At 39.8% G+C, this 110,638-nt stretch overlaps 7 protein-coding genes and 1 long non-coding RNA gene across 9 annotated transcripts; 2 read left to right on the top strand and 6 right to left on the bottom strand.

Moving 5' to 3' along the window:
- Positions 1-3,156: 3,156 nt before the first annotated feature.
- On the bottom strand, positions 3,157-34,415 carry LOC308401058 (odorant receptor 131-2-like; the record flags this gene model as incomplete). The annotated part of the gene is made up of 3 exons (XM_080889118.1): positions 3,157-3,735; positions 34,230-34,255; positions 34,412-34,415. 3 exons carry the CDS (start codon positions 34,413-34,415, stop codon positions 3,157-3,159), a joined length of 609 nt encoding a protein of 202 aa, XP_080745244.1.
- Positions 23,064-23,690, bottom strand: LOC308400989 (odorant receptor 131-2-like; the record flags this gene model as incomplete). Its single annotated transcript, XM_080889056.1, has 1 exon — positions 23,064-23,690. The coding sequence occupies one exon, from the start codon at positions 23,688-23,690 to the stop codon at positions 23,064-23,066; it is 627 nt and encodes a 208-aa protein (XP_080745182.1).
- A 1,661-nt stretch (positions 34,416-36,076) lies between the features above and the next one.
- LOC308401344 lies at positions 36,077-38,818 on the top strand. 2 transcript variants are annotated; one of them, XR_013972536.1, is made up of 4 exons: positions 36,077-36,206; positions 36,802-36,967; positions 37,205-37,300; positions 37,652-38,814. It is a non-coding gene; the product is annotated as an uncharacterized lncRNA (long non-coding RNA). The 2 variants fall into 2 exon arrangements; XR_013972535.1 differs by having other exon boundaries at positions 36,124-36,679; positions 37,652-38,818.
- Positions 38,819-42,490: 3,672 nt separating this feature from the next.
- Positions 42,491-43,423, bottom strand: LOC308401184 (odorant receptor 131-2-like; the record flags this gene model as incomplete). The annotated part of the gene is made up of 1 exon (XM_080889307.1): positions 42,491-43,423. One exon carries the CDS (start codon positions 43,421-43,423, stop codon positions 42,491-42,493), a length of 933 nt encoding a protein of 310 aa, XP_080745433.1.
- Positions 43,424-47,950: 4,527 nt separating this feature from the next.
- Positions 47,951-48,883, bottom strand: LOC308401183 (odorant receptor 131-2-like; the record flags this gene model as incomplete). The annotated part of the gene is made up of 1 exon (XM_080889306.1): positions 47,951-48,883. One exon carries the CDS (start codon positions 48,881-48,883, stop codon positions 47,951-47,953), a length of 933 nt encoding a protein of 310 aa, XP_080745432.1.
- An 8,967-nt stretch (positions 48,884-57,850) lies between these two features.
- LOC308401057 (odorant receptor 131-2-like) lies at positions 57,851-58,774 on the bottom strand (the record flags this gene model as incomplete). Its single annotated transcript, XM_080889117.1, has 1 exon — positions 57,851-58,774. One exon carries the CDS (start codon positions 58,772-58,774, stop codon positions 57,851-57,853), a length of 924 nt encoding a protein of 307 aa, XP_080745243.1.
- A 17,915-nt stretch (positions 58,775-76,689) lies between these two features.
- Positions 76,690-77,628, bottom strand: LOC308401056 (odorant receptor 131-2-like; the record flags this gene model as incomplete). Its single annotated transcript, XM_080889116.1, has 1 exon — positions 76,690-77,628. The coding sequence occupies one exon, from the start codon at positions 77,626-77,628 to the stop codon at positions 76,690-76,692; it is 939 nt and encodes a 312-aa protein (XP_080745242.1).
- A 23,042-nt stretch (positions 77,629-100,670) lies between these two features.
- Positions 100,671-105,555, top strand: LOC308400740 (diablo IAP-binding mitochondrial protein-like). The gene is made up of 6 exons (XM_080888668.1): positions 100,671-100,755; positions 101,162-101,294; positions 101,398-101,520; positions 104,026-104,136; positions 104,287-104,383; positions 104,718-105,555. The coding sequence occupies exons 1-6, from the start codon at positions 100,712-100,714 to the stop codon at positions 104,921-104,923; spliced, it is 714 nt and encodes a 237-aa protein (XP_080744794.1). The 5' UTR covers positions 100,671-100,711; the 3' UTR covers positions 104,924-105,555.
- Positions 105,556-110,638: the final 5,083 nt, after the last annotated feature.

The raw sequence follows: 110,638 nt of genomic DNA, 5'->3' as shown, positions 1-110,638 counted from the left end.
TGTTTTTAGTATTTGGGGTACCACTTGGGAACCTGGGAGGTGCATCCACAGATGGATAAAACTGCAGCCGTCACATTCTGATTGCACCCCAAGTCCAAAAAACACATGAGTCGGTTCTTGAGACTGGCTGGTTACTACCCTGGTTCATGCCAGGCTTTGCAGACCTGACCAGCTCCTTGACTGATCTCACCCGTAACAGTGCCCCATATCTGATCCGATAGACAGAGCAGTGCCAGGCGGTGTTGTGGGGAACCCCTCCTCTACATGCGCCGACCGACACCTCGCACAGAGGGCTGTTTTGTCCCAGCAGGTAAGGGGGGGTCGACCGACCAATTCCGCATGAAAATAATAAGAGCAGGAGGCCAGTGGAGAAAGATGAAGATGATGAAGAAACTTTTATTTATTTGTCACTTGCAGTTGCCTGCAAGAAAGAGTGCCTGGCCATCCGGTGGGCAGCCGATTCTCTTCATTATTACCTCCTGATTCTAGACAGAATGTGCTGATGTTTTGTCACCTTTGTTGTGCATTTTACATCTTACAACTTGATAGTGTTCATCCAGCTGTTCTACTATGCTAAGCCTACTAGAAAGGTGTAACTTCATGCTACTGTCCATATGGCTACAGCTAGTTTATTTTGTGTTTTGCACTTTTCTGTTAAGTGCTTTAAGTGGTGCACACTCGAGGTGGTCCAAAATGTACTGATACCAGAAGGCATTCCTCACCCATGTCTAATTAGTCAACTGCGCTTCCCATATGGTGTGCTGGAGAAAGTTAGTATATATGCTCTCCAACAATTCATGGACTGCTGCTGAATATTCAATTTTCAATGGTCAGGTCCAAGCACTTTATTCTTTCATTTGTTTTGATAAACAGCCTTAATATTGGATGTTGCCATAAATAAACAACTGAATTTAACTTTTCTATTACAACAGCACTTGAATTTGCTATCCTCAGTCAAATGTGCCTTTTCTCTTTTGGAGGACAAGGGTGCCTTCAATGTGGCAATGTGTAAATGGCATTGTACTATCCAATCAAATACGTAAATGAGGCATATTGTCCCTGCCGGTAGACCTGCCTTTTGTGTTCCTGTATAGTTTTTTGTGTTTTCTTCTCCTCCCCTCCCTTCCCTGTGTCTCTGTTTTGATGTGGGACGTTTAGGACCAGGACGTTTGGGCACCGAGTGCTGTTCACCCTGGAAGTGCTCCCGCGCTGGAGATTGCCCCATCTGATGCCCATCAGCCACTGCCACGTGTAGCTGATTAGAGTCTTCAGGGGCGTCCCTTTTTATACTCGTTAGTATGGCCATGGCTGGCTTTTTGTAAACATCTTTTTTGTAACGATGTTTTTGATTTGTTTTCACTAAGAGTCGGGAGCGGAGTGTTTCACGGGAGAGGAGCCAAAGCTGGGCATTGGAGTTTATTGTTACCATGATACATGCCACGCACACTTGCACTGTGAGTGATTCAGGAGGCATCACCTTGGGAGCCCCAGTGCATTGCATCCAGCACATTGTTTATTTATTGTTGTTTCATTTTCATTCATTTTCACTGTTCATAAACACACTGTCTTTTGAAGAGTTCAGCATTTGGGTCCTCTGCATACCTCAGACGTTACACATACGTTACACAGACGCACACACCTGCCTATACATACAAACGTGGACACAGACAGCAGAACAGTGCAGCAAAAACACATAATAATAATTGAGTGGCCACTTTCATGAGTAAATCCTATAAGGCTTACATGATTTACTCATGAAAGTGGCCACTTTCTCATTACTTTCATATATTGTTTTAGTAAGTATCCAAAACATACAAGTTTCATTTATATAATTTTTCAAGGGATCTTATATCTGTTTTCAGGGGATATAAGATCTGGGGGTGGGGGGTCTGCTTTAGCTGGTACAATGACCTCTAACCTCTAAAGGTTGGTAGAAACAAGAAAGAAACTGTGTGTTTTTAAGAGCACAACAGGCATCCATCTCAGTTACTATAAAAAACATTCACGTGAACCAGTTGAATGTAAAAGAAGCACAGAAAATTTCATTGGCATTAAACTTTGTCCAGAAGATGGAAATTATGCTGCCTTTCTAGACTATGGAGAAAAGCGTTAGGTGCAAAAAATGAAATCTTTTTTGGCAGCCACTCTTCACGTGTACTATAGGTGGCTGCTTCCTGTCATTCTGCATTTCTGCATTTGGAATATATGTACACTGTGCCAACTGTGTTGAACTTTGCAGAACATGCAAATCCTCACTGAGCAGCACCTTTGTGCTGTGCTTTGCTCAAGGCAGCAGGAAATTGTTTTTGTGTGGTGGAAGCAGTAGAAAACAATGGACTTCAATGGACAGTTATTTAAGACAAAAAGAAGAAGAAGAAAGAAATGGGAAAAGAGTAGAACGAAATGCAAGCACTGTTGATCTCATAGTTATATTTACGTATACTGGTTCAATTATATTTTTTCAACAGTGGTTCCTATAACAGCTTTCTTATCGCATTCTATTAAATGCAGAAATAGTCGAAAGCAATTGTGATTTTTTTTTTACTGTGGTAAATACTGTTCCTAAAAATACAGTTTTTTAAAGAAATTATTATTAGTATTATTAGTAGTATAGTTATCACTAATAATAGTAACAATTTATTTTATTGTTAAATATCAGAACAGTTATAAAATACATTTAGAATTCATATTTTTGTTGCAGTGATTCTTATCAGTGAATTACAATCAGTACCAAATATGTTTTTAAAAATATTAATTATTCCATCATCCGTTCATGATAGTAATACAATTAAAGTTGTATTTGTTGCTATATATTGTGCATCTATGTTGATTGAATTCTGAGGAAGTTAACCATGTCATATCAGAGAAAAAAACAATTTTGGTCAAATTGAGCACATACCCTAAAATAAGTGAATAAATTATAATAAAAAAAATAATAAACACTTGACAATTATTTTCATTTAATTTTCTGGGGGGGGGGAGGGGGGGTTAATGCATAACAATATAGCATCATAGAGCATGGAAAGCAAGTTGCACAATTACTAATAAATTGAAATTCATCATTATTTACATGAAATTTTTCTTGCATATTGAAGCAGTTTCCCTGTATAGATTTAGAATTTAGTATTTATATTTCTGATGTAACTCAAATTATGTTTATTTTGAACAGGATGAAGTAGGCATAAGACTTTTCAGTACAAGAAAAATGTTTTCATCCCTGAGGCCATAGATCAGAGGACTCAGGCACCTTGGAGCAATATTAAACACGATGTAGTTAAAATATCGGACATTTCGAAATAAACTAAAATCTATCTGAAGTAGTGCAATTTCTATGAATGGGCACCACAGCTGAATGAGACAGAGCAGCAACTGGAAAGCATGAAGGATCACTGTTTTAAGCCCCTTATGTGTCAACTTCTTTTTATCTCCTGATGCAGCTTTGGCCACTTTCATTATTTGAACATATGAGTATGCAATAGTGGTGCCCATAATCAAGAAGTAAAATTGATACACAGCTGATCGAACATGATCCTGCCATCTGTAAATAGTAAATGTCTCTCCACTACATATCATGGATTGCTTGTAGAACTTAAGTGAGGCGGAAGCAAAGAACATGGACAGAATAATTATACAAGGGCCAGAGCTGAGAACATGAATGATCAGGATACAGTACATAGTGCTGCGTGTGGAGCAGAGCTGTCCATGACGCAGGGGCATACAAATGGCCACATAGCGCTCCAGAGTCATTGCTGTCAGAGTAACTGGTGTGACAATGAAGTAAAGAAGTACAACAACAGAGATAGTTATACACAACCACACTTGTATTGTAAATTCAAATTGGCTCAATACAAGTAAAACATCTGACACCAATAACAAAACACTGTCTGACAGCAGTGTTACAAAAAATAAGGTGTAACGTGTAGATGTGTGAAAGGATTCCTTTTTAATAAAGATCACAATGAGCAACATGTTGATGCAAAGAAAAATTATTACCAGGATCTGTACAATAATGACCCGGTCATAGACTGGTCGCTGCAAAAAAACATCATTCACTGAGTTGTTACCTGCCATAGAGAACAAAAATATGTACTTCTAAGAGTTCATTAAAGTTTTGTCAATAAATATAAGATTTTCTTTTTAATAAAAATCAAAAATCAAATCCAGTGAAGAAACCGCCCATTCTGTTCCAGAGCCAAATGTCTTCTGCTGCGTTCCCTGCAATTTTCTGAGAAATGACTGTGCATCATGAAATTGAAGCTTACAGCAACTAAGAATAACAATTACACATGACACTTCCTTCTACTGTGTTGTCATCTTCCCTTAACACCCATTCTCCTCAATATAGATGCTTTTAAATATGTAATTGATGGTATACTCAGGAGACTTTGCAGTAAAGTCAACATAACAGAACTGTAAAAGAACTGTAAAGTTGGTGTTTGGCGACAAGGTAATCAATTCTGTCAATCAATAAGACAACACCCCTCTATTTTAGGTTTATGTCTTAAAAACTCCTAAACTGATGTGACTTTGACATGTACTATTTCTGTTTGTGAGGTATTCAGTTAAATGAAAACTGTCCTTTTGTTTTTTCCTCAGCATTTTCTCTTTTAATGTATTTACTATAAAGAAGGAAGTTTAAATTTCAAGAAAATTTCTTGTATTTCATTTTTTTCCCTTTTATTATTTTAAAATGTATAGACAGAAGTTAGTAACACATGACATGAAAAACATCAGTTATTTATATCCTAAAACTGACCACATACAGATTGGCCAGTTGGTAGGTTTAAATATAAGTGGCTACCTCAGATCATCAGTAATCCACCCAGCAGAGACTTCATGGTCCCACTGCACACACTGTTTGTACGGTATGTGACTGTCTGTACTCAAGTAAACTACTCCAACACATGCATTTGTGACTAACATGGGTTAAAAAAAAAGTCATTTAAGACACCTTTGGCATAAAGACGGGTAGGTAGATCGGGGTCATTGACCCAGTATTTCAAGTTTCTGTTTTGGACACTTGCAAGACTTGTACTTTCATCCAAAATAAATGGTAAATGGCCTGTATTTGTATAGTGCTTTACTAGTCCCTAAGGACCCCAAAGAGCTTTACACATCCAGTCATCCACCCATTCACACACACATTCACACACTGGTGATGGCAAGCTACATTGTAGTCACAGCCACCCTGGGGCGCACTGACTGAGGTGAGGCTGCCAGACACTGGCGCCACCGGGTCTTCTGTTCTGGTTCTGCTCATTGTGAATGTTACTGCATTGATTTCTTAACTGAAGATAAAAACATTGAGAGTTAATTCTGTAACTGAAAACGGAAGTGATAAATAGTTATATGGTAAAATAATAAATGAAATTATTATTTTAGATGTGCATTATTTATTCAACTGGAATATGACTATATAATTACAAAAAACTTAGTTTTATCATTGTGCATATTTTGCTTAAATGGCATAGATACACTACACTAAAGGATATAAACCAAAAAATTACAAGATCGCAATCGTTTGTAGATATTTGTAAATTGTCCCTTACAAAAAGGGGTGGGTACCGGTATCCGGTGCCATTATGGCAACCGGTAGTAACCAGAACGAAAAAAGCAGCGCACATTTCGGTGCTTTATTTCGGTGCTTTTTTTTCCCCTGAGATGTCATACACTTTGGATTCCAGCCAATCATTTTACCTTTGCAAGCGTAGTAGGCGGGCCCAGGTACATACGTTCTTTTAGAGCAGAGCTACAGATTAAAAATGCCCAAGGCGAAGCAGTCAAAAGTTTGGCTGTACTTCACAGCAAAAGATGCAAACTTAGCAGCCTGCAACAAGTGCTTTAAGGTGATACTGTGCAAAGGAGGTAACACCTCGAATCTGATGAAAAACACCTGCCGATGCATAGCGTTTTTTTTTTTAAAAGCCGAGAAATGCGCCGTATTTGATCACTTGCTGCGAGACCTCACACCGTGCACATCTACTGCAGATGTGGTGCCTGTTATCGGACCCGGAGTTAGCAACATCCCCCAAGAACCCGAAGAGGAGAGTCCTGGCCTGTTGCCCTGCCAGTGTAGCAGAAGTGATGACTGATGATGATGGCAGCAGCAGCTGTTCTTCTCTGGGCGAGTAGCTTAATGTTGTTCGTGTGTAATTTACGTTGAGTAGGCTAACCACGTTATTACATTAATGCATGTAAGGTGAACAAGCAAACACTGTCGTAGTTACATGCAGCTCTCTTCTTGTTTGATGGCAGGTACTCCCTTCACCCTGGCCAAAAAAGCTAAAATGACCAAAGAAAAAGTGGGAAACAGCTAAACATGAGAGGTTTTTGGACAAAGTTTGTGTTTTCCCATTGTTTAAGCACTGCTTCCAGCCCAGAGTGATACCATATATACAGTGTTGGGAAGGTTACTTTTAAAATATATTCCATTACAGATTACAGAATACATGTCCCAAAATGTATTCTGTAACGTATTCCGTTATGTTACTCAATGACAGTAACGTATTCTGAATACTTTGGATTACTTAATATATTATCATCTTTTTTACAACTACGTGAATATACTATTGCTGTGATTTATTACTGTTACTGAAGGTCCGAACCGTAGTAAAGGGACCTCTGGCTAATACGTCGGGTTCTGTGTAGGGCTGTAGCCGAAAAATAGCTTTACTTTGTTGTGTGGAGAGGCGTTGAAAGGCTGTTCCAACGGAACTTATTGTTTCGGAGGAAAACACGAACACAGCGTACAGTCGAGTCTTAATAGCTTACTTACAACTGGGCTCGTCAGGCACTCTTCTTGGCTGCAGTGGTTATTATTATATTTACATGCTTCCAGCTCCCGTTTCTGCTCGATGACAGCTCGTACTTTTCCACTCCCCTTTTTCTCCCTCCTCGTGCTCACAGACACATAACGTGTATGGCAGTCCATTCTCCCTGCAGCACGGACTACAATGCCCATGATGCTACATTCTTTAGAGCAGTAGCATTCTGTTAGCATTCAGCTTAGCACAACAACAACAACAACAAAAAGACGCTCTCTCACCCAGGAAACACACAGAGAGAGAGCGTCACCCTGTAATCATGGCAACCGTAACGCTGCCGCCTGGAACAACAGAACATAGCTGTCAAACAAAACCCAAACAGTCCTGACCCGCCACAATATGAAACAGGAAAGTACCGCCGTGTAATCCATTTATTTCAACAAAGTAACTGTATTCTAAATACCACATTTTTAAATGGTAACTGTAACGGAATACAGTTACTCATATTTTGTATTTTAAATACGTAACAGCGGTACATGTATTCCGTTACTCCCCAACACTGCATATATGCCCTATAGCTGCAGAAAAGGCTAACGTTGTTATCTTTTTACAAAAAAACAGCTAAACATGAGAGGTTTTTGGACAAAGTGTGTGTTCTTCATTCTTTAAGCACCGGTTCGAGCACCGTTTAAGCACTGGCAGAGTTTCAAAAGTACCAGTTTGGTACTGGTATCGGATAAAACCTAAACAATACCCATCCCTACTTACAAATAGTTTCTGATTTAAAAGTCAGATGCAAAAGGGTTTCCTCTTTTTACAATATAAAAAGAGGAAACGGGCATGATCTTTTGGCCAGGATCTTTTTTTACGTCAGCCAGCTCGGTTCCCATCAGGCGCCGTTCTGTGGAAGTGGCCCCCACAATGGGAGTAAATACCTGGCTGGAACATTCTGTCAGGTTGGAGGGCAAGAAAAAGACCCAAAACACAGGGCTTCCTGGTTAGCAACAGCAAATTTATTTATGCTTGGACACATCTTTTGTAAATACAATATTCAGTTTCACTGTTATGCTGATGACACCCAGCTTTATCTGTCTACTAAACCTATTTTTGCTTTCCCTCTGTCCTCTCTCACCCTCTGTTTAGCTGAACATCATGGTTCAATAGTACTAAACTCAATAGTAACAAATCAGAGCTTCTCCAGGTAAATTAGCAGATGTTGGTTCTCTGAGAAAGGCAATCTCCAAACTGTATTATGTGCTTCTTCAGGCAAGGAAGCATATTAAATGGGAAGGGTATAACAAACAAAAGCTGAGAGAGGATTTGTAATTTTCATTGGTACTCAGCAAGTTCAATATCTTGGAGAGACCACTGCTGGAAGAACATTATTAGATTTTTCAAAACCCCTCATCAAACTAGATATAAAAATGGGACAGTGGAATGCTGGAGAAGATGTGTATCACAAGTGGCACATCATTACCATATCTTTTGGGATTGCCCTAACTTAAAAAATTACTGGCTGGCGATTCATAAAACTCTGTGTGAGGTCTTAAATATAAAATTTGATATTAATTTTGTAAATTTGTACTTGGAACTGGTTGCTGGTTCGGTCCGGGGAGGGAACACATAGCTCTTACAAGCACTATTAGCGGCCAGCTAAAAATTAATAACCAGAAAGTGGCAAAATCCAACTCCGCCAACACTTGAGGATTGGTTTCATGTGATTTTTGAGATATTTAAAATGGAAAAATCGACATTCTCCATAAAAATTTGAAAAGACCAATTCTACAAAATATGGAATAAATGGACTTGCTTGTCCCCCCTCCACCCTGAATTTAGATAATACCAGCCCTGAATTGGTGTATCTCCCATGCACTGTACAATGTCAGGTCAACCCTCTACTTCACAATATGTATTAATTGTACTTTATGTAAATAAGTTAAACATGCTGCACTTTGTATACACTGTCAAGCCACCGAGTTCACTTTTTGTTATTTGAATGAAAAACAAAAGGACTAAGAAAAAATTCTTTTTTTTTGACTAAATAATATCAATGCCCTTTATTGTAACATGTTCTTTTTCAATAAAAATATAATTTAAAAAAGAAGGGGCTTTTTATTATTATTATTATTATTATTATTATTATTATTATTAGTAGTAGTAGTAGTAGTAGTAGTAGTAGTAGTAGTAGTAGTAGTGGTAGTAGTAGTAGTACAGTGAGCAAAGAACAGTGAAGTTTCAAAAATGTGATCCCTTCCATGGCAACTCCCGACTCTGTTCAGTGTTCTTGATCTGTGGTGTGTGAGGTGAAATCCAAAACACAATATTTACAGCTGTGCACTGCTCCTGCCAGCCCTCTCCTTCCCAGGTTCCTCACAAAACAAGACACGACGATTAGTTAAATTTTTTTCTTAGGCAAGGGATAAAGACAGACTCACCCTGGAGCTGGGGCTGTACTCATTATGTCACCCAATGAGCCAGCATTGACGAAGTTCAGCCTCTCTGTCAAGTAGTAGGCTAGATGATGAAGATCATCAGCAGAGGCCGGTGAATCTTGATTGGCTTTAGCGCAGAACCTCCAAAGGCCTGGTATGACTCATACACTGGCACACAGACCACACACACACATACCCACATAAAAGGAAGCAGGGGAGCGGGAGAGAACATAACAAAATGGCAGGTCAACCAGAAAGAACTGATGGACCATTACAAAACCCTTATTCTGAAAGTTCAGAAAAAGTGGTTGAATGTTGAATGTAACCAACTGCCATAGTTACTGCCAGAGAAAAAAACTATATCCTGTTGATTTAGATTTTTATAAACTCCTACCCTGATAAGTCTGTGAAAAATAAATGTGCTGATTTTTTTTCCCTACGTATTGCATCTTTTAGGTATTTATTGCACAAAATTAGTAAAAGTTTGTCTTCTATGTTTCAGATCCTAATTCTTTTTTTTCTAATTATTCTGTTATATTGGGACAAATATGTAATAAAAATCATGCCTCATGCCACGGCATTCCAGTGGATTTGTTGCATTAGCCAAGTAAAACTCAAGATCGCAACCCTGAAATGTTGACATGATGTGACGGGACACCTGCAGTGTTTAGTCCATTTAAATTGAAAACTGGTTCATTTTTCCCATTGCTTAAAGATGCTGGGAAATGATCTTCCAGGCAACTCAATATAACCCCATGGCAGGGCATATGGGATATGACAAAACTGTGGAGCAAAGAATGGCACAATTTTATTGGCCTGGCCTCTGCGCAGATATGTGTCGATGGTCCACATTCAGCCGCATTGTCAACTGGTTAACCAGCCAGCCATTCCAAAAGCTCCTTTGTGTGAGTTACCATTAATTGATGTCCCATTTGGCCACATATACATGGACCTCATCGGTCCATTTCACCAGAGTGCACATGGATATAACTTTTTATTAGCTCTGGTGGATTAGCAATGCTATACCCTGAAGCAGTGCTGTTGCGCTTCATTTCTGCAAAGGTTGTGGCGCAGGCTCTGTTTCATGCCATCTTCCAAGTTGGCATCCCAAAAGAGATACTGACTGACAAGGCCACATTGTTCATGTCTTGCAAACTGTATGAATGTACAGCTGTATTAATTATTGGTGCAACGGTTAAATCTAAAAGAAAAGTGTCTGGACTTCTTTAAGTTCCTTGAAGACGTTTCACACCTCATCTGAGCAGCTTCTTCAGTTCTTCAGAACTAAGAACACAGCAGACATCTCAGTGATTACAAACATTTACGTGACTCAGTTGCATGTGGAAGACCCACAGAAACTTTTGATGGCTTTAGACAAGAGGTTGTCTGTAACTGATTAAAAAAAGATTAGAAGATGGAAAAGTATGCTGCCTTTGTTTTGTAAGGCAATGAGTATTAGTGATGGTAAATTTGATTCTTTTTACTGAATCGAGTGTTAATGAGTCACTCACCAAAGTGAATCGGGTTTTTTGAGTCATTTGATTCACTGAGTCAGTTGACCAGAGAGTGCAAAAATTTTACATTTTCACTCAAACTTAATTTGTTTCCCTTTTCATGTAAATCCCACTGCTAAGATGAATGATTAAAAAAACAACAACAGCAACTATTTTATAGAGAAAAAAGAGCAAAAACATTTCTAAAATTAAGCAATTTCCTATCAAAATTGCTTAATAAACATTTATTTTGTTTATTTATATTTCATTAGTATTTTCCTTAAGTGTGTCAAATATATATTTTCTCATCTTTTTTTTTTTTTTTTTTTTTTTTTTTTTCTTTTTGGCCTGTCCCGTTTGGCTCTTTTGCCCTCAGAATTGTTGTCTAAAGGCAAAGAAAGATGCCCAACGGATTTACTTTACCAAACTGACCATCCCAGCCTTGCTGTAATGGTCCATTTGATTCACCTTTTATTGTTTATTTTATTTTCACTTACTGAATACGGGACAGACTTGACTGGGGGAAAGAAGGGGAGAAAGAAAGAGGGAAAGAGAAACAGCTGAGAAGAGGGACGGGGGAGAAGGGCAAAAGACAAAAACCAACAGAACGGGCAGAGAAAAAAAAATGCATATATCAATCACCTGGATCACCTGCTGAGAAAGAAAAAAGAAAGCAAGCAGAAGAGAACAAGAGTAATAGAATAAACAACATCACAATGATATATGGGAATATGACAGTAAATACTAAATGTTAAACATTATTGTGCAGCACATAAGATCAACAGAACACAGTGTGCTTTGAGGTAGGAGCCAAAAAGGGTGTAGTTTGTGGGTGTGATCACCCGTGTGTACACCTGTGAGCATGGACGCGCTTGTTTTTTGTTTTTTTAAAAGGTTCCTTCATGTAATAATCTGCTAGAGGGTGTGGGGGGGGCCACAGCCCCGTCCTCCAGGGCTTGAAGCAGGTGTGGAGGAGATCAAAACTCCAGACATCCAGAGGCCCCCAGAACACAAGAGACCAAGGAAGACCAACAGAGGGGCAGCTGCGCCACTGTCCCGGAAAGAGCTGAGGAGAGTCCCAGATGAGGGCTCACTCAGCAGCCGCGGAGCAGAAGCCAGGGGGAGTTGCAGTGACGCGCCCGTGAGCTCCGCCGGCAGCCAGCTGCGCCTGAGTGACCGAGCCGGGGGCACCCCACCTCCGAAGTGGCCCGAGCGAGCCCCAGGCTCCAGGGCCCGATAAGCGGCCGCCAATATATTTTCTCATCTAAATGTCCACTGCGCTGTGAGCCAGGGGGCAGTAATGCGCCTTAACATTGGTTGCCAACCAAGAAGAAGAAGAAGAAGCTGTGAGCCGGGGGGGGGGGGGGGGGGGGGGGGGGGTGAGTGAGTGATTCGTTAGCTCGCTCGATGATTCAACACAGGAGGGGAGGGGGTTAGTGAGTCCTGAGTGATTCGTTCGCTCACTCTATGATTCAGCACAGGAGGGAGGGGGTGAGTGAGTGAGTGATTCGTTCGCTCTATGATTCAGCACAGGAGGGAGGGGGTGAGCGAGTCCTGAGTTTTTTTTTTTGTTTTTTTTTTTTAAATACTTTAATTAAATTTATGCACATATTACAATCTCTCGTTGGGAGACAACATTTGTGCAACAACATCTTGAAAAGGTTGAATAAGAAATCAAACGAAAAAAAACAAAACAAACAAAAAAAACAAAACAAAACAAAACAAAACAAAAAAAAAACACATATATACATATACATAAATATATGAAGGCCATTTTTATGACATATAACAGTTTCCTTTCTGCGAACACTTTAACATACATGTGGCTTACTTAGTACACCAAAAACACAATCATTAAAAGGATAGAGATTGAGTCCCATTGTCGCATATTAAAGCAGCCTCTTTACATGAATCCCTCAGTAATTCTAAAGATGACAAAAAAGATTTTAATTCAATTTTCAATACAGTTAGGGAAGGTCTTTTACTTTGCCATTTGCATTTGTGTATGTGGTATTTGCCCATAATTATCACCACCTTGTGTAGCATGGACAGTTCCTTAGATGGATCACCATTATTATATAAAACTTGTGTTAGAGTCAGTGGGGTCATCCCATCTATTCTTATACTCAACCAGTCTACTAGATCTTGCCAAAAGTCAGTTGTTACTGAGCAGGAAAAAAACAAATGATCAATACTTTCCACATTTTGTGAACAAAATCCACATGGCTCTACCTCAAACCCAAACCTTTTTTTAAGCATTTCAGCTGCTGGGTAATATCCATTAATTATTTTAAATTGCATTTCTTTGACTTTGGGGGGGATAGGCCATTTTAAAAAGTGCGTATATTTGTTCGTTATTTTAACATTACTCCCTTTTAGTTTTGTGTTACTGTTAAAGTCGTGAAATAATTTGTTTTTAAATATCTTGTTCATGGTTTTATTATTACAGTTTTTATCCGTCAAAGGAATCTGGTTTAGATGTAAAGAAGGTAGACTAATTTGTGCCTTAGAGTAATACAAATAACCTTGAATCAAACTCAACAGAGGTAAGGGGATTGCCTTACAAACCTTGTCATATTCTCTAAGGGAACACTGAATGTTAAACTTCGCATTAAAAACACCCACTGAGAGAAACTGACCCCTTTCATCAAGTAAGTCTGTTATAAAGATTATGTTTTTTTCAAACCACTCTTTAATAAACAATGACTTCTTATTAATTGTAATTGTTCTGTTATTCCACAAGGTGGAGCAATGTGGTGAAAAGTTATGGGCAAACACCATCTTCCAATAAGACAAGACCTGCTTATGATATTCTGACAGTTTCACAGGCAACTTCAATATATCAAAATCACATTTCAGGAGAAAATCCAACCCTCCCACCTTTTTGAAAATATTTTTTGGGATATGGAACCATATGGAGTCAGGTTTCAAGAGGAAGGCTTTTATCCAGTTTATTTTAAATACTCCAACCATTGATTGAAAATCAATTGACTTTATACCACCTTTAGCGTAATCTTTGACAAGTTGTGATTTTTTAATGTAATGTGTTTTATTGCGCCAAATGAATTGATAGATTATAGAGTTAATCTTTTTAATGCTTTTCGGGGTAATGTATAGTGAGTATGCTGGATAAACCATCTTTGAGACGCCCTCTGATTTGGATAATAGATTGCGTCCAAAAATTGTAATATCTCTCGTCAACCAATGATTTAGTGTTTTGGACATGCCATCAATTTTGTCTTTTAGGTTTTTTGATTCTCTAGTGTTGATGTCTTTGTCTAAATAGATGCCTAGATACTTAACTTCATTTTTCACTGGAATCGTCCTCATGCTATTTTCCAAACAATCATAAAGTGGCAAAAGTTCACACTTCTTTAGGTTCAGACACAAGCCTGAAGCTTTAGAAAAAATTGAAATGACATTCAATGCTTTCTCGAGTATTGATTTATCCTTTAAAAATATTACTGTGTCATCTGCAAACTGACTTATTTTCAGTTCAATATCAAAAATGTTTATTCCTTCGATGTCTGAATGGTTCACAATGAGGTAAGCCATTAATTGAGTGCAAAGAATAAATAATTTTGGAGAAATTGGGCAACCCTGTCGAATTCCACAGAATATGTCTATCCTAGATGTTATGCCTGGATTGAGCGAAACATAACTATAAATTTGCTTGTAGAACAGTTTGATCACTTTGCAAAATTTGTTTCCAAATCCAAAAAGTTCTAAAGATCTAAATAAAAAATTATGGTCTATTGAATCAAATGCTTTAAAAAAGTCAATAAATAGTATTAAACTTTCTGAATTAATAAAGGATCGATAGTCAATCATATCTAATATTAATCTTATGTTATTATGAATCTGCCTTCCTTTAATAAACGCTGATTGGCACTCATCAATCAATTTGGTTAAGACGCTTTTAAGCCTATTTGCATATACTAAGGCTAATAATTTGTAGTCGTTACATAAAAGTGTTATGGGTCTCCAATTGTCTAGCATTTGTAAATCTTTGTTTGGTTTGGGTAATAAGGTTATTAATCCTGTTTTCATTGTTGGGGATAGTTCTTCATTTTTTAAACAATCCAAAAAGCCATTAAATAACAAATCTTTAATGTCTTGCCAAAAGGTTTTATAAAATTCAATCGTTAAACCATCAATTCCAGGCGATTTTCCATTTTTCATTTGTTTTAGAGCTGTATCTAATTCGGATATTTTCAAATCTTCTTCTAACCATGTTTTATCATCCTCTTCCAATTTTTTAACCTGATCTTTAATCATATCAAAAAAGATATCTGCATTTTCTTTTTCAGTTCTTGATTTATACAGATTACTATAGAACATGTTAATTTCCTCACTTATTTTGTTTGGTTCCTCAATTATAGTACCATCCTTACTCAATTTAGTTATTTTTTTCTTTGTTTGTCTACGCTTCTCTAGACTATAGAAATAAGATGAATTTTTTTCTCCATGTTCAATCCACTTGGCTCTAGACCTTACATATGCTCCTTTAGCTTTAATCAAGTACACCTCATCTAGCTTATTTTGTAAAGATTGTAAGCGTTCTGACTCTTCCGCAGTCATACAGGGTTTACCACATAATAAATGAATTTGTTCAATTAGATTTTTCTGTTCACATACGCGTAGGGCAGACACTTTCTTTCCCGTTTCTATAGCTAATTGTTTCACATTATATTTAAACCATTCCCATTTACTGACATTAGTCATGCTCATATTGTTAATTTCTGATTTAAGTTCTTTAACTTGTTTACAGAAGTCTTCGTTTTGTAATAAACTATTGTTAAATTTCCATATGTTGTCAGATCTTTGTTGTTTACGTAGAGATAATAAGAGACTTATCAGACAATGATCAGTAAGTGGGGTTGACTGGGTCTCACATTTCGTAACATATGATGATACTGTTTGGGAGACAAGCCAATAATCTAATCTTGAACATACATTTTTATTTGATGGACTAAACCAAGTATATTTCTTCGTATTTGGGTTTGTCATCCTCCAATAATCGATCATATTGGTTGTCGTACAAAAGTCACAAATAATGCTATCGTGTTCTGGTTGATTTCCTCTTTGTGGTTGTCTGTCAAGCCATGAGTTAGGAGCCAGGTTAAAATCGCCTCCAGTTATCACCTGGGTAGAACCATATGTAGTACTCCACTTTGCAATTAATTTACTTAAGTTAGACATCATATTTCTATTTAGCGACCTGTTATTGTATCCATACACGTTAATAAGAATAATTTTCTGTTCACAGACTTCTACCAACACCATGATCCAATGCCCCATTCCGTCGCTTTTATGATCAATAACTCTCCCTGCAAATTTGTTGAATAAGATCATAACTCCTGCTGAGTGAGTAGTACCATGTGAATAAAGAATACTATCTCCCCATTGATGTTTCCAAAATGTTTCCTCTTCCTTACCAGAATGTGTTTCTTGTAAAAACAAAATGTTTGCCTTAATTTCCTTGCAGAATAAGAACATGGCCTTACGTTTGACATTGTTTTTTAAGCCTCGAACATTTAAGGAACTTAATAGAACAGCCATCTATAAGATAAAGAAAAAACAAAAACAAAAAACGCAAGAACAAAATACAAAACAAGAACAGTAACGGCTTCCTTGGCACTTACTAGAAGAAGAAAAAAGTGCTTGAAGCAGGAATAAGCCTAGTGTCCTACCTATGTAATCATAACAGTACTCCGACCCTATCACAGTACTACCCCTTTATATATGCGGCAATTTTAGCTCTGGATAGCCCACGTTTAACTACGGCTTTGCTTTTTGACCCTCTCCTATTTTTTATTTGTGTATTTTTAACAGATATGTATATATAAACATATATATACACACATACATACCCACATTTTATGGTTAACTTGTAGTGACTTCTTCAAGTGCATCTCACAGATCGATCCTTTTACCGTCTATTATTGCATAACCCTCCTTTAGGAATGCTCTTTTGCCGTTGTTTCGAGCTTCCTGCACCTTGGGCCACAGCTTGATCCGAGCTTCACGGTCTTCTTTGGAGAAGTCTTCTTTAAATTTTATGTTCAGTTCTTTGCAGACCCTGGCCTCTTTGGATTTCCTCCATACTTCATCCCTTGCCGTCCTCATGCTGAACTGTATGATGATTGGTCTTGGCACCTTGTTGCTCACTGCATTGTCTTTCTTCCCCAGTCGGTGTACTGTATCAACCATGAGCTGCAGTTTTTCCACTGATACAGGAACCACTCTTGTTAGAATGCCGATCACTGTTTCACGTGTATTCTCGTTGTCCTTCTCTGTCAGACCCAAAATTCTGAGGTCCCATCTTCTGCGGTAACGTGCACTCTCCCGACAGCTCTCCTTTAATTCTTTGTTTTCCTTCATCAGCGACTCCACCTTCGTCGTCAGCTTGTCAATTTCCTCTCTGTTTTTTTGGGTCGCCTGTGTATTTACTTCAATGCGTTGTTCGAAGGCTTCCAACTTCTTTTCAAGCGAATCAAACCTTTCCTCGCATCTCTTTGTGAAGCCAAGTAAAACTTCATATACATTCTCGATGCTCACCTGCTTCTCAGTTATTTTGCTTTTCATTTTTTTGGGATTGGGACTTGGTAACGGAGTGTGGTCACCTATGGGTCTTCCGATCTCTTTCTGAAGTTCCATTTCTTCTATATCTTCATCCTCACATGCTTCCCGCATAGCAGCAAGGTTGTAATCATGGTCGGAGAGGCTACCTGTTAGCTTGGGGTTAGCCATTTTTATCACTCTAAGTTTATCTTTGTGTCTGCCTGAAGGTCTGTCAAAGTAACTTCCAGGGGATTTCGCTTGCGTTCTACTTCCTTTGGAGTAACAGTTTGTCAGTAAAGTATTTTACAGGACATCAAAATCACGTTTCTTAATCAGACCCGCAGATTGTACAACCGCTTATTCCGCCATCTTTCTCTCCCCCCGAGCGAGTCCTGAGTGATTCGCTTATGCTTACGATTCAGCACAGGAAGCGAGGGGGTGTGTCACTACCCGATCCGTACCGGAAACCCGATCGGTACCCCGCATGCGCAAATCTTACGTCACTTCCTCTCTTTGCCAACATTGCGACATTCAATATATTTGACTGATACGGTTAGCGCCCAGTTAGCTCCTAGCATTTCTCAACAGCTCTGCCTCCTTTTCGACTGCCCGGGACATTTAAACAATGGATAATCCGTATACAAAGAAATTCATGCTTTTCTCCTCATCAGAGAGCATCCCCCGATTGAGCAACAGCGCCGTAAAATAAGAAGAATGGCGCCTAATTACAGAGTTAATAATGCAGACTTTGTAATATCTCACGTGTAGATTCATCAGCCAGATGAAGTGTTTACTGACAATTGACAGTGATAGCGCACATCATCATCACTATTCCAACAATCCTCTCCTCACAGACAAGCATAAACACACTCGACTATCGCTAAATCAAATTTAACACACGTTTGTAATGACGCTAATTCAGTTTACAATAGGGTTTATTCGCTCGGTCAGCAGGTGGCGGTATCCTCGTACACTGGGGAGTAAACTGCCATTAAACGAACAGAAGAAGAAAAAAAAAACATCTGCACATGCGCGGTACGGATCGGGTAGACCCGATTTGTACGGTCAGACTTTACACATGCGCAGTAAGGATCGGAGAGTCCTGATCCGTAACTTTCTTTTTATTTTTCGTTTTTGTCTACATTGTACTGAAATGCTTCATTATTGCAAACATTTTAAGATATACTTGTTATTCTTAACATCTTAACAGATACTCTGACCCATAACTATCGTAAAACGCTACGACCGGAAGTAGAGACCTTTCGCGCATGCGGGGTACCGATCGGGTTTCCGGTACGAATCGGGTAGTGACAGGGTGAGTAGCTCAAATGTGTTGTTAGCATGTTAGCAGCGCAATGCTACTCTGAACCGAGGAGCTATTTTCTTGATGTGAGCTTCTACTCAGGGTTTTTTCTTCCAGTTCAGAGGGAAATGCTTTTGTTATGAAACTGGCTGTTATTCCCCCCCCCCCCCCCCCCCACACACACACAATTTTAATTATAAGCTAGATATATTTCTACTAATGGAATTATTTTGCTAACAGCAACAGGGATGAGTCAGTGAGTCAGTTGGGCTTGTGAATCATGATTCACGAGTCAGTAAAGTGATTCTCGAGTATTGAACGATTCGTTCACGAATCGAACATCACTAATGAGTATGGAGAAAAGCATTAGGTGCAGAAAATGAAATAATTTTTTCGGGAGCCACTCTTCATGTGTTCTTCAGGTGGCCGCTCCCTGTGATTCTGCATTTATGTTGGTCACTCGAATATATGTCACACTATGTTTACTTTGTTAAACGTTGCAAAATGCGCAAATGCTCCCTGACCAGCACCTTTGCGCTGTGCTTTGCTCAGGGCAACAGGAAAATGTTTTTGCGTGGTAGAAGCTGTAGAAAAGAATGGATTTCAGAGAACAGTTTTCTGAGACTAAAATAAACACAGAAAAGAGGAAAAAATGCAAACACTGCTGATCTCATAGTTATATGTATACTCATTCAATGACATACTTTAATAATAATAATGGCTTTCTTATTGCGTTTAAATGATATTTATAAGTTTGCATTTACATGCAGAAATAGCATGTCCCTCTATAAACCACCACTTTATATACATAACATATATTTTTTATTTATATTTGTACATTTTATATATTTTTTCTCTTAATACTGTTCATTAGTATGTAGTGCTGCAGATTTGTGCAACTGTGCTGTCCCCTCTCCTCTTCACCCTGTACACCTCTGACGTCTGCAGTAACTCTGAATCATGCCATATTCAGATGTTTGCGGACGAAACAGCCATCATGGGGTGTATCTGGGATGACCAGGAAGAGGAGTAGTCTGGTGAGGAACTTTGTCACATGGAGTCACACAAACCACCTGCAAAAAAAAATCAAAATTCAAAAATCAAAATTCAAATTTTATTTGTCACGTACACAGTCATACACAGTACGATATGTAGTGAAATGCTTGGACAACTGCTCGTGACCTAAAGAAAACAAAAAAGGAAAAGGCTATGAATAAGATAGGAAATAAATATGAAAAATTAAAAAGGGTAAATTTAACTAGGAAGGAATAAAATATAAATTAAGGTTAAAAATGAAATAACTGTACAACACAAATTAGAATGAAGGGTAAATTTAACTGGGAAGAATAAGATAAAGATAAATATATAAATTAAAGTTGAAAATAAAATAACTGTACAACAAAATACACAATACACAATATAGAACTATATAAGAATGTATGAAGAAATCTAAATATAAATAAATATATACACAATAACAGCAGCTGTACAAGTATTAACCGGAAATGAAGAATATAGTGACCAGTATTGTGCAAAACCAATGTCCAGAATGTCCAGTGTGTGTGTAAGAACCATATGTGTGGGTCAGTACTGTGTGGTGGTGTGATTGAGAGACCGTATCGCCTGCGGGAAGAAGCTCCTCCTCAGTCTCTCTGTGTTGGTCTTCAGGGAGCGGAATCGCTTTCCTGACCTCAACAGAGAGAACAGTCTGTTGTTGGGATGGCTGAGGTCCTTCACCATCTTCCTGGCCTTGGTCCAGCACCGCCTGCTGTAGATTGAGTGCAGGTCAGGGAGCTCGGAGCGGATGGTGCGCTCAGCTGACCGCACAACCCTCTGTAGAGCTCGTCTGTCCTGCATGGTGCTGTTCCCGAACCAGGTTAAGATGTTTCCCGCCAGGATGCTCTCTATGGTGCACGAGTAAAAGTTCCTGAGCACCATAGAGGGCAGTTGGAAGTCTCTCAAGCGTCTGAGGTGGTAGAGACGCTGTCGGGCCTTTTTCACCACGGTGTTGATGTGACAGGACCATGACAGGTCCTGCGTGATGTGAACTCCGAGGTATTTGAAGCTGTCCACTCTCTCCACTGGGCACTCGTTGATGACGGGGGTCTGGTAGTTCCTCTCCTGCTTAGTGCTGAAGTCCACTATCAGCTCCTTTGTCTTACTGACTTACTCAACACCTCGAAGACCAAGGAACTGGTTGTGGACTTCAGGAGGTCCAGACCAGTTCCACTGCCAGTTCGGATAGAGGGAGAGGAGGTGGAGGTGGTCAACACATAAGTACCTCGGGTTGCGGGTGGACAACAAACTGGACTGCTCATGCAATACACAGCACCTGTATAAAAAAAAAGGTTAAGGCAGACTGTACTTCCTCAGGAGACTGAGGTTCTTCAACATCTGCAGGAAGCTCCTGAGGATGTTTTACCAGGTTGCCGGAGTACTGCTCTATGCTATGGGGGAGCAGCACAGCAAAGAAGGACGTGTCCAGGCTGGAAAAACTAATCAGGAAGGCTGGCTCTGTGGTTGGCATGAAGCTGGACACTCTGGTGACAATAGGAGGACACTAAAGAAACTGTTGGACATTATGGACAATGCTGGGCATCCTCTGCACATGGACAGTCTGTTCAGTGACAGGTTGCTTTTCCCAAGTCAAGGACCAACAGACTTTTTTTTTTTTTTAACATTTATTTATTGGTTTTAACCGGTTTTACATGGTGCACTGTGAATATTACAAAAAAAATAAAGTAAAATTAAAAAATAAATAAATAAATAAAAAACAAAACCACAACAACAACAGAAACAACATAGTAATAGAAACAAAAACAAAGAAAACCATAACAGAAGGGAAGGACAGATATACAAATCAAGTTAGAGTCTCAGGCTGTTAAGTCCACAGTGTATACGTTGCAGTTCTCCAGAAAGTTGTAGAATTTTGACCATATAGCCCAAAACTTGTCCAGTTTATTTCTTAATGTATAAGTTATTTTCTCCATAGATAGTATAGATGTCAGTCCATTAAGCCATTGCGATAGTCCACATATTTTTTGATTTTTCCAACACAGCAATACAGCGCTTGGCTTCCAAAAGTCCAATCGTTAACAGAGGTCTATTGTTTGCAGCAGGTATAAAATTATTTGGGTATATATTTAAAATACATATTTTAGGATGAAGTGGAATCACATCACCAATAATTTGACTCAACAGATTTATTAGCTTTTCCCAAAAGATTTTCACATGTGGACACTCCCATATACAGTGAAATAAAGTGCCCCTGTCCACTCCACACTTAATACAGGTGTCTGGGATGTTTGAATTAAAATAATGCATTTTTGACGGAGTAAGATATTGTCTTGTTAACCATTTATATTGAAGTAGTCGAGATTGCACATTAACTGTCTGACTCTGGGCCAAGGAGCATGATTTATACCACTCATCATCAGATATATCCATTTGCAAGTCATTCCTCCAAGCCTCTAAAATAGACTGTGTTGATTCTTTGGAATTTTCCATAACAGACTTAAAAACTCCTTTGTCCCACATGCCATCAAACTGTTTAACTCCTCGCTGGAGGGGAGAGGGAGGGTAAACGGGTACAAAGGAGGGTGGGAACAACTAATCTTTAGTGCCTTTTTCATTGTGCAGTATTTATATATATATTATATATTATATATATTTTTATATCCAACGGTGCAATTGACTAGCAATAGTTGAAAGCTGAAATGTGCAATTCCCTGGTATTCTTATTCCTATTTATTCTTATTTATCCTTATTGTATACTCTGTATATGTGTATGTATGGTATATTTCTGTTCACATTCCGCAGCTTCTGTCGGTGCTGTGCTACTGGAAACTGAATTTCCTGGAGGAACCCAACTGAGGGATGAATAAAGTTTCATCTAATTTAATCTAATCCAATCTAATCTAATAATCAGTACCAAAGCTGTTTTCAAAATAACATTATTCCATCGTCATCATTCTTCCCCATTCACATAACAGCAATAAAATAAAAGTAGTATTTGTTGTCATATATCATTTGTTTGTCACATAATCCTGATTAATAATTATATTTTTAGGTCTTGTCATGTTGCACATACTCAATCATTTATAAATTTCAGTTAAATTATGTTGCAACAATTCATAACAGATAAAGCTAAATCAATCAAGTTGCAACATTATAAAAACTCATCTCCTATCAGGAAAAAAAAATTATCTTGGACAAATTGTGTAGATACACTTAACATTTATTTAAATTTCGTTCTCTCATTTTAAACTTATGTGTACACTCTACCTGAAAAGTGACATGTAACTACAAACGGAGAGTTGTTTTTAAATGCATAACAATATAGCATCACTGAACATATACAGGAAAGCAAGTTGCAAAACTACGATTAATTCAAAATTAATCATTATTTACATAAAATTACTGTTGCATATTTAAACAGTCATTTCCTGTATGGTCTGAGGAAATATGAATGGCAGCATTTATATTTCTGATGTAACTCAAATTATGTTTATTTTGAACAGGATGAAGTAGGCATAAGACTTTTCAGTACAAGAAAAAAATTTTCATCCCTGAGGCCGTAGATCAGAGGACTCAGGCACCTTGGAGCAATACTAAACATAATGTAGTTAGAATATCTGACATCTATAAATAACCTTAAATCAATCTGAAGCACTGCAGTTTCAATGAATGGGCACCACAGCTGAATGAGACAGAGCAACAACTGGAAAGCATGAAGGATCACTGTTTTGAGTCCTTTATGTGTCAACTTCTTTTTATCTCCTGATGCTGCTTTGGCCACTTTCATTATTTGAACATATGAGTATGCAATAGTGGTGCCCATAATCAAGAAATAACATTGAAACACAGCTGATCGAACATGATCCTGCCATCTGTAAAGAGTAAATGTCTCTACACTACATATCATGGATTGCTTGTAGAAGTTAAGTGAGGCAGAAGCAAAGAACATGGACGGAATAATTATGCATGGTCCAGAGCTGAGAACATGAATGATCAGGATACAGTACATAGTGCTGTGTGTGGACCACAGCTGTCCATGACGCAGGGGCATACAAATGGCCACATAGCGCTCCAGAGTCATTGCTGTCAGAGTAACTGGTGTGACAAAAGTATACATAAGCACAAAAATAGTGATGATTATACACAACCACACTTGTATTCTAAATTCAAAATAGGTTAAGATTACCAGGATATCACTCACAAATAACAAAATGCTGTCCGACAGTAATGTTACAGAAAATGCTCGTGCACATAGACACAGACACAGAGTTTGCAGCACACCGTGGGGGGTTTTATGATGGGGTCGCCTCTATAAAGCTGGCTGTAACTAACAAAGGGGTGAAGATTTTGCAGAGGGACACACCGGCCTCGTCTTCCCTTCTAGAAGTGGATGCTTAAATGAAGATGAATAAAGGTTTTGTGAAATAACTACTGAGTTCCGGTGCCGTCTCTGGATGCCTTGACGAATAAAAGAACAGGGGTAAAACTGATTTCACAACAAGCCACAGTGCAGAAGCTACAGGGATCTGCGGTGATGAGTCCGCAGGCTCTGCCAGCAGCCAGTCGTGCCAGAGCGGACCGAGCCCCGGTCCCAGAGGCACTAGGTCTGAGGGCACCCAACCTCCCGAAGGGACCCGACCCGGCCACGGGTGATAGGCCCCGTCAAGCTTCCGCTGGGAGTGCATCAGGTACATACCTGAGCGCTCAGCCCCGGACACCGAGAACCAACAACGTACCGACAGCTGAGGATATCATCCACCAGTAGGGAGTGTGGTGGGTGGAGACAGGCCTCCACACCTAGGGGGCCTGAGATGTTCCCAGAGAGGCGGTGTCATGTTGCTGCTTGCTGTTCTAAAGTGCATTTAAAACACGGGAGGGGCATGGTGCTTCCTGCCAGAAAGCAGTAGGTGTCAGCACGTCCCCTCCTGAGAACCCTCAATTTCTACATGTATTTAAAATTGAGAAGTGGGCACCGGCCCCAGAGGTTAGGTTGGATATACAAACTGTACTCTGGATACCGTACTCCCAAAGCCCTATACAGTGGGGCAAAAAAGTATTTAGTCAGCCACCAATTGTGCAAGTTCCCCCACTTAAAATGATGACAGAGGTCAGTAATTTGCACCAGAGGTACACTTCAACTGTGAGAGACAGAATGTGAAGAAAAAAATCCATGAATCCACATGGTAGGATTTGTAAAGAATTTATTCGTAAATCAGGGTGGAAAATAAGTATTTGGTCAATAACAAAAATACAACTCAATACTTTGTAACATAACCGTTGTTGGCAATAACAGAGGTCAAACGTTTACTATAGGTCTTTACCAGGTTTGCACACACAGTAGCTGGTATTTTGGCCCATTCCTCCATGCAGATCTTCTCGAGAGCAGTGATGTTTTGGGGCTGTCGCCGAGCAACACGGACTTTCAACTCCCGCCACAGATTTTCTATGGGGTTGAGGTCTGGAGACTGGCTAGGCCACTCCAGGACTTTCAAATGCTTCTTACGGAGCCACTCCTTTGTTGCCCGGGCGGTGTGTTTTGGATCATTGTCATGTTGGAAGACCCAGCCTCGTTTCATCTTCAAAGTTCTCACTGATGGAAGGAGGTTTTGGCTCAAAATCTCACGATACATGGCCCCATTCATTCTGTCCTTAACACGGATCAGTCGTCCTGTCCCCTTGACAGAAAAACAGCCCCATAGCATGATGTTTCCACCCCCATGCTTCACAGTAGGTATGGTGTTCTTGGGATGCCACTCAGTATTCTTCTTCCTCCAAACACGACGAGTTGAGTTTATACCAAAAAGTTCTACTTTGGTTTCATCTGACCACATGACATTCTCCCAATCCTCTGCTGTATCATCCATGTGCTCTCTGGCAAACTTCAGACGGGCCTGGACATGCACTGGCTTCAGCAGCGGAACACGTCTGGCACTGCGGGATTTGATTCCCTGCCGTTGTAGTGTGTTACTGATGGTGACCTTTGTTACTTTGGTCCCAGCTCTCTGCAGGTCATTCACCAGGTCCCCCTGTGTGGTTCTGGGATCTTTGCTCACCGTTCTCATGATCATTTTGACCCCACAGGATGAGATCTTGCGTGGAGCCCCAGATCGAGGGAGATTATCAGTGGTCTTGTATGTCTTCCATTTTCTGATGATTGCTCCCACAGTTGATTTTTTCACACCAAGCTGCTTGCCTATTGTAGATTCACTCTTCCCAGTCTGGTGCAGGTCTACAATACTTTTCCTGGTGTCCTTCGAAAGCTCTTTGGTCTTGGCCATGGCGGCGTTTGGAGTCTGACTGTTTGAGGCTGTGGACAGGTGTCTTTTATACAGATGATGAGTTCAAACAGGTGCCATTCATACAGGTAACGAGTGGGGGACAGAAAAGCTTCTTACAGAAGACGTTACAGGTCTGTGAGAGCCAGAGATTTTCCTTGTTTGAGGTGACCAAATACTTATTTTCCACCCTAATTTACGAATAAATTCTTTACAAATCCTACCATGTGGATTCATGGATTTTTTTTTCACATTCTGTCTCTCACAGTTGAAGTGTACCTCTGGTGCAAATTACTGACCTCTGTCATCATTTTAAGTGGGGGAACTTGCACAATCGGTGGCTGACTAAATACTTTTTTGCCCCACTGTATGTATGTGTGGCACCCCTGTGAGGGAATGACCACATTAATATTATTTTGTGTAAAACATCCATGTAACGGGACATTTTTCATTACTATATGTATTTATTTTCAGTTTCTTTAAAAGTTCAAGTAACAGGGATTCATTTTATGTTAGAAAGCAGTGAGGGCGGAACTTTGGTGGTTGCTCCGGGGTTTCGGGGTGCAGTAAGTGGAGTCCACCTTCCGCTGCTTCCTCAGACACGTTCTGGAGGAAAGCAGAGATGCATCGTGTCTTCCTTACTCTGCTCTTCACCTGCTTTTACAGGTCGGTAAATGGTGCTCGCACCGAAAATGTTGTTTATTGTTACCATGGTTACCCACGTAAATGTGAATGAGAGAGTCCGCCCGAGTTATTTATATGTAAACACGGGAGAAACCAGAGGGGTGTTCCGCGCAGCCGCACTGCGAGCCCGCTCGTTAGGTGGAGCGCTCGTGAAGCAGAGTACGTGCGCTCCTATGCTCTGTGCAAACGTGTTGTAATGCTCCAATCAAATCAGTTCTGTGAGATGTGAATGTTAATAGTTATGTTAAAGTGACTGAGTAGATTAGCTAGTGTAACACAAGCACTCTGAGCAACTCTGTGTAGCTAAATATATGGATCTCATTTTTCTCCAAAACAAAACTCAGATAAAAAAATCACGTAATTCTTTGTTTTTACATTAAGCAGGTCCCAATCAGCCCAAATAGCGAAGAGAAATTAAAAATGCATGCCATGAAAGAGTTTGCGTCCCAGGAGGTTAAATCTTTAAATACACAGTATGTACCTAAATTATGGTAAGATGATGTGGTAGTTCCAGCTCTAACTATAAGCTTTATAAAAATGGAGACTTTTGAGCCTAACCTTGAAAGTAGAAGGGGGGTCTCTCTCCCAAATCTAAACTGGTCCTGATTTTGCAGAAGAGGGGCCTGAGAGTTTAAGGCTTTGCCTCTCATATAACTTTTGAATATCCTAGGAGCCACAAGTAAGCCAGCAGTATATGGGAAGAGCATTGTGCTCTTTTGGGATGATGTGGTACTGTCATGGTCAGGCATGCCTTCCCAGGGTTCATCAGCTGGACTATTGTTTTTGTTGTTGTTCTCTCTCTCTCGCTCTCCCACCCCTCTCTGCCTGGGTGGAACTTGTTATGGGTTCCTGCCTTGGCCCAACACATGTACGAGTCATCGACTCCAGCGGTACCCAACCTTTTTTCGCATTACAGACCGGTTTATATCTGACAATATTATCAGGGACTGACCTTTAAGGTGTTGCTGATAAATAAAACCAAATAAAGTCAGTACCGGTACCAAAAAAAGATTTATTCATAACACACACCCAGGGAAACCAAGTCAACGATAAAAACAATTAATAAAAAATAATGCTAAAAACTGATTAAACCTCTGAAAACCATACATTTCACACCTGAGCCTCAACTCTCGCAGCGCGGTACTAAATGACTCACGGACTGGGCCCAGGGGTTAATCTCCAGCTGATCTACTCCACTGCTGCTTATTATCTCCCTGTTCCTGCAATGAATTGGTGCTACTAGGGCTGCACGATTTTGCATAAAATGAGAATCACGATTTTTTGGCTTAGAATTGAGATCACGATTCTCTCACGATTTTCTTTTCCAATATAAATATTTATTGCACTTATTAACTGCACATCAACTTCGTAACAGTTGAGACTGAACATAAAAACAATAAATAAACATAAAAACAACAAATGTCTCACGTTTTGTTGTTGCCGCAAAATGTTGTACTGCTTGAAATTCCATCTCCACCGTTGCTCGACACTGCATGTATAGAGCAGGTAGTGCAACAATAGAAAAATAGTTGCGGGACGGCACTGTGTAGCGTTTGTTGAGGGTGTTGATCATTTTCCTAAATCCCTCGTTTTGCACAGTGTTGATGGGAGCCATATCTTTGGTCAGGTGATAAGTAATAGCCTCCGTAATTTCTTTGTGCCTGCGGGAGTTAGACGGGTATAGGGAAGCGCTGTATAAGGTTCCCGTTATTGATGTTTGGGTGGTTGACCGGGACGGATTTCCTCCTGTCACTTTCTCGTCATCCCTGACGTGCTCTCCTTTGTTTTTTCCCTGCCAATTTTAGCAGCCAGCTTCTGTATTACGTGGTACAAGGCTCCGCCCTTGTCATTTGTTGAGCAGGAAGAGTGAGCGCTTGTTTTCATGTAGATTACGTCCCGGATCAAAATGCAGTACAATCGTCGTCGTCTTTTTTTTTTTTTTTTTTTTTTTTTTAATCGTTGTCATTTGGAAATGAGATTTCACATAAGTATGAATCGAGATCGTGATTTTCTAACGATTAATCGTGCAGCCCTAGGTGCTACTCATCGCTGGATTGTTGTACTACTCTCATCAGTGTAGTCCTGGCTCCAACTAAGCTCTTTTCTTCCATCAGTGTTGTCTTCAGTCTAACCTGTGGTTCTCTTTGCGAATAGACCTCCTGGATCCATCCCTCTTCTTCCCTGGAAGTGAACGTGAGTGAGTTTGTGAGGGACCAGCAGATCACAGTGTGTGGCTGACCTACCCTGTTTCCCTGGATTCCCTGGAGCCCCATCCGCTTGCACAGTTCCTCTCCAGATAAGCAGTTAGCTGTTTCACACATAGTCTTTCTAGATTTTTTGAGATATAGAAAGTTACCAAAAGGCAGAATGAGGAATGTCATTCAGCAAATACTTATCAAAATATTAGCCCATTTGGATTCCAAAGTATGAGTGCAGTGTTGTCTGTTAGTCAGAAAAAAAGTAAAACAGTAAGTAAAAGATTGTGATGTATGTGAACGAGAGATGGTGTAAATTGGGGTACATCAGTGTTAAGGAGTAGTGCTATACACGAGCTGTGGCGCTGTTAACGGTTAGCATCCGACCGTATTACCTGCTGCGGGAATTCTCGCAAGTCATCGCAATAACTGTTTACATTCTGCAAGCGGCAGATGCGGCAGTAGCATGCGAGACAATTCACACAGTAGTGTCCCAGCTGGAGACATCACACCCCCAAGCTTTCCTTTTCATCCTTGGGGATTTTAATCATGTTTCCTTGTCCTCAACTCTTCCTACTTTCACCCAGTATGTGGGTTGTTTTACCAGAGAAAACAAAACACCGGACTTACTGTATGCAAATATGCAAATACCAAGGGTCCATATAGATCATCACCCCTCTCCCCACTAGGTCACTCAGACCATAACCTGGTCGATCTGGTTCCCTCATACATAAGCTGGTGTGTAAATAACCCCCCACCTCTTCAGAGGTAAAGAGGTGAGCATGGCACTGAAAGACTGCTTCCAAACTACAGACTGGGAGGTAATATGCAGCCCACTTTTCTGCTGGAGCAGAAAAGGAGGGGTTTCAGATCTGGAGACAGAGAGGAAATGAGGAGAGTCCAGAGGAGCTAACGAGAGAGATAAGGAGGGGAAAGGACAGCTACAGGAGGAGCATCTCCAGCAGAGCAACACCAGAGGTGTGTGGAGAGGACTGAACACCATCACAGTGAGCAGAGGGGGTCCAGAGCCTGAGGACCTGGATAGTCAGGTTTGGGCTAATAGATTTAACCAATGTTAGTGAAGTTGCCCCCCCGCCCCCTCCCCCACCTTCTTCAAATCTAACAAAAGTGGTATCAAACATTTGTGCTATGTTTGTGCTGCAAAAATTTTCATTTGTGCCGCTTTCATTTTAAAGATATTAATAAACATTTCTAGAGGTCATCAGAGGTCAACCAGCCCCCCCGCATTGATGGAATCAAACAAAATTGATGTCAGTCAACTGTGCTATGTTTGGGTTGTGCTGCAAAGATTGTCGTTTGTGCTGCTTCTGTCTTAAAGATATCAATGAAAATGTAAAGGTCAAAAGGTCAACCAGCTCCCCCACATCACCCAAATCAAACAAAATTGATGTCAAAACCTTCAACCACTACTGCCTCCTCTGCCCATGCCAGTCACCAGGAGCCACCCACCCACACCCTATACTACAGCCTCTCCATCACATCTGACCAGGTGCGGAGTCAGTTGAGGGAGATGTAATCTAGGAAGGCCAGGGGTCTGGATGAATTCAGCTCCAGACCTCTGAGGGACTGTGCAGATCAACTTTGTGAGGTTATTACATACATCTTTAACCTGAGTCTCAGTCTGGAGAGAGTCCCCATTCTGTGGAAGACCTCCTGCGTGGTGCCAGTGCCAAAGACAATGCACCCCAAGGAGCTGAACCGCTTCAGACCTTTTGCACTGACTTCACACCTAATGAAGGCCATTGAGAGGATCATACTTCACCACCTTCGCCCACTAGTTGGAAGAGACCTAGACCCACTGTAGTTTGCCTACCAGCCGAACATCGGAGTGCATGATGCTGTCATCTACCTGCTGCTTCTCTCATCTGGAGAGTCCCAGGTGTACTGTGAGAATGATGGGGGTTTTTTTATTTCTCCGGTGCCTTCAACACCATCCAACCCTCAGTTCTAAGGGGGAAGCTGCAGGGAGCGGGAATGGACCATCAGCTGCCCTCATGGATAATAATAATAATAATAATAATAACAACAACAATAATAATGGAATGCATTTATATAGCGCTTTTCTAGGCACCCAAAGTGCTTTACAATTCCATTATTCATTCATTTTCACATTCACACACTGGTGGAGGCAAGCTACAGTTGTAGCCACAGCTGCCCTGGGGCAGACTGACAGATGCGAGGCTGCTATATCGCGCCACTGGCCCCTCTGGCTAGCACCAGTAGGAGGTAGGGTAAAGTGTCTTGCCCAAGGACACAACGACCAGGGCAGAGAGAGCAGGAGGATCTAACCAGCAACCTTCCGGTTACAGATGAGCTTCCCAATCCCCTGAGCCACGGTCGCCCCCGATTGTTGATTACTTACCAGTTGACCCCAGTATGTGAGGCTGAGGGACTGTGTGTCTGAGGTGGTAGTCTGTAGCATGGAGGTCTCACAAGGAACAGTACTTGCACCTTTCCTCTTCACCCTTTTATCCTTATAACATGGACACTTGCCATCTCCAGAAGTTCTCAGACAACACCGCCATTGTGAGTCAGGTGTCAGTGGGAAACGAAGTGGAATACAGGGGGGTCATGAATTACTTTTTTAGCTAGTGCGAACAGAACCATCTTCGCATCAATGCCAGCAGGACGGAGCTGGTGATTGATTTCAGCAAGAAGCCACCCCCTATTACACCAGTGAACATCCAGGGTTTGGACACTGAAACAGTAGGGGAGTACAAATACCTGGGTGTTCACCTTGGTAACAAACTGGACTGGTCCACAAACAAAAATGCACTCTATCTACAAAAAGGATCTAAGTCAGGGGTCGGCAACCTTTAGTCCTTATAGTGCGGCTCCGCGTGGTTTGGGAAAATTAATTAGAAGTATTTAGTGTATTTTATTTATGTTAGTTATTTTTTTTTTACTTTTAGTTCTAAATTGTAAGATTATTGTGATATTGAAATATAAAAATGTAATTCTATTTTATTATTTTTTCATCGCTCACAATAAGCGTCACATTCGCGGAAGCCGGTATACTCGCTGAAACTCCATACATTTATCGAGACTTTCAACCCCAGGTAGGCCAATTATGGATCTTTGGATCCACATTATGCCAGCAGCTGTTCTCCACCGTGAACTATGTTAAAAACAAACACCGCTCACGCATCACAGATGACAGCTTACAGTCCTGGGTAAAGATGAAAGTGACTTCGTACAGCCCTGATTTGCAGACGCTGTGCGCTTAATATGGGATATGCGCAGAGGTTCAAGAGCAGAAGTCCCATTGTAAACATACCACGGCAGACCCGACGATGTTTGCATGAACATGCTTTTCAGCATCTCTTTATTGACCGGTTTTCACACACGGTTGCTGACTCATACAGCCGGCTGAAGCTTTTCAGCTCACAGCCTGGCATACACCAACAACAGCATAGATAGCAAAGACGTTAAGGTGGCGAGGCGTGATTGCGGGTGCCGCTAAAGTGCGTCCACCTCCCCTGCAGTGGCACTGCAGACAACGCCCCTCCACACACCTTAACCTGGCAAAATACATATTTCGGCAGAATTTTGCAAATATCTATTTTTGATTTTTTTTTTAGCAGCATAGTGCTTTTTTTCCAATTATTTTTTAAAAGCCAGGTCAAGGCTCCAAAAGCCCAATGGCGATATAAGGGTGGCAGCTCACAACAGTTTTTGTTTGCTACATGCATCATTTTAGTTCAGCTGGGTGTCTTTCCTTTTGTTATATTTCTTTACGAGTTCAAAATGTGTTAATTACATAAATAAAATGTAACTTTCTCTGTAGCACTTCATGGATTTCATAAGCAACACATCTTAGTTGTTCACGCAAAGCATAAAGGTAAAAAACTAATATATACAGTGTTATCTTCATTTTAGATGTCAAAAAGTATTTGCGGCTCCCAGTGTTTTGTTTTGCATGGAAACCAGGTCCAAATGGCTCTTTGGGTTTTAAAGGTTGCTGACCCCTGGTCTAAGTCATCTCCACCTGCGATGGCGGCTGAGATCTTTTGGGGTGAACAGGACTCTGCTAAGGAAGTTTTATGACACTGTGGTGGCATCTGCTATTTTTTATGCTGTGGTCTGCTGGAGTGGTGGAATGGCAGAGAGGGACAGGGGGAAACTTAACAAACTGGTCAAGAGGGCCAGCTCTGTCCTGGACTGTCCGCTGAAGTCCATCGAGCAGGTTGGGGAGGAGAGGATGTTGTCTAAGCTAAGATCCATCATGGACAATACCTCCCATCCCCTGCATGAACCTGTATGAGCACTGAGCAGCTCGTTCAGCAGTAGACTTTTACACCCACAGTGTAGGAAGGAGTGCTACTGCAGGTCATTCTTACCAGCAGCTGTCAGACTCTATAACACAGTTGAACTTTTTTTTATTTTTTTATCTCTGTACAATTTGTATACATATTTCTGTGCATTGTTACGCGCATATATGAACTTCAGTTGCTTATGTATATAGGACCGCATTGTGTCTTCCTTCTACATTTTATATTCCCTTTAGATCTGTGTAACACCCAAATTTCTCATTCGTGAGATAATAAAGGTTGATTCTATTATATTCTAAATATTTTTTTATTGTTTAAAGAAGCTACAATCACAAGTACAACATGTTTTGTTTACAAACAAATGTTATTATCTGAGCTGCATTTTCAATTCAGTCCAGTTGTATTTATATAGTGCAAAATCACCACAAAAGACTACAATAACACAAAGCAAGCTGCCTGTTATCGAAATTTTTTTAAATAAGAACAATAGAAAGGTGAAAAGGGTCATATTATGCATCAGTTTAATATAAGACCAGCAGAGTGAACAGAATGTCTGTTTTTATCAGTAAAACTCTGACCATCCCTGGAAATATGTGGATCATTAGAACATAATAAATCAAAAAGCTGTTGAATGTTTCTTATATAAGCCACAGAGAGCGTAGTATTTCAGTGCATTAACAAACATCTCATCCCTGAGGCCATAAATTAGAGGACTCAAACATCTTGGAGCAAGAATAAAGGTTATGTAATTAAAGTACCTCACATTGATAAATAACATAAAATCAATCTGCAGGACAGCAGCCTCTATAAATGGACACCAGAGTTGAATAAGACACAGCAGCAGCTGGAAACCATGAAGAACCACTGTACTCAGCCCCTTCCATGTCGACTTCTTATTCTCTCCTGATGCAGCTTTGGCCACTTTCATTATTTGCACATATGAGAAAACAATAGTGATGGACATAATCAGGAAAAACAGCTGACTTATAGCTGACCTAAGATGTCCCTGCCATCTGTGAAAAATGAACATTTCAACAGCACAAATTCTGCTCTGGGTATAGAAGCTGGTGATTGCTGAAGCAAAGAAAATAGAAAGAATAGCAATGCAGGGAACAGAGCTCAGACCATGAATGATCAGGATGAAGTGCAGAGCTCTCTGTGTTCGGCACAGTTCTGCATGACGGAGGGGAACGCAAATGGCCACGTAACGCTCCAGGGTCATTGCTGTCAGAGTAACTGGTGTGACAAATGTGTACACAGACAAAACAATATATATAATAACACACAACCACACTTGTATGGTGAAACTAAAATAACTCAAAATGAGCAAGACATTGGTCATTAACAAAAAAAGTGAATCAGACAACAGTGCAATGGCAAATAAGATGTAACGCATAGTTGTGTAAAAAATATCCTTCATAAAAAATGTTGTGATTAGCAAAAGGTTGATGCAAAGAAACATCGAGATAAGTAACTGGACTATGATGACCCGATTATTGATGTTGTTTATTGCCAGCTGACCACCAATTACTGAGTTATTTAATGCCATATATTTATTAGTTTTAGGCAAATAGTTTTAAATCTTCATATATGGGGAGATCTTAAGAACTTATCTACATATATGAATGCATGTCTGGTTTCTAAATTCTAAAATAAAATCTCACACAAAGTATCTTATCCAAAGTTAAAATAAATTCAAATTTAACAGCCTCACAGTAAAAATAAGTGGAATATATATTGAGTTAAACATTAACAGTGCATGTTGATATGACATGACATATATCTATAATACCTAAAGATAACAAGTCACAAGACATCAGAGAGTCATTTTACCAATGCATCCCTGCGGTAAATAGAACATGTCTGAGGTGTGTGCTGTCATAATCTGATTTTTATAGCTGAAACTATAACACAAGAGGGAATGTCACGACAGGAAGATGTCACCAAAGGAAATGCATTTGGGAAACATTTTGTACAATAGATCGATTCAAGTATACACAACTACTGCATGTAATTGGTCTCTAGATTTGTCCATCAACTCTTACCTGTCTCTATAGAAACAATTTATTGTTTGAAATCACAATACCCCACAGTTATCATAGTCTAAACTAATAAAAGAAAGCAGCACTGCCACTATAAATATATAAAGCATTTCTTGTGCCTGTCCCAAATGTCCCAGATAACGGCAATCAGTTCTTTGAAAGAAAAAAAAAATGCTGAAAAAATGCTGCTGGCTGTTCAGTACTTGACTGGAGCTGTGTGGAGCTACACAGACCTTTTTTTTTTTTCAATGAAATACAGTCACAAGATTCAGATTTCGCATGATTCCCGACTTATAAGATCAGAAGTACTGCTAGTTTGGTCGTAAGTAACAGTTCTCTGGGCTTTCTGAAGGACTTTCATTTTTTTCTTTGGATACTCAATTCCTTTTCACTCATTTTTATTCCAACACTTGTACCTGACCTACTTAACACTGACCTGTGAATCATTCAGTAATTAAAAAAAAAAAAAGCAAACACGTAAGTTTCTTTTGCACTGTAAACCCGAATGTTCAAAGTAATTAAACAGATTAAGTAGTGTATACTGAAAGTCTTTAAAAAGTTCTGTTAACTTAAATATGTCAAGTTCGTATAACATGTTCTTCTTTTTGAGTAAATGAAACTAATAATATTTGATTGAATTTAACTATTTCTATATTAAGTAAGCATCACTTAAAATAATAACTTAAGCACAATGTAACACAGTTAAGTTAGGACATATAAGAATGGTAAAGTCCTGTTATTTTTGTTGTTTCAAGTAGGTAGGATTTAATAATAAACTTAATTTATGTAGCACATGCTAAAATACAATAAAATCTCAAAGTGTTTCACCAAATAAGTAAAATCAAATTGTCTTAAATGCATTAGTGGAAGACAAAATGTATTTATTTTAATATTCATTGTTTTATCACTGTGTTCTACATATATATTTTTAATTTTTTCCGTAAGTGTTGAGCAGCTGCAGGAATCAATTTTTATTCCGAGTTAATCTCTGATTCACCCTCCGAAGCGGAAGGCGGCGCTAATGAGCATTAATACGAAACACAGAAGAAGTGAAGGTATATGGGCGGGAACAGCACCAAAGAGGCAACACGGACGACTGGAGAAAGTTGGACCTAACGGCAGCAACTAGCATCACTGGACTTACAGTAAGTTTTCAATGTTGATATTAGTTTATTGTTAAAATACGAATATTTAGTTGTATTTTGGGTGCGTGTCGAAAAGAATAGCAGAAATGTCGGTCCGTGTTTTTTATGTGCTTTGCTGCTCTCCCCGAAGGAAACTTTGCGCTTGCAGAGCTAGCATTAAGTTGTTGTAATGAGGGTCGCAGGCTGTTTAAAAAGTTAGATACTACTTGCTCTAGAGGTGGCGCCCGGTCGCCTAGTATGAAACAAAGTATTTTAATCTCTCTAAATTTTTAAACCCCCTCTCATGACTCAGAATAGTTGGGTCCAAACAAGCCCGTTGTCCCTGCAGTTACACAACGGAGATGCCTGTCTGCAGTGAGAGTGCTTTCAAGCAGTTTTCTTGTTAGAAACGCTATATTTTAAACTATATGTGCAGGGTTAGGGTTGTGAAGGAGCTCTTGGACCTCTGGCCTGCTCTAAAAATGGAGTCTGAGGTAATATGGATCAGCTCTGTTTAAAATGAAAATTGTAATTCTTACTCATGTGGCAGCTTTTTGCTGCTTTATAAAGATGTGCGAGATTCTTCAAATTGAACTGTATTGTCCTTCTGCTGTAGTTGTATGCAGAGTTTCAGCGGATTACAAATCAGAACCTGCCCAATACATTCTACGCTGAACTTGACCGCCATCTTCCTCGACTGATGACCTTATTCAGCCAGGGCATCAAAAACTGGGAAGACAGCAGATGCCCTGGCTGAAATTCTAAGAATTCACAATGAACAGGTAATAATAGATTGTTACACATTTCATAGGTTGAACCAGTGGAACATTGGACAGGTTCAATGATTTAAATGAGCTTTTTGAATTTTGCTATTACTCCACTTTGTGTTTGCTATTTGTCTGACTGTATTAAAGATGTGAACAGGTTATTTGTGGACATATGTTCTGATTTGACTGTTGTTTTTGTTGTTGTTCAGTAAACTCACCAGTATATAAAATTCTGTTTTTATCTGGAAATAGGAAATCCATGATATCCACACCAAGTGCACTACCGTTCTCCCTGCCCTTCCTGTCTATCTGCATGAGGATGTCTCTGGATTTTTCAGAACCTGCACTGTGAGTGTCCTTAAGTATCTAACAGATACTACTGTGTATATAAACAGTGCATCAAAGTACAAACATGTATTTTGATGCACTGTTTGGACTTACCTTTGTTTAGTCTACTCCTGTGTATTTCCTTTAGCTTAGTTTCAGTCTATCTCACACCACTTGATTCTCTGGTGAATTAGCTGATTTATGTGTGCAGAACATGGATCTTCTGTTTTTCACCTCTTACAGTGAGACTCAGGTCTCCCTTGTAAAAGAGGTATTGGATCTCAGTGGGAGTTGGTAAAATGAGAAATTATATGTCGTCTGTTGTATTTCTTGGGTTAGATTGTGATTAGTATCTCTTTTTCATTAATTCAGGACGAATCTGATGAGTTGGAGCTTGATGGTGTTGAAGTGGCCCTCTTCACTGTCATCAGTGACCATCACACAACAAGTCCAGTTCACTACCAACCTGTGAAAATCTCTGTCATCATTGTAAGTGATGCCGTGTTCAGTCTCCCCAGATTTGGTGAAGCCTTCCTAGTAATGTTTGGACTGATCTATGCACTTCACCTCAGCTACCCCAAAGCCCTGACCAACACTTTAGAATTTACTCAAAAGATTTTATTTGGTCTAGAAAGTGGTAAACTGTCACCCAGGTTACAGACCCTCAAGAATGACTTGGTTATGTAGGAACTCATCTGAAAGAAGGATGCAGGGTGAAGCATTATAAAAGGCTAGTTCAAAGTTCTCTCCTTTCATCTAAATAATGCCTCAAAACATTATTAGATTACTCTACAGGTGTTCAGCCAATAGGTCCAAACTATACAACGTGCCTTTGTTCTCATTAACATAATGCAAAGCAGCACTAATGTTTTGTATGTTTTAATGTTTTTCGTAATACTATTTCCAAAACATTGTGGGCTGCGCAAGATGACCTAAATTTCACTGTTTGATACTGGTTAATGTAAAACAAATAGCATTGTAATTCACTCAAATTGCTGCCTTGTTGTCTTATTCAGATATTAGCCAGAGAGCCAAAAGCACATTTTGATATTATTAATTATTATTTTTCATTACTCTGACAGTTTTCCTGACTAAACAATTTTTGGTCTACTTATTTTAATTTATAAATGTTTTTGTTAATTATTTTTAATTTATGTAATTTTTTTTTTAAATGTATTTAATTTCAACATAGTGCTAAAAGGGAGCAGGCAAGATACTGTTCAATGGCAGATGTTTATGACTTTTGCATATTAAGTTACCGATACTCAGTGTAATTGAGGCAATCAATTGCCTCAAAAATTTTAAGTTTTGGGTCACATGTTTTTAAGTATCAAGTAGTCAACATATTTGACTAACGTGTACTTAAAATAATGACAACACAAACTAATAAACATTTGAGTTTTGTTAACATAAAAATGTTGTAGTTGTGTACTTATTTTTTATAAGTTCTGTGAACTTATTTCTTTGAATTTGTAAACTTGAAACTTTAAGTCATATTAACTGCAAATATTTGAGTTGACCGTTCTCAAAAGATACAAGTACCATGTAATCCAAACTTTTATGTTCTGGAAAAATTTGGCTTTTGAGTTGATCAACTCAAAAAAATTGAGGCAATCGATTGCCTCAATTTTTTTGAGTTCTGGTAACTTATTCGGGTTTACAGTGTGCCCAATCTTCAATCAAAGACAGTATCTCATTTAAGAATCTTTGTTGAGGTTCAGTAAAGTATGCTTATAGCACTTTCATCTTACCTCCACTTGGCACTGTGGATATCTGTCTTTGCTTACTACCCTCACACTTTTATGATGCTTTTTGCAGAGACATCATAAATCTTTGTTAACAATATAACATTCACTTCAACAAGAAAAAAAATGGAAGACTAAATATGTGAATTTTAGCATACAGAAAATTAATCTTGTTTTCAAACAGGATATAATGTCTGACCTGCATTTTGTAAAAACCTCAAAAAAGAAAGTCAAACAAAGGCAGCAAACGGAGTGAGTAAACAATATGGTTGCAGATAATATGGGTTCAAACTGGCCTACTTACTGAAAATTAAAAACAGCAGTTAGGTCACTCTGTATGGTGTCCACTGAAATAACTGGTGCTCCTAACTAAATTTATCATCTTGTTGTTTATTCAAATCATGTGCACAAAAACTGAGTCCTTTTTTCATAACATATCAATAACGCTTTACTTGCACAGCATGTACTGAGAAAAAATAGATTGCCTTTACACTAGCTGTGATGGAAATTCTTGAACAGTTTGTAAGGTTATGAAGTCATTGTTTCCAAATGCTTTTACCTTAGTTGTGATAGAAATGTTTGATGAAAATTGCACAAGTGCTAACTCCCGTGCACTTTGTTTATAGGCCACGCAGAGGAGTAGAAGATGCCACAGTAAATTCGGCTTACTTGTTAAACAAGTTTCGGTCATGAATTTTCATTTTATTAAAATAGCTGAGCTGATATGCTACAAATGGTTCACCACAAGGCAAAATGAGGAATATAGTGGAACAAATCAGAATACAAGTCCATTTGGTGCCAAAGTATCAGTGCTTTGTTGCCTGTTCGCCAGAAAATGTACAGCCAATTTCATGGCATTTGACTGATGTCACACAAAGTTCGATAAAACATTTCAAACAGAAATGAACATTGCACTATTAATCATTCTGACACAAATTCTATATGAGCAGCAGGAATTATTTTTTCGGACATTTTTTCATTGTAACAACTAAATGGGTTTTTTGTTTGTTTGTTTACAGAAGTTAGAAACCCAAGTACAATATGTTTTATTTGCACACAAATGTTGCTCAATCAAATGAAGAAAAAGGTCAGTTATTATGCACCAGTTTAATATAAGGCCAGAAAAGTGAACTGAATGTCCAGTTTTATCAGTACAACTCCGACCATCCCTATAAATGTCTTAATATGTCTATTAGAATATATTAACCAGAATGAACAAGCTGTTGAATGTTTCTTATAAGCCACAGAGAGCATAGTATTTCAGTGCATTAACAAACATCTCATCCCTGAGGCCGTAAATTAGACGACTCGCACATCTTGGAGCAAGAGTAAAAGTTATGTAATTAAAGTACTTCACATTGGCAAATAACATAAAATCAATCTGGAGGATGGCTGCCTCTATAAATGGATACCATAGCTGGATAAGACACAACAGCAGCTGGAAACCATGAAGAACCACTGTACTGAGCCCTTTCCATGTTGACCTCTTCACGGATTCAACCAACTAGATGGGCTAAAGGAACAAGTGCATTTTTTTTCAAGGTTTGAGCTAATACCTGAAAAGTGTGGTCACCCTCAGATTTAACATAATTTAACAGTTAACAGATCCTGAGCTGATGACTGCACAGGCCTGCTGCGGATCTGAGCAGGTCTGCTATGTACACAAGAGCCTTCCCATGTAAAGCTTCATATGTCATTAATAAAATATTAAAATATTTTTCTGACTTTGATGGAACCCTAGTGATAGGAAGTAAGAATAATGCCTGGCTGCTTCCCTTTGGACCAGTTGTAGATAGGCTAAAGAGGACAGAGAAAGGCATGTGAAAAATGAGATACAATAATCAACACTGAAGAAATGAATTGATTCATTTTTAATAAACAGGACTGGTGGAACTGGGTGAAAGCTAAATGCTGGTTCTTAGTTGAACCTGCCACAGTAATGACTGACCTCCTGACAGAAGCTGACAGTGTCAATCACCAGACGTTCAGCTTTGCCAGGATTGAGATTGAGAGAATATGAAGACATCCAATATAAGTAACATTTCAATATTGCCTGTTAGTCAGAAATGTAAAGTCACTTTAAGTGAATTAGACTGAGGCTACACGGAGTTAAATAAAGCAATGGACAGTGGACATGTATGGCAATAATTTATTTTCAGTACATTTTTTACCGTAACAATTAAATGTCTTTTGTTCGAAGCAGTTACAATTATGAGTACAATAAGTTTTACAATAAGTAAATAATTAAAATTTATTTTTTTACAACAACTTAACTGCTCCTAATCCACACTGTTGCCAAACTAAAATCAATTTAAGCATAAAAGGGTCAGATACTATACATCAGTTTAAGTATAAGACCAGCAGAGTGAATGGAATAGCCAGCTTTATCAGTACCACTTTCAAACACTGGAAATCTATGAGTAGCAGATTATTACATGAAGGAACCTTTTAAAAAACAAAAAACAAGCGCGTCCATGCTCACAGGTGTACACACAGGTGATCACACCCACAAACTACACCCTTTATGGCTCCTACCTCAAAGCACACTGTGTTCTGTTGATCTTATGTGCTGCACAAATTCAAATTCAAATTTTTATTTGTCACGTACACAGTCATACACAGTACAATATGTAGTGAAATGCTTGGACAACTGCTCGTGACCTAAAGAGAACAAAAAAGGAAAAGGCTATGAATAAGATAGGAAATAAATATGAAAAATTAAAAAGGGTAAATTTAACTAGGAAGGAATAAAATATAAATTAAGGTTAAAAATGAAATAACTGTACAACACAAATTAGAATGAAGGGTAAATTTAACTGGGAAGAATAAGATAAAGATAAATATATAAATTAAAGTTGAAAATAAAATAACTGTACAACAAAATACACAATACACAATATAGAACTATATAAGAATGTATGAAGAAATCTAAATATAAATAAATATATACACAATAACAGCAGCTGTACAAGTATTATTTGGTTTAACATTTAGTATTTACTGTCATATTCCCATATATCATTGTGATGTTGTTTATTCTATTACTCTTGTTCTCTTCTGCTTGCTTTCTTTTTTCTTTCTCAGCAGGTGATCCAGGTGATTGATATATGCATTTTTTTTTCTCTGCTCATTCTGTTGGTTTTTGTCTTTTGCCCTTCTCCCCCGTCCCTCTTCTCAGCTGTTTCTCTTTCCCTCTTTCTTTCTCCCCTTCTTTCCCCCAGTCAAGTCTGTCCCGTATTCAGTAAGTGAAAATAAAATAAACAATAAAATGTGAATCAAATGGACCATTACGGCAAGGCTGGGATGGTCAGTTTGGTAAAGTAAATCCGTTGGGCATCTTTCTTTGCCTTTAGACAACAATTCTGATGGCAAAAGAGCCAAACGGGACAGGCAAAAAAAAAAAAAAAAAAAAAAAAAAAAGGAAATCTATGAGTATTTCTATTGGAATACATTAGAACATAATAAATCAAAAAGCTGTTGAATGTTTCTTATATAAGCCACAGAGAGCGTAGTATTTCAGTGCATTAACAAACATCTCATCCCTGAGGCCATAAATTAGAGGACTCAAACATCTTGGAGCAAGAATAAAGGTTATGTAATTAAAGTACCTCACATTGATAAATAACATAAAATTAATCTGCAGGACAGCAGCCTCTATAAATGGACACCAGAGCTGAAAAAGACACAGCAGCAGCTGGAAACCATGAAGAACCACTGTACTCAGCCCCTTCCATGTCGACTTCTTATTCTCTCCTGATGCAGCTTTGGCCACTCTCATTATTTGCACATATGAGAAAACAATAGTGATGGACATAATCAAGAAATAAAGCTGACTTATAGCTGACCTAAGATGATCCTGCCATCTGTGAAAAATGAACATTTCAACAGCACAAATTCTGCTCTGGGTATAGAAGCTGGTGATTGCTGAAGCAAAGAAAATAGAAAGAATAACAATGCAGGGAACAGAGCTCAGACCATGAATGATCAGGATGAAGTGCAGAGCTCTCTGTGTTCGGCACAGTTCTGCATGACGGAGGGGAACGCAAATGGCCACGTAACGCTCCAGGGTCATTGCTGTCAGAGTAACTGGTGTGACAAATGTGTACACAGACAAAACAATATATATAATAACACACAACCACACTTGTATGGTGAAACTAAAATAACTCAAAATGAGCAAGACATTGGTCATTAACAAAAAAAGTGAATCAGACAACAGTGCAATGGCAAATAAGATGTAACGCATAGTTGTGTAAAAAATATCCTTCATAAAAAATGTTGTGATTAGCAAAAGGTTGATGCAAAGAAACATCGAGATAAGTAACTGGACTATGATGACCCGATTATTGATGTTGTTTATTGCCAGCTGACCACCAATTACTGAGTTATTTAATGCCATATATTTATTAGTTTTAGGCAAATAGTTTTAAATCTTCATATATGGGGAGATCTTAAGAACTTATCTACATATATGAATGCATGTCTGGTTTCTAAATTCTAAAATAAAATCTCACACAAAGTATCTTATCCAAAGTTAAAATAAATTCAAATTTAACAGCCTCACAGTAAAAATAAGTGGAATATATATTGAGTTAAACATTAACAGTGCATGTTGATATGACATGACATATATCTATAATACCTAAAGATAACAAGTCACAAGACATCAGAGAGTCATTTTACCAATGCATCCCTGCGGTAAATAGAACATGTCTGAGGTGTGTGCTGTCATAATCTGATTTTTATAGCTGAAACTATAACACAAGAGGGAATGTCACGACAGGAAGATGTCACCAAAGGAAATGCATTTGGGAAACATTTTGTACAATAGATCGATTCAAGTATACACAACTACTGCATGTAATTGGTCTCTAGATTTGTCCATCAACTCTTACCTGTCTCTATAGAAACAATTTATTGTTTGAAATCACAATACCCCACAGTTATCATAGTCTAAACTAATAAAAGAAAGCAGCACTGCCACTATAAATATATAAAGCATTTCTTGTGCCTGTCCCAAATGTCCCAGATAACGGCAATCAGTTCTTTGAAAGAAAAAAAAAATGCTGAAAAAATGCTGCTGGCTGTTCAGTACTTGACTGGAGCTGTGTGGAGCTACACAGACCTTTTTTTTTTTCAATGAAATACAGTCACAAGATTCAGATTTCGCATGATTCCCGACTTATAAGATCAGAAGTACTGCTAGTTTGGTCGTAAGTAACAGTTCTCTGGGCTTTCTGAAGGACTTTCATTTTTTTCTTTGGATACTCAATTCCTTTTCACTCATTTTTATTCCAACACTTGTACCTGACCTACTTAACACTGACCTGTGAATCATTCAGTAATTAAAAAAAAAAAAAGCAAACACGTAAGTTTCTTTTGCCCAATCTTCAATCAAAGACAGTATCTCATTTAAGAATCTTTGTTGAGGTTCAGTAAAGTATGCTTATAGCACTTTCATCTTACCTCCACTTGGCACTGTGGATATCTGTCTTTGCTTACTACCCTCACACTTTTATGATGCTTTTTGCAGAGACATCATAAATCTTTGTTAACAATATAACATTCACTTCAACAAGAAAAAAAATGGAAGACTAAATATGTGAATTTTAGCATACAGAAAATTAATCTTGTTTTCAAACAGGATATAATGTCTGACCTGCATTTTGTAAAAACCTCAAAAAAGAAAGTCAAACAAAGGCAGCAAACGGAGTGAGTAAACAATATGGTTGCAGATAATATGGGTTCAAACTGGCCTACTTACTGAAAATTAAAAACAGCAGTTAGGTCACTCTGTATGGTGTCCACTGAAATAACTGGTGCTCCTAACTAAATTTATCATCTTGTTGTTTATTCAAATCATGTGCACAAAAACTGAGTCCTTTTTTCATAACATATCAATAACGCTTTACTTGCACAGCATGTACTGAGAAAAAATAGATTGCCTTTACACTAGCTGTGATGGAAATTCTTGAACAGTTTGTAAGGTTATGAAGTCATTGTTTCCAAATGCTTTTACCTTAGTTGTGATAGAAATGTTTGATGAAAATTGCACAAGTGCTAACTCCCGTGCACTTTGTTTATAGGCCACGCAGAGGAGTAGAAGATGCCACAGTAAATTCGGCTTACTTGTTAAACAAGTTTCGGTCATGAATTTTCATTTTATTAAAATAGCTGAGCTGATATGCTACAAATGGTTCACCACAAGGCAAAATGAGGAATATAGTGGAACAAATCAGAATACAAGTCCATTTGGTGCCAAAGTATCAGTGCTTTGTTGCCTGTTCGCCAGAAAATGTACAGCCAATTTCATGGCATTTGACTGATGTCACACAAAGTTCGATAAAACATTTCAAACAGAAATGAACATTGCACTATTAATCATTCTGACACAAATTCTATATGAGCAGCAGGAATTATTTTTTCGGACATTTTTTCATTGTAACAACTAAATGGGTTTTTTGTTTGTTTGTTTACAGAAGTTAGAAACCCAAGTACAATATGTTTTATTTGCACACAAATGTTGCTCAATCAAATGAAGAAAAAGGTCAGTTATTATGCACCAGTTTAATATAAGGCCAGAAAAGTGAACTGAATGTCCAGTTTTATCAGTACAACTCCGACCATCCCTATAAATGTCTTAATATGTCTATTAGAATATATTAACCAGAATGAACAAGCTGTTGAATGTTTCTTATAAGCCACAGAGAGCATAGTATTTCAGTGCATTAACAAACATCTCATCCCTGAGGCCGTAAATTAGACGACTCGCACATCTTGGAGCAAGAGTAAAAGTTATGTAATTAAAGTACTTCACATTGGCAAATAACATAAAATCAATCTGGAGGATGGCTGCCTCTATAAATGGATACCATAGCTGGATAAGACACAACAGCAGCTGGAAACCATGAAGAACCACTGTACTGAGCCCTTTCCATGTTGACCTCTTCACGGATTCAACCAACTAGATGGGCTAAAGGAACAAGTGCATTTTTTTCAAGGTTTGAGCTAATACCTGAAAAGTGTGGTCACCCTCAGATTTAACATAATTTAACAGTTAACAGATCCTGAGCTGATGACTGCACAGGCCTGCTGCGGATCTGAGCAGGTCTGCTATGTACACAAGAGCCTGCCCATGTAAAGCTTCATATGTCATTAATAAAATATTAAAATATTTTTCTGACTTTGATGGAACCCTAGTGATAGGAAGTAAGAATAATGCCTGGCTGCTTCCCTTTGGACCAGTTGTAGATAGGCTAAAGAGGACAGAGAAAGGCATGTGAAAAATGAGATACAATAATCAACACTGAAGAAATGAATTGATTCATTTTTAATAAACAGGACTGGTGGAACTGGGTGAAAGCTAAATGCTGGTTCTTAGTTGAACCTGCCACAGTAATGACTGACCTCCTGACAGAAGCTGACAGTGTCAATCACCAGACGTTCAGCTTTGCCAGGATTGAGATTGAGAGAATATGAAGACATCCAATATAAGTAACATTTCAATATTGCCTGTTAGTCAGAAATGTAAAGTCACTTTAAGTGAATTAGACTGAGGCTACACGGAGTTAAATAAAGCAATGGACAGTGGACATGTATGGCAATAATTTATTTTCAGTACATTTTTTACCGTAACAATTAAATGTCTTTTGTTCAAAGCAGTTACAATTATGAGTACAATAAGTTTTACAATAAGTAAATAATTAAAATTTATTTTTTTACAACAACTTAACTGCTCCTAATCCACACTGTTGCCAAACTAAAATCAATTTAAGCATAAAAGGGTCAGATACTATACATCAGTTTAAGTATAAGACCAGCAGAGTGAATGGAATAGCCAGCTTTATCAGTACCACTTTCAAACACTGGAAATCTATGAGTAGCAGATTATTACATGAAGGAACCTTTTAAAAAACAAAAAACAAGCGCGTCCATGCTCACAGGTGTACACACAGGTGATCACACCCACAAACTACACCCTTTATGGCTCCTACCTCAAAGCACACTGTGTTCTGTTGATCTTATGTGCTGCACAAATTCAAATTCAAATTTTTATTTGTCACGTACACAGTCATACACAGTACGATATGTAGTGAAATGCTTGGACAACTGCTCGTGACCTAAAGAGAACAAAAAAGGAAAAGGCTATGAATAAGATAGGAAATAAATATGAAAAATTAAAAAGGGTAAATTTAACTAGGAAGGAATAAAATATAAATTAAGGTTAAAAATGAAATAACTGTACAACACAAATTAGAATGAAGGGTAAATTTAACTGGGAAGAATAAGATAAAGATAAATATATAAATTAAAGTTGAAAATAAAATAACTGTACAACAAAATACACAATACACAATATAGAACTATATAAGAATGTATGAAGAAATCTAAATATAAATAAATATATACACAATAACAGCAGCTGTACAAGTATTATTTGGTTTAACATTTAGTATTTACTGTCATATTCCCATATATCATTGTGATGTTGTTTATTCTATTACTCTTGTTCTCTTCTGCTTGCTTTCTTTTTTCTTTCTCAGCAGGTGATCCAGGTGATTGATATATGCATTTTTTTTTTCTCTGCTCATTCTGTTGGTTTTTGTCTTTTGCCCTTCTCCCCCGTCCCTCTTCTCAGCTGTTTCTCTTTCCCTCTTTCTTTCTCCCCTTCTTTCCCCCAGTCAAGTCTGTCCCGTATTCAGTAAGTGAAAATAAAATAAACAATAAAAGGTGAATCAAATGGACCATTACGGCAAGGCTGGGATGGTCAGTTTGGTAAAGTAAATCCGTTGGGCATCTTTCTTTGCCTTTAGACAACAATTCTGATGGCAAAAGAGCCAAACGGGACAGGCCAAAAAAAAAAAAAAAAAAAAAAAAAAAGGAAATCTATGAGTATTTCTATTGGAATACATTAGAACATAATAAATCAAAAAGCTGTTGAATGTTTCTTATATAAGCCACAGAGAGCGTAGTATTTCAGTGCATTAACAAACATCTCATCCCTGAGGCCATAAATTAGAGGACTCAAACATCTTGGAGCAAGAATAAAGGTTATGTAATTAAAGTACCTCACATTGATAAATAACATAAAATTAATCTGCAGGACAGCAGCCTCTATAAATGGACACCAGAGCTGAAAAAGACACAGCAGCAGCTGGAAACCATGAAGAACCACTGTACTCAGCCCCTTCCATGTCGACTTCTTATTCTCTCCTGATGCAGCTTTGGCCACTTTCATTATTTGCACATATGAGAAAACAATAGTGATGGACATAATCAAGAAATAAAGCTGACTTATAGCTGACCTAAGATGATCCTGCCATCTGTGAAAAATGAACATTTCAACAGCACAAATTCTGCTCTGGGTATAGAAGCTGGTGATTGCTGAAGCAAAGAAAATAGAAAGAATAACAATGCAGGGAACAGAGCTCAGACCATGAATGATCAGGATGAAGTGCAGAGCTCTCTGTGTTCGGCACAGTTCTGCATGACGGAGGGGAACGCAAATGGCCACGTAACGCTCCAGGGTCATTGCTGTCAGAGTAACTGGTGTGACAAATGTGTACACAGACAAAACAATATATATAATAACACACAACCACACTTGTATGGTGAAACTAAAATAATTCAAAATGAGCAAGACATTGGTCATTAACAAAAAAAGCGAATCAGACGACAGTGCAATGGCAAATAAGATGTAACGCATAGTTGTGTAAAAAATATCCTTCATAAAAAATGTTGTGATTAGCAAAAAGTTGATGCAAAGAAACACAGAGATTAATACCTGGACTATGATGACCCGATTATTGATGTTGTTTATTGCCAACTGACCACCAATTACTGAGTTATTTGTTGCCATGTATTTCTAACTTTTAGGCAAATATTCTTTTGTTTTATATCTTCAAAATGTGGAGAGGCCCAAAATTCTAAGAACTTATCTACATATATTATTATATATCTGGTTAAAGATTCTAAAAACAAATTCCCCACACACACTATCTAAACCAAAGTTTAAATGATGTCAACCTAAACAGCCTCACAGCTACAAGTGTATCTATTGAGTTAAGTATTCACGGTGCTTGTTGATAATATAATGACATATATCTATAATACCCAAAGATAACAACAAGTCACAAGACATCAGAGAGTCATTTTACCAAACCATCCCTGCGGTAAGTAAAACACATCTGAGGTGTGTGCTGTCACAAGCTGATTTTTATAGCTGAAACTGTAACACAAGAGGGAATGTCACGAAAGGAAGATGTCACCAAAGGAAAAGCATTTGGGAAACATTTTGTACAACAGATCGATTCAAGTACTAAAATATAAAACTACTGCACATATCAGGTGTCCAGGTTTGACCATCAACTCTTATCTGTCAACACAAATTATTATTATTGTTTGGCAACACAACACCTCACACATAAAATTGAAGAGAACAATGCTACCTGAATGTGCAAAGCATTTCTTTTGTGTGTCCTGTGTGAATCCATTCTTCGAATAGAATTAGTCAAAAATTATTTACTTCTTAAATTGTTCAGCACCTGACTGCAGCGGCTTTTAATTAAATTTAGTCCAAATAATTTCCTCAATGAATAGTTAATTCTCTGATTTACTTAGTTTTTTTTAATTGGTTTGGTACTATTTTCACAACTAAAGTGTGCATTTTCAAATCTCTCAGTACAAAACTCACATTTGATCACATTTGTAACACCACTAGTCATTCTTTCAAATCTGATGTCATGAGTTCATTGTATTTGCACATATTTTCATTCCACTTAATCATTGTTGCAGAACATATGATCATTGTGATATATTCTGAGAACATTTGCTTTACTCACCCAAACAAAACAGTAAGATCTTTTTTCAACGTAGTACTTTTACCAATCATTCCATTCAGGAGCAAATAATACAAGGTAAGCGTTTCAAATTGTCCTCGGTGATGAATGAGTGTAACTGAACTGTAAAACTTTACACAGCAAATATTACACTTATGTTCAGGCATAACCAAAAAAAAAAAATATATATATATATATATATATATATATATATATATATATATATATACACACACACATATACACATATACACACACACACACGAAAAAGGGAGAAAAAACAACAAGTCATTTACATAAGCACAATATATTTTTTATTTTATCTTTATCACTTTTATACAATTAATCAAGCCGGTCATTAACATTGGGCCATAAGTTTTCATCAACATCCCAGTGGATGTCTTCGTTGTTCAGGCACCGTGGGAAAAATCTCCTGGCAAGACGAATCCAGGCTTGACATTGCTCAGCAGTTATATCACCACAAGCTCCACACATGGCTTGAAGAAGGGAGACATGCTCATGGGGATGGCGATCATACACCTTCCACCTCCATGTAGAGAAGAATTTCTCAAGTGGGTTGAGGAAAGGGGAATATGGTGTGTTTGAAACCATTCCTGAACCAGCTGTGCATGGTGGAAGCTGACATTGTCCCACACAACAACATAGACGATGTCTTCTCCCTGACAGGCCTGCTCCAGTTCATTTAAAAAAAACTATCAGGTGTTCAGTGTTGTATGACCCTAGAACTGGTCTACAGCCTACCACACCATCTTCAGATATAGCTGCACACATGAGATGTTCCCCCCACGTTGTCCAGGGACGTGGATGGTAGCCCAATAAGGTTACGTCCTCTGTGTCTAGTTTTTGCTAGATTGAAAGCGGCCTCATCAACAAAAATATACTTGTGATGATTCACAGCAGCGTCCAGCTCCATCACCCTCTGTTACAGTAATTGCATGCCAGTTTAGTGTTGTACCTGAATATATTCTGAACGCAGTTGTTTCACCTGGACATTGTTCCTCTCAAAAGGAACTTACAAATGACCAGACAACAATCAGTCAAGTTGAAAATCCATGGACATAATGAATGATTCATTGATTAAACATTAAGATCGGTTGAATTAAATGACAGAAAAATGTATTAAACTGAATAATAAGAGATGCAAATCAAAAATGTTATAGTGACAACATTATGAAAGGCAGTAACTGTGAACGAAACATTTATTTAGATGAAACACTTATTTTGTGTAGTGAAAATGATATTTTGTCATTATGTGTATTGTACTAACACAATTGAAAATATGCTGAAATGTTTGAAAAAGGTGCACTTTTGATGATCTGTTGTGATATAAGTACTAAGAGTTTTGAAAATGTACCAATTGCTTGTGAAAACTGCGCCAAACCAATAAAAAAAAACTGTAACACTAACCTATCAGTCACAAAAGTAACTAATGGAGCGTAAGATTGATAACATTGTGGAGAAGCTCACGGCTCTCCAACAGGAGATCAAGAGACCAGTGTCAGACTGCTAGAACAGCTTTGAAATTCATATGAGTTGTTTGCACTAAAGTAAAAACCACCATCATTTCATGCGGCTACCACTTTGGCGTCAGCTGTGGTCTCAAGGCTGGAGCTGAACAAAAACATCCTGATAACAGACTGTGCATAGACTGTTCTTCCTATCCTACACAAGGCCACCGGGATTGGCTGGAAGACTGTTTACTTAGTCTGGCAGGGCGAAGGACACTGTCTCAGCTAAACTCTGGACACACATACACACACATATACATACATATGCAGCTATCCTTCCCTGGATCCAACGCCTCCTGCCATGTTTACCTCCCCGCCAATGGAGACAGCGGCTCAGCTGGAAGCGCAAAATTGCAGCGTCTGCGAGCACTGTGTGCATTGGCGTCATAGAGGTCCCTTTGCTACGGTTCGGAGCCGCGGACCTGTTTTATATATGCGTGGAATAGTTTTCTATACGAGATCGCTGCGAAAAGTGCAGCCTTACCTAATCTCCACCCTACTGTTACTCAATTTATATTAAGATTTAAAAATCTAGTTGGTATTGGTATGGCGAGTAGCCTTCAGTAATAGTAATAAATCACACAGCAACAGTACATTCATGTAGTTGTAAAAAGCATGATAATATATTAAGTGATCCAAAGTATTCAGAATACGTTACTCTCATTAGGTAACGTAATGGAATAGATTACAAAATACATTATGGGGCATGTATTCTGTAATCTGTAGTGGAATACATTTTGCAGTGGTTAGCACTATTGCCTCACAGCAAGAAGGTACTGTGTATTTCTATGTGGATTTTGTGTGTTCTCCCAGTGTTTGTGTGGGTTCATACTCTGGGTACCACAGTCCAAAGTCTGGCAACTTGTCCAAGGTGTACCCAGCCTCTGTTCCCCACTGGGTCCTTATCAGGGTTGCAGAGGGCTGATAAGGATAAGTGGAATGGATAAACTGAATTACAATCAATCAATTTCAGTTAGTGGCACAGTCTGAGGAATGAATAAATGGTAAAGTGCAAGCTGCATCCAGGACAGAGACAGTTGCATTATGATGCTAGAACCCAAAGTGACTTTAGTTTTGTGAATGTCGACCCCAGCCCAGCAGTCAGACCCTGAACTTCAACATACAGGGAGTGCAGAATTATTAGGCAAATGAGTATTCTGTCCACATCATCCTCTTCATGCATGTTGTCCTACTCCAAGCTGTATAGGCTTGAAAGCCTACTACCAATTAAGCATATTAGGTGATGTGCATCTCTGTAATGAGAAGGGGTGTGGTCTAATGACATCAACACCCTATAGCAGGTGTGCATAATTATTAGGCAACTTCCTTTCCTTTGGCAAAATGGGTCAAAAGAAGGACTTGACAGGCTCAGAAAAGTCAAAAATAGTGAGATGTCTTGCAGAGGGATGCAGCGGTCTCAAGGGCAGTGGGGAGCTTGGGGAGAGCAACAAAGTGGGCAGCTTTAGAAAAACGGTCGACCATGGTGAGGATGACTGTGTTACCTGATGATGGCGGAAGACCAGTGACAAAGTCAACTGCAATGTGGGACCAGGGGCGGCTTGGCGTAGGTAAGGGATGAAGTAGGCCGGCAGCGGGCTGGTTGACAGGTTTATTCTGGGCACAGGTTGGACAGGCGGCGATGAATTCTTGGACGTCCTTGGCCAGTGTAGGCCACCAGGCGAACCGCTTGATGAAGGTGACGGTGCGATGAATGCCCGGATGACAGGTGAGTTTTCCGCCGTGGGCCCATTGTAGCACTCGTGAGCGAACGGACGTGGGAACAAAGAGCAATCCCGGGGGACCAGTCCCCGGATCCGGTTCTGCCCGCTGGGCCTCCCGTATGGCAGACTCGATCTCCCACGACAGGGCTCCGATAACGCATGTGGGAGGGAGAATGGGAGCCTCACGGTTGGGGTCCTCTGAGGTAGTGAATAGACGGGAAAGGGCATCGGGTTTCACGTTCCGAGAGCCGGGCCTGTAGGTGATGGTGAAGCAGAATCTGGTAAAGAACAGAGCCCACCTGGCTTGTCGGGCATTTAGTCGTTTAGCCGACCGGATGTATTCGAGGTTCTTGTGGTCAGACCATACCACAAAGGGTTCTGTTGCGCCCTCTAGCCAGTGGCGCCACTCCTCCAGGGCGAGTTTGATTGCCAACAGCTCCCTGTCCCCGATGTCGTAGTTCTGCTCTGCAGACGACGGGAGAAGTAAGCACAAGGGTGGAGCTTACCCTCTACAGGGAGTGCAGAATTATTAGGCAAATGAGTATTTTGTCCACATCACCCTCTTCATGCATGTTGTCTTACTCCAAGCTGTATAGGCTCGAAAGCCTACTACCAATTAAGCATATTAGGTGATGTGCAACTCTGTAATGAGAAGGGGTGTGGTCTAATGACATCAACACCCTATAGCAGGTGTGCATAATTATTAGGCAACTTCCTTTCCTTTGGCAAAATGGGTCAAAAGAAGGACTTGACAGGCTCAGAAAAGTCAAAAATAGTGAGATATCTTGCAGAGGGATGCAGCAGTCTCAAAATTGCAAAGCTTCTGAAGCGTGATCATCGAACAATCAAGCGTTTCATTCAAAATAGTCAACAGGGTCGCAAGAAGCGTGTGGAAAAACCAAGGCGCAAAATAACTGCCCATGAACTGAGAAAAGTCAAGCGTGCAGCTGCCAAGATGCCACTTGCCACCAGTTTGGCCATATTTCAGAGCTGCAACATCACTGGAGTGCCCAAAAGCACAAGGTGTGCAATACTCAGAGACATGGCCAAGGTAAGAAAGGCTGAAAGACGACCACCACTGAACAAGATACACAAGCTGAAACGTCAAGACTGGGCCAAGAAATATCTCAAGACTGGTTTTTCTAAGGTTTTATGGACTGATGAAATGAGAGTGAGTCTTGATGGGCCAGATGGATGGGCCCGTGGCTGGATTGGTAAAGGGCAGAGAGCTCCAGTCCGACTCAGACGCCAGCAAGGTGGAGGTGGAGTACTGGTTTGGGCTGGTATCATCAAAGATGAGCTTGTGGGGCCTTTTCGGGTTGAGGATGGAGTCAAGCTCAACTCCCAGTCCTACTGCCAGTTTCTGGAAGATACCTTCTTCAAGCAGTGGTACAGGAAAAAGTCTGCATCCTTCAAGAAAAACATGATTTCCATGCAGGACAATGCTCCATCACACGCGTCCAAGTACTCCACAGCGTGGCTGGCAAGAAAGGGTATAAAAGAAGAAAAACTAATGACATGGCCTCCTTGTTCACCTGATCTGAACCCCATTGAGAACCTATGGTCCATCATCAAATGTGAGATTCACAAGGAGGGAAAACAGTACACCTCTCTGAACAGTGTCTGGGAGGCTGTGGTTGCTGCTGCACGCAATGTTGATGGTGAACAGATCAAAACACTGACAGAATCCATGGATGGCACACTTTTGAGTGTCTTTGCAAAGAAAGGTGGCTATATTGGTCGCTGATTTGTTTTTGTTTTGTTTTTGAATGTCAGAAATGTATATTTGTGAATGTGGAGATGTTATATTGGTTTCACTGGTAAAAATAAATAATTGAAATGGGTATATATTTGTTTTTTGTTAAGTTGCCTAATAATTATGCACAGTAATAGTCACCTGCACACACAGATATCCCCCTAAAGTAGCTAAAACTAAAAACAAACCAAAAACTACTTCCAAAAACATTCAGCTTTGATATTAATGAATTTTTTGGGTTCATTGAGAACATGGTTGTTGTTCAATAATAACATTATTCCTCAAAAATACAACTTGCCTAATAATTCTGCACTCCCTGTATAACAAACTGATGAGTAGCCAGGCTGCAGCCTACACTGAAAAAAAGGCCATGTTAGATTTACTTGATTCAATAGTGGACATTGGTTGCACACAAATGTTTTGCTTTGGCAGAAACTTAAACAATTGTGTTCAATCAACACAACTTTTTCATATTCAATAAACATGCGCATTTTGTGTTCATAAAACGCGATTGAAGCATAACAATTTGATAGTTTGATCATTTGTTTTTCCCCCAATACAATAGACATTTCGCAAAGGAAAGAAAGGTAAAGAAAAATACATTTCAATATTCACCTGTTCTGATTCAGTTACATATCGAAAAGCAACTGGAAGCTACGTTCACACTGCAGGTCTTAATGCTCAATTCCGATTTTTTTGATCAAATCCGATTTTTTTGTCTGCGTGTTCACACTACAAATAAAATGCGACAGCAAAGGCGCTAGTGTGAACGCTCAAAGCGGCCCGCATGCGCAAAAGACTTCACACACAACGCGCTCTGTTTAGACCCAGAGCAAACAGTATTGTTTGACAGATGGCCCTTAATATAAAGACTTCGGACTTTACGTTTCCCAATTTTTACTTTAAGTTATTTTGTTATTTACATAATAATGTAAATAACCTAATAATGATCCTTATTGCTGTTTTAGAGAGGAGCGGTGCTTCAAAGGATAGTTGCAGATTTCTGTCAGAATCTGCAGATTATACAGTACAAATAAAATGTTCACGTTTCTCCAACGTTGTCTTCCCAACAGTTTCACTGACATCTACACGGGATGGCCAGGAAGCGTTCGCGATGTCTTATCGGGCGCTGATAATTGGCGCCTGTCTTGTGTTGGTGACGTAAAAGACGGATTTAATGCGACATGACCGTTCAAACAACAGTCGCTTTCTAAAACATCGGATATGTATCGGATTCAGTACCACATACGAAAGTGACCCAGATCGGATTTGAAAATATCGGATTTGCGCCGTTCACACTGTCATAGCATGATCGGATATGGGTCGCATAGGGTCAGAAAAATCGGATTTGATGCGCTTTCGCCTGCAGTGTGAACGTAGCCTTATTTATTCCCACCCGTTCACCATAAGTTATCAGGCAACATTTATTCAGCTTCTTTACAGATATAATCTGCAGTAATTGGTCAAATTAAATGCTTATTACACCAGTCAGCATCAGCAGCAAATTGACTGATTCATTGTTTTTAACACATTCAATTCACCTCTTTGTGAACCAGTTACATCACTTGTACTAAAAACTAAATCTGTTCTCTGGAACAAGACCTTGCTTGTTTTTGCTGCCAAAATTCACAAATGTCATAAACTGAGAAATAATAAAACACATTCAACAACCAGGATATTGAATCAGAGATCTTGGATGTCATTCCTGGGATCTCCTGGAGCCACTCGCCCAGTTTCAGGACCCTGAGTGCTCTGATTATCAAGGGAATCACCGTTGCCTTCGCACTCTACATCTTCGCTATCACTTCTCTCAGCACTTGTTATTTCTCAAGTTCTTGTGTTTCTCCTTCCTGATGTAGCTATGATAGCAACATCTGTCACTATGGTCATCATCTTCTGCTTGTCAACCGCTACGATGTCCAGTTGGTTTGCCATCATCAGTTTGTCCTTATCTGGAAGTCCCACAGGATCTTAGCTCAGTCCTTGTCAACCACACTTCCAGGACATACTCAGCACAGAGTTTCCGGTATTCTCTGACGATGAGTGCTGCCTAAAATTTCCTGAGAAGTCAATGTGCCATATAAACCCTTGCGTTAACAATAAATTTGATAACTCTGCATATCAACAGTTACACACTATATAGAACAACTTTATAGAACTATATTTGTTGACAGAAGTTGGCAAAGTGCAGATCAGCTAGTTTCAAAAAACAGTTTTTTTTATCCATAACAAGAACACCCTAACAGCAAAAGAACAATACAACAGAAAATGCAAATGCTATTTATGGTATCATCATAACAATGATAAGAAAAAATAAACTGGGCCAATATGACATGTTTGTTAATATGTTAGTATTGGTTTTCTGGGGATATACATGCTAATGTGATTCTACCCCTGCTTTGTATTTGCCAGTTCTGTTATCTGGGGATCATACTTAGCACTGAAGGTCTGCCAAACAACACTCTGAAGGCAAACAGGGCATATATGATCTTTCTGTTGCAAGAAAAAATGCATACTGCATGTTAAAATATTGTTTTTGTTGGCAAATGTTTATTATATATGCACCTCTCAATGATCATTTATTATGTAAGTCTTTCACAAACATCAGCTCTGGCAGTTTGTTTCATTTCAGCAATGGCATTTAAATGAGTTCACTTTTACAATAACATGTTATTGAACCATACAAAACATTGTATATGACAAGTAGTGCATAAAGATACCAGAGGCCTTGATGTTACCAAAGCTCCAATGAATAAATCACTTCTGCCGCCACAGTGAACTACAGTTATATGTTAATAGCTAAACACTGTATTCAGCATAGAACTATTAGTGTGTGTCATGATCCTCAGGTCCAAACGGGGAGACTAGATGATAGAAGATACTGTTTACTTACTTCCTTATGATTGCATTAATGCTCAGTGAGTAGCTTATTCTTTAGTGGAATCATGTGTTTAAGTGTGTTATGTGTTTAGTTAGAAAATGCTAATTGTTTTTCCTGAATAAGGGACAGAGGACATGATATCTTAGTGCAAGGAAAAATTTGTCATCTCTGAGGCCATAAATGAGAGGACTCAGACATCTAGGAGTAAGACTAAACATTATATAGTTGAAATACCGTACATTAACATACAACATGAAATTAATCTGAAGGACAGCATCTTCAATGAATGGGCACCACAGCTGGATGAGACATAGCAACAGCTGGAAAGCATGAAGAGCCACTGTTCTGAGCCCTTTATGTGTTGACTTTTTGTTCTCTCCTGATGCGGCTTTGGCCACTTTCATTATTTGAATATAAGAGAAAACAATGATAATGCACATAATCAAGAAGTAAAACTGACTTATAGCTGACCTGAGATGACCCTGCCAACTACGTATAATGAACGTCTCCCTAAAGCAAAACTGGTACTGTGTGAAGAAGCTTAAGGATACAGATGCAAAGAAGACAGACAGAATCAAAATACAGGGCACAGAGCTGAGGCCGTGAATGATGAGGATGCACTGCAGAGCGCTGCGTGTGGAGCAAAGCTCTCCATGACGCAGGGGCATACAAATGGCCACATAGCGTTCCAGGGTCATTGCTGTCAAAGTAAATGGTGTGACAAAGTTACACACGGATGACACTGCAAACATAATAAGGCACAATGACACCTGTATAGATAAATGAAAATAGGTCAAGATGAGCAGCAAATCTGTCAGAATTAAAATGAGACAATCAGACAGTAATGTGACAGCAAATAAGATGTAGCGCATAGTTCTGTAAAAGGTGTCCTTCATAAAAAAGGTTATGATCAACATGGTGTTGATGCAAAGGAAAACTCCTACCAAAACCTGAACAATGATGACTTGGTCATTGAGTTGTCGCATTGAGGATTCAACACCAATGAATGAGCTGTTGTCAACCATAAGTTTAAATGTTGTAAATGAATTTAAAAAAGAACCTTAGAGAGTTGTCATTACAAAACAAACACAGTGAGAGACAATTGCCAAAACGTTCTGGCAAACAGTTCTTTGTGGTGAATGCTTCCCTCACCTATTATTTGTACATGTGACTCTGAAATGAAGTACCACAATGTCGTCACCACAGCATACTATTTCTCATTGCTATTCACTATTGGATTGGGTATTCGATAACATATACACACACACACACACACACACACACACACACACACACACACACACACACACACACACACATATATATATATATATATATATATATATATATATATATATATATATGTGTATATATATATATATATGTGTATATATATATATATATATATATATATATATATATATATACATATATATGTGTATATATATATATATATATACATATATATGTGTATATACATATATATGTGTATATACATGTATATGTGTATATACACATATACACATATACACGAACGTTTTTTTTTTTTTTTCATTTGATGGGGCTGTGGCAGGCAGCATAGTTCCTCCAGTTATTTTGATAATATTATTCCCCCTAGACCTATTCATTGCAATTATATTATTACCACTTTAAAGGACTGTAAAATGTCACTGAAAATAAATGAAGACAATAGTAGTAAGTACTTTTAGTGGTTAAGATTTATTAACTGAACAAAATAAAAAAGTGTAGGATACAATATGTAACCATGCTCTCTAAAAAATGTGTATCCCTTGTAAACAAAATAGTTTAATAATAAATATGTTTCACATTGGCTATTCACAAAGTAAACAATGATTGTGCAAATGTAATGCCATCATGGACAAAGGCCTATCTCTGCTAAGGCCTTGAGGTACTATAACTTGTAAACAAATAATGTCACAAACACAAATGTCAATTGAACACAGAAAAAACTATAATAAATACTAAGCACTGCCATGTGACTAGTGAAAACTATAAACTCTTAAACAAAAACATTAAATAGTGCTGTTTGCAAAAAACTTCAATAGAACACTGATAGTTAAAATTAGGCAGGGCTTGAACAGGGCACTTCAAAAAGGGGCAGCAGCAGACTTGGTATCCTGAGCGGTTCAATCAAACTACTGTTGTAGATGTTTACCTGAGTAGTGTTTACTCCAGGTTCTTGCTAAGAAACACAAGCATATTGACCATGTCAGGTTTCAGGCAGGATCTGAGGCATGTCACAATGTTTCCTCCAGAACTGAAAACCCGCTCGGATGGGGAGCTGGTGGCTGGGATGTATTTTGCTACATTTCACAGCACAACATGATCAACACTGGCTCACAATAAGTCTTCTGTAAAAACTTTCTGGATACACTGCTGCTCAGCAGTCTTAAGTATTTTTATGCCTATATAAACATTATTCAAACATTAATACTTTCAATTTTGAATATGACACACAGAATTAAAGTCACTTTAAAACACACCAGATGTCACCACCCAAATATATTAAGATGTACACTTACCGATTGCCAGGTGCAGCCTGTGCCCAAAACATTGCACCCGTGTCCATTTATTGAGCTTGACAGCTTTCACAATATTTGGGCCGTTGTCAGTTGATATAGCAACAAGGTCCTCTTCACCGATGTCCCATGCAGACAGCATCGCTCTCAACCCCTGTCCAACCATCTCCCCCGTGTGATCAGATGGAAAATAGGCCGTCTCGAGCACTCTGGTACGCAGCTCCCATTTGTTGTCGATGTAATGAACTGTGAGACTAATATACGGCTCCATTGTACAGCTGGACCAGAGATCGGATGTGGCTGCAACGTGCTTAACGTTTCTCAATTCAGCAGCAACCTTTTCCCTCTCTGTGCTGTACATGCTGGGAATGATAGTTTTTGAAAAATATTTTCGTGATGGAGTTCATATCTCTTGTCAATTATTTTCATGAAGTGTCTGAACCCGTTGCGTTCCACTGTAGCAATAGGAGCCATGTCTTTTGCTATGCGGTAGCCTATAGCATTTGTGATTTCTTGCCATCTTTTGGAAGTTCATATAGTTGAGTACTAGCAAATGCTTCGGTTATTGACCGCTGCCTGGTGGAGGAAGACGTTTTTGCTGGTCCTCCTACTCTCTTCTCGCTTTGAGCTTTTTTTATGTCTTCGAATTGAATCACATGGTTGTGCTGCAGGTGGTGGAAGAGGTTGGTTGTGTTACCTTGACTTGACGCAACAGTCTTTTTGCAGAGTTTACATTTAACAATTTTTTGATCAATATCATCCTTGTTGAATCCAAAATGTTGCCAAACGATTGATGATGCATTTTTTTTGTTAACAAGCATCTCCTCTTCCTCCTCCACCAGCTCTACCTCCGTCGCTGCTGCTTCAACATTTAAATCGTCCTCCATTTGTTCACCCGTGTCTCGTCTTGTTACAGGTAGTAGAGTCATGTGACTCCACCCCGTCAAGTCTGTAACGTAGCACAGCGTCTTAAAGGGACATGAACATCGCCAACCTGCACATGCCTTTTCTTTTTTTTTTAGATACCGAATTTACCGACATGGGCAAAATGTCGTCGATGAGAGTCATAAATTTTGGTAACGATAAATTTTTGATATATCGCCCAGCCCTAGTATATATATATATATATATATATATATATATATATATATATATATATATATATATATATATATATTAGGGGTGCAACAATACTCGTATCGATATTGAACCGTTCGATACAGTGCTTTCGGTTCGGTACGCATATGTATTTATTTTATCAACTTTCCTTCTGACGATGCTGTCTGTGTTGAGCGCTCAGTGGATCTGCGCTCGACAGTGCAGCCTAGGCGGAGTAGTCGAACGCAGATCCACTGAGTGCAGGTCAAGCTAGCTAGACAGAAGTTAAGCTCTCCTTGCAACATGGCAAATTGAACCTCCCCCACCCTAATTCAGATCTGGCATTTGGAACTATTTTGGTTTTCATGTGACGTATGACCCTGAAGGTAAGCGCGTCATGGACAAAAGTAAAACAGTATGTCGGATGTGCCACGCAATGCTCAATTACATTGGTGGGAACTAGTGCGTTAGCGCAGTTTGCTCGTTAACGTGTTGGCCGTCCAGCCCCATGCACGGGGCGATCAGGGGTAGCTTGTTAACGGAGATTTGCGTGTTGTGGCGTTAAGGTCATTTCAACGAGATTAACCTGAAAGTACTAGTGGGAACACAATGAATATAACTGCACATTTACGCCGACATCATCCTAGTGCAAAGACAAGTGGAAGCAAACAAAAACAACAAGCAAGCATGCTACAAACTTTAGCCGAGTCATTTAGACAGCCGTTAGCACATGATTCTCCTTATGGGGACCTGATATGTTTAATATGCTGCTGAGAATATAGCCCAGAAGAAGCGTATAGTATAGCTTTTATTTTTGAAAGAGACATTTCTCTGTAATAAACTCTCTTTTCCAAAGATGAGTGATTCCTCAATCAGATACAGGGCTCGCAATATCGCTAGCCCGACGTCCTGGGGCTAGCGATTTTTCCAGTCGGGCTACCAAAATCTATCTCTGCCCTGCCCGTCCGGCTATTGTAGGAAGGAAAAATATATGTCAATGCTTTTGCATTCTTTCGGAAATGTAGCTGGGTAATTATGTCATTGGCATCGGTGAGCCACTGTCAATATGTGACATATTGAAATCGCGTTTGAATTGCGCTTGTTTTTTTGCTTTCACTTTGCAATCGCGCGAACTGTGTATAGAGCGCGACAGCACTGATCTGTGAGTGATGATAATTTGTGCACCAATTCCTCTGACATCGTCTTATTAATCGTTAGCTTACTACGCAAACATGACAAGTGAAATCTCCGGCAGCAAGCTTAAACATGTGAGAGGTTGATCGCGCAGAGAATCGCTGAGCGTTATGTGAGTGCGTGTGTAAAAGCAGCAGGATATATATTTTAGTTCTGCTGAGCCAAATAAGACAGGTCAGGGTGAAGAAGTGACAGCCAAAGAAAAGTGTTAGGTTTTGTATTGTTCATTGTCATTTATGCTTAGAAATATTTACTCATATATGCTTAGAAGTATATAATCATTTGTAGATTAAAAGAATGTCTCATCCTAGGAGGTCTGTAACAACTCTGTGTAGCATGAAGAGGGGGGTGCGTTCACTCATCTACAGAGTGTTCTGGCATAGATCCGTATCTTCTCTTGTTGATATATGGCATAGCAAACACACGTATATCTGTTTAAGTATAAGAGCCTTTTGTTCAGATGGACCCGCTAGACTCCTGGGGAAGTCTTCACAGGGTCACATCTTGACCTCACACAGATCACACACACACACACACACACACACACACACACACACACACACACACACACACACACACACACACACACACACACAAAGCCAAGGTAGGACATAGAGGGGGCGACACACTGTCTTACAGACTACCTCAACTTTTGTGTGGACACGGTCGCCCCTGCTAAGACGGTACGGTGTTATCCTAATAACAAACCGTGGGTAACACAGGAAGTCAAAGCTGTCCTCAACATGAAGAAGAAGGCTTTCAGGAGCAAAGTGAAGGAGGAGATGAAAGCAGCACAGTGGGAGGTGAAACGCTGCCTGAGGGAAGCAAAGGACACCTACAGGAGGAAGGTGGAACAGAAGTTGGAGAGGAACAATATGAGGGAGGTCTGGAATGGTGTGAAAACCATCACAGGCCACAACACCAAGAAAAGCACAGTGGGGGGGACTGTGGAGAAGGCAAACGAACTCAACAACTTCTTCAACAGGTTTGACCAGCCCACAACCCCCCCCCCCCCCCCCCCACCCTCACCTTCACTACAGAGTCCAATCCCCACTCTCCTACCTCCCTCGCTTCCCCCCCTTCCTGACACCATGACACCCCCCTCCAATCCCTCTCTCAGCAGCAAGACATCTCCCCCCCTCCCCTCCTCCCAAACATCTCCCAGTGTCACAGTGGATCAGGTCAGGAGACAACTGAGGAAGCTTCGCCCCAGAAAGGCAGCAGGCCCAGACAAGGTGTGTCCTAGGATGCTAAAGGCGTGTGCTGCTGAACTTGGGGAGCCGCTACAACGAGTCTTCAACCTCAGTCTGCGACTGGGGAGAGTGCCCGCCCTATGGAAGACATCCTGCATCGTCCCGGTCCCCAAAAAGAACCGGCCCAATGAGCTGAATGACTTCCGACCGGTGGCACTGACGTCACATCTTATGAAGACTCTAGAGCGGCTCTTCCTCAACTTCCTCCGACCACAGGTACAACATGCCCAGGACCCACTACAGTTTGCATACAAGGCGGGTGTCGGAGTGGAGGATGCCATCCTGTACCTCCTACACAGAGCCCACTCACACCTGGATGGGGGAAAAGGCACGGTCAGGATCCTGTTTCTTGACTTTTCCAGTGCCTTTAATACCATCCGGCCCTGTATGCTTCAGGAAAAACTGAACAGGATGGAGGTGGACCCCTACCTGGTCGCTTGGATCTCCGACTACCTCACCGACAGACCACAGTACGTCAGGCTGAAGGACATCACGTCTGACACAGTGGTCAGCAGCACAGGAGCACCACAGGGAACTGTGCTGTCCCCTCTTCTCTTCACCCTGTACACCTCTGACTTCTGCTACAACTCTGAATTATGCCACATTCAGAAGTTTGCAGACGACACAGCCATCATGGGGTGTATCTGGGATGATCAGGAAGAGGAGTACAGAAGTCTGGTGAGGAACTTTGTCGCATGGAGTCACACAAACCACCTGCAACTCAACACCTCAAAGACTAAGGAACTGGTTGTGGACTTCGGGAGGTCTAGAGCAGGTCCACTGCCGGTTCAGATAGAGGGGGAGGAGGTGGAGGTGGTCAACAAGTACAAGTACCTTGGGCTGTGGGTGGACAATAAACTGGACTGGTCATGCAACACAGAGCACCTGTATAAAAAAGCACAAAGCCGACTGTACTTCCTCAGGAGGCTGAGGTCTTTTAACATCTGCAGGAAGCTCCTGAGGATGTTTTACCAGTCGGTGGTTGCTGGAGTACTTTTCTATGCTGTGGTGTGCTGGGGGAGCAGCACAGCAAAGAAGGACTCATCCAGGCTGGAGAAACTGATCAGGAAGGCTAGCTCTGTGGTCGGCATGAAGCTGGACACTCTGGTGACAGTGGCAGAGAAAAGGACATTAAAGAAACTGATGGACATTATGGACAATGCCAGGCATCCTCTGCACACGGCCATTAACAACCAGAAGAGTCTGTTCAGTGACAGGTTGCTTCTCCCCAAGACAAGAACTAACAGACTTAAAAACTCCTTTGTCCCACACGCCATCAGACTGTTTAACTCCTCTCTGGAGGGGAGAGGGAGGGGAAACAGGAGGACAAAGGAGGGGGGAACAACTAAGCTGTAGTGCCTCTTCACCTCTTCACCTCACTGTGCAATACCTTTTTGTGCAATACTTTTTGTAAATAGTCAACAGTGCAATAGACCTCAATACTTGAAATGTGCAATTCACTTGTATTTTTATTTTTTATTCCTATTTATTCTATTTATCCCCTTCGTATATTTTATTTATATTTGTCTCTGTATTTATATATATGTGTGTGTGTGTGTGTGTGTGTGTGTGTGTGTGTGTGTGTGTGTGTGTGTGTGTGTGTGTGTGTGTGTATATATATACAGTTGTGGTCAAAAGTTTACATACACTTGTAAAGAATATAACATAATGGATCTACTGAGTGTCCCATTATTTCTAAAACTCTGATTTTCCTCTGATAGAGTGATTGGAACAGATACTTCTTTGTCACAAAAAACATTCATGAAGTTTGGTTCTTTAATGACTTTATTATGGGTTAACAGAAAAAAGTGATCACATCTGCTGGGTCAAAAATATACATACAGCAGTGCTAATATTTGGTTACATGTCCCTTAGCCATTTTCACTTCAATTAGGCGCTTTTGGTAGCCATCCACAAGCTTCTGGTTGAATCTTTGACCACTCCTCTTGACAGAATTGGTGCAGTTCAGTTAAATTTAATGGCTTTCTGACATGGACTTGTTTCTTCAGCATTGTCCACATGTTTTCAATGGGGTTTAAGTCAGGACTTTGAGAAGGCCATTCTAAAACCCTTATTCTAGCCTGATTTAGCCATTCCTTTACCACTTTTGATGTGTGTTTGGGGTCATTGTCCTGTTGGAACACCCAAATGCGCCCAAGACCCAACCTTCATGCTGATGATTTTAGGCTATGTTGAAGAATGTGAAGGTAATCCTCCTTCTTCATTGTCCCATTTACTCTCTGTAAAGCACCAGTTCCATTGGCAGCAAAACAGCCCCACAGCATAATACTCCCACCACCATGCTTGATTGTAGGCACGGTGTTCTTGGGGTCAAAGGCCTCACCTTTTCTCCTCCAAACATATCGCTGGGCATTGTGGCCAAAAAGCTCGATTTTTGTTTAGTCTGACCACAGAACTTTCCTCCAGAAGGTCTTATCTTTGTCCATGTGATCAGCAGCAAACTTCAGTCGAGCCTTAAGGTGCCGCTTTTGGAGCAAGGGCTTCCTTCTTGCACGGCAGCCTCTCAGTCCATGGAGACGCAAAACACGTTTAACTGTGGACAATGACACCTGTGTTCCAGCAGCTTCTAATTCTTGGCAGATCTGCCTTTTGGTGATTCTTGGTTGACTCTTTACCCTCCTGACCAATTTTCTCTCAGCAGGAGGTGATAGCTTGCATTCTCTTCCTGATCTTGGCAGTGATGAAACAGTGCCATGCACTTTATACTTACAAACAATTGTTTGCACTGTTGCTCTTGGGACATGCAGCTGCTTTGAAATGCCCCCAAGTGACTTTCCTGACTTGTTCAAGTCAATAATTCGCTTTTTCAGATCCATGCTGAGCTCCTTTGACTTTCCCATTGTAGCATTTGTGGGCGTTTGTATCCAATGAGCCCTATTTAACCTGTCTAAGAGAAGACACCAGCTGTAGTCACTCATAATCACTCAGAAGAAGTTAAGAGGCCATGCTATGAAGCTCAGTTCACTGACAACTTTCTAAGTCACCAAAATTGCTAATTCATGTTACTGTATGTATATTTTTGACCCAGCAGATGTGATCACTTTTTTCTGTTAACCCATAATAAAGTCATTAAAGAACCAAACTTCATGAATGTTTTTTGTGACAAAGAAGTATCTGTTCCAATCACTCTATCAGAGGAAAATCAGAGTTTTAGAAATAATGGGACACTCAGTAGATCCATTATGTTATATTCTTTACAAGTGTATGTAAACTTTTGACCACAACTGTATATAATATTCTGTAACTCTGTAACTTCTGTCGGTGCTGTGCTTTTTTGGAAATCGAATTTCCCAGAGGAACCCACCTGAGGGATTAATAAAGTTCTATCTTATCTTATCTTATCTTATCTTATCTTATCTAAGGTACTCTTTGTGTGTATGTAGATGTCATATGTTAATGAACCTATGCATATTCATGTCACCTCAATAAAAGAGCAGTGTTACGGGAGAACGGACGAGAGCAACTGGGTTCAAGCGAAGGAACGGCGTTTGTCCGGTTCTCTCCCGTGCACGAGAAACATGAAGAACTTTGCCTACTTCGTGTCTTGCTTGCTGTGTAATTATATTGTCCTCAACGTTCCAGCGAATAGGTTCAAGCTACAAACCTATCAAAAAGCTTACCACAAAACGGAAAAGTTATGACAAATAAGTGTAGATAAGGCAAAAAGAAAGTGCAGCTTTATGGTTTCATGGACAAAAGAATTTCTGTGGCTGCAATATGACGAGCTAAATAACCAGGGCTGCACATAAGTGGTCCGCGGGTGCGCATTCGCTGTCAAAATAAAAAACACGCACAAGGGTTAGGGTTAGGGTTAAATTTAAAAACTGACGGCATATTGTTCAATTTGTCTTTTGTAAAAATGGATGCAGAAACTTTAATAAAAATATCTGAGGAAAAAGAAACTGTACTTTTGAGTTAAAATACATATTTATAATTTTAATAAATGACAAATTAAAAAGGCATGAACATTTTTTTTTGTATCGAAAAAATATCGAACCGTGACACCAAAGTATCGAACCGAACCGAACCGTGAATTTTGTGTATCGTTGCACCCCTAGTATATATATGTATATGTATACATATATATATGGCTCACGTGCGGAGTGAAGCAGAAAAAAGTGCGAGAAAGAGGGTGAGAGAAAGGGCTCGCGTTGTTCACTTCAAAGATCCGGCTCTAAGAGCCATTTCGTTCACAACCGACACATCACTAGAAGAAGGTGCTCTGGTCAGATGAGACCAAAATGGAACTTTTTCGCCAAAATGCAAAACGCTATGTGTGGCGGAAAACTAACACTGCACATCACTCTGAACACACCATCCCCACTGTCAAATATGATGGTGGCAGCATCATGCTCTGGGGGTGCTTCTCTTCAGCAGGGACAGGGAAGCTGGTCAGAGTTGATGGGAAGATGGATGGAGCCAAATTTTGGAAGAAAACCTCTTGGAGTTACAAAAGACTTGAGACTGGGGTGGAGGTTCACCTTCCAGCAGGACAACGACCCTAAACATGAAGCCAGAGCAACAATGGAATGGTTTAAAACAAAACATCTCCATGTGTTAAAATGGCCCAGTCAAAGTCCAGATCTAAATCCAATCGAGAATCTGTGGCAAGATCTGAAAACTGCTGTTCACAAACACTGTCCATCTAATATGACTGAGCTGGAGCTGTTTTGCAAAGAAGAATGGGCAAAGCTGGTAGAGACAAACCCTAAAAGACTGGCAGCTGTAATTGCAGCAAAAGGTGGTTCTACAAAGTATTGAGTCAGGGGGCTGAATAATTACGCACACCCCACTTTTCAGTTATTTATTTGGAAAAAAATGTTTGGAATCATGTATGATTTCCATTCCACTTCTCACGTGTACACCACTTTATATTGGTCTTTCACGTGGAATGTCACGATCCTGGGTCTTTTGACCCAGCGTTTTAAGTTTTAGTTTATTTTTAATGTTTATGGTTTATGTTTAAGTTCATTAGGTTATCTAAGTTAATTTGTTTATTAGATTCCCCTTGTGTTTTCAACCCCTGTTAAGTCACCCTTGTCCTTCATGTGTTTCATGTCTGTGTTTCTTATGTTGTCAAGTTCATGTAGTCATGTCTGTGTTTCATTATATTTCCTGTTTTATTTTGAAAGAGGTTCTGTGTTCCTGCGTTTTGTTTTACTCTTCCCCTGTGGCGTCGTTATGTTCATGTTGTGTCTACTGTGTCTTTCTGTCCCATGTTTCAGGTCCCTATGTTCTGTCTCCCCAGTCTGTTAAGTTTACATGTCTTGAGTTCAGTCAGTGTGCTTCCTGTTTTACTTTCACAGTCTGTGTCCTATGTTAATGTTTCTAGTTTTGCTTCCCTTGTCTCGTCCTGCCTAATTACTCCCAGCTGTGCTCTCCTCCTGTGGCTCATTCCCCCTCGTTATCCCTCAGTGTATTTAAGCCCCATGTTTCGCTTAGTCAGTGTCGCGTCTTCCATCGTAGCTGTGTGATTCTCCCTGTGTTTCCATGTATGAGTTAGTATTAGTTTTCCCAGTTTAGTTTTGTTCTCTGTTTCCCTTCCACGCCAGCAATAAAGCTGTATTTTTTGAGTTTGCTTTTCGTCTCTGCGAGTTTGCGTTTGGGTCCTACTCTTGCCTGCACACAGCCGTATTGGGACATGAAATTCCAATAAAATCGATTCATGTTTGTGGCTGTAATGTGACAAAATGTGGAAAAGTTCAAGGGGGCCGAATACTTTTGCAAGCCAATGTAATCTAGGTGTAACTTTAAGCTTTATCAAAAGTGTAATTTTTAAGCCTAATTATAAAATTAGAGAAACCATTTGTCTTCTAAAGCCAGACTTATGAACTGGGGAGAAGCCTGATAGCTGAACCCTCTGCTTCTCATTCTACTTTTGGAAATGTTTATTTGTTTATTTATAAGGAACCCCATTAGCTTCCACAACAGTGGTTGCTAGTCTTCCTGGGGCCCAAGCCATCTAATATCTCCAAATAAAATGTTACAACAATTAGATCTACAGTAAAGTTTTACAATACTGAAATGTAAACATGTGAATATTAAAAATTATATAAAAGCAGAAAACCAAAACAAAACACTCAAACAAAATACACAATTTCCATTACAAGTGATATTACCCTCTACAATTTTTACAAATACATTAAAAACTGCCTAAATAGGCTTTTAGGTGATTTTTAAAATTATGAATTGAAGCCAATTCTCTTATTGCCTCAGGCAACTTATTCCACTGAAACGATGCTCTGAATATAACAGAGTTTTTCAAAAAGTTACTTTTAACACGAGGAATTACTAAATTGTGGTTGGTTGAGAATCGTGTGGCATGATTATGAATTTCATCTGGATACTGCAACTGAGCACAAAAAAAGTGTGGTGTGTTTAACAGTATTGTTTTCTTTAAAAATACAAGTAAGCCATAGTATAATTTAGCTTGTACAGAAAGCCAAGAAAGTTTATCATGCATTTTGTCAATACTTGTATAGTATGAACACCTTAACACTAATCTGGCCGCCCTATTTTGGACTAACTGAAGTCTATTCAGATCTGTCTTATTAGCTGCAGACCAGATGATTGAGCAGTACTCTAGATGAGATAATACTAATGCGTTAATGACATCTTTCATAACTGAAGAAGTAATATAAAAGGAGCATTTCCTAGCTATAGCTATGCCCTGTCCCATTTTCTTAATAACAGAATTGATGTGCTGAGACCATGAAAGGTGGTGGTTTATGGTAACACCAAGTAATTTAATCTGGGTGACCTGTTCTAATGCCGATCCAGTTATGGAAAGATTTAGTTGTGGACTGTTGATTAAACGTGCTCTACTTCCTATTAACATGGATTTGGATTTAGTCACATTTATAATCATGTTGTTTTTACTTATCCAATCAAACACATTCAGCAAATCTAGTTGTAATACGCTTGTCAATTCAGAGTGGCTACTGGCTGAATAAAACATGGTGGAATCATCAGCGTACATTACAAGATGAGATTTATCCAGGACATACGGCAAATCATTTGTAAAAACTGAGTAGAGAAGTGGACCGAGGCAGCTGCCTTGGGGTAGACCACAGTTCATTTCGCGGCCCTCCGAGAAATAACCATTATAATAAACCTTTTGCCTTCTTCCAGACAGATAACTTTCCATCCAGCACAAAGCAGCTGGTGAAAATCCATAACATTTTAGTTTATCTATCAGTAGATCATGATTTATTAAATCAAATGCAGCACTAAAATCCAGAAATACCACCCCGGCCAAATTCCCTTTATCTAGGTATTTGTACCAGTTATCTGTCATGTGAATGAGAGCTGAACTGGTGGAATAACCAGGTTTGTAGGCATGTTGAAACTGAGTGAGTAACTGATTTTCTATTAGATAATGTTGAATTTGTTCGTAGACAATCCTTTCCATAATTTTACTTAAAATGGGTAGCAGACTGATAGGTCTGCTGTTGACACCATTAAAAATGTCATTCTTGTTTTTAGGAATCGGAATTATTTTCGATTCTTTCCACTGCGATGGAAATAAGCTGCATGCCAGAGATTTATTAAATATGTGACATATAGGAAGGGACACAAACTTGGCTGCGACTTTGAGCAGTTTACTGTCTATGTTATCAGAACCGGAGGATGTATCGTCAGGAAGTGATGTCAATAAGCGCTCTACCATCTGCACGTTCACTGCCTCAAACTTAAATTGGCATAGTTTATTATTCATGATAACATCCTGTATAAGACGACATGATAAGGTGGGATCGCCTTTGCTCATATTAGATTTTAAATTTGTTATTTTATTGCTGTAATAATTCACAAAATAATTGGCAATATCCTTGGCTTTACTTATAAACGTACCACCCGTGTGGATGTGAGGCATCACCGGAGCAAGATCTCTACCCATTATATTATTTAAAACTTTCCACACCTTTTTGCTGTCCTTATTGGCCTCTTTGAGCTTAAGTTGATAATATTCTTTCTTTTTACGCCTATTCAATTTAGTTACTTGATTTCTTAACTCGCGATATCTTGCCCACTCTTGTGGACTGATAGACTTATGTGCTTTTGCTTTTGCTATATCCCTCTCTGACATTGCAACCTTAAGTTCGTTATCTAACCAAGGTGCATAGTTCTTTTTAACAGTAAATCTTTTTAAGGGGGCATGTTTATCAGCCAGGTAGCAAAAGTTTTCAATAAACATAGATAATGCCCTATCAGGGTCATTCTCGAGGCAGATGTCAGTCCAGTGAATTTCTTTTACGTCATTAATATACTTATCTGCATTGAAATTTTTGTAATGTGCCTTCTTTGGGGTAACTAACTGATATCGCAAAAAAAACCCCCAAAAAAAACAACATTCTGTTCATCTGGATATTGTGTTTTTGGTGGGAAAAATATTTAATCACTCCTCCAAGTTACTTCCTCTGTGTCAGCTGACTCCAGGTTTCCCCAAACCTGCAATTATCAGGGCATCGCAGTGTGGAGAGACGGAAGAGGTGACCCAACCGCAGGACTCATGGGTTGCTGAAGGTTGAGGATGATGTTTATTATATAGGCAGGATGAACAGAACATGACTGACTGACTGACTGAAAAACACATGTGGAATCAATGATGACAAGATGAACTGAGAGAGAAACTAAGGACTTAAATACACAAGAGTGATAATGATGAGAGATGTGAGAACACAGCTGAACTGAATCTGACTAATCACACACAAGGAGTGGAACAGGGAACATAAACGAACTGAAAACACTGAGTCAACCCAGGAACCCTGACCCTGACAGCAATTTTGGGGGGGATTTCATTACCTGGATGATTAAGCATGCATTTTAACTAACTCATATTACTTGTAAATGGGTAAAGGGGTTTTAAGTTCAATTCTGGATTTAACAATGGAGCTAATGAAGTGAAACCTCACTCAATTTGATTTTATTTATATGCCACCACAACAGTCAGCTTGAAGCACTTTATGAGCGATTGTGGCTCAAGAAATGGTAGCCATCTGCCATAGGGTTGGGAGAGGAAGAGGGACAAAAAAACATGATGTGGAAGAGAGGCAGATATGAAAATAACTATGACTGAATGCAAAGCAGTCTACATAGAGAGTGAAAAGTTGTGAATGAAAAAGCAACATTGGAAAGCCCCCCAACAGCCTAGGCCTATTGCAGAGTAGCTACATGTGGGTACATGTTCACCTGATCAATCCCTAACTATAAGCTTTATCAAAAGAAAAGTTTTAAGCCTAAACTTAAAGAGAGTGTCTTTTCTCCCAAATCCAAACTGGAAGCTCATTCCACAGAAGAGGGGCCTGAGAGCTGAAGGCTCCCATTCTACTTTTTAATAGCCTAGGAACCAAAAGTAAACCAGCAGTCTCAGAGCAAAGTGCTCTATTCAGGGGCTAGTGCACTAAGATGTCTTTAAGAAAAGATGGGGCATAATTTATTTTTGACCCTACATGAGAGTAGAAGGATTTTAAATATGATTCTGGATATACCAGCGAGCCAATAAAGAAAAGCCAATATAGGATAAATATGCCCTCTCTTTCTGTTCCCTATCATTACTCTCACTGCAGCATTTTGGATTATGGATTTTTAGGGAGATTTTAGGAAAACCTAATAATAGAAAATTCCAATAGTCTAGCCTAGAAGTAATAAACGTATGAACTAGTTACTATGAGCATCACACTAATACAGGATGTTTCTAATTTTAGAAATATTGTGCAAATGCAATAAAGCAGTTGTACATATTTGTTTAATATGTGCACCGAAGGACATATCCTGCTCAAACAGGCCAAGGTTATATCATCTAAAGTGAGTATCTGATTAGACACCATGTTGTTAAGATTTTTAGGACAGATTACAATAAAATCAGTTTTATCTGAATCTAGAGGGAGGAAAATATAGGTCATCCAGGCCTTTATGTCTTTAACACACATGTAAAAGACAAAGTAATTGGTGAGTGTCATCTGGCTTCATGGATAGATAAAGCTCTATATCATCTGCATAGCAATGAAAATGTATGTTTTGCCTTCTTATATTACTGGCTAAAGGAAGCATGTACGATGTAAATGGAATTTGTGCTGGCCTCTGCCTGCACTCACATGAAGTTATTTTTCTTTCTTTCAGCCAATTTATTATTCAGTATGACTTGCTCGTAACAGTGGGTTTGTGACAAGGAGAATTTTCACCCTAAGCATGTTAATATGGCGTTATTTTTGTGCCACTATTCTGAGTACACGTAAAAAAAAATTGAGCGCACGTAAAGAGAATTTGCAGGTGCAAGTGTTGCATTTTGAGGAGAAATTTATTTTGAGCGAAGAAAAGCTAAATTTGAGTGAACAAAATTCATTGCTGCGTGCAAAAAAATTATTTCAGTGTTTGCTATTATCCATATACACACACACACACAATAGCAGCCCCTCTCGCTCAGTTTTTACATTTGCGCTTGCTTGCAATGAATGAATGCTTAGGGTTATGGTTAGCCTAACCCTGGACTTCATTTTTACCTGCTGGTTTTGGGGTCCTGTATTATCATTCCTGACATCATCACAGATTACAAAGACATATAAAAATGCAAAAATCTTTTAAAAAAATTAAATTCACAATAAATCCAATCAATTACTCATTTCTGTTTATTGAAAATGTAATCATTTAGAATGACCATTCACTAGTACATTTATTAGTTGATGTATCTCTTTCTCAGTGTGTCTCATGGCTCGACATGAAAAAAGACCACAAGATGAATTGAAAAATCCAAATGAGGGACTTGAGTAGAATTTCTAGAATACATAGTAATAGTGCACTCAGCTCATAAACTATAAAGGAAATACAGGGTTCCCAGTTTTAGGAAATACAGAAAAAAAAATCCTTGTATACCAGTATCATTTTCTAAATGTTCTGCTACCTTTAAATAAAGGTAGCAGAACTTGAACATAGTTTTAAAGACAAAAGACATTGTATAAAAGTGTGACCACGTGAAAGTTTGACCTTATTTAACCACGACAAAGAGCTCAAAGGTCCAAAATAGTGAGATATTTGGTATCCCCCAGCTATAATTCCTATGTCTTTTTATGTTGTAAATACAAACAATGGCAGTAAGAAACATTGTTTTAAATAGCTCTATATAGCATTATTCTCATTTGACCTTTTAAATCTTTATACAGTACTTTCTTTATGTTGACAATACATACAACACTTGTAACAATCATAGTTTCTAAGTTATAAGGCTTTTTTTTTTTTTTCAAATGTTGACCAAGATATCATTAAGTTGACATTGAAGACCTTGTTGGATGTAGTCCAAATTTTATTGAATTGTTAACATGATCCCACTCTACACGCTTCAAAGTTAAATCAAGGTTCACTCAAAAGTTTTCAAGCTATCATAATTACAGGCAGAATGACACACACACATGCAAATGCTACTAAAAACATAACTTACTGCAAGATTGATAAGAATGTAAAGAAATTATTTGTTTCATTCTGGTTGCACAAATACAGTGAACTTAATTTTATTGGTACAATTTTCTAAGAGTCTCAAATTAATAAACTATAACGTGCATGCCAATAATAGTTTTTAAAACTATGTTGACATCTTAAGAAAATATAAAAATGAAGCAATAGTTCAATAGTATAACTTCTAGAACCCAACACAGGGGAACTGTATAAATAATTGATGAACCACTTAATCATCACACGATCAGCTAATTATCAACACATTTCTGTTTTGAGTCTAAATCCCTTTAGAGAAAAACAAACTGCTATAACCCCTTGTGAAATATTGTTGTTGTTGTTGTTGTTAACTGCTGCTGTCAGAATAAAAACATGACAACAGATTAAATTTCACACATGTGGGATTAAATTTCATCAACAAAAAAACACATAGCTTAATAAGGCAAAACAGCTGATTAGAACTGATACACTGAAGGAAAAATTAAGAAAATGTTGCTTATTAATTCCATGACTGATAGATAAGACATGTTGCCATGGTAACCTAGCCTACTTGCTAGAAATGTTTTCTTTAACAAAAGAAGGCTCAACCCTCCTGAACCAGCTGATGGACACTCACCTTTCTTTATATTTGTATTCATTATTAAAGCAAATGTTGGAACACATTAATTTGCAGAAGTTTATGTTTGTAGAAACTGAAGTCCCAGATGTTAAGCTGTTATTCTATTTAACATTTGCATTTTAACAATAAAAAAGTCATCAGTGTAAGGATACAGACAGTGACTATTGGAAAATCATAATTATGATCTCTAAATAAAATTTATCAGCTACATCCTTCTAACTCTATGACTCTGTCGATAGTAAGTCAGGTTGTCAGCCAGCTCCCCTGCAATGAAGCATTTGCTATGTGTTAATCTAGTTATAAGCTAAAACACAACGTGATCAGTCATTCATCATGTTGTCAGACAGATGTCACAGAATCTTGTTGGAGTGAAGATGTGGCCAAAATAATTCTAAACAGGATGAAATGTAGTCCAAAGTGCTTTTTAAATGCAGGCTACAAACAGTCTGAATGTGTTCTAAATGCTGAAATATTAATGTTGAAATCATCATTAAATGATCCTGGGCAACATTTTTAAAAGTTACAAAATTAAGGTACCAGAGGCCTTGATGTTACTAAAGCTTCAATTAATCAACTGGTTTTCTTACTACAGTGGACTAGTTACACGTTAATAGTTAAACAATGTATTCTGCATAGAAGAATTACTGAGTGTCATGATAATAAGTTCCAAGTGCTGGGAGACAAAATTGATAGAGCATATACTGCTTGCTTAGTTCCTTATCATTACATTAAAGCTCAGTTCCTATCTTGTTCTTTAGTAGAATCATGTGGTGTTAGTTAGAAACCCCAACAGATTTTTTCCTGTGTAAGTGACAGAGGACATGATATCTTAGTGCAAGGAAAAATTTGTCATCTCTGAGGCCATAAATGAGAGGACTCAGACATCTAGGAGTAAGACTAAACATTATATAGTTGAAGTACCGTACATTAACATACAACATGAAATCAATCTGAAGGACAGCAGCTTCAATGAATGGGCACCACAGCTGGATGAGACATAGCAACAGCTGGAAAGCATGAAGAGCCACTGTTCTGAGCCCTTTATGTGTTGACTTTTTGTTCTCTCCTGATGCAGCTTTGGCCACTTTCATTATTTGAATATAAGAGAAAACAATGATAATGCACATAATCAAGAAGTAAAACTGACTTATAGCTGACCTGAGATGACCCTGCCAACTACGTAAAATGAACATCTCCACAGAGCAAACCCGGTACTGTGTGAAGAAGCTTAAGGATACAGATGCAAAGAAGACAGACAGAATCAAAATACAGGGCACAGAGCTGAGGCCGTGAATGATGAGGATGCAATGCGGAGCGCTGCGTGTGGAGCAAAGCTCTCCATGACGCAGGGGCATACAAATGGCCACATAGCGTTCCAGGGTCATTGCTGTCAAAGTAAATGGTGTGACAAAGTTACACACGGATGACACTGCAAACATAATAAGGCACAATGACACCTGTATAGATAAACGAAAATAGCTCAAGATCAGCAACAAATCTGTCAGAATTAAAATGAGACAATCAGACAGTAATGTGACAGCAAATAAGATGTAGCGCATAGTTCTGTAAAAGGTGTCCTTCATAAAAAAGGTTATGATCAACATGGTGTTGATGCAAAGGAAAACTCCTACCAAAACCTGAACAATGATGACTTGGTCATTGAGTTGTTGCATTGAGGATTCAACACCAATGAATGAGCTGTTGTCAACCATACGTTTAAAAACACTTTTTTCTGCCTCTGAAGACAGAGAGCCATCCAGGAATAATTTATCTTTGTCTAAAGTGCCCCATTTAGAAACATTCATAACATCTGCAAATAGTAAAATTCACTCTAAAAAGCACACATATGCACATCTGCTGTATTGTCATTATCAAACAGACTGAGAGACATAAAGGTAGTTGCCAAACCATTCAACCACAAAACTGCTTTATGCTGAGCTCTGTCTTTAGATAGGGTTATTTGTGCATGTCACTCCGAAGTAAATATTCCCACAATGTCATTACCACAGCACACATCTGTTACTGCTAATCCCTGTTGGATTCAATACTGTAAATGATGGGGAAAGTTCATGTTCAACTCGGGAATTGTGGCTTCTGTTATGTTTTTCGTCTGGTACCTAAAATATTTCCTTCCAGAGTAAGTCTCTGTTTAAATATGTGGCCATTGTTTCTGAGTTTAGGTCCAATACTATGACCTCACTTTTGTCCAAATTATAAGGTTTTAGCTGTGCCTGTCTGTATTTTAATTTGTACACATTCAACACACTAAAGTGATTACTCTCCTTTCATCTCAGACAACACTGTCATAAAGCTTCATGCCATTTTTCAGCATAGATAGATAGATAGATAGATAGATAGAAGAAGGAACACGAGAAGCTGGAGAAATACCAAGGGCTCACAGAAGAGCTCGAGAGGATGTGGAGGGTGAAGGTAACGGTGGTCCCCGTGGTAATCGGAGCACTAGGTGCGGTGACTCCCAAGCTAGGCGAGTGGCTCCAGCAGATCCCGGGAACAACATCGGAGATCTCTGTCCAGAAGAGCGCAGTCCTGGGAACAGCTAAGATACTGCGCAGGACCCTCAAGCTCCCAGGCTCCCCTTCTGGTAGAGGACCCGAGCTTGAAGGATAAACCGCCCGCAGGGGCGTGCTGGGTGTTTGTTTTTTGTTCTTTTAGTTTTTTTTATATATATACACACACACACACACACACACACACACACACACACACACACACACACACACACACACACACACACTGTGTGTCAAAAAAGTATTTAGTCAGCCACCGATTGTGCAAGTTCCCCCACTTAAAATGATGACAGAGGTCAGTAATTTGCACCAGAGGTACACTTCAACTGTGAGAGACAGAATGTGAAAAAAAATCCATGAATCCACATGGTAGGATTTGTAAAGAATTTATTCGTAAATTAGGGTGGAAAATAAGTATTTGGTCACCTCAAACAAGGAAAATCTCTGGCTCTCACAGACCTGTAACGTCTTCTGTAAGAAGCTTTTCTGTCCCCCACTCGTTACCTGTATGAATGGCACCTGTTTGAACTCATCATCTGTATAAAAGACACCTGTCCACAGCCTCAAACAGTCAGACTCCAAACGCCGCCATGGCCAAGACCAAAGAGCTTTCGAAGGACACCAGGAAAAGTATTGTAGACCTGCACCAGACTGGGAAGAGTGAATCTACAATAGGCAAGCAGCTTGGTGTGAAAAAATCAACTGTGGGAGCAATCATCAGAAAATGGAAGACATACAAGACCACTGATAATCTCCCTCGATCTGGGGCTCCACGCAAGATCTCATCCCGTGGGGTCAAAATGATCATGAGAACGGTGAGCAAAGATCCCAGAACCACACGGGGGGACCTGGTGAATGACCTGCAGAGAGCTGGGACCAAAGTAACAAAGGTCACCATCAGTAACACACTACAACGGCAGGGAATCAAATCCCGCAGTGCCAGACGTGTTCCGCTGCTGAAGCCAGTGCATGTCCAGGCCCGTCTGAAGTTTGCCAGAGAGCACATGGATGATACAGCAGAGGATTGGGAGAATGTCATGTGGTCAGATGAAACCAAAGTAGAACTTTTTGGTATAAACTCAACTCGTCGTGTTTGGAGGAAGAAGAATACTGAGTTGCATCCCAAGAACACCATACCTACTGTGAAGCATGGGGGTGGAAACATCATGCTATGGGGCTGTTTTTCTGTCAAGGGGACAGGACGACTGATCCGTGTTAAGGACAGAATGAATGGGGCCATGTATCGTGAGATTTTGAGCCAAAACCTCCTTCCATCAGTGAGTGGTTCCCCAGCTGCACCAAGGCCGATCAGCAAGCACTCCAGCAGGTGGTGAAAGAAGCTGGCAGAATTATTGGAACAAGTCTGCCAGAGATCAGTAATATCTTCCCCACTCGCTGTCTGAGGAGGGTGCACAGTATCCTGCGGGACCAACATCACCCTGCGCGCCACCTTTTCCATCTGCTGCCCTCAGGGAGAAGGTACAGGTCTATACAGGCCAGAACATCCAGACTGGCCAACAGCCTGTATCCACAGGCTGTGAGGCTCCTGAACTCTCTGCCCCCCTCTCACGGACAATAACCATATCCAACTTCTTAATAGCAATGAACTGGTCTGCATTGGTGCATCATATCTTTATTCTCTTCCCCCTCCTGCCCCCCCCCCCTCTTTCTTAAATAGATAACTATCATATCTGATATCATATCTCACAGTACAATAATATTGAATGGGTTGCATTGTTGTATTTTGTCATGTTTCTCAGGTCTTTGTCTGAATTTCTACGAACATTATTGCTAAGGATTGTCTTATTGCATTGGAGTCACACTGGGTTAAATATGTACACTTGGGTTTTAAGGGGTATTTATTATTTTCTTCTTTTTTTGGGGTTGTATGGAAGCCCCAAACGCAATTTCATTGTTCTTGACAATGACAATAAATAAATAAATACTAAAATACTAAATACTAAACTTTGAAGATGAAACGAGGCTGGGTCTTCCAACATGACAATGATCCAAAACACACCGCCCGGGCAACAAAGGAGTGGCTCCGTAAGAAGCATTTGAAAGTCCTGGAGTGGCCTAGCCAGTCTCCAGACCTCAACCCCATAGAAAATCTGTGGCGGGAGTTGAAAGTCCGTGTTGCTCGGCGACAGCCCCAAAACATCACTGCTCTCGAGAAGAGCTGCATGGAGGAATGGGCCAAAATACCAGCTACTGTGTGTGCAAACCTGGTAAAGACCTATAGTAAACGTTTGACCTCTGTTATTGCCAACAACGGTTATGTTACAAAGTATTGAGTTGTATTTTTGTTATTGACCAAATACTTATTTTCCACCCTGATTTACGAATAAATTCTTTACAAATCCTACCATGTGGATTCATGGATTTTTTTTCTTCACATTCTGTCTCTCACAGTTGAAGTGTACCTCTGGTGCAAATTACTGACCTCTGTCATCATTTTAAGTGGGGGAACTTGCACAATCGGTGGCTGACTAAATACTTTTTTGCCCCACTGTGTGTGTGTGTGTGTGTGTGTGTGTATGTATGTATGTATGTATGTATGTATGTATGTATGTATGTATGTATATATATATATATATATATATATATATATATATATATATATATATATATATATATATATATATATATAGATATAGATATATATATATAGATATAGATATATATATAGATATAGATATATATATAGATATAGATATATATAGATATAGATATATATAGATATCCCCAGAAGGTACCTCTCCAGCTTTTATTGTCATGGCAAGCGTTGCATAAAGACAGCAATAATTGTCAGTACAATTTAAAAGGAGCGCTTCAGGCTGCCTTCAGGCTCTGTGGATGTTTGAAAATGCAATACTAACGGGGTGCCCAGTCTGTTCCTCTCAATGCTATAGATATGTTGTTTTAACCTCTCCAACAAAGTTTGACCTGTTTCACCCACATAGAGTAGACGGCATTTTTCGCACCAGATGCAATAAATGATATTCCTCATATTAAGGGTCATTCTCTGCAGAATGGGTGCCCCTATTTTTCCATGAGGATTGTACACAAAACAGTCTCAGCTTAAAGGCCCAATGGTCGGGTTTCGCTGATCTTATTCGCCTCATCTGTTCTGGTAATGTGGCCCTGACAAGCATGTCTCTTAGATTCTTATTTCTCCTATGGGCTGAGATTACTAGTGATGGGTCGTTCGCGAACGAAATGGCTCTTAGAGCCGGCTCTTTGACGTGAACGACGCGAGCCGGCTCCTTATCGCGAGCCGTCACGTGGGTTTTTTTTTTTTTTTTTTTTCTTTCTCTCAGCCTCTCTCTCGCACTTTTTTTCCGCTTCACTCTGCACACGAGCCTTGTGCTTTACGCTGGGCAGAGGGGGGGAGGGGCGGTAGTTACACTCAGTAGCACAGGAACAGAGCCAGAGAGAGAGAAAGAGAGGCAGGGACAACAACATTAGAAAGGTATAGTAATCATCCACAACTATTTTCGGTTGCAGATGATAAAGGATTGAGAAAGTTTATTCATGCAGGTCCATATGACAGAGAATATGCATGTTCTTTTAGTTTTCATATTATAATTTATATTTAATTGTGTTGTGGTTTGCAGTGTTTTGTGTTCTTTTCACTTTAAATTTGTGAAAGGAAAAAGCTGAAAATTTAAATAGTTAAAACTTGAAATGTGAATAGTTGATTTTTGTATTATATGATTTATTTATTACATTTTATGTGGAGTGAATAAATAAAAGTATATTTACGGTGGCCCCTAGAGACAAAGCACATACAAACTTCAAATCACGTACGAACTCTGAAGCATGTACAAACTCCAAAACACGTAAAAACACGTACAAACTCCAAAACACGTAAAAACTCCAAAACACGTAAAAACACGTACAAACTCCGAAGCACGTAAAAACTCAGAAGCATATAAAAACTCAGAAGCACATAAAAACTCAAAACACGTACAAAAGACAACAGAAGTGCTCCAGGATGCTGGGCGCAGTGTTGAGCCTTTGTTATCTTGTGGCTACACAAGCCAGCAAGTACCAACGACCGGATTTGGTGTGTGGTAGTAACAGGTAAATGAACTTTTTTTAAATTATTTGAATATATATATGAGTGCCTGTGTATAAATACACAAACAATACACACATGCTTTCAATTGTGTAATTTAAGTGATCTAGTAGCTCTGCTTTGGAAGTTCAGTTCATGCTAGAAATGTGTTTTGGAGTTTGTACGTGTTTTGTCTCTAGGGGCCACCGCATATATTTATATATAAACATATATAAATAAAACCACTTGTTTTTACGTTAGTAATTCCTTTTGTGCATAATTTTATATTATTGTTAATAATAAATTAATTAAAGCAACAAAACAACCTGAAGAGCCGGTTCGGAGCCGAAAGAGCCGGCTCTTTTTAGTGAGCCGAACCGAAAGAGCCGGATCCCTAAAAAGAGCCGGAAATCCCATCACTAGAGATTACTCTACAGTTTTGGAATTGTGTCAAACCGGAGGTGTGTTTCTTAAAGTTTGTTTTGAGTTGATGATGCAATGGTAGGTAGGAGTGCGAGTAAGTGGTTACCAGTGGCATAAGTCTGTTCGGTTCCCCCAGTTGTACCTGATTTTGAGTCCGATTTCCCCCTGAATCATTTGAGACTTCACCTATATTCATTATGTTAGGATTGAGTCCTGCAAGTGTGCTACTTTTAATTGCTCTGAGAAACCTACTAGAGTAAGCCTCTTTCTGAGGCTCCGGAATAATACACTAATTGAGTCCTGAAGATCTGACTCCTTTGAGGATATTCTATAGAATCTGATGATTTGCGATTTTATGATGCCCTTGAAGGTGTGTTTAGGATGATAGCTACTCTTGTGTAGAAGAGCATGACAGTCTGTAGGTTTAAAGTAAACCTTAGTAGAAATTTTTTTTCAGATTTTGGTCCAATTGTTCCAAGAACACTGTCGTGTCCAGGAAGTTCACCTGTACCGGATGCATTTCATATTTGACTTTGATAGAGGGGTGGTGATTGTTGAGGATGTCAATAAATTCAGTGAATTTTTTCTCACCATGGGACCATAGGAAGGGGCATATCTGTGCCCCATAGCTGTACCCTGAACCTGTAAGTACTGTCTCCCCGCAAATTCAAAGTCATTGCATCTTAAACAGATTTCCAACAACTGCAAAAGTTCTTCATCCGGTCTCTTAGGGTCCGGATGCTGTTCCAAAATGTTTTTTATTGTTCTTCGGCCTAATTCTGTATTGATATTCGTGTAGAGACTTTCAATATCAATTGTGAACAATTGCGTATTTATCGGTAATCGTATTGGTTTAATAAGTTCCAAAAAGTGATATGTATCTTTCAGATAGCTAGGATGTTTACAAAAGAGAGGTCCCAAAAATCGATCTATATAGAGGGAGATATTATAAGTCGCGCTGCTACACTCCGATACAATGGGCCTTCTCGGCGGGATCACATTTGGTACTGTCCACATCTGCGGTCTTTGTGGATCTTCGGGAGGTAGAAGGGAGGTAAAACTGCCTATTTTGGGGTTCATCCGGGCCATATAAGAAGTCTCTTTGTTTTGCAGTAATGTATTTTCTACTATATAATTTACTCACAATACTGCGGACCTGAATTTGTGTATTTTGCTGAATGCTATTCTCAATAGATCTGTAATATTTTGCATTAGCTAACTGTCTATTAGCTTCCAAAATATATTGATGTTTGTCCAAAATCACAATCTTTGAGCCCTTATCCGCTGGTTTAAAGATAATGTTTTTATTTTGTTGAAGTTCCCTAATCAGTTCCATCTCCTCTCTTCCAGCACCGTCTGTACGCCTTGTCCACTGTCGGAATCCTGCAGAGTCACGCGAATCGGCTTCAATTAGCTTCCTCACTCTCTCATCCAACTGGCCCCAAGTAGGTTCCCAATTAGATGGTAGCGCAAGAAAAGCCCCATAGTCCCCATCCTTTTTATCCTCCCCAAAGTAATCCAAGAGTTTAATCCTCCTATGATATAAGGAAATATCCCTCCATAAATCCTCCCTGTCTAGCGTACTTGGGGCTGGAATATAAGAAAGCCCTTTCTCTAAAATTCTATTTGTCTCATAGTGGGTTGGAATAGAGTTGATCAATTTAATATATTACTCTCCTCAGCACGCCAAGTGTGTCTAGAGGATTTCAAATCATGCAACCCATCTGTGGGCAAATGAAAATCCAATTGAATTCTATTAAGTGGATCAGTGAGAGACTGTAAATGGAAGATGGAGGCCTGCTTCTCCTTACAGTGATCCCGAGTAGAATCTGAAGGGAGATCCCCTATATTAGGTTCAGTATGAGTTAAAAATCCAATTGCAACTCGCTGCACCACTGCTTGAATATTCGCCCCGCCGTTTCCTGAGTCCAGTGGATGTTATCTGTGACCGTATGGAATTGGTTCTCGGCTATATGGCTTATCACAGGCAAGCACTTTAGCGCAAACTCATTCACAATGTCTAAATACTGTTTCTGTTCCCGAGGTAAGAAGTGTGAATAATTAATCAATGGGAAGTAAATGTTTGCATTGGGGAAGACAGACTGAGCCTTCCTGTAGAGCATTCTAAGCTGTTTTATGGACGTTTTATGAGGGTCCTGGTCTCTGTTATTGATACCTACCGACACCACCACCAGCTTCACCAGTGCACGCGGAGGGGTTTTTTCCAGGATCTGGTTAAAATGATAAAACGACGCTCCTGGATAACTGTCGACCTGAATCTCACCTGAGCAATGTGGCGACATACGATACAGATTAGAGTCCCCCAGGAACCAAATTGGTTTGTTACATCTGAATTGCCAGTCCATAATCTTTCTCCCCTTATGGGTATTGGGAAAATGTACATATTTGTCTTTCTCTCTCTCTGTCATTTGTTTTGAGTTATTTCGTTTTTGATGTGAGGTTGCCGCTGACACATTTAGGGAGTAATTTTAGGGTCAGATGAGGTCGTCTGCATCCCACAGTCGGCATTATTGCGCTTGACCGGGCCCTGCATCATCATGCTGTTATTTCCTGCTACTCTTTTAGCTGTGTCTCGCTCCCCTGTTCTTGTGTCCATTACAGCGGCACTCCCTTCAGCTTGCAACCTGTATTTTGCTGCCGTAGCAGTAGAATAAGAGATGAGTGTTACTCTCCTGTTCAAAGCCATGAATTTGTAAGCCCAGGTCATTCTGAGAGACCGCCACATTGCTCCTTGCCTGTGTAGGCTGGTGAAGAGATACACTGGTCAATTTTGTGGGTCTAGAATAATGTTTATTTGTTCTTAAACTGCCCTCACTTTTGTTAAATTTGCCAGCTGTTTCGATCCAATTAACATTACCTTCTGTGAAGTCACCTTCAGATGTTCGAAAGGGGGGTCTGTTTTCTTTCTCCCTATGTTGTCGGTCTCCCTCGCCCGCACATCCTTGTTGTGAAGGCTGTGGGGCGGAGAGGCAGACCCCTTTTGACTTACATTAGCTTCACGTGTCCCCAAATGGACCTGAGTGGGTGCAGCCGAGTTATTTTCCACAAATGTGGGTATTGGTGTTATAGGGGAGAGGGTCCGATTACGGGTCCCCTCTAGTGGTCTATTCATATGAGGGTCTATTGTTAATTCCTCTCCAAACGGAGTGGATTGAGAGTCCCGTGGGGGTGGATGGACCCTCTCTGGGCCGTGGCTATTCCTCCCTCTGTCATTTAAGGCCGCAGCCATTGATCTGGTCTGCTTCCCAACTATCACTTTGGGGTAGAGGGATGGGTGATGTTCTTGTTCTGATCTTTGCAATGGTGGAAAATCTCCTTCACTGTCTATGTCAAAATCTGATGTCGATGTTCCCTCCAGTGATATCTCGGGGGATGATTCTACATAAACTGACCTATCAGGTGATTCTCCCTCCCCTGAAAAGAAGTTCTGTATGGTTTCCACAGTAGATTGAGAGAATCTAGCCTTATATCTTTTTCCTGCCCAAGCAATTGCTATTCGGAGAGCATTTTCATTAAAAGAAAGGTTAGCGTAGTTTGTAATCACGCTGATGTAATGTTCTTGCAGCGCCAGCAGGTTGTTCTCTAACCACTGTTCTGTATTCCTCTCTACTGCTCTTTGAACCTCCTCAGAAGGTGAGGCTGGTTTAATGAAGCTCGTGAGTTTAATCACTTGTTTTGCCATCCCTTTTGGTGGATTTTTATTTGTAATGGCTAGATCTATGATTGCTTTATGATGGATTGCCTGTATTAATTTGAAATATTGTTTAGTCACAACACTTAATGTTGCCCGTTGCTAGCCTGAGGTTGGATGTATTCTACGGACCCGACATCAAGGACAAAGTGGGTCCCCGAGGAATAGGTTACCCTGCCATCCAGACGACGTCCTTGGTTACGCTGTATGTGAAAGTGTAGCCCTTTGGTAGCCCAGTGCTTTTCCCACGCACTGTCGCCAAGAGACAAAGGTATGGTTTCTATTTTCCTTGCTTTCGTGAACCTGAGACTGGACTGCTCACTCCCACTGCTGTAACTTTGGTCAGCTTAATGGACTGGGACCCTGCAGTCAGCTCCTGTTCACTACAGTTACACCTCAAAAAAGACTGTATATGGTTGCATGTTCAAAGGACATTTTGTTGGGACTGACTCGTAGGAACTGGGACTATTACCCTGTGAACATTGTAAATTGTGTCATGTTTGTGATACAGTGTTAATAATTCTGGAGAAGAGAAATTCTTTGTTTCATTATTTTATTTGTATCGTGATTTTTTTTTTTTTTTTTTTTTTTTTTGGATCCCCGTCTGTGGCTAGTGTAAACCTAGGGTTTTACAACAGTGGGATCACATTTGCCTGTTTCATTCGTTGAACCTGATTTCTTTTTATTTCTTTTGCATTTTTGTTTCTTGCCATCCATGATTTCAGGGCCCATCATAACTGATGGATGGTAAAGTTCAAAGGGCCATCTGAGCAAATTAAAGTTTAACATTGCTTAGAAGAGACAGTTTCATGTTTTTGTCTAACCCAAGTTGCCTTGGAGTAGGGGCACCCAAGCTATCTGGTTGGGGTACAGAAAATCAGAGGAAAGGTAGGCTAGGCTGTGTTTGTGTCTGATAGTATAGTATACTCCAGGCAGGCATCGTTTCTCAAGATTGAATCCTGGAGCCCCTCTTCTGTGCCCGTATCAGCCAGACAGCTAAAACCATTCTTACAGAAGTAAGTATCAGGGTCAACTGTACTGGGGGGGGGGGGTCACAGACTCAGATCCCACCACCCACTAGTCGTTCAGGGCAACCTGTGCGCCTCTTCGCCCCTATATAGCGGGGCTAGTAGCCCCTTACACATGGTTTGTATTTTATCCAGCTTCTCTCTCAATAGCATCCTCAGCTTCTGAGCCAGAGGAGACCCAATGGATGGTGATTTTTCCATTTGTTCATTGAGGCAATGATCCAGCATAGTGAGCAAAGGTATGACCTTTGACCCAGACACCCTTTTTTCCTGAGAGAGCTCAGTGGTTATATCGTTAAATGGTGCTAGGACAATCAGACACTCTGAAATTATACCAAATTCCTCAGATGAAACAGGTGGGATGTCTCACAACAGACATCCCACCTGAGTTGAGGCTTCCTTAGTTGTTCCTGCACCACTGAAAGCCTCTCCTTACAAAATACAATTAAAGAAGCATACATTAGATTGTCAAGGGAGCAGAACTATACACTTAAGTAGCATTTAAGAAACTGTAATTAAGCCACTTAAGAACTTACCTTTGCAGTGGTACTGCTCCTGAAATATCCCACGATCTTCCTGGACTTGGCGCGGATGTCAGAGACCTCAGGGGTCTGGTCAAGGGCCTTCTTCACCACTTCAAGTTCAGGGTGTGAGCTATGCATATGGCATGTTTGGGTTATAGCTCCCTTGCACAAGCCTCCATATTGGCAGCTCCATCTGTTACTAGGCATGTGACTTTGTCAGTAATAGCCCATTCTGTCATGAGTGAGCCTTTCACTTGTGCAATATTTTCTGCAGTGGGTGCATTAGGAAAATATTGCACTCCTAAAACAATGTGCTGGACTCATCAGCAAAATGGCAGGTGACTGCAAGATAGGCCTCTGTGTTGATGGAGGTCCACATATCTGATGTCAGACTCACAGCTGCTGCCTTCTCAATGCTGGCCTTAGCTTTCCTTCATCTCCTGGTACCTGGCCTCCACCATGACTTTCAGGGCCTAAAGGAAAGAAAAAACATGTTGTTTAAAAGTACGACATGGCTGTGAAGCAGCGTGTAGCTAGGCTTTGAGCCTCAGTCCTGCCTGTTCACATTTTATTCTGTAAAAACTAAATTTTCACTGCTGTTATGACCTTTTTAGTGGGGAGAACATAGCTAGGATTTAATGATTTAACAAATCTTTTAAATCCTTTGTCCTCCACAATGCTAAATGGCTGGGAGTACTCAATCACCATGCTAACCAGGTCTTCATCTATTTGAGCACAAATAAAAAATATCACACACTTAACTTATTACAGTTGTATAATATTGTTATATAGTTTAGTAACATTACGGCATGCTATATTATCATGGCATTTGATGGCTCACCTGGTCTTGCTCCACAATTGGTGTTCACCTTATTCTCATGCAAAGCTCTGTAGTGCCTAAGCATGGATGAGGTGTTGTTGTTATATCTCAGCTCTCTGGCACATAGCAAACACTTCACCTTGTACAAAAGTAAAGACAGCTTAACAGAAATTGTATTGCACCATCAGTATTATGAAAATACATCTTCTGTAGAAATTTACATACCTTGTTGGGAGGAATAAGATCAAAATGTTCCCACACAGGGGAGGACATCCTCCTCTTCTTAGCTGGCTCCATTCTCTCCTGACTTTCTCTCCTAAACCTCCAAACTCTCTCCAAACTGTCTCCAAACTCTCACTAACCGCAACTCTCCATCAAACACCCACATTTTGAATGAAGTCTGAGGGGTTTATATCGCTGTCATAGCTTCCTGAACCAGTGATGTGGTACAGCCAGGCAGCGAGGCTTCGGATGTCATCATTTTCAGCTCCTCCCATAAATGAAGCAAGCCTCGTTACGCGCATCGCGGAAATGCCCTCTCAATTACTCGACACAAGCTTTGAAGCCTCTATACAGAACGTCACATCACTACTCAGCACCATCCAGTGACAGCAGACAGATCATCCAACATGTTAACTGCAAAAACAGATGAAAACAGTACAAAGGTTCAAGTACCACATGTGCTGTCAGTGAAAGCTGCAGCTGTTTTCATTGATACATTTAAAGACAAAAAGTCAAAGGATTAATCACCCATGTAACTGTGTCACTAAATATCAGCATTAACAGTACCTTAGTTTAGTGTTTCAGAAAGCTGCTGATCTCAGACCTGCACAGGTTCTGTAATGTTATGTGCACATTGAGAATTTTAGCATCTCCTAGTGGTTAGCTTGGAGACTGCGGTCAAGTGAATTTTTATGTGGTTTGGCTTGTATTCCTATTGGATGTTTAGAGTCACATGAGTGGGGTGATACAGGAAGAGTTTCCTATTGGATGTTTAGAGTCACATGAGTGGGGTAATGCAGGAAGCCATTTTAGTATTGGGATTTGCACAATGAGGCGTACCAGAAGTCTCCCTGTTTAATCCTTAAGCATCCACCTGTGTTATGCCATGGAGAAGCTTTGTTTGTAAGTTTGAATTGTATTTCATCTTTATAAGTAGTGAGTGTTGTATATTTTATTGATTTTATGCATATTTGGAGAGATGTATATATAAATGCCTAGATCTGTTCGCCATGTGAAGCAAATGCATAATTCTTTATTGAGCATATTTCTTTTTGTATTTTTTGTAGTTTCACAAGTTCTGGGAAATCACTGTAAGTTGTACGTTGATGAAGACAAACAAGTAAACAGCCCTCAACTTTACTTTCACGCCTGACTCATCATTCAACGCTTTCAGTGCTTACGGCATATGTTTAGCTATCTGTCACTTCGTGTACCAGAACCACGCACGCAGGGGACAGAATAGTGAAAAAACAGCATCACACCTGGGATAATACAGTAAGTCTGGATAGCAGAGACCGCTAACGCTCATTAGTCTTCCTGCCTCGTTTAGTTTTACCTTGCATGCCGAATAGTCATCATGGACAATAAGCCAGATACAGAAGATCAACAGAAGACTAGATCTCCAGGAACATCTGTGAAATCATATGTGACCAGATCTGTTGCTAGTTCTTCTAACAGCTCCTGCAAGTCTTCAGCAAGCCTAGCAGCTGCTAAAGCACGCGCAAGAGCTGAAGCAGTGCGTGCTCGCTCCACCTTTGTCAAAAAAGAAACTGAACTCATGGTGGAAAAAGCCCAGTTGAGAGTAGAAGAGGCACGCATGGAGGCTGCTCTGGCCACACTGAAGCAAGAGAAAGAAGATGCAGCGGCTTTAGCTGAGGCAGAGGTTTTGGAATCAGCCGTAGCAGAACTCGGCTCTAAACAAGATCTCAGGGCAGCGGACATCATAGGAATTCCCCCTGACTCCACAGAAAAAAGAACAAATGATTATGTTGAGTGTCACTCAAGAATGCACTCTAGTCAGCTGTCGTTGCCCGGCCTTGAGTCCCATATCACCTCCAGTCGGCCACGCGATTTCTCTCATGCTCCACCACTCCAGGACAACGAACTGAATCCCATTCGTACAGCCATTGATGGACTGAGCTCCACTCCAGCTCGTGTCAAGAGCCATACTACCTTTGAAGAAATTGGTATGAAGCATCCATCTGCTCAGAATTACCCTGGGATTTATCCATGTAGTGTCACCCCCCTGCAGGAACCTCAACCACACACACATCCTCTTAGAATGCAAGCAGCGCAGCCCTCTGCTCTGAACCATACCGGCATTAATGACTTTGCTGTATACATGGCTCGCCGGGAACTTGTGACATCCGGGATGACAAAGTTTGATGATCGTCCAGAGAATTATTGGGGCTGGAAGTCTACCTTCATGAACATCATTGAAGGGCTAAAACTCACCTGCAATGAAGAGCTCGACCTTCTCACTAGATGGTTAGGTCCTCAATCATCTGAGCAAGTCTGGAGAATCAGAGCTGTTCATGTCAATGACCCCGCTGCAGGGCTCAGGATGGCGTGGATGCGACTTGAAGAGAACTACGGGTCTCCTGAAATAATTGAGAAAGCTCTGCTGGACAAACTGGAGAGATTTCCTAAGATCAGCAACAGAGACCTTCTCAACCTGAGAGAGCTTGGTGACTTGTTAAGGGAGTTGGGGTCAGCAAAGTTAGAAGGTTGTTTGCCTGGGCTCGCCTATCTGGATACCTCTCGCGGCATTAACCCAATAGTGGAGAAACTGCCGTATGGCCTTCAAGAAAAATGGATGACACAAGGCAGTGCGTACAAGCTGCAAAACCAAGGCCAGTTTCCACCATTCTCATTCTTCACTGACTTTGTCTGCAAAGAAGCCCGCACTCGTAATGATCCAAGTTTTGCATTTAGCTCATTTGGGATGACGACAGTGAAACCAGAAAACTCACCTAAAAGGTACACGCATTCCAGGAACTACATCTCATCCAGCAAAACAGAGATTACATCAACATCTGCCATCAAGCCCACAGAGTCAGCTAGCAGTAAGTTGGATGTGGACAGACAGTGTCCGATTCACAAAAAACCCCACCCTCTCAAGCGGTGTAGGGGCTTCCGAGCTAAGACACTGGATGAACGCAAAACGTTCCTGCGAGATAGTGGAGTTTGTTTCAGATGCTGCTCCTCAACTGAACACGTTGCTAAAGACTGCAAAACAATTATTCACTGTAAAGAGTGTAACAGTGACAAGCACGTCACAGCACTTCATCCAGGACCAGCTCCATGGGCTGTCAAAGACCCTGAGGATGAGCATGGCGGGGAGGAAGATGAAGCGGCTTCTCCTGACATAATCTCCAAATGCACAGAAGTGTGTGGAATTGCCAATAACTCCCGCTCTTGCTCTAAAATCTGTCTCATAAAAGTGCATCCTAGAGGACAACCAGAAAGATCTATAAAAGTCTATGCCGTACTTGATGACCAGAGCAATGGGTCTCTTGCTCGGTCCAAATTCTTCGACCTGTTTGGCCTCAAGGGTAGCGATTCTCCCTACACGCTGCGCACATGTGCGGGAGTCACTGAGTTATCTGGCCGAAGAGGAGTTGGATTTGTTGCTCAGCCATTGGATGGACGTCTCAGCATTCCTCTTCCCACACTTATTGAGTGTAGCCATATCCCAGATGATAGATCGGAGATACCTACTCCTGATGTAGTCAAACACCACCCACACCTAAAGTCTATCACTCATCTCATCCCTGAACTTGATCCAAATGCGCAAATTCTCCTTCTGCTGGGTCGGGATGTGTTACAAGTCCATAAAGTGAGAGACCAACGCAACGGGCCCAATAATGCACCCTATGCCCAAAGACTGGACCTTGGCTGGGTCGTAGTTGGAGACGTCTGTTTGGGTGCAGCTCACAAGCCGAAAGCAGTTAATGTCTACCGGACTAACGTTCTGGAGAATGGGCGTCACTCTCATTTCAGTCCATGTCCCAACCACCTAGTTGTGAAAGAGAAGCTTACAACAAGGACAGGCATAAGACCTCTCAACTCTCAAACCCTGTCACACTTTCATCCTCTGGACAGCCTGTTTCAGAACTCTGATGATCATTTACTTGGCAACAAAATCTTCGAAAGAACAGAGAATGACAATGAAGTTGCCCCATCTATTGAGGACAAACGGTTCATTCAGTTGATGAATAATGAGATGTTCATAGATGATGCTAACAGTTGGGTAGCTCCCCTTCCCTTTCGCATGCCAAGACCACGGCTGCCTAACAACAGAGGACAAGCTCTGACTCGTTTCACCAGTCTCTGCAAAACTCTAGAAAGGAAACCTGAGATGAGGAGACATTTTCTGGCTTTCATGCAGAATATCTTTGATCGAGATCATGCTGAACCAGCTCCAGCACTCAACGATGGAGATGAATGCTGGTACCTTCCCAGTTTTGGCATCTATCATCCACGCAAGCCTGGCCATATCCGAGTTGTGTTTGATTCAAGCGCTCCTTATCTTGGCATCTCCTTGAACGATGTGCTGTTGACAGGGCCAGACTTAAATAACACTCTGCTGGGAGTCCTAATGCGGTTTAGGCATGAACAGGTAGCCATCACAGCAGATATTGAGCAGATGTTTCACAGCTTTGTTGTCAGGGAAGACCACAGGAACTTCCTCAGATTTCTGTGGTTTAAAGACAATGACATCACGAAGGAAGTTGTGGAATATCGTATGAGAGTCCATGTGTTTGGCAACCGCCCCTCTCCAGCTGTGGCTACTTATGGGCTTCGGAGAGCAGCTTTACATGGAGAGGGCGAGTTTGGGGAGGGGGCAAAGGAGTTCATACACAGGAACTTCTACGTTGATGATGCACTCAAGTCACTGCCATCTGCAACAGCAGCTATCAGTCTTCTCAAGGCAGCCCAAGGCATGCTTGCCATCTCCAACTTGAGACTTCATAAAATAGCATCCAATTGCCTAACTGTCATGCAGGCTTTCCCATCAACAGATCATGCAAAAGACTTGAAAAATCTCGACCTGGACAAAGATTCACCTCCTTTGCAGCGAAGTTCTTGCAACTTGTACAATGGGATGAAGTGCTGTAGTGTCGTCCATGTTTTCTACAGTCATTGGCTGGGACCTCACAACAGCAGCACCTGAAGGACGCTTCTCTCTCTCTGATAGCTTGTGTTCTGACACCTGAGACCTGACTTTTGAGACCTGACACCTGAGACATGACACATGATACCTGACAACTGACACATGAGACCTGACAATTGACACCTGAGACCTGACAGCTTTTTTTCCTGAGACCTGAGGATGTCCTAAAATGTACACCCTACTGGAGATAGACAGATGAATTGGTGCTGCAGCTGCAGTGATCCAGACGCTGTACCAGTCCCTCTTGGTGAAGAGACAGCTGAGTGTAAAATGGTAAATGGCCTGTATTTGTATAGCGCTTTACTTAGTCCCTAAGGACTCCAAAGCACTTTACACTACATTCAGTCATCCACCCATTCACACACTGCTGATGGCAAGCTACATTGTAGCCACAGCCACCCTGGGGCGCACTGACAGAGGCAAGGCTGCCGGACACTGGCGCCACCAGGCCCTCTGACCACCACCAGTAGGCAACGGGTGAAGTGTCTTGCCCAAGGACACAATGACTGAGACTGTCGGAGCCAGGGCTTGAACCGGCAACCTTCCGATTACAAGGCGAACTCCCAACTCTTGAGCCTCGATGCGAGCAAAGCTCTCAATTTAAAAGTTGGTCTACATCCTTTATTCTCCCATTTGGGTAGTGACTAAAAGAACGAGATTGCAGATGCAAGAAGCGGAAATGAGCTTCCTCCAAAGGGTGGCTGGCATTTGACTAGGAGGCCTCCTCGGTGAAGTGTTCCAGGTATGTCCCTGAAATAGTTTCTGTTAATTGATGCAAATGTGTTACTTTGTATTTTTTAACCTGGATGTTTTGTCAAATTTCCTTTAAGTCAGACTGAACTGCATTATTTTGAGTGGCAGTAGTACTTTTGTAGAAAACGTTTAAAAGTCCACAGCTTGTTGGTCAGGGTCAGGGTCAACATTTTTGCATTGCTTTGAAAAGTATTAAAAATGTTAAAATATGAGGAAAAAACATAACAGTATAAAAATATATATATATTATAGTCATTTTCTGTTATTGGTTTGTTGAATACATAACTTTTTTTCAAAGTCAAAGTGTCCAGGTGAGTAAACATGTTTGCAAACACCATGAAAAATGAGTTGGTAACATTTCAATTACACTGTTTGTTTGTTTTTATTTTTCTTCTCTAAAGAAAAATAAAAACTCTCAGAAATCACAATCACAAATCTTGACAGAAATCTTGTTTCATGATTTCAAAATTCATACATGAAACAGTTTAAATATGAAACAGCAGATTCTTTTTTTTTTTTATGACATTTCAGTGTTGGAATCATATCCATGTCAGGAAAATTAGACGTATGTCAGGAAAATGAAACTTTGCTTGGTTTTAAAACATTGCCAAATTACTGCTCAAAGTTTGACCTACTCATCAGTTTGATGTCATGGGGGAGTTCCAGGTTGTTTGTCATCAGTTGATGTTTTCTTTAATCCAGTCATAATGATGATAATTAGCCAGTTGACTTTATCCCTTTGTGTAATAATAATAACCTCCACTGAAACTAATTAAAAGTGATCATTAACGGGATCATTAATTATTTAAAGACTGCTCTGTTGACTGGCGGTTAATGACAACACATGCAATAGCAGGTAAACAACAGAAGGTTAAAGTTACTGGGGAAAAATAATCAACAAAACTTAAATTGAAATTACTTATATTAATGTTAAGATATATTCCTGACTGCTAAATGAGTTTGAAGGTGTGGAGAAATAATGCTTATATGACAGGATCTATTGCAAAATGTAGGTGTGCAATATCTTTCACACCTTGCTATCTTCATATGACCTTTTAATTTGTTTAATTTGCATTCGTGGACCCTGATCATTTGTGAAGTACAAAAGTTAGTTACATTAAACTTCCAGTGCAGAAAAGTAAATAAGTGGTATTTAAAAATGCAGTCAAACATTTTTTATACCCACCCCAAGAGCTATAATCAAAGAATTTTTTTCTTTTTGTTCACCATAACTTTTTTAATCTAGCTTTCAGCATCGTAGCATTATAGTGTGATATGTCATAGTTTCAATAAGAAAAATCCGCTAATTTAACATCTCTGTGCAGAAGAACAATCATTCATAACCTGAGTTTACCTGATTTCTGAAAAGTCACTTAAGAAAAATTCAGAAACTGGATTTTGGCAAAACTTTAAATGGTCATATCACCATTTGGGATAGGTGGCTGGTCAAAGCATTCTTGTAATTCTTCAGTATGTTGGAACAGTGAAATTTGCAAGAGCCATCTAAGAGCATGGCTTTGCACAACACTCACTTTGTTATTTACACAATCTACAATTAAAAATAAAAATAATTCTGCTTTCTATTAAAAAAAAGACAATCCAATCCAACTTTATTTATAAAGCACTTTAAAATAGCCAGCACAGCACGTACAGTAAGTAAGTTAAGAACAGCCAAAAAATAAAACACAAATACATAAAATTACATTTGAAACAGCCCTATATTTAAAAAAAACAACATAAAACAACATAGAATAAACTAATAAAAAATAAACTAAAAAACAACATCTCACAAGGTGTCAAAGGCCAGCATCTCACTAAAATCAGCATCATCAGCTCACTACAACCAATTAAAAAAAAACAACAACAACAACATCTCACATGGTGTCAAAGGTCATGGTGAAGAGATGGGTTTTCAGAAGTGATTTAAACACAGGCAGAGAAGAGGCCTGTCTAATCTATAAAGGCAGATAATTCCACAGTTTTGGAGCTGCTACAGTAAAAGCACGATCTCTTCTAAGTTTACGCTCAGTCCTGGGTACATTCAGGAAACAGCTGACCTGAGAGAGCAGGTGGGTGTATAAGGCTGTAGCAGGTCAGAGAGATAAGATGGGGTTAGGCCATGGAGGGCTTTAAAAGCAAAGAATTTTAAAATGAATCCTAAAAGGAATGGGCAGCTAGTGAAGTGAAGCTTCACTGGGGAAATGTGCTCAAACGTTCGAGTGCCAGTTAAAAGACGGGCCGCAGCATTTTGCACCCTCTGTAGATAAGCAATGTATGACGCACTGACCCTTATATAAAGTGCATCATAGTAATCCAGCCGAGTGCTAACAATTGATTTTACGATTGCCTTAATCTGAATGTGAAGCTTCAGAATCCACTTTGACCCCCAGGTTTGTGACAGTTGGCTTATTATATTGGGCCAAGGAATCTAAATACACATTGGGGGTCTCAGTGGGACTACCAAAAACCATCACCTGAGTCATTTTGTCAATGAATTTTAAAAAGATAAGAGACATCCAAGCCTGAATGTCATCAAGTCACTGAAGTAATGGCTTTATGGAATAAGTGCCTTTTTTCTTTAGAGGGACATAGAGCTGACAGTCATCAGCATAAATGTGAAATGCAATGCCGTGTTTTCTCAGTATAAAACTAAGAGGGAGCAGATACAAAGAAAAGAGGAGGGTGCCTAGAACTGAGCCCTGTGGGACACCACAAAAGAGAGGAGCGGGGGACGACACATGGTCACAGAGACTGACACAAAAAGTTTAGGACCTGAACCACTCCAGTGCTGTGCCCCTAATGCTGTTCCTACTGTTCCAAACTAGAGAGTAAAATGGCATGATCCAGTGTATCAAACGCAGCTGTCAAACCTAAAAGCACAAGAACAACACAGTGGCTAGCGTCAGTAGCTAAAAAAAAATCATTAAAAACTTTTAAAAGGGCTGATTCAGTGATATGTAAGGATTTAAAACCAGATTGGAAAACCTCTAAAACATTTTGCTTTTCCAGAAAGGTCATTAATTGGCTGTGAACTATCTTTTCAAGAATTTTCTAGAAAAGATAGTTTGGAGATAGGCCTGTAATTTGCAAGAACCTAGAATCAAGAGCAGGTTTTTTAGTCAGGGGTTTGACAACAGCATGTTTAAAATCATTAGGGACTACACCTGACAACATACTGTGGTTTACCAGCTCAAGAACCAACTGTTGGTAACACCTCTTTTAAGAGTCGGGGAGGGACAGCATCATCTGGAGACCCCGCAGGCTTCAAATGACTCTCCTTTAAAGAGAACAGAGGCCATGTCCACACTAACGCATCGTTTTCTCTCTGTTTTGGTCTCCCGTCCACACTGAGACGGCGTTTTCCTCAAGGAAAAATGCAGCATTTTGAAAACGCTCTCGAAAACGCATACATTTAAAATGGAGCTGTCCCATCACAGTGTGGACACTCGAAAACGCAAACTTTCTAAAACAATGACGCATTTTAGTCATGTGATGCAGTCACGTGACCAATTAAACAAAGATAGCGAAGGGCATTACAGCAGTTGTTTTGATTGTTCTCGATTTTGACAGCCCTAAAAAGATTAATATCAGTTTGTACATGCTCCAGATGGCTTTTCTTCAAATTCTTTAATTCTTATGCGCATACGCATGACTGGAATGTAAGCATTTTGGGCCGTTTCAATGTGGACGCATGTGTGGACACGGAGCGTTTTCAGACGAAAAACACAGTTTTCAAATCTATCCAGGCTAGTGTGCATAGTCAGTGTCACCGGCTCAAACCTGTCAAAGACAGCAGAGCAGGAAGCAGAGACTGTGGGGTCATGAGCAGAAGGAGAGATTTCAACCATGGTGGAGGAGACCTTCTCAATAAAAATGTATAAAAAGATTTTTACAGGCAAGGGCTCGATACAGTCAGTATGTGGTGCACTAAGAACAGAGTTAATGGTCTGTTAATAAAACATGCGAGTTGTGACATTTTGATAGATTAATGTCAGAGAAGTGCTTACTTTTGGTACCTTTTACACTTTTTTGATACTGACTCCAACAGTCCTTTAGCATCTGTAATGACACTTGTAGTTTGTCCTTTCTCCATATGCGCTCAGCTCACGGCACTCGCATCTGACAGCTCGGGTCATGTTGTTCAGCCAGGGCTCAGATTTAGTTTTAGGCAGCCTGGTTTTTAATGGAGCCACAGTGTCCAAAGCAGTCCCGCAGGTGGAATAAAACCAAGAGCTCAGTTCCTCAGTCTGGGTGCATAAAAACTCCAGGATTTTATAGCTCTGGTTAAAAACTCATGAAAACTGCTCAGCAGTGGAGGAGTTAAAAATGTGACAGTGCTGAGCAGCAGTACGAGGTTTAACTGAGGTACAGGGAAGAGAAACTACAAACATCACACTACTATGGTCAGAAAACACAGGATCACAAATCTCTATGTTAAAAACAGAAAAACCATGAGATAAAACAAGATCCAGTGTGTCCACGTTCATGTGTGGGACCGGTCACACATTGCACCAAATTAAAAGAATCGATAAGGTTTAAAATGCCCTTTGCCATGGGCATGTCAGGGCAACACACATGAATATTTAGAAAAAAAGACACACAGGAAGAAATTTCAAATGCATGCATGAGGTGCAGAAATGTGCCAAAAAGACGATAACACTTCTGGGTTTTTTTTCTGCTTTTAGTTTGGGTGTCTTTTTCTAAGGGCCTTCAACTTGTCTGCCTGTCTGTCTATTTGATTTCGATAGATAGATAGATAGATAGATAGATAGATAGACAGTGCATGTAGCTCTTTAACCACAGGGGGGCGACCTTGTGTGTATTTTGCAGAGCTTTCACTTCATTGTTAGATGAAGATTACAAGATTGTCCAACACAAGGCACATTCAGCCCTTGTAGAAATTAATATGAAAGCTTTGACAGTTACACAGAAATACCATGGGTGAACACTCCAATTTCAGTATTAGCAGCAGCCATTAATACCATGTAGTCAGAAATCAGAAAGCTGTAATACACTATTTCAGGGTTTAAACATGGGGGGGGGGGGGGGTGTAAAGAATCAGTCTTTCAATAGAAAGGCCTTTCAATAGAACAAAGATATTTTCTTTTCTTTTCTTCTTTAAATCAAAATCTATAAAAGGGCAGGGACAGGGTTTAAGCAGACCTGATCATACAGAACTGGATATTTGGAGCACTTGACACATAGGAATGTGATATTTCCATGAATACCTGCGTCTAAGGAAGTCAAGAGTAATATCAAGAGTAAACGTCATGAGTATTGTATATATTAAACTCCTAGAAGAACAAGTCTCTTTGTATTTTTTGATTTTACTGAAGAATTTCCATATCCAACAGTCATACATCCTAACATCATATCTTCATCATCATATCTTCATTTTTATTATTAGTTTTTATACTGTGGCAACCCCAATGCAATAACAGCCTAATGTTACGCAAAGTGTAAGATAATGAAGATATAAATTTTAAAAATGCATAAATATGCTCCCAGTGCTTTGTTGCACCCTTGTAGTTTGGATCCTGCTGGCATATTTCGCATGAGTGAGTACAGAAATGATTTGTATTCTCACAGCAGTAAGTAGTCTAGTCATTATACTGATAGAAAATGTTTTCCGTTTTATTAGATGTCATTTAAAAAGAACAGCGTTAGAAAAGGTTAAATGGATATAGAAATGCACCCTGTATTGTATGTCCCTCCTCGGCTTCCGTTGGAGCCCTTTGCTCGATGTGTTGTAATTGCGGCCGATCAATATGGCCGCGCTTAGGAAGGGAGCAGTGTATCTCCGTTTCGTCAGGTAAGGCATTAAGGTTGAATAAACATACGTACTGATTTTGTCATCAGGTCGATTTATCCTAGGCTGAACTGACTTTTGAAAAGAAAATCCTTTAGTGTAGGAAAATGATTTTTTTGTTTGATATCGCGGTTAACAATGGCAACGGGAAGTTATGAGTCTTAAAGTCATAACTCAGCTACGCTTAAATGAGCGTTGTTTTTGTGACTCAATAAAAATGTTCAAAATTACATTCATTTGTAAACCAGCTTCACTTTTGTTTTAATGTTTTATTTGGTTTTTGTTTGTTTGTTTTTCCCTCGTTGGGCTTTTTGAGCTTTGGTACCTGATCGACTGGTAAAAACGTCATGGATTTCACTGGAATTCGCAGCCTGAAACTGAAAGTATTTTTTTGTTTTTGTTTTATCAGGAGTTCCGGTAGTGTCCTGTTGAGCAGCAGAAAGCCTGCAGTTAGTAAACTGGGAAAATGGAGAAATATTCTATACACAGGTGTAGCGTCGTTAGCTGTGGGCGGTGGGCTGTGTGCTGTACCTTTCAAACAGGTGAGTCGGCCTCCCTGCCCCAGCAGTTGTTACAAACTTCACAGCAGTATATATCCGCTACCTGACCTACTTTACATGTTTATGTTCTGTGTCTTTGCTGCAGGTTGAACCCCTTTCTCATGACTCCCTAATCAAAAGAGCAGCCTCTCTGGCGACCGACAGCTCAAGCACTTTTCTCTCTCAGACCAGTCTAGCACTAATAGATGCCATCACAGAGTACGCCAAAGTAAGTCTGGCTCTTATGGGAAACTTTCTGTCCAATTAGTAAAATCTAGTCCAAGTTCATGTTTATTGTAGCATTTTTACCATCACAGTTGATGGGAATTTATCTCGATGGGCTCACATATACTGCAAGAAACATCCAACAACACACAACTCTGCACAACATGGTATAAAAATACAAGTTCATGCTATAGATCACCCCATAAAAAACTCCACTGGATCAGTTTTCTTTAAAATGGCTTTAGTGGAACAACAGTCCACAGTGCAAGAGGATCATTTAATATACAGCTTAATATATAACTTTTAATTATTATAATTTTTTGTGTTATTATAATAAAGATAATAGTATAAATTTCAGTGCATAATACGTTCAGATTATATCATCACAGCTGGATGTAAATAAACTGAATTAATAAAAGGTTCAGTGCGTATTTAAGCTTGGGGGTAGGTAGTACTCCTGAAGTCTGATATTCTGCTACTATTACTCTTGTATCTTTTGCCTGATGGGAGAACATTGAACAGGTTATGTGAAAACTAGTACTACATTTTTCTACTAAAGTATATACTGATCAGCCACAAAGTTGAGTAGTACCTGCCCAAACAGTTTTCACCTGTTATGACATGGTCGTTCTGTGCCCATGCTCAAATCTTGGCAGCAGATCCTTTGGATCCTGTGTTCTGCAGGGTGGTGTGGGCTCCATAGATCAGAACGTTCTGGCCCATCACCTAAAGATTATACTGTGATCGTAGGGGTTTGGAGGCATTATATTGTGTTTTTGCTAATGTTTATTTATTTGGTTTCTTGTGTGTGCCCCTTGATTTTGCATTAATTAAACATAATTCAGTTTGTGGCTCCATAATGTAGTACTTAGTATAACACATTTGATTTAGCAGATTAAAGGATGCTGGTTCAATTCCATTTGAGGAATTCCCCTTTGGGGTTGTGAGAGGAGGGACATCTGGCGTAAAATTCAGCCAAATCACTACCTGCCTACTTGCTGTAATGAGCCTCTGTGAAAAGGCAGTAGCCAAAGTAGCTGCTTGTTCTTTTTCTGACAGAATGCCTTTCCTGTCTGTGGGAAACAGTAGCCCGATCATGCCTTGCTCAAAGCAGTAACATCATCACTCTGTCATCAGCAAAGCAGACAATCACATAATTCAGTATATAAACACCTGGTCCACAGACTCCTCAGTCTAACATCTTGTAAAGATTATTACTGCTGATGACACCCACTGGCAGCTATACCTATCATCAAGCGTTGCACAGTTCTAAATAAGAATTAGTAGACTATCAGTAACTACGATCAATACATGTGTTCACGAAATCCTCAAAACATATCAAGAAAAACTGGTATAAAAACAGCATGCTGTGACTGTTATGAACTGTGTGTTTCAGCAAATACTATTTTCGTTAACATAACCGAGGCTGTTTCAGTTGCTTAGTACAGTTCAGTGAGAGAAAAACAAGTAACAATGTCTAAATTTGTCATGTGTAACAAAAAAAATGTTCTTTCAAAAATTAGTTTTTCAGCATTTTGGGGGAGTTAGTTTCTTTTTTGTCACATCCCCATGAAAAAATTGTTCACACAGCACACTTGTTTTTATTTATTATAAAAACAACACAGTGTCCCTGTAAATAAATGTCAGTAAACGACCTGTGGATCATGTGTCATGTCTGGAACAAATACATCAGTGAAGTATTTTTTTGACCTCTGCAGTGGCATCAATGCTTGCACGGTGGGTATAGCTGGGTTTCACTGTCAAAGAGTTCCCACAAACTATTTGCTGATTCTTTTGCTGTGGTTGCTGCTGACACTGATGATGATCATAATGACATATGTTTTTTGGGTATTTAGTGTCATCAGGTTTGTTCAGCAGTCTGCTGATCAAACATAGAAGCACCAGAAAAGCCACTTTGTCAAAAATGGCATGAAACGAACCAAAACATCAGTTAGCTGTGGTCATATGATGTGGCTATTTTGAACCATGTTTCAGACCAGTGTACAGAATATCATGTAAGGCCAGTATCGAGTTTCCCATTCCCAGTGAGTACACATCATGCCTGTTCAAAAATCTGCTTATTAGCTTGATAAATAAAGGTTTATAAAATCACGAGTTTGCAGACTGCAGTGCTTATCCTGCTCAGTGCAACACATTAAACTGCATGTGAAAATGCCTCCAAATATCACTTTGTTCCAACACTTTCATGCTCTCAGATTGCATCATAAATCTAGCAACTGTTTAATCTTGCAGTTAAAACCATTAAAATAAAGTTTAATTTGTTTGAACATGTGCAGTGGAGAAATGGACAACAGTAAATGGTGACCATGGAGCTGTTTAGGGATGAAGTGAAGAAAAAGACAGGGAAATTGTTGGTGTGACTTAAGATAATGTAAAGGATAAGGTGAAGTGGGGATAGATGTTCTGCTGTGGTGACCCCTGAAGTGTTCCTACTGTTTCCAAAGTACTACTAAGTTGTTCTTTAATAAGCTCCTTGTCCTTATTCCAGGCTGTGCACACACTCATTGCCCTACAAAAACGATATCTGGATTCACTGGGAAAACTGACCCCAGCAGAGGAGGATTCAGTCTGGCAGGTGATCATTGGCCAGCGTGCAAAGGTCAGTCTTCATTGCTCTCTTCGGTTAGAAGTATTTAAAGAAAAACATCTCGTTTTGTTTTTTTTCGTCATTCTTTGTAAATGTGACCACAGATTTACAAACAGGTTGCTGTAGATCTGTTTGGGTCTTATTCTGATTTTGTCCTGACAGGTTAATGACAGACAGGAAGACTGCAAGCATTTCGAGTCAACCTGGTTCAGTGCAATGAAGCTCTGTGAAGCAGCAGCTGAGGCCGCATACACATCAGGTGTGTTGTTTTAAAAAAAAAAAAAAACATGAGCTATTTGGCCTGTGTGGTACAACAGTCAGGTTGTAGTGTTGAGGCAAGTTCTCCTAGGGTTCATCTTTTTTAAGCTTTCTACATTGCCATTTGTGGTGGTTTCTATTCAGGTGCTGACAGTGTTGCACCTTGATCGGTGTATGGATCATTTGCTGTCACTCTGCAGACGGACAGGTTTTTGCATTTAAACAGAATGGAGATGATGGACAAGGAAGGCTGCCTAATGACTTTAGCTAATGTCTGAACTGGATAGGGTTGTTGTGTGAGTCTTTGAACACTGTTTGCATTTGTTTTTTTTCAGGGGCTGAGCATGCGTCTGTAACTGCAAGGACGAACATTCAGTTGGCCCAGGCGCAAGTGGAGGAGGCACGAAAACTCTCACTAGATGCAGATAAGAAGTTAGCCGAGACTAAAGTAATGGAGGTTCAAAGGATGGCACAGTATGCCGCCTCCTTAGAGAATAATGAGGAGGAAGAGGTGCCTGAGGCTTATCTAAGAGAGGACTGAAACAAACAGCCACGAGTATCAGAAAACAATAACTTCTCATTATTCTAACACTGTCTTCTTTTATGATGTGTAATATATTTGGTTTGGTCAAACTGATGTGCTTACATCAACAACATCAACAAAAGGGTATCTATAATTCAGAGCTTCTTGGAAGAGTGTTTCTTTAATGGGGTTTTTTTTTTGGGTTACCAATAGTGAACGAACACAAATCATTTGTATTATGTCAAGATTTATTGCAATAAATACAAACATCCTGTGTAAACAAAATGCAAACTGTTTTTCGTGTTGTTGTTATGGTGTTGATCCACAGAAAATGCGTTTTTAATTTCTGCTAAAATTGGACAGGAGACCGTGTGTCCACTTTACATTGTTGCCAAACTCAATTGTTAGTGTTTCAAATGAGATGCACGAGTGCCAACTATGCAAACAAAATATCCCCTGTGGTCATTGTGAAAATGTTCTGTTTTCTAAAATGACCAGAAGACACTTTGTAAACACAGTAAGTTTGCCCAGATGACTGACTGTCAAGCACCTTCTTTGCGCATTACAATAATTCTTGCATGTTTTGTTTTGTTGTTGCAGTTGAAATGTCTACAGATTCCCACCCGTATGTCCCTCTGAAGAAGTCTTTTAAAAACGGCGTTAGCTTGCTTGTTATTTGTATCTCTTGTTTTCACTCAGCAGCTTTACCTTCACTGCTAATTACCCATGTCCTGATTGAGTTCAATAGAGCTTTTAGGCAGGTTTCAAAACCCCTCCTTTGCTTTCCTGTCGTCACTTCATCCACAGCAGCAGTCTTTCCACACCGCCACTGAACAGGAAAAAAGTGAAGACTCAACCTCTGGAAAAACATTAAAAATGTATGAATTATGATGCTTTAAGGAAAAATTTAAAACATGGAAAACAAGAGTTATTCATAATTGGATATAATGTCTTTGTTCCCAGGAAAGTTAAAAATGTGATGAAGCAGAGAAATTTGTCTTAGTTTATTTATGCTTATTCCAGCAGATGGCGATCTAAGTCCACTCCACTACACATCTTTGCCCTCTGCTTCAAATCAAATCAAATCAAATCACTTTTTATTGTCACATCACATGTGCAGGCACACTGGCACAGCACATGCGAGTGAAATTCTTGTGTGCGAGCCCCACAAGCAACAGAGATGTGCAAACACAACAACACAAACGAGCAAAATACAAGAATGGCCAACCTGAAACTAATAAATATATGTACAATATATAATAGTGTATGCATTTCTGGATGCGTATACTAAATATTTTCCTACGTGTGTGTGTGTGTGTGTGTGTGTGTGTGTGTGTGTATACACATTTTTACAAATTAAATAGTAAAAAAATAAAATAATAATAATAATAATAATAAAATATATAAAATATACAGAGTTGAATATGTGCAAAACAAGTGGCATTTATATACAGTGTGGAGTGCATAATGTTGAAGTTCCAGTAGTGAAGCTGAGGTGTCTATGACGTGTTCAGCAGTCTGATGGAAAAAGCTGTCTCTCAGTCTGCTGGTACGGGACCGGATGCTGCAGAACCTCCTTCCTGATGGAAGCAGTCTGAACAGTTTATGGCTGGGGTGACTGGAGTCCTTGATGATCCTCCCCGCTTTCCTCAGGCACCGCTTCCTGTAGATGTCTTGGAGGGAGGGAAGCTCACCTCCAATTATCCGTTCAGAGCACCGCACTACTCGCTGGAGAGCTTTGCAGTTGTAGGCGGTGCTGTTGCCATACCAGGTGGTGATGCATCCAGTGAGGATGCTCTCAATGGCACAGCGATAGAAGGTCCTGAGGATGCGGGGGCTCATGCCGAATCTTTTCAGTCTCCTGAGAAAGAAGAGGCGCTGCTGCGCCTTCTTCACTGTTTTGTTTGTGTGTACTGACCACGTAAGATCCTCAGCCAGGTGTACGCCAAGGAACCGGAAGCTGCTCACTCTCTCCACAGCAGCGCCGTTGATGGTGATGGGGGTGTGTACTTCTCTGCACCTCCGGAAGTCCACTATCAACTCCTTTGTCTTTGCGACGTTGAGGGTGAGATGGTTGTCTTGACACCAGTGGGTCAGGGCGCTGACCTCCTCCCTGTAAGCCGTCTCATCACCGTTGGTGATAAGACCCACCACTGTAGTGTCGTCCGCAAACTTCACAATGATGTTGGAGCTGTTAGTGGCTGTGCAGTCGTAGGTGTAGAGTGAGTACAGGAGAGGGCTCAGTACACACCCCTGTGGAGCACCAGTGTTCAGTGTGATGGGGGATGAGGTGATGCTGCCCAGTCTGACCACCTGGCGTCTGTCAGACAGGAAGCTAAGGATCCAGCTGCAGAGGGAGCTGCTCAGTCCTAGATCCTGCAGTTTCCTGTCCAGCTTCGAGGGAACGATGGTATTGAATGCTGAGCTGTAATCTACAAACAGCATCCTCACATACGTGTCTCTCTTCTCCAGGTGTGACAGGGCAGTGTGTAGTGTCAGGGCTATGGCATCATCAGTGGGATGCATTGCATTTACATTTTCATATCATGCCACATGTATTTTATATATGCAAAATGCAACTCATATTTTACTCCAGCACATGCAGCCGGTATTGATTTGTTTTGAATTAATAGTTGTGATTAAACAGGAGCCCCAGATTGTACTGCATACCTACATTTACATATGGCATTTTGTCCCTGAACTGGTGTCTGCACATAAAGTACAGTGAGACTCTGTATGAATTTTAATTCGTTTGAATTCCGAACACTGTAATTTATTTCTTCAGTTGTTACTTTTATGCATCTCTTAAAAGTTGATTGAATACTGAGTAATTTTAAATAACATTTTAAATAAGATGTGCACAGTTATCGGCCTTATCCATAGTATGTCCTCTGTAACAGGTACTCTATCTTAATTTCACATGTACTTTCTTAAGGTCGGTGTGTACTACAGAGGCCATTTCATACAGAGCTCATTATGGGAAAGACCTGTGTGGAGGTGCAAGCACAAGTGTGTAGCGTCAGCAGTGAGGTGACCTCTCCTCGTTGTAGATGGTCAAACCTTGGCAGGAGATTGGACTGAAAGTGTGGCTACAATGGGGGAGGAATGGGTGGGAGGTTTTGAGGTGTGCAAGGGCCAGCTGACCAGTGCGACTAGTAAGGAATGTTGTGTTTAACAAAGGCTGTTTTCACAGACTGTAAAACCAAATTTCCCAGACAGCCTGTGTGGATGTGCAGCCACTGGTCACAGGGGAGGTGGTGCCAGTGCAGCATTGCTTGCCTGGAAGAAAATGTAATAACACTTAGTGAAAAGTATTTTTGCTGCATAAAACCTCAATGAGGTAACCACAATTACAAAGGTCATGGGCCATAAATGCTCATAAACTATTTAGTGCTACTGAGGGGGGTTTAAGTATTTATGCAGCAGTATGCATTTATGCCAGTGGTGTGGAATAAGCCTTGCTGAAGCAGTTTTTGCCCAAATTGTTGATATAATTAACACATTAAGAGTTGGATAATCGAAAATAAGATGTGAATTATCATCTCATAAAGACAAGAGGTTGCCTGCTGCACTAACTCTATCGTTTCAATGCAAAGTGCCCCAGGAGGGGAGATTGATTAGTGAAAAGGCCATCACTTTCACCTGGGGATTTATAGCTCTTTGAGGATATAAATAAACCACCAGAGGGTATGAAGGTAGGGGGTACAGTGTGGTGACACATCCCGGGTCATGCTTTAATCACTGTAAAGCTGAGCTATAGCACTGAGAGGGAGTGAGTTCAGTTCTGCAGGAGATGGAGGTTCCCTGCAGAGTTCACATTGCCCTGATGAGGACTCGGAGCTAATAGAGTCTATAAAGACATCACTGCAGAATGAAACTGGTGGCTCAACGCGAGGGAGGCACATCGAAACAAGCATTTTTGCTTATCTTCAGTGAATAAATATGATGTTCGCCTAAAATTGCTGAGCGAGCAAGTTTATCAGCTCAAGCTTCAGTGCGTGATAATAACACAGTGCTGCACACAGCGTCGGATTCCTGAATGTGTAAAAGCTGTAATTATCTCAAAGAAAAGAACAATGCAAGAGTGTTTCATTACCACTTTGTTTTAGGACAGAGTAGTCGAAGTGTGTCTGCATTCACGCTGATGAGTGCACACTTTTTTCCCCCCAGCACTGTACCTGCATGTGATTGCTTTGTCCTTCAGTGACTGATCTCCTGGGGTTTATATTAACTTTCACATTCACTTCCTTGTTTCCACTACAGTTTTAGGATAGTTCAGCATATCTGTGACTGAGTTAACATTAATAAGCTGATTTAAAAAAAAACAAAACCTTTGTGTGCACTGTGTGCACTGAGGCTTGGTTAATGGTACAGCAATGTTAGCATTTCTGGTGTGTGTAGGGGTTATTGTCAGTTTCCTTTTTTACGTGCTAAAGGACTGAGGGAGAATGGCTCATGATGCGTATTTTGTGTATTTTACTGTAATTAAGGAGGTTAGAAGGGGCATAAAGTGATTGACTGGACTTGCTAAAGTGAAAGCAGCACTTATATCATCTTACAATCTCCTCAACACCTGCTTATGAAAATGTGATGTAAAATAGATTGGGTTTGGTCATTAGAGGGACTGAAGGGTAACCAGTAGGTTGCTGTTTTTAATCCCCACAAAACCCGTGAACCCACTAAAAGCATCTTTAGTATATTCTTAAGCAACTTGATGAACCTTTGCCTGTTCAGTTGCTGCACTGAAGACGATAATCATGATTAAAAAGCAAATGGTTATTTGTGCTATAAATAGTTCTGTTCACATTTAATGTCTGTTTGCACAAGTGAGACCTTAAAACAAGGAAATTCCTCACTCGTTCCACAAAAAAGAAGAAGAAAAAAACAAACAAATAAACAAACAAAACTTCATTATATGTGAGGTTTTAGTACTTTCTTATAAAACTGTTTATGATCCTTATCAGATAGGTTTATATTAACTTAGGGGTGAAATCAATATCTTTTTTTGAGCCTAGTCATAGTCAAAATTTGATCCTTTCTAACTGCAAAAGTCCTTTCAGATGTATCAAGATAGTCTTATGAAACTGTGCCTCTTAATAAATGTAGTACTATTTCATCAATCTTGCGTATGAAAATGTTTTCGACTCCCTCTTGCTAATCCTGCTGTCCCTACAATAACAACAACAATGACTGCTATTGCTAAGGTTGTAATATTTCATGTGAAAATAATTAAGCAGTTTAGATGTTTCTACTTTTTTTTCATCACCCGGGAGGTTTTTGATCGGTCCCATATTTTACAGCCCAAACATACAGCAACAGATGGTTTATATGGCCCCACGGAGACCCGATTTCAAATCATGCAGTCAGTCTGGGATTGCGTGAACAGGCAGACGATACCAAGACAGCCTAAATCCACTGAAGCACTATGGCAAGTTATCCAAGATGTTTAGACAACCTCATTTTCTTTGACAGGAAGAACTGACACTGTTTAAAAGATAAAGAGTGCTTATACCAAAAAGTTCTACTTTTAGCCGCTTTTTAAATTAAATTAAAAACAAGAATCACTTATTTCTGAAAGCATCCTTTCTTTGCTGTAAAACTAGACTAAGTCGTCTATTTTATGACTCGATAAAGTCACTTCAGTTTGGCAGTTAGCCTATTGCATACTTGAACTATACTGTGACATCTAAAAAAGCTCAAAGCTATCTGAAACGTCAGTTTGGGGCAAGTTTT

The sequence above is a fragment of the Rhamphochromis sp. 'chilingali' genome, assembly GCF_963969265.1.
Source record: "Rhamphochromis sp. 'chilingali' genome assembly, chromosome: 8".
NCBI lineage: Eukaryota > Metazoa > Chordata > Actinopteri > Cichliformes > Cichlidae > Rhamphochromis > Rhamphochromis sp. 'chilingali'.
This window is presented reverse-complemented; position numbering and strand designations above follow the sequence as displayed.

What these genes read in the sequence shown, in the direction of transcription:
- LOC308400740 (XM_080888668.1), top strand. Translation starts at nt 100,712, where the DNA reads ATGGCCGCGCTTAGGAAGGGAGCAGTGTATCTCCGTTTCGTCAG. An exon ending in TCATTGGCCAGCGTGCAAAG is followed by an intron (nt 104,137 to 104,286) that starts GTCAGTCTTCAT and finishes TTGTCCTGACAG; the next exon opens with GTTAATGACAGACAGGAAGA. An exon ending in TGAGGCCGCATACACATCAG is followed by an intron (nt 104,384 to 104,717) that starts GTGTGTTGTTTT and finishes GTTTTTTTTCAG; the next exon opens with GGGCTGAGCATGCGTCTGTA.